At 42.2% G+C, this 143,052-nt stretch overlaps 4 protein-coding genes and 1 long non-coding RNA gene across 21 annotated transcripts in view; 3 read left to right on the top strand and 2 right to left on the bottom strand.

The window, feature by feature from the left end:
- ZNF423 (zinc finger protein 423) overlaps positions 1 to 224 on the bottom strand; it is a 236,272-nt gene extending 236,048 nt beyond the window's left edge. The window contains exon 1 of one of the 2 annotated variants that reach the window (XM_074881702.1): positions 1 to 224. This exon is cut by the window's left edge and continues 1,052 nt beyond it. The gene's annotated coding sequence lies outside the window, so the exon portion shown is untranslated. The other variant, XM_074881703.1, reaches the window with a different exon arrangement.
- Positions 225 to 42,335: 42,111 nt separating this feature from the next.
- LOC141948864 (uncharacterized) lies at positions 42,336 to 61,722 on the bottom strand. 6 transcript variants are annotated; one of them, XR_012630571.1, is made up of 6 exons: positions 61,554 to 61,722; positions 58,262 to 58,420; positions 57,612 to 57,698; positions 55,595 to 55,667; positions 53,377 to 53,487; positions 42,336 to 45,153 (listed from the first exon to the last, which is right to left on the bottom strand). It is a non-coding gene; the product is annotated as an uncharacterized LOC141948864 (long non-coding RNA). The 6 variants fall into 6 exon arrangements; XR_012630572.1 differs by having other exon boundaries at positions 58,262 to 58,417; positions 61,681 to 61,699; XR_012630570.1 differs by lacking the exon at positions 61,554 to 61,722 and adding an exon at positions 60,443 to 61,546.
- A 99-nt stretch (positions 61,723 to 61,821) lies between these two features.
- On the top strand, positions 61,822 to 68,779 carry CNEP1R1 (CTD nuclear envelope phosphatase 1 regulatory subunit 1). Of its 4 annotated transcripts, none has more exons than XR_012630568.1 (7): positions 61,822 to 62,172; positions 64,223 to 64,294; positions 66,539 to 66,612; positions 66,951 to 67,060; positions 67,191 to 67,245; positions 67,506 to 67,606; positions 68,039 to 68,779. XR_012630568.1 is itself a non-coding variant. In XM_074881804.1 (7 exons), exons 1-7 carry the CDS (start codon positions 61,935 to 61,937, stop codon positions 67,545 to 67,547), a joined length of 468 nt encoding a protein of 155 aa, XP_074737905.1. In that variant the 5' UTR covers positions 61,822 to 61,934; the 3' UTR covers positions 67,548 to 68,779. The 4 variants fall into 4 exon arrangements, 3 of the variants coding, with proteins under 3 accessions (XP_074737905.1, XP_074737906.1, XP_074737904.1); XM_074881804.1 differs by adding an exon at positions 63,597 to 63,686 and having other exon boundaries at positions 61,822 to 61,959; positions 67,506 to 68,779; XM_074881805.1 differs by having other exon boundaries at positions 61,822 to 61,959; positions 67,506 to 68,779.
- Positions 68,780 to 69,147: 368 nt separating this feature from the next.
- On the top strand, positions 69,148 to 93,753 carry HEATR3 (HEAT repeat containing 3). 8 transcript variants are annotated; one of them, XM_074881794.1, is made up of 16 exons: positions 69,148 to 69,328; positions 70,832 to 71,004; positions 71,791 to 71,878; positions 72,333 to 72,418; positions 72,847 to 72,954; positions 74,695 to 74,804; positions 75,568 to 75,708; positions 76,465 to 76,748; positions 77,434 to 77,524; positions 80,589 to 80,746; positions 81,780 to 81,862; positions 82,126 to 82,262; positions 84,744 to 84,832; positions 85,651 to 85,794; positions 85,895 to 86,071; positions 86,815 to 93,753. In XM_074881794.1, exons 1-16 carry the CDS (start codon positions 69,209 to 69,211, stop codon positions 86,932 to 86,934), a joined length of 2,109 nt encoding a protein of 702 aa, XP_074737895.1. In that variant the 5' UTR covers positions 69,148 to 69,208; the 3' UTR covers positions 86,935 to 93,753. The 8 variants fall into 8 exon arrangements, with proteins under 8 accessions (XP_074737895.1, XP_074737896.1, XP_074737900.1 ...); XM_074881795.1 differs by lacking the exon at positions 72,333 to 72,418 and having other exon boundaries at positions 69,150 to 69,328; positions 72,842 to 72,954; XM_074881799.1 differs by lacking the exons at positions 69,148 to 69,328; positions 72,333 to 72,418 and having other exon boundaries at positions 70,987 to 71,004.
- Positions 93,754 to 94,468: 715 nt separating this feature from the next.
- On the top strand, positions 94,469 to 140,443 carry TENT4B (terminal nucleotidyltransferase 4B). The gene is made up of 12 exons (XM_074882147.1): positions 94,469 to 95,207; positions 118,025 to 118,148; positions 123,353 to 123,399; positions 126,259 to 126,379; positions 127,424 to 127,531; positions 130,795 to 130,923; positions 132,160 to 132,373; positions 133,234 to 133,360; positions 133,454 to 133,557; positions 135,282 to 135,469; positions 136,028 to 136,192; positions 137,526 to 140,443. The coding sequence occupies exons 1-12, from the start codon at positions 94,660 to 94,662 to the stop codon at positions 137,703 to 137,705; spliced, it is 2,055 nt and encodes a 684-aa protein (XP_074738248.1). The 5' UTR covers positions 94,469 to 94,659; the 3' UTR covers positions 137,706 to 140,443.
- The last annotated feature ends 2,609 nt before the right edge of the window (positions 140,444 to 143,052 follow it).

Below are 143,052 nucleotides of genomic sequence, written 5' to 3'. Positions count from 1 at the left end.
GGGTTTTTATTTTCTTTAGCTCTCGCCAGCCTCCCTCTCTTTTCTTTGTCCTGGCTCCTTTTCCTCCTCCTGATCTTGCTGCTGGGGCTGCAGTGCAGACACACATAATAAAGCCAGGCTTGGCTGGAAATGTAGCTGAGTCCCAGCAGGAGGATGTGAGGAGTGGAGTCCCGGCGGGGGAGCGCTCTGATCCCGTAGGGAGCCCCGCGCAGCCTGCGCCGATCAGACGGAGAGAGAGCCAACAGCACCGAGCCATGGACGGCCCGGGAAATACAGCGGCCGCCCGCAAAACGCGGACCGCCGCCGCGGACCGGACTCGCCGCCGCCGCGCGGAGCGGCGCGGAACCGCGCGGAGCCGCCCCCCCCCCCCCCCCCCCCCGCGCCCCGCCCGGCCGGCGGTGGTTCCGCGGCCGGTCCCGCAGCGCGCAGTCCCCCGCCGAGGCGGGTCCGGTTGCCTTTCATGTGCATCGGGGGGGGGCGGTGAAATCCTCCCCCCCCACACGACTGCGGACGGCTCGGCGGCCGCGGGAAAAGTTGTGGGGGGGTTTTAAACACCCGCCGCCCGGCCGCTTCGGGAGAGCTGGAAGGGCGGATTTAGTTACTTTGCCTTTCCCGACGTGTTAAATTTAGCAGGAGCGGGAGTCTTGTGCGCCTCTCTGCTGGGAAGGTTTCTTCTAGAAGAATCCTAAGTGTTTTAAACTGGTTATCCCACGGCGCGCTCGATGCCAAGCTATGAATGAAATTGCTCGAGAGAAACGCTCGATGAGTTTTTCTCCCCCTCGGCCAGGGCTTGGCCGGTTCCCAGGGCCCGTAGGGCTCAGCGGAACAAGGCGCTGCCAACGCTCCGCGGGCCGCACCCGACCCGCACCCGACCCACACCCGACCCACACACGAGGCACAGGAGCCACCGCGTCTCCACGCATCCGGGGAGCCCGGGCGACTCTACATCCAGACATCAAAAGAGAGGTGTCTTGAATGGAAAGAATACGGGGTGGGGTTTTTTTAAGGTCCTGTGAAGTAGCCCTGGCAGAAGTAGCAGGCTGGGGCTACTCTTCCTCTTTTGTGGGTTTTTTTTTTTTTTTCTCCCACACCAAAAGAAACCCAAATAACTCAGGAATGAGTTTGTCATTTGATCAAGTGAATTCAGTATAGAACTGTAAAGATAGCTCTTAACACAGCATTGCATTTGAATGGATGTTTAGTGGTGATTTTCTGCTTTCTTAAGGTTTGACAGAAACTATTGGGTTTATTAATATCATAATAAAGGTTTACAGTTCTGTCCTACTGTATGACTCCAGATTACCACCATAGACTGGACATACAGTAAAAAATGTTTCCTATAACACCGCTATAATCAAGATATATTTCCTCTACATCACTGCACTAAGTATCAAATAGGGGGTTCAGAAAGGCTAACCTGGGACAAGGATGGATTACTAAAGAGCCTGTGGCCCCAATTCTGACCCCAGTCGAAAATGGGGATAACTCTAGATGATGGAGATTCACTGCTACAAAAGCTGATGTGATACCGGTTTCTATAAAGAAATAAGCAGGCTTAACAAGGAAAAAAAAAAGTTGTTGTGATACTGATACACAGAAAAACGCAACCAGGATCATGGTAAATTTGGTCAGCGTGACCCTAGTTTCGTATCCGTTCAGCATCAGAGTTGGATCAGGAACTGAATTACTTCTGTATCCTCATCTTATTGGAGAGGCTTAATCCCCAGGCTATCAAATTGTTTCTGTTCTCTCACTGGCCCAATGAATATTTAATTATTCTTACAAAGCAGAACAGCTTCAGCAGGACAGATTCTCATCCCAGAATGTGCCAGCGGTTGGGCACTCTCAGAGGAGTTCAGAGACCCAAATTCAAATCCCCGTGCAATCAGGCAAAGAGGGGATTTCAACCTTAGTTTTACACTTTCCATTTGGCAAGTAATTCCCAAGCCCCGTTGCCACCCCAAGCCCCTTTGCTATCCAGCCCTCTGCCCCCATATTTTCTATACTTTTTTAAAAATAATTTTGAAAGCTGCAATTAAAATGGACCATTTCTACAACTTTTCCCCTTTTTTCAACTCATTAATCTATAAATTTTTCCTTTTTTTTTTTTTTTTTTACCTTTTCTCTTCCCAGAGGACCAGTGAGAAGGTTTATTTGCAAGTCCAGACCAGCTGCTGGCAAGGTGAGGAGTCCTGGTCTGAGCATCCCAAACCCCTCCCATGAAAATGGTTCAAGTTCACTCTCACGGCTGTCATCAGAGCAGCAGCACCCTTGAAACCCCTGCTTTCCATGCTGGCATCTGTTGAAAAATACCCAGTTTATAGCTAGAGATAAAGAAAGTGGGAAGATAGGTTTGACATAAAAAAGGAAACACATACATAAATCTGCCTTTAAATGTAGAGCACACATATATAATTATTAATTCATCCCTCTCTATTATCTTCAAACCCAGCAATACCCAGATTTTCTCCAGGCCCTGCTCTGTAAGTACATCTCTGTTCCACAGAGTTTTTCAACATGTGCCTAAATGCTTTGCTGCTCTATTGTCACAACACGTCGTTTGTGTATCTCCTCCAGATATATGTACAGGGAGTTTATGTGGTTCCCCCAGCCTCGGGTCCCGCAGCCACTCTTGAGCAAAGAAAGCCCTGTAACCCTGCTGAGCCCCCCAGAGAATTGCAGAGTTCACCCATCCAGGCTCTCTTCCCAACACCAGAACTTAAACTCACATTGTCATTAAAATAGACACATTCGTAGAGTGCTAATAACAAGGGAAGACTTCACAGGCTTTATTAAAATATTTAAGGCAAATGACACCAGCCTGTGTGCTAATTTAATAAAAATACATTTAATAATTTAATTTAATTATGGTAATTTAAGAATGCAATAAAAATACATTTTGAATCTATTATCAATCTTGTTTCCTCACAGATGTCTTTCCTTTTTATTCTGGGGAGTTTTAATAAAAGCGCAAAGCCAAGAGTGCCAAAGTGCAGAGCTGTTCTCTCCGGGAGAGAACCGAGAGCCCTCCTGCAGCTCCGGACGACGTCCGCATCTCGTCAGGTCGCTGGGGTGATTTGGATGCTGCATTCTCTGCTCAGAACCCCTTTGGGGGTTGTCACTGTCCTATATTATACATGACACAGCTCCTATACTACACACCACGCAGCTGCTGGCGAGAGGGAACCAGTACTGAGATGCAGCGGAGACCCCCGAGCTCAGCACAGCTCCTCTGAAGATGGGATCTGCTGGTGGAGGCAACCGACAGCTTCACAGCATCCGCCACCTCCTCCATCAAATATCCCATCCAAGTCCCGTGAGGCTGACACGGAGGCACCAAGCCCGGAGCCGGGGGGACGTGGTGGGCTCTGCCCCTCTGCTCACCGCTATGCTCCTCAAATATGCCATTGCTTGTACAAATACAGTCCCTTTTCATGTAGGGGAAAACCCACACGCACACTCGCTTTTCATGCCAATTAACTTAAGATGATGATTTCGGTTTGCTCTGCTGTCTTCTGCCATGTGCATTCACAGTGAACATAATTTTTAAAGTTTGATGACATTTTCAGGAAGATACTGCCCATAGCAAGAGCAACAACAACCTCTTTTCTCTTCGGAAAGTGGTTACACTATCCCGCTCTCTTGGGATATTATTCCATCCACACCGGATGAAGAATGTCCAGGATATTAGCACTTTGACTTGAATTTTCCCCAAATGATTGTGTTTAAGGCAGAGAGCTGGCAGAGACAATGTTATCTCAGGTAGTACCTGGCAGCATTGCAGGAAACCGATGGTTTGGCCTTACTCAGGGAAATGCAGGCGGGACTACCAGCCTCTCTATAACATACAGATTTATTGGCATTCAATACGGAGAGCAAAGCCCTACACATTTCTATATATAGACATAATTATTTTGAAAATGTTTCAGAATCAGTCTGAAATTACAAGTTACGTAAAAATAGCACAATTGTGTAAATGCAAAAATAAAAACTTCATGAAAGCTGGGATGTTCAACGAGGACTAAGGGAGTTAGGTACCCAATAGACCAAGCCTGCTTCAAGAAATCCAGCCTCAGTAATGACTTAAACTTTCTAAAGTCAAAAAGAGGAACATCTTCAACACATAAAAGGACTGATCTGGTGGACACCAAGCAACCAGGCAGCACAGGGAAGATTACCTTAATTGTGGAGCAGCCAGTAACAGGATCAACCTAAATTAACAAATGTATCATACAGATAGACCTAATTAAGAGATGCCGCATAATATCTAAGAGAAATGTGGCAAAATGCTAATACCCCAGAAAAAGCCATACAGCACATCTGATCAGAGGGTTTGTGTGCAGCTAAAAAGACCACACAAAACAGGAATTGACCCGTGCTGAGACCTGGTGCCCACAGCACCTCCACTTTCACCAGCCCTCGGCACGGCAGGAACCGGTCTGGCTGAGGTTTGACAGAGGTGGGCGAACACCTGAGCTCCCTGAATGTGCAAAGGAATACAGGCACATGCAGGAAACTATTAAAGGGCTGGATTATTTCTTAAAAAGAGATAATGTTTCCAAAGCACATGGCACAATGCACTCATTCAGCAGAGAGTCAAATGTCACAGTGGATACAGCTGCAAGACAGTGTCGCTCTTTATTTACAGTAAAATATGTCAAATAGGGAACACAAAGGCGTCGTCGGGATAAACATGGGACTGGAGCACACAAAGGCAGGCGGCATCCACAGCGCATCAGACAACCTGAATAAAAGCCCCGACTACAATAGCAGCCCAGTTTCTATGGTGTTCTTGAGTTAATGCCTCCGAACGCTTTACATAAATAAATAACTGGCATCCCACATTTCAGTCTTAAGAGAGGACTGACATAGCCTGAAATTTGGGCTACAGAGCAGCAGAAACCAGAGGCGCTCTGGAGGGTGGCTGCACACAGAAAGGAAAGGCTTCGCGGGAAGGGCTGTTGCTGTGTCTGCGGGCAGGATCCAGCCAGAGCGCCCGAGTTTACACTTTGGGAAGTTACAGTGAAAAGGGATTGAGATGTTATTGGATAACACTGAAAAACAAAGGCAAAGTTTCACTGTGTAATACATTTTACTGACTATGAGCCTGTTCCATGTGCATGCATGCCATGTGCACCAGCATTAGCATTCATACATCTCTTATAAGCATGGTGATTTTAAATTATTTTTCACGTGTGTACAGCACTTACTTCTATCAATCATTTTTCCTTGTGTTAAAGAAGACATACAATAGTCTGAAATCAAGGCAGAGTAAGTGGTGCAGTTAGTGACACTTTTTGAAAAATACTATCATACACTGGAGCTGAATTTAGCTCAAATATCACAAAATACCCATCTGTAGAGTAATTGTGCGCACACACCCCTGCACAGTTACAGGAAAACAATCATTACTGATAACAGTGCTAAAGATACAGGCCATGCAATACCCTACAAATACAAGCAGGTATTTTTCCCTTTCCATAGTTCACCAAGCAAAGTATTCATTTTGGCCTCTGTTCCAATTAGATACCGCAGGAAACGGTGTGGGAGTCAGGCAGAGGATCTGCACTTCATGACAAAACTGCCTTTAGCAGAAAAGAATTTTCCAGGCTCTGCATCTGCCTTTTGAATATTGCTGTAAAGATAACTTGTAGCATTATAATGTTACTTAATAACTTACAGTGTTTAGTATAAGAAAGTTTCCACATTTTTATCACAGCTCAGAGAAAGTATCTCTCTGTATCTCTCTGTGATGGACCTACTCTGGATTCCTTTCGTCCCTGTTGGATGTAGGTCTGTACTGCTTCTCAAAGGACATAAGGAATAAAAAATACATTCTCAATCTGCATTAGTTAGAAGAGGGTGAAGCCCTGGTATACACAAGGTGCTCAATGGCTCTGGGGTGAGCGGGCCGGTGGAGGTTCGTCAGGGTCTCTCTCTAGCTGCTGGCTCCAGCACAAGCCCCTGGCCCTCACCCTCTCCTTGATGTCAGCTCAGCTCTGCCAAGCTCCAGCATGGCATTTCTCCAGTGAGGATGGGTCACTGCATCTCTTTCCCCATGAGAGCAGTTCACTGTGCCCACTCAAACCCCTTCTTACCAGGGTTGCTATCAAAGAGCTCATTCACTTTATGGGGCTTTGTTACTTGGGTGGAAGCTCCCCTTGTACTCAACAGGCACCTTCTCTGCTGTCAGACCAGCAGCCGTGGCAAAAAGCACAATACAGGATTTATAATTTTATTTACATCTCTGCCAGCGTTGCTGACTAGGATAACGTCGAGATAGGGAGACAGAAAGCTAAAATGGCAAGGGCTGTGGGCAAAGTGTGGAGAGGCTGGAGGAGAGGCACAGTGCAAGGGCAGCACCAGGGGCTCAGCAAGGGGCTCCAGGAGCTCCAGGGCAAACCATGGCAGCAGCCCTCAGGGCTGTTCATTCTCCACCGGTACAGAGTCATTTAAGCTGAATGCTGTGTATTTTTACATAACTAAAGGAGAACAAATACCCCATTAGCAGATAATTAGCACTTGGACTGAGAATACTTATTTAAGGTATTATGGATCGACCTCCAGTATTAGGAATGATTCACGTCCCCATATATTCAGGCATCCTTGTTTCTTTTTATGATTATAAATATCTGTGCCATGTATCTGTGTAATGTTTATGAGACGTTCAGAATTACACTCCAGAGACAGAAGATTTCTCTTTATCCAGAGAAAAGGTTTAGCAATGTTAATAACAATGGGCCCATCGCCTTTTCTTACACCTTGCAGTCAAGAAGTCCCATTCATGCTCGACCAGGGTCATCTCTAGAATTATAATCTGGATTTCCAAAGCCGTTAAATCTGGTCCCAGCAGGGTGTTAGGAAGCACTGGGAGGCCACGGGGTAAACTCACCCTGGGAACCGGACCTGGCAGCACCCACACCATGGAAACTGTCTCAAAATGCTGTATCAGACACTGCCAAACACAAACCTGGCAGCAGCCATCTGGAGTGGTCTCCTAACAGCAGCCAAAGAGCAACCTGTCGCCAGGGTCTGGGCTCTTACAAGCGTTTTACACGGGCAAGCACAGCTTGTCTAAAAAATCCTCTATTTCCAAAGGCTTCCACTCCACTGGTATATTCCCAATAAAATAACAGGGAGAAGCGACCTCTCCCCACCTCTGTTTCCTCATAAACCAAAAAAAATAGTAAGCCTTGACCACATTTCCAATCTTGCCATCTACTACTACTGCTGCTTCTTAGAAAAGCATGCACCAAGTAAAGATGCTTACCCTTTGCATCAAAACCTCCTCACCCTCGAGATTGTCTCTGCCATGAAAACCATCACTGACAGCTTTGGCAACCAGTGGTGTGAGGCTGGTGCTCACAGCTGCAGTATAATGTGTCCCAGCTCAGCCCCATCCCTGCCCGACATCCCTGTCCCAGGGAAGCAGCAGTGTCCCCTCTGCCTCTGCACCCCCAGAGCTGCTCACGGGTCCAGGAAAGCAAAGTCCAAACAGCAGCTTCACGTTAAACCAAGTGGCTTGAGGACGGGCAGCCAAACTGCTGCTGTCACCTCCTCTTCCAGCTCCTTCCCACTGCACCAAAGAAAAGAAAACTGAAACACAAATCAAGTCCTATTCTACAAAATTAATAGTTTCCACTTGCTTCTTTTCTGTGTCTGCTTTCACTCTGTAATTACGCAAAAAGACACGGCGTACTGCGTGGTGCTATTGATTAACAAACCCCACAGCTGCACAGGCAGACCCCCAGGCAGTTTTGAAAGTGGCATTTTAAAGAAAGTTTGTTCTTTAATATTGAGATATTTATGGTCCCCCTCTGAATTGGTGTGATAATGTGAATGAGCTTGTGGTGGGGAGCAGGTGGCAGTGTGAGAACATGCAGTTTTTATTCTTGTGAAAAACTTCTATAGAAATTAATAGAAAATTATCTCCTTGCTATTGAGTAATGTGGGATGATGCCAAAAACCCAGGGAAAAGATCTCATCCTCTGTTACATTCGGTAAGATTTGTCAAGTAGTTTCTATAGAATCTGTCCAGGTTTTTACAGATTGCTCTCGGTTTCATCTCTTCACAGGGTTTTGGAAGGGTCACAGAATATTTCCCTATTACCAGCCCCACTGATGTTCTGTTTAAATCCTATGATTGGCAGTGTTTATTCATCTCTTATTAGGACTCCTTTCTTAGATAGAAAGGAATAAACCTTATCAGTGATAAGAATTACACTCAGCCGGGCAAAATAGGAGAGGCCAGAGGATATTAAGAGAACTGGGTTTGTTTACATTTATTTTGGTTGGTTTTTTTTTAAAAAAAACCCCAACCCTAAAGCACATCTTTAAATGCAGCAGTGCAAATTGTCAAAATATGTATAACAATACCACTTTAAAAATTGCCCTGCTGTTTGTTTATTTTATTTGGTTGTCTTGCTATGCTGCCCAATATTATTGTTGTGTCCTCCAACGAGGCACCAAATGCCCAGGGCCCTGGCACGTGGCGTTTCCCAGAGGCAGGCACAAACATCCAAGAGGGCTGTGAAAAACTCCCAACCTGAAGCCTGTACCACCAGGCAACCACCACTGCTGCCTTGGGGTGAGCCTGTGCTGCAGGGCCAGCCTCCCAGGGACTGCTGGGTGGCTCTGGGCTGTCTCGGGTCAGCACTGCCACGAGGGCCCTTGCCATGTGCCGGTGTGGCACGGCACAGCACGGCACGGCATGGTACAGCAGCGCCAGGGCAGATCGAACCCCAGCACGCTGCTGCCGGGCGCAGTGGGCGCAGCGAGGCAGGCTGTGGCCAGCGGCAGCGGTGGGCTGCCGTGCTGAGCGCCCGTGCCTGCGGTGCCCAGGGGACAACTGAGCCCATGGCAGCCATCGGCTCATGAGCCATCCCCACACGGGGAACAGCACAATGTGATGTCCCGGCACGTCTTCGCAAGAGGGGGAAAACGCACCCTGTGATGACGCGCCGTGGGAAAGGCGCCCGGTGCATTGCGGAGGCCGTGGCTCCGGTGTGGTGCCCAGCCCCGGGGCAGCAGCCTGCAGGGGCTCATCGGCGGCGCAACCCGGGGCGTGGGGGCCACGCTGGGAGCAGCTGGACGGGCCATGAATTCCTGCCGGCGGCCGGCCCAGCGGGGCATAGCAACGGGAGCCGGGGGAGGAACACGAAGCAGCGGGAGCTGTGAGAAAGCGAGTGGCGCCGCGGGGTGAGGCGGGGGGACGGAGGGAGGGGGCGAGCGAAGGAGGCAGGGGCGGCGAGGCCGGGGGTGCACAGTGCCAGAAGCACGGGCTCTCCCGCTGTCAGCCAAGCATGGACAGCCTCTCTGAAACGAGTTTTACGCCATCCTAACTCGCCGATTTGTGCACTGCTTTGATTTATGCCAGCCCACACCTGGGTTCGCTCGCCTCGGAGCAACCCACAGCCTCTTCTGAGCACAAAAGAGGTTTGGGTTCAAGCAGCACACAGGCCTGCTACGTTTAGGAAACCCAAATGTTACCAACGCATTCCCAAAGAAAGCAGCCGAAGCTGAGAGCACGTGATGGTGCTGGCGGCTGTGAGCGCTGGCCCGGCATCCGCCGCCAGCCCCGGCCCCACGGGGGGCTTTGCCTTTGCTTTGTGCGCGGGGCGGCTGCGGGGGCCCCACGGTCTGGCTGAGCTGGCTGGGGAGGGACGCTGCCTCCGAGTGACCGAATGCGGTCCCCGGAGAGCCTGCATCGCACACGCACGCTCGCTGCCGCCAGCCCCGCAGCAGGAGTCAGGGGCCGCCTGCTGCTCTCCCCACCGAATCCCACCGCTCCCAGCCTGAGGCACCGATTGTCATCGTCATCGTCTCCCCCCCATTTTTGCCAGTCTTTCACAATCCTGCTTTCTTGGCCAAGGATTTGTAACGGCATCACTCCCAGGCACAGACCGCGGGGGCCGCAGCGCTGCTCCCCGTGTACACAGATTTCTTTTGAAGTGCCATGGCACCGGGGTAGCTCCTCCGCTTGGCGCAGCCATTGCTGTTTTGCACAGGGTCCAGCTCCCAAGATGAACTAGCCCTCGCTGAGGGCAGTCGTTGCTCTGCCAGTAGATTTCATGTCAGAAAAGATGTTTTACTGCACATGAGTGTTGTTCCTCTGCGTGAAGAAAATGTTAATCAAACTGCAGAGGAGACACAATAGCTGTACAGATACATTAAATATCTAGTTACTATGCAATAAATAATTAATAAAGTTAATCTATTTCACCATACTCTGCTCAAGTCATACCCTTACAACCAATCAATAGCAATAAGATGTAACATTTGTATGAGGCTTTGCTTTCTCCGAGTGCTGTGTGATCATTAATAACCAACAGATAAGCACTCCCGATACTGAAGGCCAGCAAAAACTTCATGAAGTTTTGATTACATCAATGATTCTGCTTTTAGTTTGTGAAATGCTCCTGAAGTGCCCTGGCATATCTAGCAGGCCCATAGGCTGGGGTTTCCCAATGAAGTTAGGGAAGCCAACTGCCGAGCTCTTGTTGACTTTCGGTGGAAACAAATTCCCAGCAAATTCAGGCCTTTTCAATACCCCAGCCTTCACATACATAGTGCCAGGTTTTTAACACTTTCCTAATTTTAGCCATGAACATGGCCCTCTCCTATATGAGAAAGAAAAAAGACAAAAGAACCTGGTTTAGGAACTGCAAAAGATTGCTTAACTGTATAAAGTTTACAAACCCATCACTACTATTTCTGTTTCAGCATTAGCAAACATCTGCACCTGAAAGAGCTCTCAGCTCAAGGCTACCACAGGGCTGTGAGTCATTTCAGACAGTAGCAACAACCATCCTGCTTTCCTCAGGAGTTAAATTAAAATAGTTCCCAACACAGTAGTTTGTTTCTTCTCCAGCGATTTGAAGAGGGGGATTTTGCCCCCACAGAGTGAGACTCGGTGTGTGGGGCCAGTGCTCCTCCCAGGCCACTCGCCCCACTTCCCTGGAGCACATGGGGCCAGGAGCACCAGCCCCTTGGAAGCAGCAACCGAGCTGAAGCCAAGACACTGAGTTTTCCTGCAGACCACCTCCTTCCAGCTGGTCCAGGCTGCCCACGGCCACAGCTGCCCCCAGGCTTTCAGTGGGGTCAGCCTGCCTGCCGGCTGCTGCCTCAGGCACTACCACAGCAGGAGGAAAAAGATGGATTGTCCCTCCGAGGGTTCCTGGCACCAGCCCTGGGATGGCTGTAGAGGTCTGCCTGTGGGTTTTGTTCCCCTGCTCTCTGTTCTGGGGGAGCCACACACCCCATCCAGCACCACCACCCTGCCACAGTGCTCCTGTCTTGGTCAGGGTGGCATCGGGGTGGGGGGTTTCTCCCAGGGACTCTTGGCAGCTCCTCCGGCTCCTGGGAGCTACTGACATCTGGGTAAACAAGCAAGCTTGCCTTCTCAGGGAGTTTTTAGCAGTTACCTGCCCAATGATGGCAGGGTAAAGGCAGCCTAGTTGGATGGGAACAGGTCACTGAGACATGGTGACACTTGGTGGTGTGTCAAAGCTTGCCAAGGCAGCCGGCAGCAGAGCCAGCCACGGCACTGACTGCCCCTAAACCCCAGGCCGTTGCCCTGTGACAAGCCCGTCCTTCCCCTCTGCAGTTAGCTCCGGCAGTGCATGCGGGCAGGCCACAGCGTAGCCGTACCCACAGGCAGGCACACGCCCGGCTGCAGCCCATCCCGCTGCCGCTCTGTGCTCGCGTGGCACAGATGGCCACCCCCTGCACCGAGCGCCGCGGCCACGCTGGGGCAGCTGGACTAAAGAACTGCAGGAGGAAGAACACGAGAGCTTTGTAGAAATATGTATCTTTTACATCAGAGTTCTTTGTATATACAAAAAATCCCACCCTGCTGTGCTAGGAGAAAAAAATCCTGTGGGCATTTCAGACCAACCTATTTTATTAATGCAAACTGCCAGATTCAACATGTGAGCCAGCCTGAAAAACAAGAGGCTGGGAAGGAGGAACGTATCCACGGTAAGCACTCAGCAGGCCCGTTGGTCACATCGCCCCTAGCTGGGGATCAGAAACAGAGGTGGGCAAGTGATAGCGATGCAAAACAAAGATGTCTAATTTGGAGTGGGTTTTGCCAGCTCTGCCGGGGGCTGTACTGTACCTGCCTTCTACTTACTGTCAAATGACCTGAGTGTTCCTGGGCAAAACAGTAACGGCAAGCATGTTTTGAATGTGGAAAATGTTCATGGCAACTGCTGCCTACATTCACACACCTGGGTGTGTAGACTCGAAACATGGCTGCACGTGCCCCAGCTGGACCCATCTGTGACACTACGGTGCTAACTGCCCCATACAGTGTCGGTGTGAAATATCCATTTAATAGTCCAGTGTACAGTTTCAGGAGATTTCAAATTATTTCAGAATAACCACATTTCAGAAAATGCCTATAAAATGAGCTCTCAAGAAAAGACACGTGAAAAATTTAAACCCCAACTCATTAAATATTCACAGTGATGTATTTGCTCAGCTCTAATCAGAGTCTGAAGAGGGATGATAAACGCTGCTTACGAACAGTTCAAACAGCAGGATGGGTCAAAGTAAAAAAGAAAGTTAAATCCCAGGGTATCAGCAGTCAGTACAGGGAATTAGTTGTCCAACAACAGGGAAAAAAAAAGGTTGGGATAAAAGGCTTTCCCAGATAAATACAACCAGCTCATTCTGATGGCTATCTCTGGCGGTGCAGACACCAAAGGTCTCCCAGGGAGAGCCAGACCTCTGGGTGCTCCACCCAGAGACATGCAGTGAGAGGGCACCCGTCTGCCCTTGCAGGTTGCTCTTATCTACCCCCCACCTGAAGAAACTGGGTGCCTTTGAGGCCTCTGCCTCTCTAATGCTGTCAGAAGCTGGTACAGATATGCCCACACAGAAGAAGGCTGCAGAGTCCTGTTTCACTATGAAACCACACTGCAAAAGCCTCTCACTATTTTTAGTTAGTAGAAAATACGCCCATGGAGGCAGGGCACAGAGGACCAGAGCAATACTGGCAGAGACGGGAGCTGGAGCAGAGACAGAAGTTAGGCTCTGGAGTTGACAGAAGCGTGACCAGGATTTTGGTGAATATTGTATGGCCTTGGGGCAGAGCCACAGGACTTGGGCTCTGTGTCCACATGAAGTACAGTTACCTCTAAAAACTGCACATTTGAGCATATGCTGTGAGGAAAACAACACTCTCAAATCACTCTGACTCAGTTTCACCACTGAGCAAACGGAGCCGATAACTGCTGCGTCTCTCTGGGGAATGCTCCACGACTCAGACTGTATTTAGGTCATAGGAGACTTCAAAGGTCCTTTGAGCAAAAGCACTAAAGTGCTGCAAAATACGGCAGGCACTGATAGACAGTGACCTGGCAGTAAGGTATGTCAGAACTACAAAATTCTTCTAATCTTTTCTCTCCAGCCAATTCTGTCAGCCCTGCAATCATTTTTGCAGCTCTTCCTTGAACTCTTCCCCACTCTCGGTATTTTTTTTGTACACAATGGATACCCAGACCCATCATGCTGTGACCCCAATGAGATCCCAACACACCCAGGTGGTCTCAGAGGGGTGCAAGGCCCAGCCCCACTGGCACCCCTGCTCCCAGCACCTGTGGGCTGTGATGACGAGCCCTGTGTCCCTCAGGAGCCCAAGACCTCACATCAGGAAGAAACAAATCTGAAAATGAGGGAAGAGGCTTGGACGCTGTCAGAAACCAAGCCATGGAAAGAGCTGGCAAAGATTTGTTACTGAATATTTTAAGTCCAAATAAACCTGATGTTTTAGAGGGCTCTGGTCCACTATTTTTGTCCAAATTACATGTGCATCCTCTGATATATACCTTCACAGCCATAAATACAAAACATGAGAGGGACAGAGAAAGAAAAATCTTGCTGAACAAGGGAGTTACATACTGTAGGAATGCAGGAGCCTGTGATCTGCGTTATTTCTTTGCTTAAGGCCACCTAGCAACAGCGCATAGGTTAATCCTCCACAGACTGAACAGACAGCATCCGCCAACAGGAAAACAAAACATCCCCGCTAGAAAAAAATCAGAACAAGAATTACCCATTTGCAAGAGGGTTGTAGAAACAGGCAGCAACAAATAAGAAAGAGGTATACATGATACTCCTGCAAAAGGAAGATTTCCCTGTAAATAGAGTTATTGTCCATCTCGTTATTAAAAATACAAAAAGAGCCTTACAACATTTACAGAAAATCTCTGCGGGAGCTGCAGAAGCCCTGCTCCGCAGGGAGCCGGGAGGATGAGCTGGACTGTGGTCAAGGCTGGTTGCCATCTTAGAGAGCACCTTTAAATGATAAATAGAGCATCCTCTAAAAAGATAAATAAACCTCTGGAGCTGTAGTCCTTCTGCCAGGGGTTAGCAGCACCTTCAAGGGCAGGTTCAGATCTCTTGAGCATCTCTCGGACCTTAAGACATACACCATCACCTTCTTAAAGCCACTGTTCGCAGCTGCCCTTTGCAGCTCTGCCAGGCTCCCTCGCATCAGGACGTTCTGCTAAAGGGGCCTGGAAATAGAGAATTAACTCACCAGGAGATCCCCAGCATGCCAGGGCTGCCCCACACAGCTGCTGTGCCCTGGAGAAGACACCCCGTGGGGCTTGCTGGCTCCAGCACCCGCTGTGCCTGCAGTGCCTGCGCTTGGGCAGAGCACCGGGTGGCCCTGGCAAAGCCGCTGCCCAGGAGCGGTTCTGTGCCCCCCATTGCCCCTGCCTGCGCCGCCCCTCCCATTGCCCCAGGGGTAGCCACCAGGGATGGGATTTTGGAGGAAAACACAGTGGGAGGCCATCGCTCCTCGCCAGCCTGCTGCAGCGCGCTGCCTGCCTGCCCCACCGCCCCAAGCTGAGTGTCACCTGCTGCTCACCAGTGCCAGCACAGCTGACACTGTCCCCAGGGAAGCTGCTGACCCAGCTTTTCCAAGGGGTCTTTGCGACATGACACACCTTCCCGTGCTCGCCGAGGGATGGCGGCCAACGTGGTGCCACACATACCTGCACATCTGGGATGTGATTTATTAAGGGGTTTATTGTTGCTCCTTTTCTGCTGTTCACCAACAGATGGTAGCAGCACCGCTGCTGTCATGCTGGGCCAGGAGCTGCTCGCCAGAGGAGACGACTTCTGCTCTGAAACTTTTCCTACCTGATGAAAAGTCATGCTTGCCCGTCCCCTTGCACCTCACTAGCTACATTTCCAGAGCCAGCTTGGAGAGCAAAGCAAGTATCAGCCAGCACAGTGTATTCTCAATTCAAGGCTCTAGGGAGGGACACCGGCAGTTGATGGGGTTGTGGCTCTGTTCACCGAGGCTGGTGAATTAAAACATGCTCAAGTACACCAGCAACGCCTGGGCTGGGTGCCCCAAACCTCCTGCACTGCATGGGGCTGCAGCACTTCATCCTGCCTGGGCCTGCCCATAACGAGCCGTTCCCAAACAGTGAGCAACACCCAGCTCAAAGATGGGTACCAGCAAGGCCCAAATTAATTAATTCATGTATTATTTACAAATTTAATTAATGGGCAAAATCCGAGCACTTCCTGTCCCCAGCTGCACTGGCTGCTCACACCGGACAGGGCCCCAAGCTGCTCGCTGCCTTTGCTGGGCAAGTGCTGAAGCCAGCTGGAGTTTTGCCTAAGCAAGGTCTGGCTAAGATGGAGCTAAGTACAGACCTCAGGATTTGGTCTGCGGTGAAGCTGCTCTGCAGAGGCAAAACAAACAAACAACTCTGCTCTAGAGGCTTCCCCTAATTCTGTAAAGTGCTTTGAGGCTTGTGAGCGGCTTCATATAATCAATAACACCATTAACAAAAAGGTGGCCGAATGGCAGATACCCCTGATTAAAATAGAGCCCTTGGTGTATTGCAGCAAACAGCCATGGAGCCATTTCTCTGATCAGAACCAGGTCTTTCCTAGTGTCATATAATTCATGTTAAAATCACAGCAATAAGGCAGACTTCCTTGTAGCTGTTCAGAAGTCTTTGGAGGCTGCCATTATACTTCACCTTTTTAATGCTTTATGTATTACAGCTTTATTTTCACCTAAGGCTGTGATCCTAAGCTTCCTCACAGCCTTATCTACAACTCATATTTCAAAGCCTAATTTTCCTGCCCCCAAATGTAGAATAAAATAGCTTGCAAAAAGGGCTGCAAGGAAGCTGCAAGTTCTGCGGTTTTACAGCCTTTCTCCATTGGATCTGTATAGGTACTATTCCTCATGGAGCCAAAAACTTCCTGGAGAAGTACTATAGCTAGAAGATATTTCTTGACCTGGCGTACACTCTGTCCACCCTGGCTGGTGGAGAGATTATGAAATTTTAATTGGACTGAGAGCAAGATATCACTATAATTGGAGCCCAAGTGCCTGCATGAGCCCGAGAGCTAGGACTTGCTGGAAATCCTCGACAGCTGCCAGCAGCCCCAGTGCCTGAACATGCCTGTGCCCCTGTGCGGAGGCGATACGCATCCTCCTTTCCGCTTGTGCTGCAGCCACTGGTTCCTTTCCAGAAATAAAAGGTTTTGCAAAGGAAGGATGCTCAGGGCCGTCCAGGTTTCCACTTCCCCTGTGGTGGCACGAGCAGCAGTGACGAGGAACCATGAGAATGTCCCAGCTCATCCCAGCACAAGCCGACGTCCGCCTTTGGGAACACATTCCTCGTCACAAAATGACTCTCTGCTGCAGCGCTGGCAGCGGTCTCTCGCTCCGCTGAGCTGCAGTCCCCTTCTCCAGCGCCTGGCCAGCCGGAGCCTACCATGGCTGTGTGTGCGCAGCAGCCCTGTGGCGGGCACAGCTCACCCCACAGCACAGCATCTCAGGTCTACACACTGGCTCTTTTTGTACCACCATCTGGTAGGACATAAACCAAGCACCAACTTCCACCACCTCCAAAAGGCAGGCAGGGGCCATTGCTTGGAAAAGACGGGCGTGCTGGAGGAATGCAAACGGTGGGGTTATTTATTATTCACATAGATGTTCAGCCCGTAGTGTGTCGCCTGGCTCCATGTAATCATACAAATCACTCAGTTGAGTCAGTGATCTAACTGTAGACCCCACAGCTCAGGGACTTGAGTGATCCCAGAAGGACTGTGTTCAAACATTCATGCCCAGATGACACTTGCTCCCACGCATAGTTTTTAAATCTTTGCCAGACACGATGAGAGATCATTCTGCATATGTCACATATAAAATAAGATCTCAGTTTTACCAGGAAGCCCACACTGATGAATCTTCAGGAAAACAAGGCGCCACTACAAAATAACAGCCTGAATGCTTAGCAGAGATTGTCTTTATCTAAAGGTCAAAGCAAGCCTCCCTTGCATAACATGCTTTTTTTCCTAGGTAAGTACAAATCCAAGCTCTGAGGTAGCCAAGTGCTCCCCCTTCCTAATAGCCATCTGCTAATAGAGCGGCATGCAGCTCTCCCCGCTCTGGCCATCCCCGCTGCGCAGGGCTTATCGCATTACTGCTACTCTGGGAAATCTTGACTCCTGACATCGGCACTATGAAGGCGGCTGTTGATGAAACACTGTCACTTTACAGCGCAGCTCAGCAAAAGCTTTGGCTTCATTTCTACCTGTAACGCCATAAAATCTCAATGGGCAAATGGCCCCACGTCTGGGCAAGGAACCAGCTTTGCCAAGTGATTTCACTGGCAATGGTCTTTGTTTATGCTGGTGTGAGGGACAGGAGACCAGGACCTCCCCGACACTCTGTGGTTGCTGTACCAAGGCCCCCCTCCACATCGCTGTCTGGTCTGTGCTATCCATGGGACGGGAGCTGCCGTGGAAAGGCTCTGACATTACTGACAGGCTGCACAGTGTCCTAAGAAATGGAGTATTTTTGAAAATATGACAATGAACCAAGGAAGCAGAAAGACAATTGAAAGCAGTTGTGTTGGGCAGAGGCATCCTAGGGGACACCTGATCACGCTTCCTGCTGCAAGCTGCTGTTTCAAAACTGATGGGCAAGTTCCTGGCCCTGACTAAAGGCAATAGCACAACTGGGGTTTGCTTTGGTCAGGTCTCCAGCACCAGCGTCGGAGCATGCTCGGGGACTAAGGCTTGAGTGCCTGATCTCTTTCAACATCAGGATTGCTAAACAGGCAAAAAATAATTTAAAAAAATAGGCAGTTGAAGGATGGACTGTTTTGAGATACAGCATTCATTGAGGCAGAGCTGGGAACAGAATGTGTGGCCACAAGGGATGTCCTGTCCCGTTTAGTGCTGGCCTCCTCCCTGTGCTCTCTCACCTCCCCTTGGTCCACATCTCCCATCACATCCCAGCAGAGCTGCAAACCTGCACCCCTGCGCCAGGCATGGCCAGGACACACTCTGCCCAACACCCCGGCCAGCCTCCAGCTCACCTGCACAAGAAACACAAAGGGAAAGCAAACAAAATAACCAGTAAGAAAATGCTTTGCATTTTTGTTGCAGTCTTCATCTGAACAAAGAATTTTGCAAGCCATGCTGAATTCAATTAACGAAGCCTTCATTTCTTAATTCATTAAGAAACAGAGTCTGCTTTATGATCTCATAATTGAAATCAAGTTGTAAGATATCGACTATATTCACTTTTTTCTCTTTTGCGAGAAAATTAATAAAAAAGAATATTAAAAACCTCAGTCTGTATTGAGTGGGAAGGGAAGGAAATTCACTTCTTTGTTATAATAAGCTATCTATATTTTTGCTTAAACATTTTCCAGTCAGGCGCACTCTGCAAATCTGAAGCCAGAGTGAGGTCCCTGCCCCGGGAGCGCAGTATGTCGTTTTGGGAAGAAAACAGCCTGGAAGCTCTGATCTGCCGCCAGCACTCATCCCACAGTGACGGGTGGCCCAGGAATGGACCTGCCCAAGCAACCAGGGACCAAAGTCAAACAGTACCAACCCCCCCGTTAGCATAAATAATTGGTTTTCCAACATGAAGGCCCCCACAGTGACTTTCCCATCAAGGAACTATGTGCTACTAAGAAAATTAAATGTTGAAGGTTCGTTACTGGGACAAGTAGAGCACGAACTTTTGCAAAATGCCTCATCGATTAGCATCATCTCTTGACCTAAAAGAGAAACTCTAAGGAGAGCTGATAGAAAGTTGATTCCTGCTGGGGTTTATTGCTATTAAGTATTATTATTATTGATTTTGGCTCATTATTTTTCTTTATTTAAAAGAAAAAAAAAAAAAAGAGGGGGAAAGAAAGAGAAGTTCAATGGGCTTTCCATCAGCCTGGCTCCAGGTAAGGCTATTCACATTGCGAGGCAAAATAGAGTTGCACATACAGATGCTATTAATACTTCCTTTCTAATTAAATTCCACAAGAAATTGTGCAGGATATTTCTGTCCCCATACTCATTCTAGTCCCATCATCTTTTGATTAACTATCCTCATGCACTAGGAATTAAGGTGTGACCTCTAACTTTTTTTGAGAGAGATGTGCTGTTTTTAATATTAACAGCTCCATCTTTTCATTGTTCCTTGAGCAGGGTTGGGAGGAGAAATATAATTACACACAATGGGGGTATAATTCATACATTAAAAGTGACATTAAAATGATAGGTAGCAAAATATAACAATATAACAGCTTGTCTGTCACTCTTTTATGGATTGCTGGCACCCTCCAACCCCATTACAAACACGTCCCTGGAGGGAGAGCAGCAGGAAGACGTGAGCGAGATTAACGCCAGCAGAGACCTCATGGCGCTCGGTGCCGCAGGGCTCCCTTGGCAGGGATATCCAATTTAAACTCCTGTTGGGTCTCTGCTTCCCGAGGGCGCCCTGTCCACAAGCCGCCTGCTGCAGCCCACACCACCAGCACCCATGGGTCCCGCTCTCCTGGCGAGGAACCGCCCCAACATTGCAGATACCTGAAGCAGAGTCCCAGCGCTCCCGTTAGGAGATAACGTTATGCAGTTTGATGTATCTGGGGCATGGGAGGCCCTCCTACGTAGCACACAGGAGAGCAGCTCTGCTGCCCGCAACATCGCCTCCTTCCCTGAAAAATGAGCTGGCCCTGGCAGCGAGGAAGCCAAGCACCCATCAGCAGGGAGGCACATGGAGAGGGGCTGTTTGCGTGGAGCCAGGCTGTGGGTACCAGCCACCCGTGGGGCAGGGGGTGCCCAGGCTCAGCTATGGCTCTGTCACGGTGACACGCCTGGCCTGGCAAGTCATTTGGGCTTTGCCTGCCCGTGGAAGCTGCAGCCCAGTTTCACTTACGCTGCTTGCATGCGGCTGCAGAGAAACTGGTGCAAACCCCCGTACATGCAAATTTGGGGATTTTTTCTGCTTAGCTGCAGGGTACTCCCTGTCAGCATAACCTAAATGCAAAATGCTGTTTGGAAACTGAATTAGGGCATCATCTGTTGAACGCACCAATGTCCAGCATCCTTCCCCTCCGCATGGCTGCTGGGCACCCCTCCAGCGTTCCCGCACCAGCTCACAAGCAGACAGGTTTGTGTATGGTTCCTGCCAGCCACTGTTGATCTCCCCTAACGTGACCCATTTGAGCTGAAGTGAATTAGAAAACATCCGCATGGGTGGGAGCCGTCCCCGGGCAGGGAGGCGTAGCCTCCTCACAAGCCCAGCTGGCTTCAGAGGAGGATGCTGCCCATGGGCAGGCAAACTTCGGGCTCAAATGGTTTCAGTGTACACCTTCCTCCGACTGCAGAGAGCTTTCTTCTGAGACCAAGCACTTTGGTCAATGGTCACCATGCTTTGTCTACTATGAAAATCAAATTAACTTAAGCATACGCTTATATTTAAGTGCAACTGTCTCCTTGGTTAAACCCTACAAAGAGAATTCTGCGATCACTCCTCTCTTGATAACCTTCTCACGACACCGGGCCCACACTGCATTGCCTGCTTGAGCTTCACAAAGTCCCGGTCTTCCTATTCCTCAAACACAAACAGGAAACATTGCTTCTGTCAGCAATTAGCTAATGTTCAATTACAATTTTTTTCAGGTCCAGTTCTGAGACCTGAATATCCTGATGGATTAAATACAAGCGTAAAGACATCAGTTGAAAATTCATCCAGGGCTGTTACTGGGGGAGTCTGAAAAGATGCAGCTCCATGTGGGAAGGAAGGTGAAAATCCAGACAGATCCAGCCTGAAACCTTAACACAGCAGCCAGCGAAAGTCCAGCAGCAGGAGCTTCACTGGACTCACAATATTCTAGTTAGAATATGCTAATCATTCATTTTTGCCTCATAGTGAAATCTGTATTTTAAGATAGGCCTGTTTTGGAGAGCACCAGCCCTTCCTGCTCCCTGCTTCTTACACCCGCAAGTCTCATTTAGACACCAGTTAATGAACAGGGAGGTGAGACCATCGGGGGTCCCGCTGCAGCAAGCGGTTTCCTTGCCCTGAGTCACCCTGCAAATTTTACTGCAGGATTTTTGCCGCTGTTTTCAGGAAAATGGACAATGGGAGGTCTCCGTGCCAGGGGTGCACATCTTGCTCTCTCCAAGCCCCTCCCAGACACTGCCCTGCACCTCAGGCCCACCGATACTCAGTGCACAGGACCTGGTTTCATCCCAGCTTCTTTTTTTTTTCTCTTTTTTTCCTTTTTCTTTTTCCTTTTTTTTTTCTTTTCCTCTTTCCTTTTTTAAAGCTAGAATATTTTAGTCCATCCTTTAGCACTCCTCACCATATAAACATAAGGAATTAACTGACACCAGAAGCAAGGTTTTGCTACGTTAATTACAGCAGCCCCAGTTCTTTTCGAGCTGTGTGGAGCAGTGCGCATCGCAGCAGCCCCTGTGGAAAACAGATCACCGACACCGCGCTGCGCTTTCTCAGGCTGCGGCACCGAAAGCAACCCGAAGGAATTAGGTTTTCTTGATGTCTAAAATTAACTGGAAAAAATAGTACTTGCCATGGTGGCTACCCCAAGTAAAAGCATCAGACGCTTTTTGTGGCAGAAATTTAAACCTGTTTGATCTGTAATAGCCACCTCAAGGAAATCCATTGTTGCTGCAGAGCAACAGCCTGCCCAAACGGCAGGACAGGGGTGGCTGGTTCAGCACTGATCCCTCCCCTGGGACCCCCATCCCACACAAGGTCCTGCTTTTCACTCTTGGCTCATCCTGCAGGCCAGGACCAAGCACCCACCCTAAAACAGGGAATGAATCTCAATCCTCAAGTACACTCAGTATTAAATAAAATTGCTTTTGATGTCACCATAACTTTCAAGTCAGCTGGCATTTGTGGTTATACAGATTAGAGCGGTCACAGATGTGCCATTTCAGGCAGCACAAACACAGAAACTAAAATAAATTCTTACCACACCACACTGTGATAAACAGACATCATGTTAATTTCTGAAAACCTTCAGAATGGTAAATGTAAGTCTGAAAAATAACGCACTCCTAGAAAATGTAGGACAGTTGGGATGTGAGGTTAAATTTTGTGATTTATAGCCAGCTGTAGTTTTATGCAGTCTTTGAGTTACGTTCTATTTTCCTTGGGCTGCTGGTTACTGAGGCCTGCTTCCTTGTTGGCCAAAAAGGTAAAAGGAGGGTGACTCTCGTCTTGAACCTTTCTGGGAGTAAACTGTTTTTTAAACAACAAAAATATAAAATATTGGGGTATGCATTTATCCCAAAGTATATGCTCTTCTTTTTCCCCATGTAGTCATACCCACAGCTACCATTTCACACTCGTGAACACTGCATTGGTTGAAGAAAGACTATTTGATGGTACCCATAGCATGGATAGACTTTCAAAGTGCCATACCACATCCAATGCCAGTGCCCCTGGAAGCCCTACGCAATGGGCAGCCCAGTATGATTGCACAGTACGAGGAATTACAAACTAGAAAATCACTCCAACACCACAGCTTTAAGAAGCTCTTTTACATTAAAGGCTAAATCCATCTGTCTGTCTCTGTCTACCTAGTATTTATGCCAAGATTATCACCATGGCACTCAGGAAAACAGGCAGCTAGGAAGTCCTTGGTAAATTATACATATATATAACTACCCTTTTATTAAACAAAATATGTATATAGTTAAGGTACTTTTGAGCCTTGTGCTTCCATTCTCCATGAAGCCTTTACCTGGGTATGCTCATTTTTGTGTTTGATTGTTAGGGCATATCTAGGGGTTTAGGCTTTGGAACTGGAAAGCTGTCCATGGACTGCAGCTTACAGCAGCTGAGCACTGAGCCTCTGGTGTAAGAAACAGGGGATTGGGTTTATTCAGGGTGGCCCACAAGCACCAGAGAGGAGCAGTGCCGCAGAGTGCGGGTCTGGCCCTGGTGCATCAGCCTCAAGGAGTCTGTGGTCATGTGGTGTCCTGGGCACCTAGAGCTGCTGTATTGCCACCATGCTGGCATGTCACCCCATAACTTTAGTTATTAAATAGCATCTTCGCATTTGTTCATTTTGCACATCCTAACATCCTCAAATTACTTGAGAGGGCTGTTCAATATATGTGGCTTGGAAGAAAAAAGCTAGAAAAGATATAGTGCTCTCTTTTTCCAAGACAGTACTGGGTAAACTTCTACACTTGTTCACTGGGTTTTTTCTATACACCTTCCGCTTGCAACCACCCACCAGCACTCCGGCACGGTCAGGTTGTTCACCCATGCACTTGCGAAAGACATTTCAGTGCACAGATTTAAAGGCTGCTTCTGAAAACAGGTCCAGCAAGACTGACGTGTAGTCTCCTCAGTAGGGCCAGGCAAAGATCTTGCAAGCTACTGACAAGCACAAGCATTAGGGTGAATGTCCTGCAAATGCAATTCTGTGCAAGAAGACGGTGCTAGAGCACGGAGAGCACGAGAGCTGGAGGTGGACACAGCCCAGAGGCTTTGTACCTACAGGATGCCCTGCTCCCTGCCGAGAGGATCGGATCCATTTCACCCCCACGCAGCTCTGAGAAGCCGGCTCTGATGGTTTTAACACCAGCCACAGATAAGGCTGGGTCCCCTCACTCCCCGGCGGGGCAGGGTGGCAGCCAACAAGTGCCCAGGGAGCGGGAGAGTGTGGGTCCAGTCCCAGCCACGCTCTCTGTTCAACTGCTGGTGTTTCCTTTGGCAGGAGCAAGGTGAGACCTTTGAAAAGGAGCTTGAAGGAGGTGAGGGGAACCCCAGACATGGCCCCATCCCTACGGAGCAATGCAAGTGGAGAAGTGGTCCAGCTGTCAGCAGCAGCACCAGGCATCAGCACTACTGCCCACCCACCACAAACTGCAGAAAGTCCAGAAGAGAACAGCAAAAACCATAAGCAGCTTAAAAGCATGACCTAGGAGGACAGGTTTATTGACATGACTGTATTTGGTCTACAGAAGAGGCTCAGGGAGGACACGCTTACAATCTCCCCGGAGGTAAAAGTTTTGCAAAAGGGAGCGAACCAGTCCTGCTCCAGGTCCAGGGCTAGGATAAGGCACTCTAACGGCATCAGGGGAGACTTGAGCCTGGCACTGAGGAAGAATGTTTCCATTAGAATCACAGGAACAAGCCATCTCCAGAGACACTCCAGCCCTTTTCTCTTTGTTTGTTTTTCCCTACCAGGTGAGGCAAGGAGCTAGTGATAGTCTTGATACACCTGGTCCTGTGTCACAGCAGGGAGATGGACCGAGCTGTTCCTGAGATCTGCTCCAAATCTGCGCTCCTGCAGTTATCTGGTCCTAAGGCTTCCCAAATCCTTTCATGTCAATTTTTATCAACACAACTGTTTGAGTTTTAAGTGGATAATCCGCTCAGCCCTGCCAAGCCAAGTAGCACATTTCAGAGAGTTACAGGCCCCTCGTTTGTGAGTTTTTAAGACTGGCAGGTTCGTGTACTTTCTGAATAAGCAGGGTGGCAGAGACAGACAGCACTGTGACACGAGGGCACTGCCAGCAACAAGCTCCACAGCTCACCTCACACAATTTACATTTCCCTACAAAATTTGGGTGCTGCTCCAGGTAGCCAGAGCACCCACTATCACCACCTGCCAGGAGCCAAGGCTTTGCAAAAGGAAGGGATCCTGAGGTGGCTGGGAGGTTGCACATGCTCACAGGTGACAGGCAAACATGAATCTGGAACAGAGCTGATAAATCCTCTGCACAGACAGCATGGTTTTCCATTTCACCTTTGCAAGCTCCAGTAGACCGCCTCTCACATACAGTATAAAGGAGTCTGCATTTTGGGGAGGATCACTGCAGATGAGCTGGGCATCTGGAGCTCCCATGAGAGTCAATAGCAATAGCAGGCACTTGGCTTCTCTGGAAATGGACGGCGTTTTACCTTTCCTCTCTTAATGGCTAGAAGTTAAGAGGGAAACCAAGAGGACAGTCCTTCCACCTCCAAAGTGCATTTACAACCTGATGGACAGGTAACAGACAGAGAGGAGTGCCAGCCCCCAGGTGCCGGCAGAGGAGGTGCCGCAGCCATCGCCGCCAGCAGTCCTGCCATGGCGGGGGGCGGGGAGGAAGGGCATGCTGCCCACCTGCCCCAGGATTTCTCAGGCCGTGTCCCATTGCTGCTGTTAGCAACCCGGCCTCTGGGCCAGCACGGCCATAGACCTATTGGGCCCATCCTGCAGCTTCTTCTAACCATGATAGATCTGTTCTAAAAACACATTTCCTCTTTACAGAACTGTTTAGTGGTTCTGAGTAATTATTCCCTGTGATATTATTTTCCATAGTTTTAAGAGCCAGTGATTTATTTTACTGCTGTCCATCTATTAGATTTTCATCTCCTCGGGAACACAAGCGCTGAGAAAGGAGATGGTGCAGACTCCCTGTGATTGTACATGAAGCATCGGCAATAAAAACTTGCAGCAAGTTTTCATTTTCTGCTTTCTTGAGCTAAGTTTCTGGAGAACCGACATCCATTTGTCAAAAGGCATTATTATGAAGCGATACCTATGAGCGCTGATATTGACTTACTGTCTCTGTGAAATTTCTTCTCATCTCTTTCCAACAGAGCCGAACACAAAGCTGGCACCGTCTCCAGGGAGCAATTCAAATAAACTTTTAAGCTAGTACCAATGCCCAACGCACCTCCTTCCAGGACTGGCAAGACTTCAAGAAACTCTCTGGGAAGAGCTGTGCAAGTGCTGCTATGGAGAGCTGTGAGATGCACTCCCCTCTGATCCAGAGGGGACGATGCTCTGCGGGCTGTCATACGATGTCTGGGCGGTGGTCACCCAGGGGATGAGTTATCGCTTTCACCCACGCACAGATCTCCCAGGAAACAGCAAAACACCCTCTGCAGCACAAAAACATCCTCTAAATTAAGAAATTGAGCTGAAAAAGGGACATAGCAGCCAAAGCAGGAGATTACACAGCAGAGGACAGGGCTGGTTCACAGCACACAGGTGTGTATTTCCCCCCTTTTTCTATCCAGCAGAGGAACTCAATGCCTTGGCAGAGGAACAGAAAGCCTAGAGTGGGGCAAACCTAAGTTTGCCATCTGCTCCAGGCAGGCCAGGCTAATTTGGGTGTGAAAAGCCCTGTGCCTCCTGCCACATCCTTCACACGGGCAGTGCAGGTAGGCTGCTGTCCCTGGCAGGCAGTGGTGAGGAGCCAGCGCACCCAGAGCCTGTATTATGGAAATGGCAGTCTGTGATCATAGGCAGCCTCCTACCACAGGGGCAGAAAAAGTTTTGGCCGTCTTTTTCCCTTGTCATCTCTGCCTGCCATTATCCCTCCTTGTGCTGGAATAAGGAGGTCAGCCAGACCCACACAATTAGAGGAAATTGTATAAGGTTGACCTTGTACCCTGCCAGGTCCTTTCAAGCGTGGGCAGTCTTTATCAGTAGCAGCATAGAAAATACAGAAGAGATGTGCTTATAGGTGGGAGAATGGGATTGTTAAGACATTTTTTCCCCTCACTCTCCGCAAACTAAGATAGTACCTCTGCCACTTGGGTGAACTTAGGTTATTCCCACTCATATCTGGCAGCCCATGGTTTCTTCCTTCATCTTGACTTCTGCTATTTTCATTCTGTGATGTCTGTACTTTTGCACTATTGGGAGTGGATTGTGTGTGGATCACTAACTTTTGGACAGGTCAGCTATCTCAGCCTGAGCAGCACTAGATGGATACTAATAAGAGGAAACGAATACATCAAAGAAAGTTCTCTCTTTTTCTCCTCATATCCCTCTCCCAGGCACGCTGCTTTCTTCTGCTCTTGTTGTTGCTGCCCTTTCTCGCTCTGCGTTTATGCTCTGATTTCTGCAGATGGTGCTGTACCAAGAAGAGGTGAAGATTGACTTTTTAGGTCTGCTGGAACTACACGAATGAGCCTGCGTGGAGCCTCCCCTTCAAAAGGGACGATGTAAAAGAGAGAATGGATGCTACAAATCACGCACAAAATTTAACAAAACAATTAGAGCCGTGGCTGTTAAGAGAGAAGTGACAGCGCTGTAGGGAATGCATCGGCAGAGTGTGGAAGTGGCTGTTTGAAGGAAAGATCTAAACCCCGGAGTGCACAGAGGCCTCCACTCCAATTAAGTCATTTGACAGCTGGACTTGGCTGTAGCTAATATTTGGCCCAGATGGATCTAGATAAGTGTACTGTGGTTGTCACTTCCTTGGCAGAAGATTAGATGCAGGAGCCCTGTAAGAGCTGAGCAAACACCCCTTCATTTTCTACAGCTTTAGGAGACCCAAGAATGGAAGCCTAGGGGGCCGCTGTGGTTGCTATAATAGTTTTTCTGAGGACATTGTCCAAACGTAAGATCAGTGTCCCTTTATTTGTAACTGGTGGAAGCTGGTACAGGGCATGACTGTCCATTATGTCCATAACAATTGTATACTTGCCCTACCTGCCAAGAGACTGTATGTAACTCAACCCAGTGAGTTGGTCATACAGAAGTGTCAGGGACCAGAGTCTCTCTGGCCGCACCAATCACAGCTGGAGATGTGCATGTGTCTCAGCTGCATTGGTGTAGCTGTCTCTGGGGGCCTAATTTGGCCAGCAAAATCTTTGCTACCGATGGCAATCCTTGAAAAGGAATTGCTTCAGCCCTTATAAGTGCTGGGCTGGCTCATGACAGCTACAGTTAGGAAAAAACATCCCTTCACCAGTAAAAGAAGTAAATCGGATTTGGAATCAGCAGCATACAATTAACCTGGATTCCCAGAACACTGTTTCTACATCATTGACACTTTGAGGAAAAGCAAGTATCTTACAGGGCAGAAGGACTGCACTGGGTGAGAACTCCTGTTTTTGTTGCACTGGCAGATTACAGGAGACCAGGCTCTGAAGTTGAGAAATTTGGTGGTTTGGACCTGTGAATTCAAATCCAGGCCCTGGGAGCTTTGTGGACGTCTACTTGCATTGGGACTCAGGATATGTTCCCAAAGCAGTTTGGGTTACCTTCTTTGGAAATACATGAAGCCAAAAATTCCCCACGTGGCAAAGGTCTGCAGGCCACCAACCATTTGGTATGGCCTGCAGAACGTGGTGGAAAACCTGCTGATTTCCAGCAGCAGGGTCAGTTTGTGGGGTACTTAAGGATGCACAGAACACTTGCCTAACCCCTTGCTGATCTCCTCCTCCTGGCTTTTTCCTTTTCTTCCCCAATTTAAGCATCAGCCATAAGAACAGTGGTGTGGCACAAGCAATAGGGATACACGAACTCCACCCAGTCCAACCCGAAGTGCTCACCCTGCCTTGGCCACATTTATTAAGAGGCCTGGGCATACCAAGCAGTTGCTGGAGGTGCCATGCTCTGCAAACGAGCCCTGAGACATGGCCCACATCAGAGGTCTTCCCAAGCTGGTGATTAAACACAGCAGAGAGAAGCAAACCAGAACTGCATGACAAAACGGCTTTGCAATTTGTCACTACAGCAATGGTGCGAGCTTGGGTATGCAGACCAGGCTGCCTGATACCAGCCTCAAGGCACTCTGGGCAGATAATGTGTGCAACAGGTTCTTGAAAGTCACAAACTTTCAGAAATAGCTTTCAAATCTGTTTTCAAAAACGGTAAGCCCTTATTAAACTAATTCTTCCAATTAATTAAGCATCATCTGTATTATTTTAGCAAACAAGTGAGTGCAGAAACACTGAGGTTCAGTGACCAGTTGCTTCCTAGACTCCTTTATGCATTGGCTACTTGTTTAAAGCTGTTTGAATGGCCATACGTGCCTGTGCTAAGTAAAACGGAACAATCCTTCCATTAGTGCAACTTGGAGATGACATCTCACTTGTGGTTTCTGTTTTTCAGACGCATTAATAACTACAGCCCATATTAAATCCCAGGCTCAAGGACTTGCTCCAGGTCTGGTTATCAACAAGCCGATAGGAAGCTCTGCCGACTCTTGCCATGCCAGCCTGACCCCCACACATGGAGGCAGCGGGAAATGCACCCAGGGCTGGTCCATACAGCCCTGTGTCCCTGGGGCACTGCTGGGGACGGGAGCCAGCTGCCTGCTGAGGCAAGCTCAAGCGTCTCCTCCCAGGGCTGCACGTCACCCTACAGACATGCAGTTCAGCAGGCTGTGTGTATATCATTCTATATACTTGTGTCAAATGCATGCGTGACCTGCAGCAGCGCAGGCTGGCAGGGGCATGGGCACAGGTCAGGGCGCCGCTGCGCTCCCAAGGAGGGTGCTGCCAGCGTGTCCCATGGCTGTACGCTGGTACATCCCGAAACCTTGTGCCCGTGCTGAGGCTGGCCAAGCAGCCGGTCACCAGCTCGTGCTGCAGCCACCTGCCATCACCCACTTCAGCACAACAGCCCAGCAGCCCCAGCCTTCGCTCTGTGCTCTTGGTTCACGTTTGGGTTTCCAAATACATGTTTCATGCAGTATTTCAAAGACTAAACACCAGTGACCTCTGACACTGCTTGTTTTTAAAACTCCATTCAATATTTGTATGTGGGGCTGTATTTTCCCTGGTGGTTGTACTGAGAAATTATGGTAGATTTAAGTTTTTCCAACATAATTATTTTCCTGCATGTTTTCTGCTAGCTGAAAAGTAGTACTTGGGGAAAAAAGGAACAACAACCAAAAAAAAAACCAAAATCCTAAACACACATGGTCAGGAAACATCTTCCCACATGGCAGGGTGGTCCTACCTTGTGTTGAGGAGCTCACAGCTGCCCACCCACAGCAGATGTCTCAGCCCAGCCATCCTCCTTTGGTCAGGATCTAACACTACTATTGCACCAAGTGTGAAATTAGGATACCACAGTTTGCTGAAGAAGGTGATGCCCAGCTTTGTCAACAGCACTGGTGGAAATGTTTCCACCTCCAAAATTTTTCTGTGCACATCAACCCTTTCTTGCCCAACACAGGGAGGTCAATGCTGTTTTCCAAACACCTCTGGTGAGACGTGAGGCAGGTAGAGATGAACAACCTGAAACGATTTTGGTGCAGGTGCCAGGGAGACCTTACAAGGACTGGACCTCGGATGAAGAACCACCTCTGATCCCAGCAGTACCCGCAGGAAACATGGCTGGCCTTGGCTGTCACTGTGCCACCAGGGCAGGCTGCTGGCCAGCATAGTCCCTCATTGCCCAGGCAGAGACAAGCCAAAACTGATGAAAACTACTAACCCAGACCACTTTGCCCCAAAGCAGCATGAGAACACTCATATGTTCCCATATGCCATTGGGGACCCTCTGGGGGAGGGAATGGACATCGAGGAGTGGGAACATCTTCCCCACTGCAGAGAGATGTCACCTGGGATTTGTCCCCATCCTACTGAGCCATAGCTCACCATTTACAGCAGTGATTTTTGGAGGAATTGGCTGTCTTGGGACTGCCCATAGCAAGCCCCCACATCCTGCCGAGCCCCCATAGCAGCACAGCCCTCCCACCAGCCTGCGCTCGGCCACCCCCACGTCTCCAAGCTCTCCCTGTTTGCTAACATCCCCATTAGCTGGTAATGACTAACATTTAGAAAACATATTTCCTCCCACATGGTTCCAAAGGGGTTTGCAAACTGAGCGACAGAGCTCGGCGCAGGGACTGCTCTGCTCTCTGGGGCGAAGCGCCGCAGTGGCTCCAGGGTGCACACAGCCCAGGAGAAGCCCCACGCACCAGCACCGCTGTGGGACAGTGGTGATGCCAGCAAGGGGCTTGGCACTGGGGATAGATTCCTGCATGCAGAGCCATCCTTGCAGGGTAGGTAGCCCCCAAATCAGGCCAGCATCTCCCAGGCATCAGTGGTCTTGGTGTCCCCAGGCAGCACTGCATCCCGGCCTGGTTGGCGCCTGGTGGGCAAAAGGTGCTCAGGGACCACCAGCACCATGGGGAGCTTTGCACCACTGGCACCCGCTGCCCCACACCTGCTGTGGGGGCCAGGAAAGCCGGCAAGACAACAACCGTGACAAACTTCTGCTACTTTCCTAATTTTCTAAATGTCCAGCCATTAAGAGTTTATTTCAAATTCCTTGCCACGAAGTCATTATGCATTCAGGTGGAGAGGAAAGTGAGCTCCGCAGGAGGCTGACAGTAATTCTGCATTAGTTAAGCATTAGCTGACAGATGTACAAAGCAAAGCCATTACTCCCGTCAGCCACTCTGCCCTGACTCCTGTCCCTATTGTGGGGCTCCTCCAACCAACAGCTCCAGAGCACTACATAAACACAGGGACGAAAGCCTGGCAAGAGGGGGGGGTCAGTCATAATTAGAGGTGAATCAAAGTGGAGGGAAGGATTTTGTCTGGAACAGTTTGGCAAAGTGTTACCGTTGCCTTTATTTATTTCAGTGCTTTTCTGTCTGAGCAGTGTCGCAGATACAAACCTTTCTGAATGCACGCAGGCCATTTAGAGTGGGTATGCCAGAAGTAATGCTTACACAGACTTCAGGTTGCTAAATATTAAACAAATCTGAATTTATTTGAAATTCAGCCCATTAGTAATGATACTGAAAACCGCAAGAACTCCCTAGAAAATTTGGCCTCCAAATAGCTTTGACTAAATCACTTACTACATACTAATCACCAAGTACTATTAATAGGAAGAGGAATACATGAAAAGATCACTGGGTACAGCCAGGATCCAGAATTGTATAAAAGATCAATGCTGCTTTTCTGCAGAGTAAACTTTAAAAAACATTAAATACATAGAAAGCAATGCAAATTACAGTTCCCTATGATTACTGTTGTTGGGTGCAAAATCAAAGATACATGGAGGAAATAATTAATTCTCTGTAGCATTTCTGTACCCCTTCATTATCAACCTGACTGAGCCTTGCCCAAGCCTGAGCACTGTCCCATCACCAAAGACCGAGACCCCACAGTTAAGAAACATGCTCAGGGCTATCAGAAAGAAATTTCCAGTGCAGTAGAAAATCAAACTGGTGTCTCAGACAAGTCCTTGTCTGACAGGTGGACCAAGCCTCAGACAAGTCCTTCCTATTGCACACTATTTAGTGCAAAACTACAACCAGAAATCTAAATAGCATGTTATAAAGTGCCTAAACATACAGTAAGACAAAAAACCCCCACAGCCCTCTATTCTTGCTGTTTACCGGATGACATACACGTTAAAAGCTTTTGCACAAGCAAGTGCCAAGATACAGTGGGAACAGGACCCACACTTCCTGTGTGTCAGTCTGTGTGAGGTCCCCTGCAAGCACAGAAAATAAGGTTCAGGAAGAATTAAAATTTACCACTCTATGATCCTGATGAGACTCAGCTGAATACTTATTGTCAAACATCTGAACAAGATCTGTTGAAGTTTCAGTGCAATTAATTCCTCCCAGTACCAGTGCTTGCTAATTCTGCCTCCAATACCGTCCCTGCTGTGCAGTTTCAGTCCTTTCCCTCTCTGTGGACGGACAGTGTCAGCAGTGAAGATGTTTCCCTTTAACACACCTCAGAATAGCTTTTGTCTGCTTTTAGTTTCTTCCACAAATGGGCCACACGACAAGAGGGAAGCAAGGGTGGCCGGCGCAGCACCACGAGCGGGTGGTGCCTCGATGGCTGTGTGTGCCTGACCCCCCCAACAGCGCCGGGCTGCCTGCAGGGCTGCTTTGCGGGTGCTCTGCCCCAAGTCCAGCAGCTCAAGCCAAAACAAACTCTTTCTGTGAACTAAACTAATAGCAGAGGAGAAAAGAACAGCGAATTTTGAGAACGAGGAACCTCCTATTGTATCTCTTCAGTTTTAAGTTTAAATCTAATTCACAGATGAAAGACCCTATAAGCCCATCGTTCCCTTTAGGATCTCCATGGAAAGGCACAGAACAAAGCTCACACCTGCCTGACTTTTTAATGGTCCTGCAGTGCTTCTTGCCCAACACACGAAGCCTGTCTTACCTTCTCTCTCTCCCACCTTTAACTACTTGGACATTATCCACCTTTTAATGCCTGGCTTCATATTTTATTGCCCTGTACCACTTTCTGTTAAACCATCCTTTATCATTTCCCTCCTGCCTGTTAGATGCTCCCCCTTAATAAATTATTAAAGCATATATCTAGATCACAGAAGCAGAGAAATTAGATTACATTGATCCACGGCAATTTGCTCCCACACTGTTTCTTCATGAAACAACATCCCTGCTTCGTTCATGTTGGACCTCGACACTAAACTTTCACCTCCAACATTTTCATCAGCTCAGCGTGTGGCTAACCTGGGAGCCAGGGCAGGCACAAGGCAGGGGACACCCTATATGGTGGGGATGCTCAGGGGCTGGCATGGCCATGTCCCCACTGGGTGGCTGCTTTGCAGGACGAAAGGAGTCCCCCACAGAGGAGGTTATGAAACATAGGAAGGGGTATTTCCTCCTCCTTGCATTCCCTTTCTCTTTGGCAGCATTTTTCTTAAAGAATAGACCAGACAGACTTTGAATTAATTTCAAGAGTTTCCTGAAATACCAATGTCTGCGTACAGCCCTGCACGCTGGCACGGGTGGCTGCGGCACCTCCCAGGGACAGCGCGTTGCCACAGGCCTGTGATGGTGGTGGCATAACCACGTCCCACGGCACTGCGGTGGGGAGAGGCAGTCGTGGAAGGGACTCCCAAATGCAAATGTACTGGGACGAGATTGTAAGGGAACTTCTATCCATTTTTATCCATAGGCAAAAAAATTTTAATCCCCACCTCCCCCAAACCCTCCCAAACATGGTCTTTCTCCAAAACACTCCAGTTATCTCATCTTGCTGTGTCACTTAGACACAACAATTTAATTTCAAATGGAAACCAGCAAAACCGCCAGAGAAGCGTCACCTGCAGGGTACCACAGATAAACACTACCAGTACTAAAACCAGGCTGTGCCTCCGGGGAACTCATCCCATGGGGAAAGGCTGGGACTGGCAGGCACGTTGGAGCGACCACTGGGCCCCCCCGGCTCTTTCTGCACTGGACAGGGGCCCGCACAGGCTCTGAGGAGCACAGCTCAGCGCAGCGCCGGCTCCCAAGTGGGGCACTGCCCCGCTGCCTAATTGCAGATGACGTGCAACACATGCAAAAACCGCTAAGCTTAAACAACTTGCCTCTGTGGGGGAATTCATCTGGATCCAGCTCGGTGTATTCAAAGCAGAATAGCTATTTCTGACCAACCGAATCCATTATCAACCTTATTCCAAGCTCTAAAATTAGCCCAGGCTGAAAGTACAGATGAAGACTAACATTAATCAGGTAACTCGGTTTGTGCCTAAGCACAAGAGGTGACTTTGCACACCAGTGGGGCAGAGGATTGTTTTCCACAGGGAAAAACTATTCCACTTCTGAGAGGATGCAGTTTCCCAGGGCAGACAGACCCAGGACGCTAGCACGAGGCGCCCTGCTCTGCCCAGGCCAGCACGCAGCATACCCGCAGCACAGGAAGGTCCTGCCTTCGCGGGACTGCGGTGCCAGGTCTCCACCCTTTGCAAGGAGGATGCTGGATGTGTCAACCTCCCCAGCAGCCCAGTGCACCCCTCAGCCAGGTGACCTCCCAGCCACAGCCATGTTCCACCCTGTGGAAAAAGGAGCAGGTATTTTTCTAAAACTTCTCAGTTCCCCAAAAAGATATTAAAAGGGATCAGTTTCATCATCAAAATCGGCAAGAATAATCACACAACTGTACAAAATAGCAGCAGCCAGGGCACCTCCCTTTCAGAGAGTCCAGCACCATGTGGCTGGCTGCCCCGCATGGCACTCATGCTGCAGAGCCTGCTAACACTAACGTTGTTAAATTCTCACATCAAAAAAAGAAACAGAACTCTTTCCTTCAGAGTCTCATTTGAGGCTTGTGAGCAAAGAGTTTTCAAGCCTGCTTCGCCACTGAGGGAAGGCAGGAGAGAGCCCAATGTGCAAAGGGGGCTTTTCTAACTCCGGGAAGTATGGAAAAAGCCAGCTGTTTAAGTGCTGTTGCATTTATCAGATCTTTCAGTAGCGTATTTGGAGATTCTTAACAGATGAGCCAGCCTGTGTTCGCTATGTGTTATCCTAGCAAATCAAAGTAACACACAATTTTCTACAAGTTCTATAATGTCTAGGTGGGCGCAGTGCTTTCTGCACAGGAGGTGTTGTGCTCCCAGATATCTGCCTCTCGGTCCCACTGTCCCTGAACACTGGGGTCACCCCTCCGGGGCAGGCTGGGGTGGTGGGCAGAGGCAGGGGTGTTTGTTTCTCATTTTGGAGCATTTTTGTTTGCTTGTTTTTAAAACTCTGAGGCAGCTGGCAAAGAGCATTCCCCTTTCTGACCCCAACCCATTTCAGTGTTTGAATGGAAGTTTCCACCTTTTTAACCAAATTTTTATTTTCATTACACATTCTCTTATAAACACTCCAGGTAGGAAGCAGAACAAAGAAACTGCAAGGAAATCCAGAAGCAACTTTCTGCCCCTCTCCTCCCCAGTTCAGCTATGCAAGCTTTCAGAACAGAGATGGAGCACTGGTGCAGAGATAGACCACCTTTGATTTTCCCCAGACAAAGCAACTTTAAATCGAAACTCCAGTTTTCATCAAGTGAGGGCTGGTGATCTGCCCAGCCTGGTGGCGGCCGAGCAGGGGTGCGGGCTGGCCCGGGAGCGCAGTCCCCGCGACGCTGCTCCCCTGGGCCCCGCCGGAAGGCTGCGGGCCCCGTCCAGCTCCTGCCCGTCGCTTTCTTTCCCATTCAGCTCTCCCGCTCCTTTCTGTTCTTCCCTTAATCGTCTGCCAGAACAGGCTTCGTACTGCATGGATAAACACGCTGTACAATGTGGTACTTACACTGATCGGTGTCACTGAAATGATCAGCAACTCCTAGCATATTTTTCTGACATAAACATCCCGACCTAGCTGAGCAAGAGACGCATTACTTTAATTCACCCTCTCGCTTTTTCCCCCTCCTTTCTCTTTTTGAGAGCTTCCGGCAGCAAACGCCGACCCGCAGCGCCAGGGTCCCGCATACCCCCCCTTCCCTGCTCGCACGGCTCCAGCCGAGCCTGCCCTCCCAGCCCCCCCGACACCTTCTCACGGGCCTGACGGGAAATTCAAGGTTTTAACACGCGCGACCCGAACCCCCGCCGGCGGCCCCGCCCGCCCCCCCCCGGCCCGGGGCCGCGCAGGGGAAGGCTCCGCCCCGCCCCGCCCCGCCGCGCGCTCCCCGGTGCGCCGCTGCCCCCTGGCGGCCAGAGGCGGCAGCAGCGCGGCGCGCCCCGCGGGACAGGACGGCTCTGCGAGGACACGGGCGGGCCCCGGGCTTCACCCGCGGTACCTGTCCCCACCAGCAACCGCTGAGGCAGCTCAGCTTCTCTGGGCTTCCTCAAACCCCTGAGGTAAAGCCGAGCCCAACCGGGTGCGGCTCCAGCCTGGGAACGCCTACCAAACACTTGGAAAATAACCCTCAAGCTTCCCGCTTGTCCTGACGAGCCACTCACCTCTCCCGTTGGAGAGTCACCTTTCCTAACCCTCACTGCCCCTTCCCACAAAGCTGGAAAACTCGTACCGGGGCCCCGCGAGCGGGTCAGCGAGAGGAAGCACAGCACAGAGAGGTACATTTGTGAGTGAACAACTCAAGAGAGTCACAGAGCACAGTTTGGTGTAGAAAGGGCTATTTTCCCCTTCCCTCACACCTTACATCACTGCTCTAGGACTCAAGGCACATGGCACCACTTCGAAGGAAACGCTCAGTGCTGGAGAAAGCAAAGGCACTAAGGAACCGCTCAGCAACCTCAGCAGAGGTGCGACAACCCCGAGAGGAAAGGCAGGAGCTGCAGGCAGAGGCACTAGCCGTGACTGCTAACCAGTGGCAGGGGTAGTTAATAACACCACCTCAGCTAGCACCAGGGATGTAAGCCCAGAATCAGTTAGATTATCTACTCTGCCCATCATCCAGATGACTTCTCTAAAGCAACCCTTGGAGCTCTAAACTGTAGAAAAAGCCTCAGAGAAACCAACATATCAACAGTGGTTTCAGCAAGTCCCTACAAGGACAGAAGAAAAAAAGGAAAGAAAAAAAAAGTTGTTGATTCAATGGGTAAACTCCTGGAACTTGGGGCACATTACATCCTTGTCAGCAAGGGTAGAAATCTTCCCAGTTATTAAGTGTCTTTCCTCTGCTGAGGTACCTGGACACTCATATCACATCCAATCATCTTTTTGTGAGAAAAATCAATCTCTTAAAACTTAACAGCATGAGGCTTGTTTTCACAGCCATGGCTCGTTTCTGTGGTCTCTAATAGGCTCCCAATGTATCTCCAAATCCTCCCTAAAATAGACACAAAACAGTCAATTCTAGTATTTTCTTCTTCAAAAACAGCACCAGTAAAAGTGTTCTCCCTTCTGCTAATGGAACCAAAAGAAAAAGAAGCCATGCAAGGACTGTATTTATTTCTTTCACTGCAGCACAGCACTAAGTCTTCCAGCTGCAGCTCCAAAGCACCATCTCCCATCTGAAACACAACTTGCCTTCTTTGTACCCAGATGTGCAGCAAGAGCCAGCTCTTGCCCGTGGCTGCGTCTGCTGATTGAGTCCACTTAGCCAACTGAGTCAGATAGAAACAAAGTCTTTGTTATTTACTACCTTGCTGCTTCACTGTTTGAAAGTTTCGCCAGAAAAAGGGTTTCTATCACTTAGAAGTGCGCAGTCTATGGCACACAGGCTGTGTGCTTAGCTTGACAAACCAACTCATCCTGCCCACAGCCTGTCTCTGCATCCAACCTTTCCACACAGTTGTCAGTAGCAGGAATTTCAGTAGGATTTAACCCAAGAGCCTAACTGCTTACAGTGGAAGATGAAGAGGACTGAAACCTCACAGCTTCCATGAGAAGGAAGCTATCTGCTGTTGCAATTTCAGTGTAGCTCACAAGAGGCAGCAGATACATTTCCAAGAAGTGTTTCTACTTCCATTCATCCTATTCACATTATGTCTCTTGCTTCAACGCATCTAATTAGTTTACACAAATTACACACTCTTCCCTCCAAAAGTCAGAGACGAGACCCAAGCAGACGTTACTAAACTGTTCCACAGCTGGTTTGCACTGAACTGCACAGGAAATTGCCACTGAATAAAGTAAAGCAATACTGCTACTAAATAAAGCAATACAATGATGTTTCTGTTTGCTTTTCATATCCTAGGAAGCCTCACAAAGCTTTATGGATGCAGAACAAAGTGTGCAGACGTTAGGACACGTCTGAGTTGAAGGGGTATGGTCCACCAAGAGGTCTCTCCAACACCCATGTGTGTAGTATGGCGCACTCTCTGATGACAGGATTGTGTATTTAAAAGACACATCACTTCTCTAATGGAGTGACTACCTATTTGATAAGGAGCAATACATAATGTTATTTACCATCAGGGTTTTGTTGGTTTGGTGGGGTTTTTTTGGTTGTTTGGGGTTTTTTTTGTTTTTGTTTGGTTTTTTATGATAGGGAGTGTACCTAAGGGAGTGCCTTCAGTTATCACCCAGCATTTAGCACACGCTGCACACAGCCTCCTGTTTCCTCCAACTTCTCTCTGACATTTGTGCCTTGTCACTGAGGTGAAGAGTCAGAAGATTTGGCGTACCTATTGCCAGCATACCAAATTGGATACTCAGAATAAAGAAATCCTTACACAAACAGGACCCAATTACAGACACTTCTTACATGGTTTACCTAAAGTTACATGGAAAAGCTGTGACAGGCAGGAAACTCCAGGAAGAGCATCGTGATTTTTGTGATCTCTCAGCTCTCAGGCTTAACACAGCCTTAGAGAATTAGAGACTGTTGCCAATTTTTATCTACAAGGAGCCTTCCAACTTCTGCAACACCCTCTGCCTTCATTACATAAGGCAGCTCTGATTTTAAAACACCCCACGTATATTGAGACAAACATCCTGTGCAAATAAGTGAACAAAAATCAAACACAACAGAAGCCAACCATAACTAAGGAATACAGCATAATCATTGTACACATCAAGGATGGGATTGAACTGGAACCTCAATTCAACATCTTCTAAATATTTGATACTGCAGCTTTAGCATTGTTAATGGAGCCCCAATACAGAAAACCAGCACTGAACACAGGTTACATACCTTAAATCAGTCAGAGCAACAATCAATTTAAATCAACATTTCTCAGTTATTTTGAGAGTCTAAGATTTACCCAGGAAATCAGGAATTACAATTACAGAGGATGCCAGAGTTTGTCAGTGAGCATTTCTGAATGATTAGTTCTCACTGAAAGGATATTAAGAAGCCAAGACATCAAAGTACCTTAAGTACTGTCAAGCCAACACTGTACATCATTCATAACAGACCTGAGAATGCAAATTTTCTTTCCTCTACACATTCCACTTACATCCCCAACAGTGTTACACCCCATTAAACACTCTAAAAGGATGATGAGGAAGAAAGTACCAAAGAGGAAAATACCCAATAAAATATGTACTTCTACAAACATCATCAGAAAGTTTACAACACACAAGTGAGCACAAAAGAAAGGATAAGGGCTTTAGGCTCACACCATTTATTCAGCCCACAGACCGAGGAAAACCAAGCACCACATAAATAACTTATTATCACAAGAGGAAACATCTTCTTGCCTGGTACCCACACAGCACTCATCCTTAGCAAAACTCCTTAAAACAAAAAAGCAAACTAGAAACATACCAAAGTATTTGTGTATGCCCAACCCTAAATATCACAGGTAACTACAAAAAACCACTGTGAGAAAGAATACAGAATTAGGAAACGCTTAAAAGAACTGTATCTAAAAACATTAAAATAGTTAATCATCGAGTTTCCATCATCATGCACTCAGACACTAAAGCAACAGCACTCAACTCAGCAATTAAAAAGGCAACCAATATTCGTATTTTTCAACAAGTCTGTTGCAAAGACCGAAGTTTACTGCCACTGTACCATGGTCAGGTCCCTAACCCCCAGCCTCCCTACTCACGCTTTGCATTTGGAGAACACTAGAAATCACCTTCATAAACCAATAACTTTTCTTTCTCAATCCCAAAGCTCATGGGAGTGCTTGAGGGGGACTGAGCAGACAGGTTTCCCCAAAGCCCACCCAGGATTCAGACCATGCCTGGAAACCACAAGGCACGGAAACAGCTAAGCCCACTGCGCTCAGGTTTTACACACAACCCAAGCAAAACTGCATAAATTGAAGCCTGCTCTTACAGTTTATAGATCACTTTAGACAAATGTATCATGAAGAAGCTCTTACCTGCAGTGGGGCCCTCCTCCTGACACAGACAGCAGCAGGCAGCCCTGCCAGGTGGAGCAGGTGAGCTGCCCACCCCTGGCACAAGGCTCACTTGCCCATCACTAGCTGCCAGCTGGTGAAGCAACAGGGTAAAAGAAACCACAGGGAAAGGGAGCAGTGAACTTTCCTCCCTGGTCCACAGTGGGTAGAGAGCACGCCACGCTCGTTTTGCCCATGGAAGTAAAAGGCAAAGCAAGGGCACTGTTTCCTCCCCCTCAGTTGGGCTGCAGCAGCTACTGGGGTCTCTGCAGCACTTTGATCTGCTCAGACAGGAGAACGGCTTCAGATGCCTCTTTGCCCTCCATGACTTGTGTTCAATTCCCAGGCTCCTGGTGAAGGGCTGGCAGCAAGAGCTGTTCCCCCCACAGCAGTTCAGACCAGCGTGGTACAGCCACCAGCCGGGGAGCTGGGCAGCCTCCTGCTCCCTTCGCCAGCGCTCCTCTTCCCGCCTCTGTCACGTTAGGTGCATGGCACCAGGGAAAGTACAAGACTGAAATGGAGCCATGGTGTTGGTACACTGCAAAAAGAAGATATATGCCCCAAAATACACATTTTAAATGAGGAAGTCACTTTCTCTTGCCTTGGTTAGTCAAACTTCGCCAGACCTCTGCAGAATGACTACAGCTGAACAACAACGTTTTCATTTACTCCAGATACAACATTTAAGTTCAAAAGCAGGTCAGAGTAGCACTGGTGTTTGTCTGAAAAATACTTTAAATCCAAGTTTTCTGTCAGAAAAGTAAATCCAGCTAAAGATGTAAGAGCACAAGATGAAAAATACAGTGCCTTTAAAATATATCACCACATGAGCCCTGAGGACATCTAAATCAACCGTAGTACTGGCAATATGAAAAGCATTCAATAATTCAAGCACTCTGGGCCATATGTCAGCCTTAACTACAGATGAAAGTTATCTTTCCTTTTTCTACTTGATCACTGAAGCAGGATTCTAGTTAAAATCTCATCTGATACATTTTCTTCTTTGTAAAACACAACGTAGGCCTCGAGTGACTACTGCACAACTAAGCAGTTCAGAAAATAAACTGCAGATTGATCAAAGGACGCGTTGAGAGTGATTTGGTGTCCACAACGTGCCTCCTGCGGGCCTCTGACACCAGCCATGCTTCATATTTATTCCTGTCCTCAGGTGTAATACGGGGTTTAGAAGACCAGGAGATGGACAGCTGGGAAAGTTTCAGTCTTCTCCACCTCCGGCCTCAGCCACCAGCTGTTTCACACAGCCCTGCACTCTGCGTACAGCTGGTAGCTCTGAGGAGAACAGAGGCACCTCTAGAAACTTCACAGGCAACTAAAAAATGAGCAGCAAAACCAGCAAAGTGGGAATTCTCTCTCTCTCCGCCTTTCACAACCAGTGGCCGAACTCTGTGCTGCAGCGCCCGTACTCCCACACCCGAGAGGCCTCCCGCCGGCTGCACTGCGTGGCGGGGGCAGGCGGCACCCAGGCCTGCCGAGGGACCCCGCTTCACCACCACCACCAGCCCCGGGACGCTGCTTCGGGTTGGTGACGCATTGACTGGCTCCCCTACACCATGCCGCAACGGCCAGGCTGCTTCTCCCATAAGGGAAGCAGTATCAGCCATTTTAAAATGCAGGAGGACTTCAATAGTTACCTGTTTGAAGTTTAGTTTACCTTTTTTTTTTTTTCTTTACCTACCTGTATGGGGCTGCACATCACACCATTCTTGCCCGCTCCCCAGTACTGTGAATGTTTGTGAAGGACCACTGGCCTTTTTAACCAATTTAAAATTGAGCATACCTCACTGAAGGAAACAAGCATTTTTATTTGTCTGTAATAAAGTTTAAGACCACTTCCAAGAGTCTGCAAATAGCAGGTCAATGAAAGAAGTATCTAAACTAATCTGCTCAGAAGTTTCCTCAGAAAAATAAATTCACAGTTCACAATTCATTTAGTTGACAATATTCTACAAGGCTTGAGTTTGGGTTTTTGTGTTTCAGGGGTTTTTCTGTTGTTGTTTGGTTTGGCTTGGATGGGGTTTCTGCTGTATTTAAATGAGTGAAGTTTCAAACATGATTTCCTTTGTGCACAGGCACGCTGAGTTTAGACTTCTGGGTTTTATTTTTCTCTAATTTCACATCAGTAAAGCTACTAACTTAAACATAATTCTCTTGGAAAGTAAACATCCACAGAAATGCCCTGCTTGTATCCAAATGCAGGTGTAAACTGGTTTTGCCTTTGTTAGCTCCCTTAAATTTCCTTTTCACATGTGAAGTCAGAGGCTCAAGCTGGCTCCTAAAATGGCAACATAACACCCCTTTTCACTTTCTTTTACATGCCTCACTTCTGTTCTTTACAGTGCAGGTATGTACCTCTAACTCTTTATTCCCTAAGGATATTTAATTTTAGCACCTTCCCCATGACACAGAGGGTTTAGGGTTTATGTGCACAAGGTACCAGCTCTCCACTCGTGGCTGAGGCCCACTGTGGGGCCAGCAGGACCTGATCCATCCCTCCATGTGCCAGAGCAGCACTGCAACTTCCTGCTCCCCACCTTTGAAAAGAGAGATTTTTACACCATGACAGGTAACTCTTTAGCAAAGTTTACCTCAAACCCTCAACTTCAAGTGTTAAAAAAGAAAAACCCTTAAATGATACAAGTTATTACATTTAATCCCTTTGGGGGAAGCGGGGAGTGATTTTGTGATTAAGGACCTACTGTGGGGCTCAAGAGAATTAGTTCAATTCCAGGCTCTGAAACAAGCTTCCAGGTTCCCCTGGGAAAGCCTATGCAATCTCCTCTCTCACATGGACACCGGCAGGGTAATTTCTAAGTGCATGCAGCCCTCAGACATTGTGGTATCAACAGCCAAATAAATGCATAGGTAGGAGTTAGATGGACTGCAATCATTATGAAGACCAGCTAGCTATCCAAAGAGGGCACTACCATTAGACTATCGCTTACCACAGAAGTCATACTTACATTTTTTAAAACCAGATATTGAAGGGAATCTTGAAAAATAGTAAGTTATATTATTACTTACTCTTGGGCTGACAGCTAGTTCCTAATGGTTTTAGCTAATGCATTAAGTGAATGAAAAAAGCTGCAAGATGAAAATCAGTCAGCAGGTCTTGCAGAAAGACGCGACTTAGTTCTCAAGCACAGGACTACTTTCCACAGTTTGCACTGCACGGAAATTTTGCTTAATTAAGATCTATAGTTGGTATTGTTTCTTGGCAAAATTAAATTTATGGATTGATTTAATTCATAGAATGAACAAATTCAATAATGAAAACTCATCTGACAACATGAGTTATGACAGAGCAAATCAAGCAAGCACTATCAGAAAAACATAATACTAAAGTCACTGTGTAACCTTCTAGACAGCGAAGTGCTCCACTACACAATCCACAGTGAAAGCTGTAGACAGACTGTTTTGCAAAAACAAAGATACTGATAAGCACACATATTAGTTCTTTGCTATTCACTACCAGCAGAAATTTTGCCCTACAATTATGAAAAGCAGCTGCCATACATACCACAAATATATAAAATAAAAACTACTTCCCATTTTAAAGACTTTGCAATCATTTATGAGAATGTACTGTGCCTATTATGGTTACAAGTAATAGCTATAATGTATTTAACATGTTACGGACGTTACTTTTAGTAACTTAGTGTGCTTCATATACATCTAAACTATTTTCTCTATGAAAGTAATTGCCTCTTTCAGAAGGTGGAGAAATCCACAGAAAGTTTCATGATCAGTTTTTCTGGCATTGTTTCTTTATGTTCAATCTATAAGCAGTAGTTTAACCTTGATATTAGTTATTTTTGCAGGGCATTATTTTGTATGTATTAAATCCAAGTACACTTGATATTTCAGTAGAATACCTGTTAAGAATATTTTTTAAATCTGGTATTTGATTGGGTTGTATGTAACTACAGATTAAGGTGGTTCTTCACATTAATTTGAGTGCTTTTCTAACTACAATTATTTCAATATTTTCCTTAATTTTTCCACTGTTATAACTTCAAGTTATAATGGAAGTAAAACCAGTTGAAACCACGAAAACCCCCAACTCCAAGTAAATTCAATATTCAGGAGATCAATATAAAACCATTTCAATGCTGTCAGTTATTAGTTGAGCAATTAACACCAACAATTCTGTTTGAGGCTAAAGTCAGTCCTTTCACCCTCACCTCTCTAAGGTAAAATGCAAAAACAACTGATAGACTTTACATGAATTTACAGAAATTTCATTCATCCCATCCAACATGCACCAGAAGTCAGGTCTGACCAGACCTGCTCATTCTAACTTGAATAGTCAGATGAAGTTGAACCACAAAGTGAAATTGGTGACAACTCTGTAAAACAGGTAACTTTAGAAGCTGCTAAACAGTCAAAATAATTTAAAATTACAAAGGTACAACACTGGCATTCATGAACAATTATTTTAATAGAAAAGCCTTCTCAAATTCTTCCGAAGTTTTCACAGGCTGGAGTGTGACAGAAGGTGCAATGCATGCGTGGTTACAGGACTTCCACTATAGCGAATGCTGGCAGCAGTGTCTTCTTAGTTAAGGTCCACATTGGTGCTGTAGTGGTTTAACATGAATAGCTGTGACAAAATACAATAAATACTGTAAGGCAGTTGTAGTTTCTGTAGCTAATCACCCTCCCCACACCTACTTATATCTAAAAGTCAATTCTCTTCCATCAGTGAAAGGCTAATTGCCATCTCAATGTTTCATTTTACTGTGTTATTAAACCTAATGATTTGTTATAAACTTTTGATTGTTCCATGTCCTCAAATAGGTAATCTAACATCAATTTCTCACTTCAATGCAAAATATAGTCCAGTATCTTATTCCTTTTAAGTATCTTGCACACCTGAATGAGGTTTCAGGCAAGGGCCCGCTGCAAAACTAACATACTCCTCCAGCTGATATTGTGCTGCAGAACATTGTTAAAATGAAAAGGTATGTTCTGTCATGTCTGATGAGGAATCATGTACACCTGTTTCACCACTGATGGGTGATTGTCTCACCAATTCTTGTCTCTGTCCAGACAATGTGTTTCAATATGAATTAGCCATACACTTCTTCCTTGCATCTAACCTAAATCATCTTTAATACAAATTAAACCAATTACTTACTATTCTATCTACAGTGAACATAGAAAAGTTCTCCTCTTTGTAACCTTAAAAGAATCAACCCACGCCAAGGGGAAGAGCTTTGAAAAAACCCACACAATTCCTCTAATAATCTTTTATAGTTCTGATCATGCCTGTCAGCTCACAGCTACTGCGCACTCTCAGGCAACCCCATAGCACTGCATGCCTAATAAGCAGTAAAAACATCCACTTCCATTTCACAACTAGAGAAGCATATCAGTATATGTTTTTATATTATATTTTATATGTCTATAAAATACAGGAATGGCCAATTAGTCACACATTTAACCACCATGCTTGGTTATGTAACTCCTACCAAGGAGGAAAACCTTCACTCCTTAAAAAAGCTGAAAAATACACTCAAAGCAACAATCAACCTGCCTTGCAAATCAAAACAGTGTGAAATGTCACTTGGCTGCTCCTCTCCAAGCACTGGCTTTCTACTGAGTATGAGCTCAAGCTAACCCTAAGCCCCTTCCCTCCTCTTCCTTTCCCTTGTGACCTGTGTTCTAACACAACAGCCAAATTACTGACCAGCACCAAGAAGCTCACAAGTACAGAAAGCAGCAGACAGGCACTGTAGCTGGATACCAGAAACCATTCCCTGAAAGACACATCAGTCACCATGGGTCTAACCCCCTTTTAAATTACTGGAGAAAATTGTTTTCAGTGCCTCATTTTACTTCCCCCCACTCCATGTCTACAAAACCAAAGGCAAAGCCCTACAGAAAAGCTAGCTAGCCTTCCTATGGGCCAGCAGGTATTTCCCTCTCAAGGTCTGCAACCCTGCAAGCAGGGCACATGACTGCTTAGAGTCATGAAGTACACCATTTAAACTGATTGTGATCTACCTTTTCAAATCTACTCTCAGTGAACTATGGGGATCTAGAAAATTATTTTTCCCCCCACTCTGGAAGAGTTTAAAATGAGAAATTTAAACTCAAATGGTGATGTAAGAAAATTATTTATGTGCAATTTCGCTTTCATTCATTTTTTCAGCTGTCTTAAAAATCAGGCCTTCTTTCTCCCTCCCCCCCCCAAAAAAATTTAAATCAGAAAGTACACATTATTTTTATTTTACATCTACAGCAATATCTAATAATTTTTTTGTACCTATTTTAAATTCTAAATACTGTAATTATAAGTTACATTGTTGTATTTCTACTGTGAATAACATTTCATTTTGCTTGGATGAAAACAGTACCAACCATACAGGCATCTACGTGGTAAGTACCCTGGTTGTTACGAAAAAGCCAAAGAAATCCACTGGACTTGTATGCTTTAGAAAGCAATATGCAATTATTTCAATACAGAAACAGTATCTTTCAGGCTGAGCCTGGCTTAAAGATGGCCATTGTTTTCATTATTTAAATGAAATAAAGTTCTCCAGCTAGAATAGATTGTCAGCACTGTGAAGGTTTTAACTAGAAATTATTTACAGCTATTAAACCAAACAGCTACAGAGCTTTGTCACTCTCACCTGTATCCTGGGTTCAGCTGGGATAGAGTTAATTTTCACAAGCAGCTAGGAAGGGACAGCCAGGACAGCTGACCCAAACTAGCCAAGGGGATATTCAATACCATATGACATCATGCTCAGTATATAACTGGGGGAGCTGGGATTGTGGCTTGGGAACGACCTGGGCATCAGGTTCCAGGTGGTGAGCAACCACACTATGCATCACACTTCTTACATTCTTTTATTAGTATTATTGTTATTATTTCTTCTCTCCTTGTGTCATCCTATTAACCTGTCCTTATCTCAACCCACAAGTTTTTACCTTTTTCTTCCAATTCTCCTCCCTTTCCCACCAGGGGAAGAGGTGGGCAAGCAGCCTCATGGTGCTTAGTTGCCAGCTGGGCCTAAACCACAACAGCCTGGCATTGGCAAAAGGTCAGGTGTCCCTCCAAGCGGTGGCCATTTTGCAGGTTGATATCAAGAATATCCCAGAAATCCAAATCCTTTAGCAGGTGTGAAAAGAGGAGGAAGATTATCCTTTGCATCTGACAGTCCTGTTCGGAAATGGTTTTTGGTTTTTATTGTCAACTGCTTTAAAACAGACAGTGAAATCTGCTTTTGCTTGCACAGGACACACTCTTAACTGTGAGGGTCTAAAAACATCAGGCTTAAGAAATGCCAGTTACCTATCTGAAAGCACTGCAGACAAAGCAGGGACACCACACACCAACAGCTACAAATGCCTTAGCCTTTATCATTCATAGTGCCCTATTTTAAAAGATGTACAACCACTGAGCTACAAGTATAACCTTCCTGTACATATTTAACAACAGAGCACACTGACCTGCAGTGTTACTAATCTTAGCATGACCACACTACAAAGTAAAACTCCCTGATATTAAATGTTAACCTGCACACACAAGTCAAAACACAGGCTGACAAATGAAGTACAATTGGTATGGAAAGTTAAAGCCAGATTTTATTTCTGAGTGATTCTGTCATGGCAAACATATTAGATGTCATATGAGGCTGGTTCTAAGCACAGATTTAATCCATGACCATAATGTAGGTCACTAGTTTTGATACAGTTTGTGCCTAGTATTCATTCCAAGGAATCAGACTCAGCACTAACATCAATAGCTGTGAAGAGTGTCCATGTGGCTTCTTTTTACACTACCATTTAATAAAATAATCCAATTAAGCAGATGTCACAATATTTTTTGCTGACTTGCCATTTCAATCATTAAAGCAGTATTTAATTTACAACAAAGCACCATACTCTATTTCTGTGCATCCAAGAATATTCATGTTTAAAACCTGAACCGCCCTCACTGTTTCTGCTGCCCTTTTGGTTTTCAATGAGCTTCAGTAACTCAAAAGAATTGCAACCAACTTGATAACTAAAAAAGAAAGCTTTGTAGAATAGGAAAAGTTCACAACAGAGGAGAAAAAAAGCCTTTCTAAAATAGCCAGGTGTTCACCTCAACCCATACCAACTTCAAACAGATGTAAGGACAGTAGTTGAATCTGATTTCAGACTAAGGACATGAAAGATAAGCTTTATATTCTTATGCTTTTATAATGCTAGAATAAAATCATTTTTAGATAAAGAATAGTATACTCCCCTACTCTCCTATTCTTTCACATAAAGTTTGCTCTGAAAATAACATGGCTGAGTTCCAGGCTTTCAACTATTATTTGATCACTACCAAATATTTGCAAGCTCAGATTTCCCCACATCCCACCCATCTACTCGATTGTAGTTCATGTAGTATCTACTATGTTTTGTTCTACTTTTATGAGTAAATGTACTGTGGCAAGTGATCAAGTCAGTCATGAAAACAGAGTGAATTACTCTGAAATACAAAACTGAAGCAGTATTGGAAGAGCCCCTGACAGCCTATCACCCAAATGAAAGTTTAACCTGAGGAAGAGGTGACAGGCCTAAGAAAGCAATCTCCCTTGGCAACAGAAGTGGAGGTTTACCTAAGGTATGGGTGGCAATGCTTATACATGGCCTTGCATCCTCATAACACACCGTGTCTTCAACTTCAGTTGAAGGATCAGTTTGTTCAACAAGACTTAGTCTAAATGAACAAAAGTGGGAACAATTCTGTAAAAGACATTAAGAGCATAAGTAGAAGCCTGCCAGAATCTCACTATCCCCTTATCAAAAGGGGATCCAAGAATTTTCTGCAGAGTAGCTCTTAAGATCAAAATGACACAGATATTCCAAGTCTATAATTTACATATGCGGCTGAGGGCTTTTTTCTTCTAAAGGTGTTCTGCTGGATTTTAAACTTCAATTAAAATAAGTTTATACACCCTTATATTACTGAATTCTGTCAAATCAAGAGTTGCATTCTGCTTAATGGACTGATGGATATCACTAACCTAAATGCATTTATGTTTACAGTTAAATACTCAACAGTATTAGCAGATGATCAGATACTCACTTTGAAACCCTGTGAGAGAGCAATGGCCCATTAGGGGATTTGTGTGTATGTCCTTATAACATGTCTAGTTCTGTGAAAAATATATGCACCACACTTCAGGATGCACATGCCCATTAATACACACACTGGCATTTTATACATGAACTTTTGATCTCTAGTGTCTATCATTTATTTACAGATTATTTATGTGAAATGTACCCAAGCTTATTTATATCAGATTTAAAAGATGCTTGAAGGTGTATTTCAGCAGGGAAAAATATTAATACCTTCAAGCATATCTTTTTTTGGCCTTTGCATAGTCACTTACTGAGTTCAACTCCACCCAATTCAAGTATTTCCCTGCACTTAACAGAAATAAGTCTAATGCCCAGAGGCACACTGTACATCTCAGAGCTCCCATGCTAGGCAGTCATCTACCAGATCAGCTGCCCTATGTGAAACCCCGGTACACTCCTGTTGCTCACACTCAGCAAGTATATTCCCAAAAGCTTTAACTACAAGAGCCAGTGCATCCTCCACAGGTATGTTACGATGCACTACAGAGAAGAGATAGCTGTCTTTATCAAGCTTGTGTTTTCATCTACTTCACACATTTACAAAAAATAGAATATAGCTGTTAAGTCTGTGCAATGTAACCGAGTGAGATTTTTAAAGCCTTCAGTTCAGTATTGATATAGCCTTCCTGTAGCCGCAGAGGTTAGTTTTGATTTAGCACCAGTATATGAACTTCATTTGAAATATAAATGAAAAGTTGTAATTTCTCCTTCCCGCTGTCAAAACATTATTGGTCATTCATGATATAAAGCTAGAACTGAGCTAAAGAATTCCCAACTCCGTACAAAGACTTTCACAAACACCTACACCTGAAATCAGGTTAGTACAGATTTTTTTTTTCTTAATTCCAGAACATTTTTTACTTAACTGAAGAACAGGGCAGTTACTTTCCCTCCAGGAGAAACTGTCTTTTTACTATTGTATTCTTGATACAAGAAAAGATGCAAAATTTGTAAATTTGCAATAAAAAGTTCTGAAACAAATACAGATACAAAGTTTAGGAAGGATTTTGATTCATTTACAAAGAATCAATGCAAGAAAATGAAATTTTAATTAAGCAATTTCTATATGACTGTGTATCATTATTACATGTGACAGTTTTGCATGCATTTTATGCCATTTAAGCAGCAATCCAGGACAGATATTTAATCACTCCGTGTATCATGAATTATTAGAAATTAATTTGGTGAACTATTTCAAAGCTGTCTCATTTTAACTAGGTCAAATTCTGTTACCCAGAAGTGCAATGAATCAGCATTTAAAATGTTAATGGATTGAAAGAAATTTAAACTGCAGTTCTGAATGGGGACTACTTTAAGTGACATCTCTCAAACAAGCTAAACTTTCTTTTGATAGAATAATGAAGCATGATTATAGTGCAAGAGGAAAGAGCTACACTGGGCTGTTCAAATATACAAACCCATCATTTTTAACTTCTTGGAGTGCATGTGTGAGATCTGACTTATGTAAGGTTTATTATTTCCACCACAAGACCAGGCTCTTGTAACTGATTGCCTATAACTCTAGCATATTCCTCTGCAAAGAGAAGTTGGTTATATACAAGTAAAAGTCTGTGTCATTGTTTCCCATTGCTGTGCTGCTGTTGCCATCTTGTACATGCCAGAAGCCACAAGTATCAAGTGCAGTACTGAGGTGTAAAAAACCCCACTGTGTGTTGATTGATGAGGTACACTTTCTACAATATCAGGAAGTAACTGTGATGTTTAAGCCACACAGAAAAATTTGAAATTATTTATCAAAGTATAGTGGGAAGCTGTAATATACATAAAAGGAAGTTTAGTTGGCGATTCCTGCTTGATCATGTTTTAGTGCTGAATTTGAGAGTGAAATACACTAATTATTGAAATTCTTTATATTTAGCATTTGATTCTATCTCACCATCCTAGTATCCTGGGAAATATTCAACTGAAAAGAATAGAGTCTGTTATGAACTATTATACTAGCATTAGTGTAATTTTGTTAGTAGCCTGTTTTTTAAAAAAATACTGAAGGTAGAGGGCACAAAAATTAAGAGTAGTAATCCACATGTTCTGAGGATAGATGCTAAACATTACCCTTTAAGAATTTTACCAATATCTTGATTTTAGTCTTTTGGACTTGGAAGATCACGTTTCTTGATAATAGTAATATAGAGAGATATGGAAAAGTCACAAGCTCCATTTGCTTCACCAGCAAAAAAATCTTGCTAACACTGATCCTGAAGTTACCAATGGGACAGTAGACAGTCAAGGAAAACCTATGGCTTTCTTCCATATACTGTAGTACACCCACTTTTTTGAACAGTTCTAAAAGTGTTTCATTTACATAAAGCAATATATTTGGGGCCTGAAACAACTGAAAACAAATTGATTTGTCACTTCAATTATTTTTGTTTCAAAAGATTAGAAGTCAATTTACAGCCTGCTCTGATTATCCCACATGCTCTTTGCATTTCAGGCACATTAACCCAGCTGCAGCAGCTGTAGTTCTTCCTGTCTGGATTTCTAGTCTCTCTTCTACTGACTAAACATTTCAGACCACTAAGCCATGATAGTGGCAGAGAGTTTCCAACTCACATTTGAAGAGATTATGTACCACTACACTTCTGCAACACTCCAGGAACTAAAATAGAAAATCTCTGGTGTATTCCAAATCATCTTTGAGTATCAGAAGGGGACGTCAGTGAGGAGGAAGGGAATTAAATACTACATTCAGAGCACCAGAATTCAATACAAAGAAAAGCAACTGTCTCAGCTTAAAATAATTGTGTGAAGGCAGAATATATGGTCTGTGTTTTCTATAAGTTTCAAATGGATTAAATACATAGGAAAGTGATGCCAATAACAAATTTGGTCTAAAACACTTTGCTACAGGGATGAAGAGAAAAATGAAAGTTAGAACATAAAAGCAGGAATAAGGAATTCAAAAGAGTTACGGTTTAGATTTCCAGTTTTCTAGCTAGTCCTCTGACAAGAAGAATGAATTCTGTGTATTTGAGTGGTTAAGATCTCCATATTCAAGCTGACCCAGCTCACCTCCAGACGGTGAACAGCAATAATGAAAACTTTTCCAGGATTAGACACACTTGTGATAGAGGTTTGTCTTCTGTTTAACAGAATGTTACTCTATGAACTCATTTTTCTAAAGTTGTTCTAGTTTTGCTTCCAGTACTAAGAACTAGAAACTAGACAAAATAAAGTTCTGTGCACTTGAAAGTCCTTTTTATATAACCAACTTCAATTTTTTTCTTCTGTTGGCAACTGTGAAAGGAATCTTTCAAATTAGAAAGGTATCTGACATGCATCAAAACCTGCAAAGATTACTCAGGCAAAAATAGTATCTGAAACTACTTTTAGTACGTCTAGATTAAGAGACCACAAAATCCAACCAAATGCTGCAAGGCAGCCTTTAAAACAGAAAAGAGAAATTATGATTGAATTAAGATCAGACTTAGTTCTCAAGCCAATTTTTTTAAAGAACCTAGACAGGTCCCTCATGGCTGTCATACTCCAAACCCTGGGAGACGCATAAGAAATTTCAGGACTAACTAGAAGTATTAAGGAGATCCAGAAACACTAAATAGACATGATCTTCAAACATTATCTACATATTTGCAGGGTCACATTTCTGAACTGGGTTACACTTACCTATGTAATTACCATCTCTAATAGAATGAAAAAAATCTTAATAGAAACCTACTTTCGCTCCTTGCTGATGGCAATGACAGTCAGAAGGTGCCTCATTCTTTCTGCATCTGTTGGTAAAACTGCAGGTATAGCTTCTCTCCACAATCATTCCTGGTGCAGTCATCTGCAACCAAGTGAAAAATCAATTAAGTAACAGCACAGACTGCAAAACTATATTAGAACATCACCAAGTCTTCACTACTTTACCATTTAACAATACTCTCAAAAACTATAAAAATAGTTCTTTGAATCAAGGGGGGGGGTTTCCCCCCCTTTTCTTTTTCCCTGAGGAAATTTGTTACAAACATGCAAGAAGGCATATGAAACATGGTTAAACTTGGCTGCAGACTTCTCCAAATTAATCTGCAGAGAACAGCCCATTCATCTATTCCAACCCACAGAGGATTATTTTTGTCCCATTCTCTCCTGAACTTTCTTCCATTTTGATGCTGGGACTCAAATCTCACTCCAAGGGAAGGCAGTGAGAGACTAGGAAAAGCCACCAGACTGCCTTTTTTTTTTTTTGCTATAGCCAGACACTAGGAGCTAAACTAGAACATTTTTCAGCTCTGTCACAAAACACCTTGCCTAAATACTTTAAAAGCCATGTTGAAAAAATACCCACACTGGACACACACCAATGTAGGACTCATCAGAAGTGAGCTTGCATGCCTCTCCAATACAAAGCCACCTTCTGATTCTTTTGGATCTGCAAAATATACACAGTTCTTCCTTACAGCATGTTTTGTACTCCAGAAGAAACTCAAGATATTTTTTTGTGGGTAACCATTCATTCTCCTCTCGTGAACTGAGGGTGGTATGTTCACACCACTAATTCTCAAACATGAACCACTTCTAGCTCCTAGTTCCCAGTCACAGATCACATCTCACAGCACCACCCCAAACAAATGGACACTCATGAGCTGGAGCCTGAGAAGTAAGCTCTGCTGTCGCAGTGCCACATAAACCCACCAACTGCCAGAAAAGATGATACTGTAAACAAATCTTTCAGAACTTTGCTTTGGTGCAGTGTGGTAGTAATACAGACCATCTACTGCATATTGCAATCCACACCTTCTATTTCTGCTCATTTCAGCAACAACTGGCTCAATTTTTCAAATGCTGAACATGGATATATAGCATTTTATTGGCATGACCTTGTCAAAACAAATTAGGAGAATACACCAGGAAAAACAACAATTGTCACATTCTGCTAAACATTTCTCTGGAATTACTAGTCTTCACAATCTTCCTAGCAGTCTTAAAGGAGGAATAAAGCAATGAATATAATTTCAGGTCTACTGCTCACTGACTTGCCTGTGCAAAAAACCAGGTAGTTAATCAAGCAATATTGCTCTTGTACCTTCTTAGAAGAACTCAGACTGAGCACAGGTAAATCCATAAGTGATCCCGCAATTCATGAGCAATTACTACTCTCACAGATCTTCCCACATGCTACAACATTCACACCATTCGTTAACTTGTCCTAGATATCATGGGATTAACAACTTCTTTAGATAGTGACAGAAAACTTTCATCAATATTCTTCTCTACCCTGAAGGGAAGCACCTATGTATTTTTGCCATTGAGTTCTACCAGGGATTAAACTTATTTCTCACATTCCCACACTCAGCTTCTTTCTATTATCCCAATCCCCTTTTACTGGGCAGATCTCCCCATAGATCTAACGCAAGCAAATACGGGTCTCTGTCAAAACTTTTTTCCCCCTCCATCACAGGAATCTATGGTAAGCAACATGAATTCTTAAAGCACCTGTCTTCCCTGAAGTTCCAGCATAATGGCCTGTGATAGACACCTACCTGGTCTGCTGCAACTCGTGTTCCCAAGTGTGCTGCTATACCTGGATATACCTACCATCTTCCCCTGGGACATGGTACTCTGTCCTACCAGCCACGACAGCCTTTTTGCTGCACTAAGAATGAATCTTTCGCTATAGCTTTCAGAGGCCACAAAGCAGAAACATGCTTATTCAATAATCTACACCACAATTTTTGTGAGCATCATTCAGCAGTTCGAGCCTCAACATGTATCTCTGATCCAAAGAGTGGTACATCCTTAAGATAACCAAAGAGTTATGATTTTTCTATAATGACTTAAGGCTACCACCACTAGACCTTGAAGGGACACTGATGGATATTATGAACTTGTCTGTCAGCTACAGACAAAAGTGCATGCTCTAAGAAGGAATAGGAGCCAATTACAATTCTTACCTTTTTAGGAGTATTGGTATCTCATACTAATCTTCTTCCCCTGTCAAATTGCTGCCCAAAGAGCTCTTCAAAGCTAAGGAGAAAACATGTTTTGAATGGACCCTTCTCCAGGCTAAAATAAAAGGCCAGTTTGTGCAAAACATTTTTTTCTTCCATGCTTGGGGCGGGGGGTGGGGGGGAAGGGGTTTAAATAAATCAGACATATCAGTTTCCAAAACACTAAGTGTAAGGCAATGCTGCTAATTGAATGTATATGTTTCACTAAGACTGAACTGATGCAGAAGACTGTTCCAAACAACTCATACAAGCTCATTTTGCATTAGCAGCTAGTTGCTTTTCTTGCTATTCTGCACATTCTGTTTCTCCCAGCATATCCAGGTATCTCGTCACATAAGTTCTCTGTATTTCATGAGGATATAAGGCATCCTTCCCACTCAATATAGACCAGGGTAATAAAATTAAGTTTTTGAAATCTATTTTGTGCTTTCCTAGAAGGGTAAAAGGCACATAAGCCTGGCATAAGGTTTTAACAACAGATATTAAATAATTTAGCCTTCTTTAGACGACTCCCTTCTTCAGCATTGAGACTTTTCTTTTAGCTTACAAATTCAAAGACTTAAAATGAGAATATTTAAAACAACTGGCAAAATCATTAGCTGCACTTCTAGAAAACATTTTAGCAAGAGCAATTACTCCAACACACCACCTACATCAGAAATCTGTGGACTAGTCAGTTAAGTTGCTAAAAAGTATATATATCTTAGTAAGGTCCTTTTGCTCTTGAGATTAAGTATCTTATTTTGAAAACACTCTTATACTTTGGATTGTAAGCACTTGCAAGATCTTTGGTAAACAGACAAGACAGAATGGGTGAAATAAAGCCTTATATTATATCCATGTATTTTTATTCCTATTCTACAGATTGGAATATAATTAGCAGTAATTGATGGTTATTTGTTGTAACTATTTGTAATAGTTACAAGAATGGACAGGTATTCCATTTCATATGGTTAATTCCTACATTTAAGGCCAAGAAAACCCATTTAGAGATGTAAAAATCAGAAGAAAAATACTTTATATCACATGTGAGAGATAAAGTTGCAAATAAAACTCCAACCTGTTAAAATTAGGACATATGCAAGTTAGTTTTGTGCTCAGTACAATGATATTCCTCTTAACCTGTGCATCTCATTCTTTTAAATAACTCCCTAGCAGTTCACTAAAAAAGCCTCACTTACCTTCCTACAAGAGTCACTACAACAAAGGTTCTTGATCCCCTAGTCCCATTCCAACATTTTTCTAAACTGTATGAATAACAAATTAATAACATGACAGTTACTTAGTCATTGTTTGATCTGAGTTAGATGATGTTTAAACTTTCGAGAACATTTGTCAATAAGTATAAACCAGGAAAATCAAAAAGTTAAAAAATAGTCATTTTCGAGCAATTTGATTGTAACTCAACATCATCTATATAGCTAAATGAAGTCTCTAGTGGAGAGTAAGTTTTTCTTACCACTAATAGAAAGAAAAAATTTATTTAAGGAAAGAGGTAACTAATTACAAGTCCTCAAAAATTGCAGGATGACACCAGAACAGATAATATATGCATATATGAATTCTGAAAAAGAACATGAGAAAAGCCCTGTTTGCTCTTGAAACGAAGCATAATACGGGACAATAAATTTCAAAAAAATAAGTATCTAGGATCAAGCCTGTACACCATAAAAGTTGTTGATTCAAATAATTACAAGATCATCCACTCTTTTTTCCACAGACTTAACCTCAGTAATCAGGTACCTGCTTTGGAATTCAGTGTTGAAGAGTGGAGTTGAGAACTTGGTAGGCTTTGAGGCACGAGATATACTTCTTACATATTTTCTCTATTCATTTGACCAGATTACTATTGAAATTACTGTATATTCCTGCTATAGCATTATAAATATTTTTCTGTTAAATACATAGGATGTTCAAAGCCTTAGAATAATATCTATTTATGCTACTGAAAGTTTCTTACCTATTCAGATCTTCAAAATCCTTTGAATAATCATCTTGGGAAGGATGACTCTTCTAACATGATTTGTAAGGATTTTAAGGATTTATACTAAAAGAGGTAAGAATATGAGGTTAGGTATATGTTACCAGAAAAGTCTTTTAAAGGCTGGAATAATCCATGCTAAACAATGATTAAATAAACATATTTAATAGATTTTCATACTACATTTGTTTTTTAAAGTGTCATAGCAAACAAAAGCGATGTACTATTTCTCCTTCACCACTCTTTTCATTAACAAACTCTAGGGAGATGTGAAAAGGTCACTTTTCCTTGTTTGGGTTTGCCTAACCTACTGAATGCCTTATGATAACTATACAGCAGCTCAGTCAGCTCCTCCTGACATTGTTTAAAGAAAGCCTAAAAGAGTACACTCACATCACAACAGTCATTGCAAAAATTTGGAGCCACAGGGGTACATTTTAAGCTAAGATTTCTGCTTACACAAGATCCTTCTAAAGCTTTTGCTTCATCCATTTTCCCTTGAGTAAAGAGGCACTGAACACTTTACAGTAGGAAGTGTCTTCGTTAAACATCAGCAACCTACAGGATGTGACTTATATTAATATTTATTTGCTTCCCATAATAAGATGTGGCACTTGTACATCACTTACACATTCTAAATTAAGCATGTTTTTCGATCACAATATTGAAGATAGATCTTCAATGTCTATTGCTGTCCAAAAAAAGGCTTTCTCTTTTCTGCTGAAGATGCTGCATTTTGATAAAGCTCATCTTCCAGGATAAACTTTGAAATATTCTCTATAGGCCTGCTATGAAAAAACATAATGGAGAGAAAAAAATTTCTGATCAGATTTTTTTTGTTGTCTAAACCAAGAAATCCCAAATATGGATCTTCTTACAGAGAAACCCCAGTAGTTCTGTGGATAAATAACACTTCTCAGGGAAAAATGAAATGGAATGAAGGAAAAAAAAGGAAATAGAATGAAGAAAAAAAAAAAAGAGTTTCTTGGTAAGATTTTAAGCTTCAAAAAATCTACTTAGAAAAGGAATATAAAGCATGTAAACACTATCCTCATCACTAAATGTAAGTAAGGAAAATACTCTTCAAACTTGGAAAGTAGTTAGTACAATAAGCAGATTTATAAAAACAAATGATTAGTAAATTCAAAAAGACCAAATTTTTAACAGTCTTAAACATTAACACAGTATCTCTGAAGCAACATTTTGCCTCAAGAGGGAGGGATTGTTTAGAGGAAAATGAGCAGAAGGGATTATGTAGACAAAAACGTGCAGGAGAAGGCTGGAAATGCAATCAAACTAAGAAACAAGTGACCCATTGTAATTATCTCTGATAGCAGATGCTGCTAACAGATGCTCTCACATTATGCTCAAAGTACAGCTGTGAGAACCAGAAATAGATACCAAAGATGCTCAACTCAAAGATGCATCCCTTGCACCTCAAAGAGAGATACCCTGAGATATCATTCTAAGCTAACAAAGCACATTTGTTTCAATCACCTCTGCAACGTGAACCAGTCCAAAAGTACACTAAACCCTTTTGCTTAAGCAGTAAACTTTAAGGTTTCACAGGTGTTAGCAGAAAAAAATAGCAAGGATCATTAGCAGATGCACTAACCCTAAGAAGCAGTTTATTCAAGTCATAGTTGTTGTATGATGACAGTTACATTGTCTTGTCTCATTTACCTTAGCTAGTCTCCAGTCAACAGAACTGTACAGAAGACAGTAAAAGCTACTTTGGGAAAAAAATCAGGGAAATAAAAGCATTTGAACTGCCCAAGAAGTTTTACATCACAAACAATAAAGGAATTATAATTTACTTAAGTATCTCAATAGTTATTGCTTTTGGAATTTTTTTCCTGGTGTAGGTTCAGCTTTTAAGTGTCACAAATCATGAAAGCTTGAATAAAAAACAGCTTTAAGACATCTGTATCTGTTCAAAAGTACACCTAATAGCTAGAGCAAGATGAAAGAGATCAGCAGGAGATCTCCACATCAACAAACTCACAGAAGTATAAATAGCCTAGTGCAAATTACAACTTTCTGATACTTTCAGGATGCTAGAAGTCTCCAAGGGCTATGCACAGCACTCCATTCTTCAGTGTAGCCTCTAACTTCATGGGGTCTGATTAAAGGTCTACCAACTTCAAGAGTACAGCTGTAGTAAGGAAGAAAACATCTACTTCCCAGACTCCAGTCTTTGATTCAGTGAAATATTCTAGTGCTTAAATCTGCTATAACACCTCTGAGGTGCTCAGCCTTTCCACGTGGCTGACAGAATTCCACTCATCAGTGGGAGTGTTTCTGTTGGCTTTTACATGGCAAAGGTAGTGTAAACTAGCTAGGCAAAACCATAATAAGCTGGACTCATAAACATCCCGAAGAAAGCATTATGCCCTCATCTACATTCAGTGGACCATCACCAAAGCAAAAGTAACTTAAGACTTTGTAGAAGACACTTTTTTTGTGATCATACTTAAAACCAATGACAGCAAAATTACTACAAATCATGCTTTCATGACTTTCGAAGTTCCCTTTAAGAAAGTCTTTGTACACAAGTAATGCCCTGCCCATGCTCCACAAAAGGAAAGAAATGATATCACATCCCACTCCGGAGAGCACTGCAGTTCTGTGACTGCTTTTAGAGGACAGCAACACAAAACTCCACTTGACCACAAAATACCAGTCCAGCCTCCAACATCAGTTAGCTGAAACAGCTGGCAGTGCAGATTCTCAGTCCCTGGAGAGCTCACTAATCAAGTTACTCTATAACTCAAAAAGCTTTCATTTTGGAAAAATAACAGTTGGGTTACCTCTGTATCCTAGCTGGGACGGCAGGAGATAGCTGTAAGGGCCATGGGATCAGGATGGCTGATCTCTGTACATCTAGTGGGACACTTACAATCTATAAAATCTCCAGCCTTTAAACAGTGCTTCTGGACGCTATTTCAGATGTTACCATCCCCTAGGCTATGGTTACCACCAAAGCACAGCCGGGACGAGTGGGACCCAGTCAGGCAGCACAGCAAAAGCCCCACCGACATGCCGCTGTAACTGCTGATTTGCGGAAAACAGACTCTACAACTGGAATAGAGTTCTAAAGCAGGTATGTTTACTCCGGCGCCGGGGTGCAACGGGATTTCTCCACAAAGCTTGCACACCCACTGCACATTTTACCAAAAACTTATTGAGTGTGGATATACATATTCATTGGATTACGTAACACAAACATACATATGCGTGAGTAAGGCTGGGTTAGTTTGAAAGGCTGGGGTCAGCAGTTTATGTTCTCTTTGCACCTGCGCATTGCCTCCTGGTGGGCACCTTCAGGGATCTTTGGGACCAAGGCTCGTAGTCTTTCTCACCTTGTTTTTTCCCCAGAGCATGCGCAGATTCTCTTAGCCAATTTCTTGAACAACAAAAATGTTTTTCAGCCGGTTTACTCATCCTATCTTATTTAAGGGAACCAATGAAACTTCTACAATCCGTATATGGCTATCTCTACTCATTACCAAGGCCCAACTAGTTAGAGCACACCTGTTCCTCAAGGACAAAAACATGGTATTTTGCTGAACACTGCAGTTCTTGGTAGATTTTCACAGTAAACTGCTTTGTTTTGATGGACACAGTAGTCCTTGGTAAAATTCCACAGAACAGTCTGGGCAAGCAGGATTCTTAGCAATATTTAAAAATACTAAGTAATACTACAACTTGCTAGAAGTAAGTAAATAAGTTGCTAAGCAGTTTTCTACAAGTAAATAAGTCTTAAAACAAGTAATCCTTTCTCTGTATCAGTGCCCCCGCCTAAAGCCACCCGCCCCTCCGGTGCCACAGCGCTCCCCACCAGCGGGCGGGGCACAGTGGCCCAGCTGGGACCTGCCGCTGCGGGAAAACCCGCTCTTAAATAAAGATGTGTGGAGGCACCTCGCACCCCTTCTCCCGCCGGAGACAGCAGCACCACGCCGGCGGGAAGCCGCCCCGAGGAGAGCCACACAGTGCTGTGCTCACAAGCCTGGCGTCCCGAACAGACAAAGGCCCCAGAACGTCCCACCTGGCGTCACCATCCCGCCGCTTCCGCCCTCAAACGGCTGGAGCCACGCCCGAGCCACGCCCCCTCCCTCCCCGTAGCCAATGCGGACCGCGCTTGCTGAGGGGGGCGTGGCGGGCGGGAGGCTGGCCAGTAGGGCGCGGTGTTGTTGCGGGGGCCGGTCCGGTCGGTGTGTGGGGCGGGCTGGGCGGCGGGCGGCCGGTGGCTGCGGGGTGGCAGGGGGCACGGCTGGCGCTGGCTGCCTCCGCCCGCCCGCCATGAACTCCCTGGACCAGGCTGAGGGTGAGTGCGGCGGCCTGGAGCGAGCCCGGCGCTGCTCCTTCGGCGCGCTGGGAGCTTCCGGCTCCGCGCCTGGGCTGCCCGAGTGCGCTGCCTCGTCCCTCCGGAGCGGGCCCCACAGCGGCGCTACCCTGAGGGGGGCGAAGCGGCCGCAGGAGGCCTCGGCTCCATCTCCACCGCGCTCCTGGGGCCGGCGCTCCTCCTCGGCCCAGACAGGCGAGCTGGGGCGGGGTCTGTCGGGCCACCTCCGCATCCTGAGGCTCGGGGGCGGGCTGCTGTTGCTCTCCGGCCGCCCCGCGGAGGCGGAGAGCGGAGCCCGCAAGGAAGGCCCGTGCTGAGGGGCTCCGTGTGTGGGCCCGCCAGCAGCCTTCTTCCCCTGGGGAGGAGGGAGCTGCCCAGCGGGCTTTCCCTTTCGGAGCCCTTTCTCGACAAGGCTTCTTGACTTTAGCTTACTAAAATCCGCTTGTGCTGCGGTAACTACTTCTCCCCTCACGGGTGTTCACATGAAACGCGTTTCTTACAGCTTTGAGTCCCGTCTAGCACACTATGCCATGGCTTCTCTTGCACTTGGAACGTGACCTCAGCCCTCTTGTCTGAAAACATTGATCGTTTGGGTTACAAGTTCTTTGAAGCTACAGTTTACAGGATGTCAAAACCCTGAAAGGAGTTTTTTAGTGTCCAAACAGAAGACTGGTAGAGATTCTTGAAATGCATCAGTCTCTCAGACTTAGCAGGTGTTTTGTATCAGATGCTAGAGATAGGCATGTCAACAAAAAATGACAGTCTGGCATTGTCACGGCTTTGTTGTTATGCCCGTACAAGCTGTAGGGATCTAGTTGTACCTTGGTAGTTCCAGGTGCCAAAGTGATAAACTCGTGATTCTTAGAATGTGGCAATCTAAAAATCAGTTAAAACTTTTAAGTTCCTGTTTTCTGAAGGGGGTTTTTTGCTATTTTTTTATTTTAATGCTGTCTACATTATACGAGTGTTTTCTTGGGAACTTTGTTATCAACAGCTTGATTTTATGCCTACAGGGTGCTATTTCTCAAATAGCAGGTTTTCATGTGATGCCTCATAGTCCCCCTGTCACTTCAGTGTCTAGTTGTAGGGGTTTGTGTTAGTCAGGGAGCAGTTAATTAGCTTTAATTGCTGGCAGTGGCTTAGCTTCCCTAGAAGGGAGGTGGAGGACAGACCATAACTACTGGGCCGTTGGTAGTAATTAAGACTAGTTAGCTGTTTTGTGGCTGAAGTCAAGGTGCTGTAATCTTCTCCCCCATAAATTCACCTGCAAACTACTCGGGAGTAAATTTACAATTTGGGAAATAGCATTAATTACTCTCTATCTGCTTTATTATGGTAAATGATTTAGCAATAGTTGCAAGTTGAAGGGAAAAAAAAAATTCGAGAGTGATGCTAACTGAAACACTTTAGCTGCAAGTTAATGCTCATAAATACTTAACTCCAGGTAGAATTCTAGCTTTGAAATGTTGTCAAACATTGACCTTGTTGAACAGAAAGTTAAATCTAACACAGACTTCAGGTGAAACAGTTCCTTGTAGACAGATATTAGGTGGCTGGCTAAGATTTTTTTTTTAAAAACAAATTAGGACTATGAACTTGAAATGCTGCTTGGCATTTAGCAGCAATTTCAATGGAAAGACCATGGGAGAATGATGGTAATAAGAAGAAAGATCTGTTTAAAGAAAAAAAAAATTGGGCTAGAGTTTGCGGTGAGTTTTTACATGTGTGTGTATATATATATCATGGTGCTAGAAGTTTGTACAAAACAAAGTCATCAAAGCCATGCTGCTACAAATAATCCCTTGAACAGCTGGCAAATGGCAACTTTTTTTTTTTAATTACCATTATATAGATAATAGAACTTAATGGTTTCCTGATGTACTTAATACTCCAAAATGTGATTTTTTTTTTTTCTTTGTGTAGGGACCATTTAAGCTATTCTAAATCTAACTCTCAGTATTTTTAAAGATGTCTAAAATACTCTGAATTCTCACTGTATCGATTTTCTGTAAGTGGAAGTGTTTCTTGCATTTAGTGTAATTCCATCATTGTACTTTTTAGCTAAAGTTGTGTGAAGCTACTTCGACTGTGCTTTTATTGCATCTAAATGATCATTGCATTGATTTTCTCTGCCTGTTTAAGAAATGGCTATGCACAGAGGAAAAGTGAATTCCTTTTATCTTTTACATTAAAATTTGACTAAATAGATGAAGGTCTAATTCTGCTTGATACACATTCTCCCCAGATCTCAAAGCTTTTGAAAGAAGACTTACTGAATATATTGCATGTTTGCAACCAGCTACAGGACGTTGGAGAAGTAAGTTTGATGTTCCAAGGGATAAATAGGATTCTGTCTTTCAAGCTTTTTAGATTTACTAGTGTGTATCTTTGATTTATGTTTGCCCAAACAAAAATCTGTGCTTAAACTCTCTTTAAAATTTCTGTGGCATATATTCAAACATTCTTCAACAAGATAATACAAGATACCAAACTAATACTTTAGCCAGAGTTAGAAAAATGAGGCCAAGATTGAATTGGCTTAAGGCTGAATTATTCTGAAAATGGTTGGGACAGTAAGTTGTTTTATTTGTTTCTGTTTTGGTATGGGTTTTTTGTTTTGGTGGGTTTTTTTTTTTTGAAGGCTTAGACTTCGCAGTCACCATAGTTACTTGAACTGAATATGATTGTGTGAGAGTCCCTACAAAATTGAAGGTGGAAAAGTTACAGCAGTGTGGCTTGAGGGCAGAATATGTCCTCATCTCGGTTCTACCAGGAAAGTTTGAAGGAGGGAGGAAGGCAAAAAATATCCCAGATATGCTGCCAACTTGGCGATCAATAGTCCATGGTGGAAACAGACTGCTTTTTTGTTCTAAGATTCTGCCAGAGTTTCTGTACACAAAGAATACAGACGTTTTTTAGAAGATATAAAATAGCATCTTTTCTCCTGAGGACCAAGAGGTTAATTTCAAATGAAGGATCTGGAGGAATGACTACTTAAAAAGCAAAACCAACAGAAAAACCCACCCCACCCCGAAACACAACCAACTAAACACTACTACACCGAAACCCCTTGTTTCAGAGCAATTGGGAGGCAAGTGGATATTTCTCAGTAGATCCGCACAACTTGTGCGCACCTACTGTAGGAATGCATTTGGCTTCCAGAATTCCTACATCCTGTCAGATATAATTAAAAAAAAATGTAGGACTGGAAACTTCTAAGCATATTTAAATGAGATTTGCATAACTAGCATTATGTTCACTAGCTAACTTTTTTCTCCTAACTGCTTGTTTTGATAGTTTTGTAGTTCATGTAAAAGAGGGACTTTTTACTTTAATTATAATGGGGTATTTAACCCAATGTTAACTTTTCTTCCTGTTATCCTGGAAAAAAAGTATTTTATACAGAGAAGCTCTATGGTTTTGATAGATTTTTTTTTTTTTTCCCCAACTGTATTTTGGAAACATAACTTCTTAGGGTTACTTTTTTATTTTGTTTTTCATTTTGTAATATCAATAAGGAATATGCAATTCATTAGTAAATTATATCAGTCTTACAAACCTGAAAGTAGTATTTCATGAATATCTGGGTTTTGTTTTCAGGTTCTTTCCTATGATGCTAAAGGCTGGTAACTCTGGGTGGTCTTTTTTTTGTGTTGGTTTTTTTTTTCCCCTTTCCCCCACCAGTAAAAGACTTTATTTTTATCCAGAACTTCAGGCTCCACAGAAAACACTTAGAACTGCCAAATATCCAGTGAAAGCTGCAAGCCTTTATGGGTGTGCAACAGAACATGAGCTTTCTCTATATTTGTTGTTTTCTTTTTCTGCCAACCCCTGTTCCCCAACCCTTTGTAGTCTCTCAAAATCAGTCTAGTGTCTTGTGTTACTCTAATATGTATCTAGCATTATCCATTTACAGTGAATTGATTATTCTTCCTAAACCATTCTGGATGTGTAGAGGTTTTTGCTAATCTTCATGTGCTAAAGCTACCATGCCTTCTGATTCGTTTACATTTTGTGGTTTTTTTCTGTCAGCTTTGCTTGCTTGTAATTGTTGATTGGGATGGGGAGCATAACACAACTTAGTTGTGCTACTGAAACTGCTGGTGCTAATGCCTCAGGCTTTTCTTATTAGAAGAGCTAGCAGGATGGAAGCTTTAGTTCTGTTCTGCAATTTAATGGCACTGCATTTCTGTTGCCTAGACTGCCTAAGCTCAAATAGCATACTGAACACTTGGTACAACTCTTATTCCAGTCTTTCAACTCCTTTGTGCTAGCTGTGTTTTAGAAACTTTCATTTCTTCAAAGCCTCAGGATGTTTTTATTTGACAGAATTTAGATTTTGGTACCTACTTGTCCTGTCCAGAAAACTTCTACAGAATCTTTACACTTTCACACAATAGAAGTTTCTTTGCCTAATTTCACATCTGCCTTCCAAGTAGAAGCTTTTCCTCCCTGAGAAGTGGGAGAAGAATTAAATGCTTAAGAGCTGCTGCTGAAAAATAAATGCTTTTTAATAGGAGTGAGGTATACTGTTTATGACTCTTGTTCTTCTCTTTATCAGTGATTCTGATAGTGGTATCAGTCTGCACAGCAACCGGTGCTTGGAACTGGTTAATAGACCCGGAGACACAAAAGGTAAAGATCACCCTGATGGGAATGTAGTCTGTTTCATGGCTTGGTGTTGCAGTCGAGTGCTATAGTATTGTGAAAACAGAAAGGCTGAAGGTGGTTCTCCCATGAAACCCTGAGATCATTTTTAGTTAAGCTCTCAAGCTGTCTTGAATTGTTGTGGAATGTCTCCTGGGACAGTGCCTGCCAAAATGCTACACCTTGAATGCTTATCTAACGAATTGTTCACAAGTACATAGAAATGGCTAGGAGCAGTATTTCTCTTTAAATTTAAGTGAACTAGACAGCAACTTCGTATATGTTTTAGAAAGTATATAGTGGGACTAATCTGCTTTCTTTCCTAGGTGTCATTTTTCACATCACTTTGGAATCACCCATTTTTCACAATTAGCTGTATTACCCTAATAGGCTTGTTCTTTGCTGGAATACATAAAAGAGTGGTGGCACCATCAATGTATCCTTCGATCATGTTTGTCAGCGTTGTAGTTACTGCTGTTACTGAAGCCTATGCTAATACTGCTTTTTCAGTTGTTATTTACTCTGTGTACAAGCGTTAGCTGCATTCCTTGACACGACCCACACAGTATAGCAGCCCGATGTCGAACTGTTTTGGCAGAATATAATATGTCCTGTGATGATGTAAGTGTTAATGGTTCATTGCCTAAACCTTGTTTTTAAAGAAATGCAAATAATTTGAAAAGGCACACAGGTTTGTTTTTTTTTTTTCTGAACAGCACTTGTATACACCTTAACAAATTCTGTGTGTCTGTAAAACTGGAACGTAGAATACGTCATATTGTTTTGTGTGTTGTTTTAAACTTAGCCTGTAAAATTGAACTTGAAGTGGGATTGTTGGGCTCAACTTTCAGAGTCTAAACTTTTTTTTTTCTGTCTTGCAGACTGGAAAATTAATTTTGAAACCTAGGCCTCATGTTCAATAAGGGCTGTCTTCCTTCAGTTTTTTCCACTGCCATGGAAACCAAAAATGACCTTTTTTAAGGTAGTATGACAGCAAAAAACTGAACAGGACTGGTTGTCACTGCCTGGGAGTGAAAGTCTTACACAGTCGACAATGAAAGTGTGCAATATTACTTCCTTGAATATTTATCCAAATTCTTTGTTATCATCTTATCAGTGCTTTTGCTACTTCTGATTACCTCTTTTTCAGTATTAGTGTCACTTTTTTACTTCAGCTAGAACAGAACATACAGGTGAAGTATGTTAATCGGCTATGAAGTTGAACTTGAAAATCAAACCTCATTTGTGTTATGTGTCTGTGTAAGCTATTGTAAATAGCAGATCGATGCCAATGTCCAGGAAAAGAAGTAATATTTGCTGTATGGATTTTTTTTTTTTTTTGTTCTCATGAACAGTATTGAAAGGAACACTTACCATTCCCATGATGTTTTATTAGCACACTTACTCATTACAGCTGTCCTTGTCTCCTGGTCACTCTTCTGGAACTGGTTCAGAGCCTTGTGGAAAGACTCTGTCTGTGCTGGAGAAAACTGGTGTCTTACCGTTTAAGAACTTTGCAAATACGTCAAGGATCACATTTGTCACATTGTATATATAGTGCACCAGCCACTTTCATTGTGGTCATACGTAGCTCCTTGTTTGATCTGGTTCACAACACTGTTATTCTAAGACAAATTGTCTTAGATACGCTTGTATCTTCCTGGTTGTAAGGCTGTACTGTATCTTAAGTCCACATGCCCATTCTGAGTGGATTTTTATGCTGTGATAGTCTGAATATGAAACTAGTATTGCAAATGTATACCTTCAGATTTGGTGAAGAAACTACAGAGAGTGCCACAATAAGATAACATTTGTTATTCAGAGTGTTAAAAACAAGGTGTGGATGTTATATGCATAAAGCATAACTTCTGAATAGCTAAAATTGTAAAGAGTTTTAAGAGTAAGTTGTTCAAGGTGCCTTTTTAATTGTTTCAAACTCTTTTAATTGACTACAACTGCAAAGCTGTTGCAACTTCAGTAACTTCTACTACAGGGTAGGCTGGCTTTTAAAGGCAGCCTATTGATGTAATGTTGTCAGTTGAGACAGTAAGAATTGTCTCCTGTCATTTTTCCAGTAAGTCTTCTGCCCATCCATTATTTTTAACTGCTGTGTATTTTGTAGGTAAATGTGTATATAATAAATTCTTTGTATAAACAGGTGTTACCTTCTTTTGTACTGTGCAAATGCAGATCTCAGATGAACACAGAAGAACTTCAGAAGTTTATAGCTGGGGTCTGTAACTGTCGCACCGGACCAACATTTCCTGTGTTTGATGTGGTTCTTACGCTCTCAGATACTGACCCCAGGGAGAAAGTCCTTCCGGTTTTCCATCCCACAGGCCCGTCCCGCCCCTGTCAGTGCTGGTGGAGGAAATAGTTTCATTCGCCGTTTCCCTCCTGTGAGTTTTAGACCTGGGAATCATCCCGAGTAGAGGCCGTGTCCTGGAAGAGGCGTGAGGACGCCGTTGGTGCGGGGCTGAGGGGGCCCCTGGCGGTAACGGGGGGAGGCGGGGCCGGGACTGCGCCTGCGCGGGGGCTCACACGTGGGTGCGCCGGCGCCGAGCGGCGCGGCGGCCGCGGAGCCATGGGGAAGAGTCGGGCGCGGCGGTTTCGCAGGGCCCCCTTCTCCCCCGCCGGCCCCGAGCAGCGCCGCGGCGGAGAGGCCGGCCCCGAGGCAGAGCCGGCCGCCGAGCTGCTGGAGAAGGTGCGGGCGGGAAGCGGGGGCGGCCGCCGGCGGGGCGAGGGGGAGGGCGGGCTCGGCGCGACCCCAGCTCGGGAGCGGGGCAGCCCTGGCCCGGCGGGGCGGCGGCGGCGGCGTGCTGTGCCCGCCGCTGCGGGCGGGCGTGGGGCGACGTCTCGGCTCTCCCCAGCGGTGTCGGGCGCGGGACCGAGCGCGGTGCCCCCCCCCCGCGGGCGCGGGAAGGAGCCGTGCGGGGCATCCCCCGCCGCCCCATCCCGTCCTTCCTGCCGCCGCGGCGCTTCTCCGGCGTCACGGCTGCGCCCGCGGGCGGCTCGGCGGGGAGGGGCGGCGGCAGGGCGAGGGGTGCGGCACCCCGCCCGGGCTCTCGTTTCACCTTCCTGACCGGTTCGGAGGTGCTGGGGCAGGGCGGGAGGCTGCTCTGTGCCCCTCGTCCCAGGAGAGGCTCTGAAGGCGTTCTGGCAGTGCTTGGGCTCAGTGTCCCCGGCCGGAGAGTTTTCCTACAGGTAGCCAGAGCGGTCAGTCCAAGATCCACACGTAAGAAATAACCGATAGAAAAAGCTGAAAAAGACTGGGCTTGGCCACTTGTTGGCCACATTCCTGGGTTTGATTTAGGTATTACAGATGAAAACTAGTTTAAACCTCTTCCTACCCATGTGACTTTAGAATCAGAAGTAAAAATCTTTTCCTTTAAGTAAGTAAATCCCCTTTGTTCACTGCACTTAACTGAACTCATTGAACAAATGAACACTGCTTGGTTATTCTTCTGGACTAATCTGTTTAGTCTTAAAAAAAAAAAAAAGTAAAAGGAAAAAATATAAATGCGCAGGTAAGGATGAACTGAGAGACCTCTACCAGTTTCAGTGAGGCAGGATCTGATGTACCGCTCCCTTCCACTCTGCTCTTCAGCAGATGTTTATCTTTTTTTGTCAATGAACTCCATGACCTTCCAGGATAGGTATTTCTGCTGTTTTATTATTTCTATGGTTTGCAATTCTTACATCTCACCTAAATCTCTGTTACAGCACAAGTCAGTATTGTCTTGTGTACGTAGAGAATGCTTGCTCATTGTCTTTAAACAGATGTTTTTAGTCTAAAGGCTATCATGTTTTTTCATATTTTTTGATTATTTAGGGTCTTTTTATGGTGGCATATGTTATGTCTGTTATACTTCCTTGATGGTATTTTTACCCACTTTTGTCCATTTTTTTTTTTAAACCATAATCAAAAGTAAGTATGAGGTCTCACTAGTGCCAGCTAGTGACAAATCTGTGTCTGAACTATGGCTCTCTTGTTAAAACACCCAGAATAGTATTTATCTAGTCGTATAGTTAACACATGTAACCCAGGCAAAGATTGATAAACTTCCATGGAAGTTAACAGGAGCAGTAAAACAGGAGCTACAGCGCTGGGCCTGCAAATCAAAAAGCAGATCAGTCTTTTCACCCAATAAAAACTTCCAGCTACCTTTTTCCTTGCTCCTAATCTGCCCTGTTTGTGTCTCCCCAGCTACAGCATCCCAGTGCTGAAGTGCGGGAGTATGCCTGTGCCAGTATTTCCAAGCTGTTGCAGCAGAAGCACGTAATTCCGGCCTTTCTGCAGAGAGATGTTGTCCGGTGTTTAGGACCGTTGTTGATGGATCACAGTTTAGCTGTTCGCGAGACAGCTGCAGGTGCTCTCCGGTAAGCAATGGCTAATACTCAGTTAGAATGAGGTACTCCTGGCATGGTAAAGAGTGGGTTTTTGCTGTTGAAAGCCATGAACTTGAATGCCATCCTTTCTTCCCTTGACTCTGTTTTGAGTAAGTAAGCCTACATCAGTCAAAGTCCCCGAGATAGTGGATTTTCTTTCTCCAGTAGGCTGCCATGAGACTTTAATGCCAGGAGCAGGCTTTAAGTTAGTTACTACCGTTTTGTGTACTTCCAGTGGAATGCGCTGCTTTCCATCCTTATGTTAAGAAGAAAAGATCAACAGTATGTGAAGAAATACAGAGAATTTGAATGCTGTTAGTATGGCATTATGTCTCTTGATAACATTGTAGAAGCAGTGGATTGGTTAGAGAATGCACGTAGCTGGCTTTTTGAGAAACTTGTAAATACTGAACAGCATCATTTTGAATTGGTGTTCTGTGGTCAGACCTACAGCTTGCTTTATTTGTACAAAAATGTAATGCTAATACTTGTTGACGTTGATGTTGTATCTTACACTAACACCTGACAGAAGTAATATTTTCATACAGATAAGCTTTCTAGTTAGACTAGACAAGTAAGTGAAAATATTTTTTTTTCCTAACACCGAAGTTATTCTTTTATGTTAGAAAGGTAGAAGACTGAAGGTACTGATTAGGCAGGTAGATTTTAAAACAAAAAGTACCATTACTTTTAGAAAAGAGTACCACATGCATGTGTTTTTGAAACATTCCTGGAAAGTATTGTATCTGATCCAAAGCTTTTTTTTTCCCCCCCCAGAAATCTGAGTGCTTGTGGAGGATTTGAAGTCTGTGATGACATGGTCACAAAAGACATCATGACACCCCTTGTCGCACTTCTGAAAGAGGTGTGTTTATTTTTATTATGATTTTAAAACTGATCTAGCCATTGAATTATCCAATTTTCAAAAATAGTTCAATTTTTGTAGCTATTGTCAAGATAAGATATTTGAAAGATCTTTTAAAATAATGTTTCAGTAGGTTTAACAGTACAAAAATTATTCCAGAGATTTCAAATGACTTGCTTCTGCCTCCTGACCTGCTAACTTGGATCCGTGGTGAGGTTTGCTGCCTAGGATGATTTTTGCATAAATGGTCAGGAGATTTTGGATCTGGAACAGCAGTCAAGACAAGTCTATTCTATCAGTCAAGTTCCAGATCCGGTATTTACGTTGCAACGTTATACTAGTGAGGTTTTTTTGGTAAACAATTTTGTCTAAATGAAAGCTTGGGTTTACAATTGGGTACTTACTGTTATTGTAGAATAATCTGTACTGAATACCTATTCTTTGTTTGGTCCAGGTGTTGCAGTACAGTTTGGAAATTGCATTGAATTCTGTCACCTGCTGTCTTTGTATGAGCAGCCTTGAGCAATGCCATCATTTTCTGTATGTTTCTTCCCCATTTTAAAATATAGGTAATATAGCATTATTGTAAAGCGCAGCAAGATATTAGCTGAATTAATCTTTGTGATTAGAAAGAGCTGTTGAAAATTGCATATAGACTGTTAGCAAGAAACAGCATTTCAGGTTCTAACATTGCTAAGTATTTCTTTGCAAAACGAAATGCTTCTGAACACTATTGAATGCAAAGCAAGTACTGTAAGAGTCTCTACAAGAGGAGAAAAAATTATCAATTATTCAATTCCCTTGTGGCCCAGTTTTCATAGAGAATAGGAAACTAGTCAGGTTTTCTGGTAATAAACACTTCGTGAGAGATCTCTCTATTCACTCTGCTGCCAGTGTTTTAAGTTTTTGCTTTTCTTCTTGGCTTGTTTGTTTCCCAACCCCGGTTCTCCTGTTTGGTTGTAGTGTAGCACTGGACTAGATGCTAACCAGCTCTCTCCAAGGAAATGCAGAGAGATGAACAAAAATTATATTGAAGACATAGCCAATGAGGCTATTAATTTGCTATGGAATGTATGGTAAGTGCTGTGTAAACACTGGCCTTCTAGAAGAGCTAAATTAAATTGTTCTTGAAAAAGAGCATGGTAATTGAGGCAGAAATGACTGTCCTTGCATGGGAAGATATATTCAGTTGCTGATTCTGATTTCTGATTGTGTTGCTCCTACGTGTGCCTTGCTTAATGAACGGCAAGCTCTCATCTGATCTGAAGTACCAGTTTGTCTTCTACCATAAATTACTTTTGTAAGTGAAGGATTCTAAAAGTGCACTGAGCTGGTCATTAGTTCTAGGAGAGTGATGACATTTTTTTTTTCTATTGGTTGTTCATCCTAAGTTCCGATACTGTTTTCTGAACATGTTCTGTCACAGGCTGCTGTACAGTTTGGGTTGTGGGGTCTTGCATGCAGTTCCTGTAGCTCGCTATCATGATAGGGGAGATGGAGAAAATTAAATTCTATCAGTGGACTCCAGTGCTCTGGGAATATGAGGAGTTTTTGTACTACTTCCTAGCTCTGCAGGTCATCCCAAAAGTTAATATTAAATGTTTGGACAAACTATCCCTTAGTGACTGAGGCACTGATACAAATCTACTTAATTATGTGAGAATGTGAATTGTTCAATTAGTAGTGTACATTGGAAACACCGGGTGAAGGGAGACAAACAGCAACACTATTAATACAGAAAAGGCTATAAACATCGAAGTGATGCAAACCTGTTCTGAAAGTTCTCCTTGAATTTTCTGTTGTTTCTCTCTGTTTCGTAACAGCTCCACGTCATTATAGACTTTGGTCCATACAGAATTTTGGTTTGTTCTGTACAGTATTTCACTGGAGCTGCCTCTATGTCTGTCTGTCTGGTATGGCTGCTTGCTTCAGGCCTTATTTGTAAATTTTTTACACAGAGTTCTTACACGGAATACATGACCCTTTGTAACGGACTCAACAATGTATTATGTTCGGGTTTTTTTATTGCTTTTGTAGACATAAGTTCTTCGGAGCAGGAACTATAATCATTAAGTGTTCTCTAAATCAATTCTGTATTTTGAACTTTGTGACAATGACTGTGAACTACTGACTTTGTTGCTAAGTTTGGTACTGATAAAATTGGGGCTGGCATTGATAATATTTTCAAAAGTAAATTTTTGAAGACCATTGTAGCTAGTTAGGTCCCATGCTTTTTTAGTTTGAATTTGTCTTATATCAGTATATTAGTTTAAAAATGGGAATAGCTGTGAAAACTTGAAGAAACACAAATCCCACTGTTAAATAATTAAAGTAAATGTCACATTTAGCATTGATTTAGCATGCATTTCTCAATGCATGTAATTTTCTGGAGTAAGCGAATAATGATGTGCGAGGCAACAGCCCGCTCTGTTGTCAGTGGGTTTGTGGATGAAGTCTTCCATGGCTGCAGAAAGCTCTGGGCTGGCTTGTAGCCTGCAGCTATAACCTTTCACGCTCTGGCTGGCTCTGTCCACATGGCACTGTACTTAGGTTCCCAAATAAACTCCTGAATACTGTGTGTGAGGGAGCAGCTGGCAGAAGGCAGCTTTCATCAAAGGTGTCCAGGGTATTGCAGGTTCTTTTTCTCCATTATATGGAGTTGATCATAACCTTGATAACGAGGGGTAGCTCTTTGACTAATGTGTAATTCTTAGGTAGGTTTTTAAAATGTGAGTAATAGTGACTACATGTTACTTAAACTGTTATAGTAATTTTATCCTGGGAGAAGTGTTTTATTAATCTTTCTTACACATTAGTGAATGCAACAACACTGCAGTATCCATATTCAATAAAGAAGGATGTCTGGAGGCTGTGTTACATTACATGAAGAAATTTTCCACAAATGTGGATCTGGCTATTTCAGTAGGTAAGTGGTAAAAAATGAAGATAAGAATTTAAAGATACTTTTTTTTCTTTACTATATGAATGTAACACTGATGTCACATCCATTGGATAATGCACCTGCCTTAGCATTACTTAAACTTTACAATGAATAAAAGGCTTTGAATTCCCTTCTGAACAGCATGTCATTCAGAAGTTGCCATCTGTTGTGCTTGTTTTCAGTCCAAAGGAGAGTGGCTTATTGGTGGTGACATGGGAAGAAAAATTTTGTGGAAAGAGACCTCTAGATGGAGGCTGTGTTTTTTCATTTTCTGGTTTAGGTAATGAAGGGTTTAATTTGTAGTGCAAAGGACATAGTCCATTTGAAACAAACCCAAACAACTCCTATCACTTTCAACATGGTTTTATTAGTAGTATTGTTGTTATAGTCTTATAATGGTCTTACAACTGTATGTGCGTGCAACATTTTTTGGTGTTGTCTCTAGACAGTATACAATGGAGAAATTTAATTTTGAGTAGCTGAAATTATTACAGCTAGTCCCCTGTCTGATGTGGTACTGTCCTCACCTGTTTTATGTACAGGTTTGCCATAGAATGTCTTTTAATCTGAAACACAGCTTGTGAAGGACAGTGTCATGCCATTACAACATGATGCTGCATGAAATGTTTTTCCCTGTGTCTGCGTTTCATTACTCCAGCTGTCAGGAAGGTAATGCTTTCTCATTAGGAGAGTGAAAGCTACTATTGGGTCTGTTAATTATCTTTGTTGTCGTTGTTGTTTGCTGCAGCAAACTGCTTGCAGGCAGTGACGGAAGATAATCCAGATCTTCTTTCTTCATTTAATGCTTCTGCACAACAAGTGTTGGAAACCGTGATGTTGTGTCCAGAGAGCACAATGAAGCACATCCTTCTGAGAACACTGATAGCAGGTACGATGCTCAAGGGTGTTGTGATGCAGAGCATGGCAGGTAAAGGAGGGTGGGAAGGACAGAAGGCTTAGTCTTCTCTGCTATAGTCTGGAAATCTGATTGTTAAAGCCTGGATAGATCATTCATGAGGATATTTCTGCCTTTTGGGATTGTGTTTTCGAGTGACCAGATATTTGCAACTAGTTATAAAATCGTCTTAAATGCTTGATTCTGAATTCAGTACCTGCTCAGTGTGATAACCTATTTTAACTGTTCATTTGGTTTTCAACAGTGAAATGAGTCAAATAAAAGTAGTACAGGAATCATTTTGATCTTAACAGGCATAGATTTTTACCTCAGGTTCTGTACCTTGCATTCTTCTTTCTACCTCAGATGTTCAACCATGGTGATTTTTGATACTGGAGAGTAATAAATTAATTTTGAGAATCCTTAGAAAATGGTTATCTCATGTGGATTTTTTTATCGCAGGTAAAAAGTTGTCACCAAGGTGGCTCCACATAAATGTTCTGTGTATACTTACATGCTGAGATTTGAGCTTAAGATGTGGGTGTAACATAGTTACTACAGATGAGTATATAGCATGCTAAACAGAAAAAAATACAAGTCTGTAGAGAAAAGACTTGAACATTCATACTGAAATAAAAGCACTGGGTATTTTAAATAGTGGAGACTGTGTCCTTACAAAATAATTGGCTGTTACAGAACTGGGACTTGAGTATTTTAATAATTTTTATATTTCAACTATCTCTTGTTTAGGCACTATTTGGAATATCAAGGATACCATTCCACCAGGCAGCCTGGGAGGCATGGTTAATGCAATCCTGAAGATTTTTTCAGAATCATTAGCAATAGATGCTGGCGAAACAATTATTCATATGAATGAAGCTGAAAAAAACAGGTTAAAACTTGCTGCGGAGACAGACACAGAAGAAAACATGAGTGATGTTATAGACAACTGCATTTTGAGTGAAGATGATAACATGGAAGAAATACCAAAAGGAAAAGTCAGGAGAGAAAATGACATTTCAGATCTACTTCCAGTAAGTGTGGCTGGGTGGCTCTTGGGCAGCTTAGTGTGTTTGGCTGAGCATCTCACTGCTCTTGACTCAGCATTAGCCAGAGCAAACTACCTATGAGTGTTACTAATCCTAACTCCCAAACAGCTTGACTATTGTAGTCAACTTCAAAGATGAGCATGGAGAATTTCAGCACAACTTGTTCCAATGTGGCAAAGTTGCACAGCACATCAGGAAAGCACGTTTTCAGTTTTTTCCTCTAGTGGAAGGTAAGGGCTTATCTGATGCTTCCGCTTGTAGCTACTGCAGGAAGTTTTGATTTCTGCATAAGGCGAGTGAGATTTTTAATGGTTGCCACCAGTCAGTCATGAGTGGAGATAGCTCAGAGGTTAAATGCATTCACTATTGAGTACATGAAAAGAATAACAGAAATACATGTTTCTGTTAGGGTTTTAGCTATCATTAGGTAATATTATCCGTTACAACTTTACTGCAGGTGGTGTTTCTCGAAGGTAAAATCTGTTATGAAACATCCAACAGAAAGATGATAGATAATCCCTCTTGTTTTTGTGGATTTTTTTAAAGTTTTGGTGTAGAATGAGAAGAGGAAATGGCTGGTTTATATTTTTAATTGACAGCTTGGGTACTTTAAATTGCACTGGAACGTTGTTTTACAAAATTAAATTTGGTTCATGTTTTTATTTTTTAGTCTGATAAGTGGGAACTGAAAGAAGTGACAGCTTTACTGATGGCTCAGCAGACTGCTCTGGAAATCATTGTTAATATGTGCTGCAGTGAAGGTTTGTAGGAATCTCTTTCATTGCAAGTGTTGCGGTGCATTTTGTTTCTAGAATAGGTCATGTTTAGTTTGCTGTTTGGTGATCTTGGCTTTTAAGGGTGAATGCACACAGACTTACTGTCCCTGGTACCCTCATCTGGGGTGCAGATTGGATTGTCATTTCTATTACTAATTTAAGTGTGTTTTTTCTCATTTAAGTAATTTCTGTTGCTTACATATTTTTTTGCATGATACTACATGTGCCAACATTTAAGAACAAACGAAAAAGCACTTGTGCCAAAGAGGTATTTCGTAAAAAGTATTAGAACAAAATCTTTGTTCAGTTAGAGAGCCATCTGAGTGTTCATCTGATACAATATGGGTGTGAATCTTATTGCAGGACAGGGGCGTGAATTTTTTTTTTCAAGCAGATAAATCTTGTAGTTTTGATTTAGTTTTGATATTATAAGTGTTGTAAAAGGATGAGGAGAGACAACTTTTGCATGCAACTCTGGCAACAATGCAGATTTCGTCTGGTCAGAGTTCCACCTTTATGAGCTTTTTTGGAGGGAAAAGAAATACTGTTATTCTGGGGAGAGTAGGAAATAGATACTCTGTATCTTCTGTGAACTCTGATACTCGGTTTTGATAGCTTTTCTCCTAATATTTGGGAAAACAAATAAGCAGTTCTCAAATTCTGTTTAAAAAAACCACAAAGAACAACCAAACAAAACTAACCCCCCCCAAAAACCCTCCAAAACATGAAAACTTTAATTGCTCCTACAGTTTGTAAGCCTGATGCAAAAGTAATTGTGTCGGAGATAACTTTCTGAGTAAATCTTCCAGATTCTAATAAAATCCACAGTAATACTCAGATATTCCCAGTGGTGATTTTTTTTTTCTCTTGCAACGCAAGGAAATTCTGCACCTAGTATATGAGGTTCCTTTCATAACTGCATTTCTCATCTAATGAGCTGTAATTCATAAGCTCTCCCCTTTAATTGGAAACTCTCTTGTGGATAAGCTGCATATTCTGCCATTCACTCAGTGTAATGTAAGGTTGATTGTGTTGTGTTTCAGCACAGTACTTTACCCATTCATGGGCAGAGAGAAACATAGTCTGTAGAAATTAAGAGGAATCCAGAGGCAGCTTTTCATTTAATTTTCGTTATTTGAGGACTAAAATAGCTTTAGCCATTATGCTGAGTTCATAGAAACACTAATCTGGCCACAGAACTGGGGGAAATAACCAGGCTGGCAAGAGATGTGTTTTATTGAACGCTGGCTGGTGTTTGGAAGAAGCAGAGTGCTCTCCCCTTAACGGGGGCATGGGAAGGAGGCCAGGAGACTCCAGCATTGCTGTCTGGTCTGTAGTTCGTAGGTTACCAATGCTAGTTAAGATGGGGTTGCCATTGGAAATGCTTCTGTATTTCCAGGAACGTTAGAAGAAACCTGATCTTAGTCATGGGATGATGTTCTAGAGCCCAGTTCCTGCTCTGCCCTGGTCACTCACTGTGAACACAGGATGACTGTTGTCTTTGTTGTTGCTGAATTGCATGGTCAGCTCATATACTTATCATTTAGTTTTCAAAGGAGATTCATGTTTTCTTTGCTTTGTAAAAATGCAGATGGAATTTTTTTGGAAGAGGCAAAAGACTGACTGAAGGGTGATGTCTGCTTTGTTTTCATGCTTGTTGCTACTGTGGGTTGGTAAAGCGTAAAAGATAACCTTTCCTCATGCAAAGGCTATTAACAACAGCATATTATGGCTGTAGGATTACTTGGATATTACTATAAGCAAAAGAAGGTGCCCATGTGTTCAAGTTGCCACAGCCTGATGAGTTAGTTTGCATTGGATAAACAGTAGTCATCACCTTCAAATAAATTCTTCAGCTGCTGCACAGTGCAGGTGAAATGGGTTCACTTAAACCTTTCTTGCTGTATTTTAAGTGAATTAATTTACCTTTTGCTGCAGAAAAAGTGCATGGCTGTTACTGTAGTTACTACAGTACCTAGATCTCACGTGAATCTGTTGTCAGACAAAATTACTTGGGGGCGAATATGATATTTTTTTATCACAGTAGTTAAATATCCTCACCTATGTACGCAGGCAGAGTGTTCACCTGTCAGCGAGGAGGATCAGTCCAACCTGTAGACTTAGGACTTGCATAAACACCAGTGTCACACCAGTTAAAATGTAACCAGGTTTAAAACAACTTTAGATAAATCAGTGTAAACGCTGTGGATGCAGATATATCAGTTTAAATATAAATGATGGACTTAGCCTGTTCTTGTCAGGTCAAGTCCGCCTTTAGCCATGGACAGATTATTCACTTTACAGTAGCTATGCCTGTTAGTAATACCACCTCAAGCCCTCTCACCATGTCTGCCCTTACAGATCATGTAAGTATAAACCTAGTTCAGATCTATAACTATAATCCTGGTTTGATTTACTTAAAAGATGTGGCTTGGAATGGCGAACAGAGATGATCTAGCTTGCTTTGGCTTGTTTTGCTGTCATCATTTACTTTCAACTAGCCTTGCTGTGGAGACAGTAACATCTTCATCCAGCCCAGTTACTGCCCAGTCAGAGAACATCTGTCTGTGGCTTCGGGATTGCCAGAGAGAACAGTTGCCTTAAACTGATCGCAGTTAGTAAACAAGTTAAGTTAAACTGGTGTATTTGCATGCTTGAATCTACCTCAAAAAGTAAAATGGTACAATCCAAGTTAAAATCTTAGTAAATGCTTTATGAAATGTTTCTTCTATACCTTTTCTGGTATCTTTAAGTGAAGCATAGCTAGTATCAGAGAATGAAGTATCTGTGTATGAGGAACCTCTCTCACAAGAATACTTGTTGCCTGAATGAATATAAAATAAATATTTTTTAAAAAAATAAAACCATTTAAACAAAAGTAGTATAATATTTAGAACTGTGGCTTATTGGCACTTGGTTTGTGTGGACTTCCTTAGAGGCCCAGAGTTTAAAGACTCCTAAACCAAGAGGTGAAGCCAAGTATAATTGAGAAGTAGGATACCTACTGCATGAGTGCTGTTACATTTACAAGTCTATCTTCTGTTCTCAGATCCTTCTGATGACGAATGGGAAGAACTCTCCAGCAGTGATGAAAGCGACTTGTTTATGGAGAACTCATACAATGAGGGGAGCGGGCTGCTAATGTCACCCCTGTGCCTCTCTGATGAGGTTAACTCAGCATTTCTGAACAACCTCATTCCAAAGAAGGTATTGTCTTTTATTTTATTTCCAACACGTGGTACAGTCTTTCCCTTGTGCCTGATTTGTGTCCCAGGTTAGGCAAACAAATTATCCCAATCCATCTAGAGAAAAGGAATATTTTTAAAAATCAGTTTGGCTTCACTTTTATTGGCCTAGAGGTAGAGCATCTTCACATGAGCTGTCTTGACCTAAATAATTTCTTCATGTAAGTGGGAATAGAAGGTTCACGTGTTTCAGAAATCTGTTGTTTTTTGGTTTTTGGTTTTTTTTAATTTGGCTTTCCAAAATACAAAGGTGGTTATTCCTTGATTTGGACATGAAAAAGATTACCTGCAAAAAGAAAGGAAGCTTTGAGTAGAAGCATGACTGCCAGATTTCCATATTAGCTAAGTGAGGTGGGAGTAACATACATGAATGGCAACAGTCAGCATTGAAAAAGTACAAGGTCCTCTTTCCCCCTGTTTTATACATAGTATCTGAAGTACCATATTTGAACCTGCCAGGAATTCAGATGTTCTTGTTTCAGAGTTGTTGTGCTCATTCTTATTTGGGGTTGTAAAGATTAAGTTCATCATTTGACTCAGTTGTTATGCTAGTTCAGCAGCATTGTAAAATTCTGACCCAAGACATTGAGGTGTGAGATTAAAACACTGAAGGCCTTCTGTGCTTAATAGCAAGCAGTCTAAGTTTCATGGTGAGGTCTTTTAGACTTGCAGCTAGCTGAAAATCCTATAGCGGAATCTGTAAGAAGAAAGATTTAAATAAAAAAGAATAGCAGAGACTTAGAAAATCACTTTTTGTTCAGTACAGTTGGATACTTAAAATATGCTGTGCTAGACCCAGTGTATAATTGCACCGTTTGAGTGACTGACAAAGATTCTGGCATTTTTAGCAGGTGAGACAGTTGCTACCCAGAAAGCTCTGAAATATGTAGTTTGAAGTATCTGTTTGACATTGAGCTAAAATTTCAGTCTTGCTTCCAAACACACTTTAAAAAAAAAAAGCTTTATTGCTAAACCTTTCTTTTTCCCCTCCTCAGATTCTTGAAAAAACTGCTTTTCCGAACAGTGTTGCTCTAGACATCTGTATGCACAATCCGTCTTGGAAACCATTAATTAAAAAGTAGGAATTTCATTGTCTCTCTTGCTGTTTTTCATGTATATTCAGTTGTTTTAGAACTCTTAGAAGGATTGTCCATCTTTGGGTTACTTTTAAGATCTGGACAATGGCAGATCTGATAAGTGATTTTGAATAGAGATATAAATGTTTCTACAAACTGCACACCAGATCACAGCCTTATTTAATTCAAGATTCTTCTTTGTATTTCGACAACTGTTTTCAAAAAGATCTGCTAAGTGCTTTTTTTGTTTGTTTCTTTGTTTCAGACTGAATGCAGTGCAGTGTAGAGCTTTAACATGTCTTCATAGCATTTTGTTAGTGTCAGATGTGGATTGTCTTGGAGGAGCTTCAGCACTTCAGTCCCTTGCACAGCATCTCTCACGCCTAGTCTTTTCCAAAACGGGTAAGAAGTTTAGTAAAGGGGGCTTGCTGACACCCTTTGCTGATCGTACAGATATAGACTAGCTATGTACACTGTTACGTTTTGACGCCATTTTATTACTAATTTTATCCCTTTGGCCTTTCAAAATAAGGATACTGAATGTTGGAAATGTGCTGACAAAACAGGGTATCCTGATAAGATGGGTTTATCCAAATTGCATCTTGAGTAAGTATGCTCCTAATGCAAGAATATGCTTTACATCGGTGTGTGCACACAGAAAGTCACTAAGTTAGTGGATGAATCCTGCCTTGCTGTGAGACCAGAACTGTTTGCTTGATTATATTTGTAATAATAGCAGTTTTTCATCAATCAGACAATGCATGAAGAAGATGGGACGTTTTCTTTTTAAACGTGCTAACTAGCCTAAATGGAAGTGTGAAAAAAAGGGTATCTAGCACAGTCTTTCACATCATTTTTCTAGAAACCCTATGAGGTTGTGGCAAAGGTGGTTGTTGCAAAAATCTCCGGAATGTACATGCTTATTACAGTAGGAAAAAGAGCAGCCACCTTTTGTCTAGGATATGCTTTATGTGTATGATTGCATAGCTTTATTGAAAATATATTTGTAGTAAGGAAATATGCAAAGTTTTTATGACTAAATATTAAAACTGCTCAACTTCCTGTTATGGTGGTAGTTCAATTTCCATGGAGAAGGCAATACATTTAATTTTTCTAAAAATACTCTTTTAGAATATCAGAGATATGCTGGTAAACACCAGAATGTATCCACTGTAGTTCCTCGAAGGCACACTATTTCATAGAGATACTGTCATGGTTTCCCCATACATCTGCTAGTATCAGTATTACTGGGTGTCCTAGTGTAGATATGCAGCAGTTAGTATTTCCAGCTACCTCCTATAATCTTATATATCAAATCAGCATTATACCAGTAATACTGTTGGACCATTTATGCGATGATCTCTCTGTTACTGACACTAGAGAAGCTGAACTGAGATTAAAAAAAAAGGAGAAAACAAACAAACAAACAAACTGGTTCCAAGTTGATGATCTGGTTCCCTGACAGGCTGCTTCATTCAGACTATTCTGATAATCTGTTTTTGTTTTAAGGTCAGTGATGATGGCTTTTCAAAAAATAAAAGATATTCTTAGAGGCTGGAAAAGCCTGCCAATTCTCAAAATTGTCAGGAAGCATTTTTCCTAAGAGATCTGTTTAAGTCTAGCATATGTATAGCTTTGTCGTTTCTTGTCTCTTAGAAGCTTGAGAAGCTCTGTTTTCTTCCCTTACTTAAAGCGTCTTCATTTGTAGTCACAAATGTGGTGTATGTAGTTTTTACTTGCTGTAGTGAATAGTATGACACTACACTAATGCTTGAAAATGCATCTGCCTGCAGAACACAGTTTTCTCTATGTCATTAAAAGCATGTGTCCAGTCTATGGGAACATTATTACTGAGAGTGTAGTGCCTGAAAAACTAAAATGCAGGAAATGAAAATAAATAAGAAAACATATGCAAGGAAGTTCACATAAAATATTCTGTCTCATGCTTGAAGAGCAGGACTTCCAGGATTTCAAGGTCTACATATTATGCTTTGCAATAGTCAGAAAGTCCTTAGATGAAACTGGAGAAGTGGCTAGCCAAAGACAGAGGGTGCTAATAAATTAGTTCAATGGCTCAGGTCCATCTTTGTTAATATTTTTTAATAGTTAAATGGAATGTGGTGGAAACTGCCTGATAGAGTTGATAACATACCAACATGTGGTTAATAGGAATTCTGTGGTTTGCAGGGTGAAAGAGAGGCATAAAGATCTAGTTGTTTACATGGGAAAGGAAGAGATATATATGAAATAATCAAGAGGTTCTGCCTCTGGAGTGGTCCAGAAAATAAGAACACATTAGAGGAAAATAAAAAGCTTCAAGAAATGCAGAACACGCATTGAAGATGATGGCTGGTATTGATGAATTTGTAGTTAAACAAGAATAATGCACTGTTTGAGTCATAGATTTCTGAAAGGTTATTAAACCACCGGAAAACATGCTCTTTATATGAATTGGAAAGAGTCCAGTGTTCTGGATGTCTAAAAAGCCTGCTTGAAAGACAGAAGAAAGGAGTTACAGTATGCAGTCAGCTTCTGTAGTTTCCTCAGTTCCTGTATTACGGCCTCCATGTGATACCAGTTTTCAAGCTGCTGTTCCAACGGCAGTGGCTTGTACTATATGTTAGGTCACACAAGTGGCTTAACCAGGGATGTGCCTGAAAATGAGGACCAACTGTGGTCTAACCTCCAGATGCAATTAATACTGAATTCAAACAAATCACTATGGTTACAACCTACAAAGACCAGTCTCTGAAAATCTAGTGCTTCCTGTTTGTGGTAGTACCTGGAGGAACAATTAAGGGATTAAGGAATTTGTATTTCTTTGGTTTTTATATCCTTCATCTTACTGTTTAACTTTTGGCTCTGGGTTCAATTCTTTGACAGAACTCCCTACAGACACAGAATTCCTGGAAGCCATAACCAGTGCTTTGAGGGCTCTCCTACAAACAATGGCATCAAAGAACATCTCCCAGGTAAAAGCTGTCAAACTCAAATGCTCTGGTAGGTTCAAATTCATGTGAGATAGTGCTGGAAAGTTTTTGAAACAAAACCATTTAAATGAAGTGCTAAATTTCAGCAACTGTGAACACTGAAAGAACAGATTTAATAGCATTCACTCTTTGTATTTTTGATGGACCTTAAAGGAATTCTTTTTTTTATGTATCTCCTCCTTAACATGTAAACAGGTGAAAGTTATTTCAAAACCAAAACAGCAATAAGCCGCGAGTGTATTTAGGAGATGGATATAATGACAAGCATTTAGTAAATTAGCACATAGAAATGTGGATTCTTTGTTTCCTGATGTCATCTAGCTGAACCTGCTTCTCCTTCTAGAATCTTGGTTGGATATGAATTAGGGAGCTAAATATAGGAATAAAACATAATAGTTTGTTATAAAAGACTTAATACTACATGGTCTGCTGGTCCTCTCTGGCTTTAAACTGAAAAATTAGCTTCTGTACTACAAGTTGTACTGAGTTAGAAGTAGATACTGAGCTAGGTAAATTTGTGACAATATGTTTGAGCTCGGAACTTTTTCCTTCAGTTTCATGACAGCCTTGGTTATTTTATGGAAGAAACACCTTAAGAAGTTGAAAGGGAGAGTTTAACTCTTTTCTTGCTAATTACATTTTCAGAATGAATGTAGTTTTCATAATACGGAACTTTTTGTTTCTCTGTTACAAATTTGCCTGTGCTCTGTAAAAGCAAATGATCTAAATGTCATATTTTCAAATATCCATGAAAATGTAAATATGTCTTCCTTTTTTTTTCTTCCCCCCTTGCTTAACAGTGTATGACTCCTGAGCAGCTATTGGCTTTATGTGAAGCTGGTATTCACAGCAGCAATGCCAGTGTTAGAGTGAACGTAGTGAGCATCCTTGGAATTTCTGGCAGTGTCCTGGCAAAAGGACAGGATACAGCTGAAACACTAAAGGTGAAAAAGCAAACTTTGCATTGCAGGCCTAAAACAGTTCTGATACTTCTTTCAATTTTCTTAAGCATTGCTGGAAAAATGAATTTTTCTCTCATTTCAGATGATTGGAAAATTTCTTCTTGACGTTGCTATGAAGGAATCTTCTCTTGTGGTAGCAGGGGAAGCCTTGGATGCACTTTTTGATGTATTTGCAGATGGTAAAGAAGCAGAAAAGGCGGCGGTACAGATCAAGTTGCTTCCAGCACTGAAAGAATTTCAGCCAGTGTTCAAAATGAGGGTAGGCATCAAATGCAGCCAGCTCAGGGTCTCAACACACAATGTGGGCTAAAGCTTTCAGATTTGGGCTGCTAGAAGAGATAATTAAGCAGGAATGTATGGCTTTATAAGATGACAAAAAAAATAATTGAATTCCTGATATTCTGCTTTAGAGGAAAGCAAATACATTTACCTTGCAGTTCACAGAACTGTCAGGGTAACAGCGCAGCATCTGCCTTGCAACATCTGCATTACCCCATCAGCGTTATTGATGACTAAATCACTGCATTGATCTGAAACCCTTGTTCAAAAAAAAAAAGTCCTGCAGATGTCTGTGGAGGAGAACAGCTAAATTGGTGGGAGAGAAGTCCCCTCTAAAGTTACATTGACATCTTTTATTTTTAACTTGCTGTAGTTGCAGGTGGAGATTTTTGTTCTGTTGTTGGTTCATTAAAGTAGACCATGTATTCTGTATTTTCAAGAATCACAAGGCCAAAAATCTACAGAAAATAAGCCTATGTTTCAGATTTATGAGTAAAACAGCATGCCAATAGTAGTCTAGTTTTAGGCAGAGATGTATTATAGTGAATTGACTTGCAGAAATAATTGCTAGCTACGCACGTGCACATGTGAACGTGTTGGAGTTCTCAAAAGGCATGGGTGGCATGTCTTGGTAGAAGACCTATATAGAATTACTATAAACTTTAGGTGGTCTAAGAGCAGAAACTTCTCCATTAGTAAAGTATGTATTTTTTGGTTTTACAGATGCGAAAAGAAGGCAAAGGACAATATAGTACAGATCAACTGTGTGTTCTTGACAATGTGAAGATGAATTTGAGAAGATTCATTGCATATCAGGAGACACTAGGGAAAACCCCAACTTGAAACATCGAGGAACTTGAAACTAAGGTTTCCCTTATTGAATAATGTTTTCCAAAAATACAACCGTTTTGAACTTCTAAAATTTATTGAGCAGAGCAGTTTTGCTTTCATGTTAATACTGCATTTTTTTACATTCATTATTTTTATACTTCTGGGTTGATGCAATATGAAAGTCACATCAACGTCAAAAAACAGAGCATACTTTGAGATAAAGTGTTAGCAGTGATAAGAATGTGCTCTTGCAGTCCTGACGTCTGTACATAGCACCACTGTCATTGTTTCAAAATCTTTATGTATCCTAGCGGAAAACTATAATTGCATGAAAAAGTAATTTAGAGAATATTCTTGGTTATGTGCCAGATCCAGAAAAAAAAATTTAAAAGCTCAAGATCTTTTTCAGGGAATCGAGCAGCGGCAGAATGTTCATATTTGCTATTTGCTCTTACCTATTTCTAGAATTGCACAGGCACTTATGGCAGACTTCCCAGGAGAAGTGTGTGACAAGTGTGTAGATTACTGTCAGCACTTGGGTCTGTTACTTCATGAGGTTTATTGAAGAGAAAACTGTATCAGATTCATTTATGATAAATTCAGTATGATAGCTTTTTGCTGTGGAAGTCAGTGTAAGAGGATACTACGTTTACACGCAGCTCCCTGGTTTTGCTTTATTTTGATTGGTATTTCTGAAAATCAAGTCTCCTGATTTTCTTATTTGTAATTCTACATCAGGATGAATTTAAATTCAGGGAAGCAGTGTACCTAATAAAAAGTATTTTTTTATATTGAGATATTCTCTAAAGTAACTTTGTAATTGCTTAAAATATCTTTTTCAAATATGTGTGATAGAGATTTGTAAGCCGTAAAATACGGAAACTATTTTCAAAGAGTATCACTGATGAAGATTGTATGTGAATTTCCACATATCAGAAGCTTTGGTTCTGTTTCTGTGAATGAGATCCTCTCATACACAATTTTAAGGGAAAAAACCTGCAACTAAATATAAGAACATTTTGTTATGCTGGTTTTTGAAATAGGAATTTTTTTCCCCCCTCTTCTCTTAACATGCTGCCTTAGCACAGGCATCTGGTTTTTGGCAAAATTTTGCCCATGGTGTTAGGCATGGAACTACAAAGTTGTTCAGTTTGTTAGTTTTCAGTCTCTTACATTGGAAAGCAGGCTCAGGAACTGATCGGATAACTTGCAAATTGACTGACTTTATGCAATCCTGACATACGCTATTTTGTCAAATGCAAGAGAAAGTGAAAAATGAGTTTAAGCAGCTATACTGCCTGGAAGTCCTGTTATTGCTATTACTTTACAGGAGTTGGATGAAATGTGTGAGGTGATGCAATGCCTGCTAATCAAATGAGTGAGTGGGATCAGGAGGGCTCAAGGTCCATTGAGCCTGGCCTGGAGAAGTCTAGGAGAAGTCCTGAGGAGCATGGAGTGATTGAAAGGTTGTCCTGGGATTTGGCAGGGGCAGGCAGCAAAGAGGGCTGGAGTGTAACAGTTGAGGAAAGAGTAGCTAGGTGGATTATGGCGTAAGACTGCACAGTGTGTGGATTTTAATCCTAGTGTTACTTATACTTGCTGTACACTGAGGATAGTATAATATTAGCCTGATAAAAGGTATTAATATTTGTTTGGAGCACTTAAAAGGACTTTCATCCAGAAAGTTCTCTCATTTTTGGGGTGCTACACTGAATTGCAGGATGATCAGGGTTGGAAAGGATCTCTGGAGGTCTCTTAGTCCAGTCCCCTGCTCAAAGCAGAACTTACTTTGGAATAAGATAGGTTGTGCTAGGCCTTGAACATCTCCAGGGATGGAAATCCCACAACTTCAGACAGCCTTTTCCAGTTCTTGACTGCTCTCACTGTGAACGCCTTTTTCCTTTTTCCCCCTTGTACCCTGCTGCAAAATGTGCCCCTTGTCCTTTGACTGCACACCACCAAGAGTCTGGCTCCATCTCCTTTTATAACCTCCATTTGGTAGTTGAAAACAATAATTATATTCCATTCTTCTCCAGACTGAATAAACCCAGTTCCCCCAGCCCTTCCTTGTACATCGTGTGCTGTAGCCCTCTAACCATCTTGGTGGCCTTCTGCTTGACCTGCCCTTTTGTCTTGCACTGGAGGGCCCAAAACTGGACAGTACTCCCGATGTGATCTCATGAGTGCTGAGTGGAGCACAGTAATCAGTTTCCTTGACCTGCTGGCCATGCTCCTGCCAGCGTAGCCCATTGTTAGCCGTCAACACTGCAAGGGTGCACTGCTGACTTCTCTTCAGCTTATTGTCCATCATCTCTCCAAAGCTGCTCTTTGGTCATTCAGTCAAGAGCCTGCTCTGTTTCATGGGATTACTCTGTCCCAAGTGTAGGACTTTGCATTTTACATCAAGTGTAGCTGTCAGAATCTGGTTCCTGGGGACTGTTAGAACAATGAGGTTACGTTATTTTTTGTTTAGAGTGGGGTTTTTTAGGTGACCAATGAGAAGAAATGTTTCATCTTCAACTATGAATCTGAAAGTTTCAGATAAATATATAGAAGATAGAGCATCCACTAGAAAACGTGTTTTTCTTTATGTAAGCTATCAGACCCTGTTTTTTTCCTTCAAGTGAAAAGACAGTCATTTAAATATTAAACTATTCTCAGCAGTAGGAATGCATGGATTATATTTTTTTTGCTATGCACTGATCACTTGAATGTCTTACAAACAATAATTTATGTCATAATAAGGTGCGTAGTATGAACAATGTCGCTTGCATATGATTTTTAGTGCTTAAAATATTTGCGTCTGTCTTCTGGTACACATGCCATTTCTAGATAATAGCTGAAAGAGAAATGAGGACGTGCAAAGGCATTTTGGTTTCTTGTGTGTTTGTACTAAAAGCCTAACATACAAAAACTAAAATAGTCCCTTCACCTTTGTTTCATCTGAGGGGACCAGAGCACTTTAGTGGGCCTGTTTGGCTGAGGGCACGAAACACTGACAAGCTGGTGGCTCTGACTGCAGCTCACCAAATGTGTTTGGGCTGATAGGTAAGCTGTAGCTCTTGGGAGGTGTTTTTGTTGTTTTGTTAACCTCATCGCTAATATTAATGACACTTTTATATGTGATTTCCTAACATCCCACGTTGTGAGACCATGTCAAAGTTGATTGCCCTTACCAGTGGCCCATAGCAAAATGGAGCCCTCATCTTCCTTTGAGTTTTCTACATTATAGTTATCTAATAATAATAATTGGCCATCTGCATATTTGGATGTCTGTACTTTTATTTCTCTGAATGAGAAAATCTTACTCTTATCACCTGCCTAGCTACCAGTTCAGTGTGACTTGCTCTTGGTGTCTAATGGAGATCTGGTGACTGAATGAGAGGTAATAATTTTCTATGTTAATTTAAAGAGCACGTTCTACTTGTAAGGGACAAGTAGAAAATAATAGGAGGAGCATGGAAAAAACTTTTTAAAACTTGACTATGGAAGACAAGGCAAGTTATCAGTGATTTAAAGAAGCGTCAGATCGGGGTCTAAAACCACAGGAAATTTAAAAGTCCAGAAGACCTAAGCTGTAAGATTGAGGCTGTAACAGTTGTTCCAACACAGTTAAGGAAGATTAAAACAGCAGCAGAAGTGATGATGTGGTGCAAATTAAATGTTCTGGGGGCTTTTTTGGCACTGGTTTATTTAAACAGATTTAGGGTAAGCTTGAGATGAAGACAGGATCCTTGACAGCGTACAGAGGCAAAGCAAGGTCTTGAAGATACTTTGAGGGTGGCAGAAATTGGACTGATCTAGACAGTGTGCAGCATAAGTAAATAGATGCTAAATAAACGTAAGTAATCTTCATCAGTTCATGTAATCACGCAGATAAGACTGGTATCATCGTATCTGAAACTGAATTTGTTTGCTTATCCTGGTCCCTAAGGCATCATCTGTCTGTGCTTCAATTAAAAACTGCAATCCTTTGAAAGGACGGATTGCTGCTTTATTTGTCTCCCTGTCTGACACCTAGCACAACAGAATCTGGCTCCGAGTTGAGATTTTATACCAAAATAGGTGCTGAATTTAAGTTGGACTATGGTATTAAGTAAAGAGGGCTGTTGCCTCCCCACCCTGTTCAGAAGCAGTAGGACTGGTGGCATTTGTTGCTGCTTTGGCCTCTCTGCAGCCTGCAAAATGTTGAATCCCCAACTGTGTAGATAAGGAGTTATTGCTGTGTGGTTTTATTTTTGCTCTCTATGAAAAGAAACAAGTGGCAAGATTTAAATAAGCATTTGTTGTGAAGTACTTTTTATACATCATGCCTTGACATTCAGAAGATGGCCGTATACCACATTATAGTCAATAATTAACTATTTGGGGTTTGTGGTGCGTGGTGAAGGTATTTTTTTGCACAGTACGTTTTTTTTTAAAGATTGTCATCGTAGAGGAACAAGAATCACTTTAACGAGTACTACTCGGCTTGGTTTTAAGTTTGTATTTTGAGAGAAAATATTAAAAACATCAGAGCACAGTAAAATTACAAAATGAGAACTGTCACATAAAAAAAAATTTAAAATTTGTTTGTAGTTTAAGTATGATAAATGAAATGTATATCTTGTGAAATATTAACATAAAACAACCAAACAAAAATGCACATAAACTCAAGTTCTGTTTCCTTAGTAATTTTCAGTAAAGGCATTCCCAGAGGATTGGATAGAAATGTCTAGCCTTACATTTACTGTTGCAAATTCAAATTCAGGCAATGGTAGTGGTAATTGAAAATAATGTAACTGTTCCTTTCTGGCACAGATGAATTGAGCAAACAATCTAAATATAGTTTGCGCTGGACATACTGTTAAGATATATAACATTAAGATAATTGGCAAAAACTGAAAACTCTGACAGTTGCAGCAGATGAAGAAACGTGAAGTTTTTCCACAAGGACTGAAACATGGTGAGCCTTTGTGTGTGAAGAAGCTTTTACTTGAGTGGTGGCGTTTTTTTGGTCTAATTTCCAAATAAATTCAAACTGTTAACTTTTGTACCTTCTGGGAAAAATAGCATGCATTTAAATTGATTCACTCTAATTCCATTTTGTTTCTGTATTATTTTCATAAGTTCCTTGTTTCCGTGAGAGGCATTTTGTCAGACATAATTCAGTGACCACATAAAAACATAGTTTGAGACTTGCACACAAAGGATATGGTAAGACGCATTTTTTTTTTTTCTTTCAGATCTGAGTGTCAAGAACTCCTTGCACTACTTATATTAAAGGCTTAAATCAAACTGCTTGTGAGCTGAAATAAGATACCATTGTCATAATCTGTACGCTGTTAGAACAGTTGTGGCCGCTCGTGTTCTCAACGTAGCTGAGGGTCCTGATGCAGCCCTGGGCTTGCGAGGCACTCACATAAATACCTATACCGCTTTTAAAGATGCACTGGGATTTCAGTATGCCTTCTCCTGGTTTTGTGTTCCTTTTTTGACAAAAATCCCGGTGGGGATTCTTTTTCTTTCTCCTTTGACGTGAATTTTTTTTTGAACTTTTAAGGAAAATTGCATTGGCCTCTTCCCTCCTCCCCACCCCTTGATGGGGAGTGAAAGGCACTTCCAGAATTTAACAGAAGAATGGCTGATTCAGCTAGAAAATGCATGATGTTTCTAAATAACCTTTTCTGGGAAGTTCTCTTTTTTAGTAAGTAAAAGAGTTAAAGTTCAAAGTCATGATTGAAAAAAATCAGTTTGACCATATTCAAGTGGGGGTTTTTTTGGTTGGGTTGGGGGGGGGGTGTGTGTGGTGTGTGTTTGCCCCTCCCCCCCCCCCCCCCCCAATTTTTCTTTTTTTTGTTAATACCCCGTAGGTATACTCCCTAATCTAAAGCCTTTGGGTGGTACTACACCACCTGTGTTGTGTCCTGGTTTTATTTGCTTGGGACTAGGGTTGCTACTGAGGAATCCTGTAAATGAATAAACCTCAGTCCTACAACAAAATGTGTTTACGTTTATGTGCTATGAGTGTAGAACAAATAATCGTTTTTGCAGAATTAGCTTTTTTTTTTAAAAAAAAAAGGTATTTTGGTATTTTTTCTGTTACTGGTATCTCCTTAAGGATAACATGAAATACTTTATTAGATTCATGCTCACTTTTCTATGTTGGTGTTAAAAAAAAAAATTAATGAATTGAAACTTTTTATTTGCATCTCTGATGTAGGAGAACCATCAGGCTAGTAATTTTCTAGCTACCTTTTTCTGGTATGTTTATAATTCTCAGAATAACTCAAGTATGTGGGTTTTGGAAAATAGGATTATTCAGGGTAGTTTTTCTCCCAATTCCAAGCTGTGCTTAAGTCCCACCAGTTTTCACTTAGCTTTTGATGGTAGTTTTAGGCACAGATCCTAATTCTCAAAGCAATTAAGTCTGTCAGCTCAAAAAACAAGTTTCACCCTACAGCTTCTTGCTGTAGTTGGGTTTCTCTTGGACAATGCAGGTCAGACACCCTGACAGAACTGGAGGGCTGAGGCCAAAATGTCCTGCTCTGGGATGGTGGGGAGAAGCCAGAACTTTAGTCTTTGGTTGTCATCAGGAAGTGGTGCTAAGTTAAGGCTTCTTTGCAAACTGTCCATCTCATAGAATTGCAATGCAGCTTTTTAATTCCAAAACCTCCACCTCCGTCTTTCTAAAGAGAAATCCTCTCCCATGCAATTCTGAAACTATGTGAAGCACCAGGCCCTCGATGCAGTATGCTGGAAACTTTCTAGCTGATACTAAAGATGTTTTAAGGCTGTAGTATGAAAACACTAAAAATAAAACTGAATCTGACCTGAACTTGTACTACTCAATGTTGCTGTTTGCTGTGTTGTATGTAATGTGTTTTTCCATCTGCAGAAGCAGAACATACCAATGTAGCACCTAGACTCTCTTTTCCTCTCCTTTGGAGCTGAAGGAAAAGCAGGAAGACGCAGAGTGTCCGTAACCATCCCCAAAACAGTTTTAGGGGAGTGCAGTGGCAGCTGACAGTGTAGGAGAAGGGTAATGCGACCGCAGAGCGCTGGTACTGGTGCTCCCGACGCCCTTATCTCCTGTACACACGCACCAGCCGAGCGGGCTGACCGAAGCAGCACCCCGCACAGCGGAGCCCTCTCCGCCGCCCCGGCCTCCGCCGCCGGGGCCCTCTGCCTGCGGCCGCCCCCCGGCTGCACCTGCTGCCGGCGGGGCTGGGGGAGCGGGCCGAAGGCTCGTCCTCCGAGCGCGGCCCCTCCTGCCGCTGCCCCCCACGCCTGAAGCGCGCGGCCCGGCGCGTCTCCCGGCGGCCGGCGCCCCGCTGAGGGCTGGCCCGGGACGAGGCCGGTTCTGCCCTGAGAGGAGCCGCCGCTCCCGCCCGGCCGGGGGGGGGGCTCCGCTCCCCGGCGGCAGAGGCGCGGGGGGAGGCCGGCGCCGGGCCGGGGGCGGCGGGCTGCCGGGCCGAGGCCGTGGTCCGCCAGGGGCACCGCCCGCCCGTCCGGCCCGGCCGCCGCCGCCGCCCCCCTTTAATGCGCGCGGCCCGTGTGCCGGCGGCCCAGCCGGGCCCCGCCTCGCCGCGCTCGCCAGGAGGGGCGGGGGCTGTGGAGCGACGGCAGCGAGCAGGCAGGCGCGGAGCTGCCCTTCCATAGGAGCCGCCATTAGCGCTGGGACCCGGTGACAGGGTCTCGGCGTCGGCGGCCGGCGCGGCGCGGGGAGCGGAGGCAGCCGGGGTGGGTCCCCGTTTGATGGATCCCCGGATCGCCTGGTTCCAGCCAGAGCAGCTCGGCCCCTCGAACCGCCTGTGGATGCAGATCTGGGAGACCACGCAGGGGGTCCGCAACCTCTACTTCCAGCAGCAGCAGCAGCAGGAGCAGCAGCAGCAGCAGCAGCAGCAGAGCGCCCCCGCCGGGGCCGGCCCGGCCTCCCCGCCCGGCATGTACCGCGCCCCCCGCGCCGACCCCCAGCCCGACTTCCTGCCGCTTGAGAGCGCCAACAACCAGCACAACCGCAGCCACCACCAGGCCTCGCCGCCCCCGGGGGCCGCCGCCTGGGCCCGGCCCGCACGGGGGGGGCCGCCCGCCGCCGCCGCCGCGGCCGCCAGCAACAAGAGGAAGCGCGACAACAAGGCCAGCACCTTCGGGCTCAACTACAGCCTCCTCCTGGGGCCCCCCGGGCAGGGCCGGGCCCCCGCCCTGGGGGACGAGCCGGCCGCCCGGGCCCAGGCCGGCCTGGCCGAGCCGCTCTACACCGGCACCCCCTGGAAGAAGAGGAACTACAGCCAGGGAGTCGTGGGGTGAGCGGCCGCCGCGCCGGGCCGGAGGGCGGGCGAACGAGCGAGGGGGGCGCCGGGCAGCGGCCAGCGCCGGGCCTGGCCCCGGCCCGGCCTCCGGAGGAGGCGGGGGTCGAGGCCCTCCCCGCCCCGGGGCCCGCGCGGGGAGCGCGGCCGCACGCCGGGGCCGGGCGGCAGGAGCGGGGCTGCGCGGTGCCGCGCACGGGGCGGCCGCCGAGGTGGCGGCGGGGGACGCTGGGCCGCGGCACCTGAGGCGCGGCGGCGGGGCGCGGCCCAGGCCCCGGCCCCGGCCCCGGCGGGTGGCGCAGGGTTGCCGGCCCGGGCCCCCGGGGCACCGCTCGCTGCCGGCGGGGAGAGGTGGGGGGGGGGGCGGGCAGCGGGCGCCGAGCCGCGGCCCCGGCTGTCAGTGCCCGGCGCGGCGCGGGCCGCCCGGGGAGAGGCCGTGCCCGGCGGTGCCCGGCGGCCGAGCGGCCTGCGGCGGGGCAGCCCCTGGTGCGCCGCGGCGCTGAGCGACCCACCCTCGGGGCGAGCGGCGCCGGGCCGGGCCGTGCGGGCGGCCGGGGCGGCGTCTCCTCGGGGAGGGGGTATAAAGCGAGCGGCGGGTGCCCGGGTGCCCGTGTGCATGCTAATGGTGCGGGCACGCCTATCCGCAGGGGACGGGAGCTCCTCGCAGGCTCTTCTGCTGTCACCGCGGGGGCACGTGGGGCGTGTTGCACGCTCCTCGCCCGGTAACGCGCCTGGCTCCTCAGGCGCGGGTGCTCCGCTGTCACCCTGCTGCTCGCTTTGCGGTTAGTCGGGGCGGTTTTGTGGTCGTTGAGACGTCTCACGCCGGTCCTGCTCACGCACATGCTGCGAGGCAGGGTGAGGCGCGTCGCTCGGCTGTAGCTCGGGGTGGCCGAGCGGGGGGAGGGAGGAGGACGGCGGGCAGCGCTGTCAGCTGGGCAGGTCCTGCCCGCCCGCCCTCCGCAGCCGCTGTCAAGCACGCTTCTGAAGCTTTGTGCTACGTGTGGAACTATAACTTAAAAAAATTGTTAATCTGCTGCTGTTAAAGTGCACGGACGAGATAATTACATGGGCAGTGCATTTTCTAAGACCTGACAGAGAAGGTATGCACGCATCCTGGCACTCGCGCTCAGGAATAAACTCGCAGGCATCTGTAGAGCGTTATGGATTTCAGTATGGGATTATTAATGGTTTTCATGGATCTCTGACTGTGGAATGCGCGTGCTGATCCGAGTGTTTTGTCCGTAGTGTTTTCGTGTTAGCTTAGGTCTCATCGGTTGACATTGCACAAGCCCACAGAGATGGAGGGCGGGCAAACATGTATCTTCCATTTACCTGAAAACTGTTTTGAGCTCTCCCCCACCCCCCCCTTTTTTTAAGCATGAGGACGTCTTCTGGTATGGATGATGCCCTGGATAAAAGCCATTTGGTAACTTCTGTGGCTTTTTTTTTTAAAAAAAGTTCATGCTTTTCAAAATACAACCTTTGCCTTGACCCATAGCATATCCCTCCTCCCCGCGGCAAGAGCACTTTGACATGTATTTGACTTGTTAAGTACGGATCTCTGGTGTGATGTATGCAGGTGTAATACCCTTTCCAATCCTGCTCCTTTACAAACCAGCCTGGCTTGGTTCCAGGGTTCAGATGGCAGAGGTGTATGGTGACAGTCAAAGGCCAGGAAGAGCTCGTTTTAGAAATCAGTAATGATTTGGGTGCGTCGGTTTTTGTGTGCCCAATTTGTATCTAAGGGTGCTTCAGCCCCTTCCCACTGGAAAGCGTTGACCTCAGCCTTCTGAAATTGCTGTTCTGTAAGATTTGTCAAAATGACTATTCAAATTTGCTGGTCGCTTTGGAAAACAAACTCTTACCACCTCTGGCTCCCTATTTTCTTGCCAGCTCCTACGTTTCCTTTACTGCTGGGGTTATAATAATTTATAAAATGACACTGCAGAAGTGTGCTATTTTAATTTCTGTAGTCACTATACATTGGAACCTTCTGTAACTTTCTTCACATGACTTAAAAGTAATGTGTGCAAAGCATACCAGGTGCTGAATTTCTGTAATATAGTTTTTGGACTCTGTTTATGTTCTAGCTTGTCACTTACTTGAAGGTTGAGGAACATTTTTTAGAAGTGCCTTTCTCTCTCTGTCTTGTAAATCCATAAACCTTTTCCCTGTACTGAAGATATGGGGGCGGAGGGGAAAAGGGTGAGCTTCAGCAAGAGATTAGTAGTGATAATAATAATAATAACTGTACCACAGTATTCAAGGTGATGTCTTTGCTAGAGTAGTATTTTGGTTGAATCAGTTTTAAACTCCAAGTGGAAGCATGTTGTGGACTTTTTTTTTTTAATAGTATCAAAAAGTAGTCAGATATGTTGGTCTACATTTGGCTTGACTGTCTAGTTTGCAGGATGCTCAGGCTCTGTTTTAGCTGTTTCCTTTGTTCAAAGCAGAGTAAGGTAGAGTGTCTCAAGATACACCCGTATGCTGCTTTTCCTAAATTATGGAAGTGAGTGGTGTTTGCTTCTAAAAAGCAATTTATTCCAGAGGTATTTAGAGGCATTTGGCTAAAAAATCTTGAATGAAGAATTTTGAAAACAATTTCTAAAAGGAGCTGAAGCTTCTTAGGAAAGCGTAGAAAATGCTTAGGTCTTGCGAAGGTTGCAGTGTGACCGACTGGCTGCTGGCAAGGCCGCATGAAGCCTCCGGTGTAACTGCCTGTGGTGTGCACTGAGGTGCTGCCATTGCTCCTGCATACAAGTTTCTCTTTAATAATTGACTGTTGTAAGGTGCCTGTCTTAAGACACTGGACAGTGATGATGGATAGAGAGGTTTGTAAATGAGGTTGTGCTAAAGTAAATATTTTAAATTAATTATTTCTGACATGAATACCCACATTTGTCTTGACTAGTTCTAACACTTACTGGGGAAAAAAGACACCTGCAATTCTATTACAGCATTATTTGTGTGTTAACAGGTACCTTTCTCTTCTCTAATTGTTTCGATGCAAATTGTGAAAAAATAGTAAAGGTTCTCAACACTTTTTCCCTGTATACCATCCAGTTACTTTGTTCAGTTAATCACTTTAAACTTTGAATCTTTTGAATACAACACTGTTGTGGAACAGTCCCATTTTCAGCAAGGTTAGGCCTGACTTGCTGGCAAACACAGCTGAAAGCTGACATGTGACATTCATATTTCTAGTGCAAGGGTGTCGCTTGTGTGTACAGCTGTGCAAAACCAGCTCTGAATACTCGATTATATTGATCAGCTGCCTGGAAAAGCAGTCTCAATAACTTTTAGCTAGTTGAACAGTTTATGTAAACACCTAACAGAGTGTAACTAGCTGTCTAAAGATTTAGGTATGGTAAACATGTTGAAATAGTAGAGATTTTAGTTAAAAGCTAAGTATCCATTCAGTCAAATCTTTGAGGTTTTTCTTTTCAGGTTTTTTATTTTTATTGAGAAACATACTTTCTTAGTTAATGCTGTTTATACAAAGAGATAACCAAATAATTAAAAAATTATCCCCAAAAGTATTTTTTTTTTTTTAAAGATCAATTTCTTACAAAGTATGCACAATATTTTCTAACATTCACCAATGCGGAAATACTGACATTCAACATGTGGCCAGTTTTTACTCCCACAGAGTTAATGATGCTATTGTACACATTGTATTCTGGCCTGTCTTTAATATTTTCCCTTATTCTAAGTTTTCAGATTTATACTTCTATTAATAATGCAGATGTTTGCATTACAGGTACTGTACTTTGTTCTGGTACTCTTAACTTGGTGATTTCTGAAATACCACTGTAAATAAGTTGTTAGTGCTGCCCGCAAGTTGCTTTGCACCAGTTGGATTCAGTTTGCATATCTTTCATCCTCGGGGGACTTTGTCAACAGACAGTAGTGCTAAAAAGAACAGATATCGCAGAAAATGAATGAAAAGTTTTACAGCATGTATATGATGTTACTGTTGACTTAACATGTAACATACCTTTAAAGAGTTTAGTTGTATTTGCATTGACAGGGTACTTAGTAGCAAAAGTCAATGAGGATGTGGAGGAACGTGTGGGTTGGGGTTTTGAGGGGAAGTCTGTGTGTGTGTGTGTCTGTGTCCTATGGGCAACAGTAAATGTTAGTAGTGTCACAATTAAAAAGAAAGAAAAAGAATTTGGGGTACTGAAATGGCCATTTTACAGCTTTCACTAAGTTTAGATTGAACCTAGCTAGAAGGTGACACAAGAAGAACTGCTTAAGCCAGAAGCCGTAAGCATAATAAAACCCCAAAAAAAAGACTTGCATGTAAATTTGGCTAGCTGCCTTGTAGGTTTCTGTGATTCTTGTGCCAAAAGAAAGAGTCCAGTTTGTATGCAGTTCCCAGGTAGGAGGTAGGGATTTTGGGACTCTGTAGGGAGCTGGTTAGTTTTCACAGGAATCTGCAGCCAAAGTCAAGAACCCAATTCGTGTGTGAGTTTAAGGAAGAAAATCTGTCAGTGTGTCCTCCCGAGGAGGAACCTGGGTTAAATAGAAAACAGTGCATTTTGAAATATTGAGTGCACACTGTTTTGAAGTACTGATGGAAACTTTGCCATGAAAGGGAGAGAATCCTGTGCCCCCAGAGGAGGGGTGTGCACCCGGCCGTGCGCACGCTCACAGGCTGCGGAATTGGTTGGCACGGAATTGAGCAGGCTTCAGTTTATTTGATATAAGGGTTCCCAGCATGTTGCTCAGGATTACAGAGGATACCATGAAATAAATCATAACTACTTTAGGAAGAAAATAGCTTAAAGCCATACGTCTTTGCTACAGAAATTCTATTATGATTTTTTTCACATGAAGTTCGTCAGCTTCTCGGATCTTTTTAATCTCTTTTTTGAAAGAAGCTAAGTGCATTAAGGCGGGTGCAAGCTCATTCTCCGCAGGCTTTGAGTTGACCAGAGGACATGTAGCTACAGTAACGCAGCTGTTTGCCTGAGATAACTTACCCTTGTGTCTCTTTAGCTCTTACTTGCTCAGGCCCTTGCATGGTATCAACCGCAGTAGCACGGTCTCCGTGTGGGTTAGAGCATGAACAGAAAGAGCTGGGTGTAGAGTGGGCAGAGCAAGTATAGAATCATAGAATCCTATAGGTTGGAAAAGACATTCAAGATCATCAAGTATGCGTACCTGCAGCAAAACATCCAGCCAGACTGAATACCTAGCTTAGGAAAATCTGATAAAATCCTAATCAATTGTTTTACATCATGTACTATAAAGTGCTTAAATCAAATGCATGGGTGGTGCTTGATCTGCTGTTGCATTACTTGATACATACAAATGCTTCACATTAGTAAAACAAGCACTTCTGTGCACAGACTTCTGACTTCTGGTGAAACAACGAGGTGCATGCATGCCTTGTATCTTCTGTTAGAGTAGTTGCATGCATTTTGGATTAGTGAAGACATGTATGTTAAAACGCAGGTTGCAGCTGAATTCACTGTGTACATCATGTGTAAAAATGAATTAGGAAAAATTCATAGACACAAATCTGCGTGCTTCCTGCAGAAGCCTCTTACAGTGGTACTCTCTCCTCACTGTAGCTGTGTACGTAAGCTGTAAGGTAGAAGTGCAAGGATGTGGCTCAGGTGCAAATCCTTTCCTTGTGTCTGTCTGATAAGATCCACTGTCGCTCTTCGTCTCGTCCTGAGTCATGCCACAGCACAGTTCTGGCAGTACCCTTGTGACAGCTTGTGCAGCTCTTGAAGGCGGTCATCTGGGTTTTATGGAAGTGAAATCAGATATTTCCCCACAGCCTCCTTGAGTAAGAAATTACTTCTTTTGGAGGGGTTGGACAGAAACAAGTTTACTAGGGGATGAAGATGTTGGACTAAAGGCAGTTTGAGGACACCTTTAGGAAATATACTGTAAATATTATATAACAGTATTGTTTGAGCTTGCAGAAGTTTGGAATGGTGCCAACATTTCAGCACGTTTTGTTTAAACAATTTAAAGAGGACTTCAGAGGCCTGCTGGTTTCTACACATGCAAGGAAACAGCATGTGAATGTATTCTTGTAAACTTTTTTTTTTCCTCCAAGTTTTACTTTCTGTTTGGGACTTGGGCACCTATTTACCTTGGAGTGTCTATATAAGGAACAGAAGTTTGGCAGACTTTTTTGGGTAGATAGGGATGTCTATATTAAGTAATAGGAAGAGTATGTCATTCCCTCTTGTGCGCTTACTGATTCTCAAGAGCTGATACATGCAGTATGCAGTTGAAAAAAGAGGATCTCACCCTGAATCTTTATTAGTATTATATTAAGATGTGTTGGGGTTGTAGCTCTTATTTTTTAATTGGCAAACTGTTAGTATAAGGTCAGTTTTAGGAAGCCTGAGATTGTATTGTTGGTCCTCCCAAACAGATGGGGACCTGTATCATGAAAGCATATTGTTGCATTTTTCTCTCCTTCAATTTTTTTTTAAACCATCTTGCTGTTATACTTTGTTTCTGGGCAGCTTATACTCACTTATTTAATGTTGGAGTATGAGGTTTGGTTTTTACTTTGGGAATTTGTAAAACTTTGAAATGCACTTTTGAGAAGTTATGTGTGTAACCTTGCTATCAAAATAGGAAATCGTATAATACTTTATTTCTTTTTATTGACCTCATAATTTGGTAATTCAGAATACATCTCTGAATATGGGGTATGTGCTCCAAAATAATGCATGTGCCAAAATTAAAGAGGTGACTTTTGCTTCAAAGATTTTTGTTTGTGTTGCATGTGATGTAAAACAGTGGTTCCTACGCTCTTTGCTGGATGTTGGAATTGGCAGCAGTAACAGAATGTGGCAGGTTAGGTATTGTGTTAAGGTGTGTGTGCTAGTAGTGATATAGTGACATAACCAGTGAAAATTTTGCATAGGATGTATTATAAGGAAATAAATACTATTGCTGTTTTTAGTGACTTGTTTACTTCCTAATTCGTTATTTGAACATGCTAGGACTTCTTAAATTATGAATGTTCATCTCTTTGAATTATCTCTTCACATGAACTGCCAAAGAGTGCTCAAGATGTCAGTCATATTTGAATATTGCTTTCTGTCCCTTTGCCTAGGAATTGGGGCTAAAGAAAATATTCCTATAAGCAAGAAGAAGAGATGAAAACTAGTGAACTGGATGCAGGCTTCAGATATTTTTCCTAGGCTGTGAATAGTTTTACAGAAGGAGCAATTTGAACTTTAATCGTTTTGTAACTTTAACCTACAATAGATAACACAGCAGGAATTTTTTCCAGGAATACTATGAACTTATGATGTCAGAGCAAGAGATAGACGTGGTTCGAGGCAGCAGAACTCTTGTTTGTAAGTTAGTACAAAAACCTCTCCTGTAGATCTCTAGAGCCTGTTTAAATCTTTTCAATAACTGTGTATTGGTGATACTCACATGTTGTATCATAATGACACAATTAATGTATTAGTTTGCCGCATTCAGTATAGGTCTTTTGATACTAGCAGTCCCTGATGGTTATCTGTCTGACCCTTAAAGTTGTGTCACAAAATTTGTGTGAGACTGAGCAGCACAGCCCCTTGAGCTGGTTGTGTGCCATGGCCACCCCTGGGCCTCGAAGCTCTGAGGGGAGCTCCCAGGTAGGAGGCAGCTGCTCCAGGGCAGTTCTAGGACATCAGCTCAGTGTGAGGAGGGACTGGCTGCATGACTGGGTCTGAGGGTGTCTTATGCTGGTACGTCAGCAACATCTGTTAATTTTCTTCCTCCCATGGTGACAATTAAGATTATTTGGCAGCCCTCATTCCAGATCAGCCTCTCTGACAGTCCCATAATGTCCTCCATGGCATGAGAACTACATCTGAATTATTCAAAAGCAATGTGCAGCTAAAGAGGCACAGTCTTGCTACAATTGCTTGAGAAGGCTTTACGGTGTGGAATTCTCCATCAGCATACTGTATTGCTTAGACTAGATATTAGGATGCATTTCTTTACAGAATGGGTTGTTAGGCGTTGGAATGGGCTGCCCAGGGAGGTGGTGGAGTCCCCATCCCTGGAGGTGTTTAAAGAGTAGAGTCATGGTATAGTTGGGAACTGTCAATGTTAGGTTAATGGTTGGACTGGATGATCTTCAAGGTCTTTTCCAACCTAGACGATTCTGTGATTCTGTGATTCTGCATACATCCTGCAGGGCTTTTTTTTGCATTGCATTTTACAGGATTTTTACTGGAAAACAGTGGTAGCAGAGGTTCAGATAAACAGAGGCTTAGGATCAGAGTAAGTGTCTGTGCCTCTCCACTCTTCCATCTTGTTGGCATGATTTATTAGGGGGGAAATAGACAACACTATATTGAAAATGTTATTAGAATGGGGGAAGCAGTGTTGTGATTCTACAAGCAATGGAATATAACAGTTAAAGTCTTCTAGAAACTTTCAAGTCAGGGGAATGAGGGTAGTAGAGGAAGAGGTGTATAGGTGAGTAGGAACATTGGCTCATCATCTTCACTCAGTGTAGATTTACTTCCAGGTAGATTTAAGTACACACATTTAAAGTGTCACATGCTTTCATACAATTACTTTGTTTATGGACCCAGTAAAATCTGAAAGAACTTGCATTAACCTGTCACAAATATCAGGTAGAGATAAGCCCTTCATATAGTGTCATACTGTAATTAGAGTAAGAATGCCACTAAAATGCAGCATGCAGGAATATCTTGCTGTAGTCTGATGACTGAGGTGTTGATCTTACTGTTACATGTCAATGTGTAGTCTGAAGGTAGTGAGTCCTTAATCAAAGCTTGTTGACCTTGCCTGACCTCTTGATGTTGTGATTGATCTAGACTGAGGAAGTATGATAACATAACTTTCTTCTTTTCTTAAGTTTTTGTCTGTGTTAATTTTAAAGCTGTTCACTTCCTCTGTTACTTTAGGAACAGCTGATATTTTCTCATGTATTACAAAAAGCAAAAGATTTTTTTGTTCTGGTTTTGGCTTTTGTTTTTGTTTTGTTTTTGTTTTTAAGGGGCTTGTTACAAAAAGCATACTCCTTTATATTAATTTACATTCCTCCCCCTTCTCCCTCAGTGATATTTTGGCTTTAATATAAAATAAGTATGTGTATCACTTGAAAATTGCGTGAAGATTTACCCATGTCTTGCGCCTTGCACGTGGCTTTATCTCTTATGCATTCAGAGGTACTCCTGGTCAGCAAGCTTTCCACAACTGTCAGTTAAAGTATTGGATTAAACATAGTGCAGTGAAGGAACTATCTTGATCTGAATAATGATCATAATTACAAATCATACAGTCTTGGGTTAATACTGAGCCAGGCTGAAAAAAACGAGGTCCTGATAGTTTATTTTATTTAATTTTTGCTTCATTATGTCACACTTTTCTTCAGTTGGGTGATTAAACTCATGTGCTTGAGGATCTTCTATTTACTTAGCCTTCAGGTTGTGTTTTGGATTCAGTGTCTTACTCTCATTCAGCCATGGGGATTTTTCCTTGTAGTAGTCATACTTGGCAGGTCCTCACAGGAGAAAATTTTCATGTTGATTTTTGCCTTGAAGAGGTAGTTTGTTATTTGAGGTAAGCAGCTTCTTTACATGTACCTCTGCTTCCAACATCAGGTGGAAGAGAAGTTTGCCTCACCGAGCCTTTGGATTTCCTCTTACGGGATAGTTTTTGGTATTAGGCGGAAAGGATGGTACTGTCTTGCTTTTGTTGCTGTCTTGTAATTACATTATACCTCAGCTGCAACTGTTTTCTTAGCTAAAATCTATCTAAATTTGAATTAAAGTGATCTTCTGAAGCTGCTCTTGTTGCAACTTGGCCAAATGTGACAGGGCATATACAGGTGGGAAAAGATAATGTTTCAGTTGAAGTGAGTAGCAGTGTCAGCTCCTGGCATAACAGCACCTTGGAGCAAACAAAGAGAATAACTGTGTAATAACAAACTTTCTCTCTCATTTCTTGTATAATGTGGTATTTGCCTGTAGGCATTAAGTCACCAAACATTATATGCTGGAATAGTTCACTTCAGTTTTTGCTCCTCTGAAGCATACCTGCTTCAGGCATGCTGAAACGTGCTCTTTCTAGTTGCTATTGATTCAGCAGTTTGTAGAGCTCACAGCGACCCTCTTACGCTTCTCTGATAGCTGGGCTCCACTGCTGCATCTTCTGCACAGTTTTTTGGTACACTAGATACATTTGCTTAATCTTCAAATTATTACTGAAACTATTGTGTGAGAGTGGTTTCAGTAAGTGAGTTGAATGAATCTTGTGTGGTTTTCTGAGAGCTCTGCACAGCCGCTTGCTCTCCATTTGCTACTTCTGTCAGAAGAACGCACACAAATGCGTTAATGCACAACATGTAGACGGTGTGAGGAGGTTTGCCATGCTGGGGATGTCCCTTCCTAGAGTGCGTTCCAGTGTTCGTGTACATGTTACTAGGCCTGAGTCAACTGTGAAGATTGAACTCTCAGGACCATTAGAAGTCCCTTTTTTTCACCATGGGCTGATTCTTTTGTCCTTATGTCCAAGCAGAACCCAGCAATTCAGGTAGTTGCATGAAATCTTTTATAAGTCATCTTTCAGCATATATTGGTGTCTCTGAATTTTAAGATTTTGGACTTATGGAAGGTATTTCAGTGAAGTATTTTCTAGGCTTATATTGCTAGTTTTCTGACAGATGTACTAGCTGAAGCTTCAGGGGAAAGAAGAAGATAAAAAGCCGATTTGATCCCCAGGGTTAGTCAGAGCCTGGCTTCTCCAGATACTTTGAAGGACGAGACTGGCCACCTACATTGGAGGAGGAAGCTTTTCTTCCAGTTCCTGACACTGAAGCTCTTGAGTGTGCATCTCTATCACTGGGCTAATAGAGGTGACCTCAGGAAACATATTTATGTGATCTGCTTAGGCATTGTCCTTATTTGACGGTTATTGTTTGTAGCTTTGTAGCCCAGAGTGATAAGCAGAACAGAAGGAAGCTGGTGACTCTCCAAAATATTTTGCAAGTTGAGTGCTACTGCTCCTGGCCCATGGTTTTTCTGGTACCTGTGCATCTTGCCTTGCAAGTGGGAGTGTCTGAGCACAAGAGAGCAAACCAGAATATGAACAAATAGTTTCTAATAATCTCCTTTATTGCATCATGAATCCCAAAATGAATCCTGTGTTGTTTAATCTGAACATAGTTCACTGTGCACACCCCTACTGTAAAGATAACAAATCACCAAAGTATAAAGTTACCTGAAATGTTCCTTGTACCTTGCCATAGTATGTGTGATTATTGCTCCCCCTCCTCCTTCAAAATGTGCCCCCACCAGTCACTTTTGAGTGTTTGGAAGTGAGAGAACTACTACTGGGATTTGAATTTTGCCTGGAAGTGACAGCAGCGCATCTAAACTTGTATTAGTACTGTAGCAGAGTGTCACCAAAGTGCAGTAACAAGAAATAAATGGGTGATAAGCTGGTTCTGAACATGTGCTAAATGAATAAGTTGGGGTCACTGGCCATTTTCCTTGAAGAATATAAATTTAACATACAAACTTAAAACTGTGTGGTTTTAATACTAAGTGCTAACTTCAAGTCTTTTGATAAGAAGTTTTCAATACTTCTAATACAGGAGATGTGACCAAAGTGACTTGTGGCTCACTTTCATATTCCTTGAACGTTCCAAAATGCTGTACAAAATTCCCTCCTCTAAAAAAAAAAAGCAGTCCAAAACTGTGAATGTTAGAAAATGTTGGAAAGCTTTAGGAATCTGCATTGACTTTCCAGGTGGCACACTGGCATTTCTGATTTAATTTGAAAATGTTCCTATGCTGGAGCTGAAAAGGTATTAACAAACTGCAACTGTGGCTAGTTATTGGACTTTTTATCTTTATATTAAGTTTGATCTAGTGTGTTACTGAAGCAGAGGTGTTTAGAGTTTTATTCTGTTCTTGGTTCCTCTGCCTATGTAGCAGCTAAAAAGCAGGCTTGCTGCACAGATGGACACGAGGTGGCTTTCTGGAGTTAGCACAGCGCACTCTCCGGGTGTGCGTTCCTGATTTGCAGGGACAAGTGTGTAAGCAGCACCAGCTGCTGGTAGGAACTCAGGCTTTAAACAGCTTTTTGACTTGGCTTTAAGGTGAACAGCGTAAGCCTGGGATTGTGGTAGTGTCTCTCTTCCTTTTTGGGGACTGGTGTGGGCTTATTTGGGGCACATGTTTGAAAGTTTGAATCAACTCTGATGGAAGGAGACAGGAGTTAATAATTACACTGCTCTCCTTCCTTTCAAGTCAAATAATTTATCACGTTGTAAACAAGAAGAGTATCTGCCAGGCAGAACCTGCTGTGTGTGTCAAAGTAGAGGACTTCTCTCCTGAAAGTAGAGGACTTTTCTCTGCTCCCTTCTTTGTCAGAAAACCTTGTTTTTGAGCCCCACGTGAGGCTTGCCTGGCTTCATGTTGGGTGACCCGCCACACATGCAGCCATTCACTTGGTGAGAAAGGTCTGTGCTGCAAGTTTTTAGCTCCGATCAGAGTATTCAGGTGAGATTTTTTTTTCTGAGCATGTTATCCATCAGAAGTGCTCGTCAGCCTCCCGGGAGTGTGTTAGTCTTGCCTCTGCCCAGATAGCATGCAGTATCATTTATTGGCAGGTCACAGATTGTTAGTTTGTGTGATAATATTTACTACACTAACAAAATAATAGCAATATACTAGTGATGTATAAAGAACCGTCCTGCTAGCCTGGCTTTATGAAGGGTGACAGAAAGGTGTATTAGCTGACCTGCAGTATCCCTCTGTTCTCATTTAATAGTAACACCACTGGTGATACTTGAAAAAACTGATGTAATACACCTTTTTTTTTTTTTTTTTTAACTCCCTTCTCCTACCTGTTGTGCTGGTACAGAAGCGGTCAGACCTACTTGCAAGCATTGTGGGGATTTGCTGGCTATAGCTCTTGTTGCAATCCTAACACAAACTGATACATTACTGTGTTATTGGGAAAGTTCAGCTAATATAGATTGAACTACTACTGATACTGAGAGTTACATTTACATCTTGTTAAGCTCTTGTTTAAAAAAACTTATAAACTGTTGTTTGATCTTTTCAAGTGAGAGCTTTTTAAGCAAGGGGAATTGGCAGGCTGAGGAATTACTAATTCTCCACTATAGGAAATAAATACCTTTAACTTCTTTGTGGTTTTAGCTGTTTGGAAATTTACCTCAAGTTGTAATTACAGAATGTATGAAGTACATTCTAACAGTTGCACTTCAAACTTAAAGGCTTTTAAAAAAATATATCTGTATTTTAAATTATGAGGTTGCAAACTGTATAGCTGCTCTGCGTATGTAACTGTTCCAACAGACTAATGTTTTTCTACAAGTGAGCTAGAGAAAAACCTTGTGGTAGTATTTTACAGAGGATGTAGGAATTACTGGTGTGTTTCAAGATAATTAGATATTACCAGAGTTGAAGCCTTTTTGTCGTTATGAAATAAAGCAGCTATTTCCCATCTCTGCTCTTCCCACTTTGTTTTTCCTGAACAAAACCTTTCTCTCCTGCTTCATCATGTTCTTTTGTTAGTACTTTTTCTTTCAGCTCAGTTGAAGTAGCAGTTTCTCTTAATTTTTTTTTTTACTCCTCTGTTAGCAAAACGCATGCCTTACTTTGGCAACCCTCTGCCTGGGAGAATAGAAGCAGCAGACTCTCATAGCACTTGCTTACAGAGATGGGAAGGATGGACAATATATAGATATCTCCAGAGAAGAAATAGAAGGCTAGTCCCACACATGTAGTGATTCAGTTAGACTGTTTTTATGTACAGTATGATTAAAAAGAAAAAGCAGTGGGAAGAAAGGGTGCTTCTCAAAACGGTCTTTCCAGTTGGCATTTGATGGTTTTGCTGAAAATGCTGTAAAAATAGAGAGCAAGACTGAGTATGCATATGGCACAGGTTTAAAAGCCAGTGGATCAGTTGCAGAGTTATACTTTAGATTGCTTATTGATAGAACTAATTCAAGCATCTAATTTATAATTAAAGTTCAGTAGGATTTTTTTCCTCTTAAAAACAAATTTCTGTAGGAAGAATTCTAGTACATCTGAGTGTATTTTAGGAAGACAAAGCACACATTGCAATTTATAAAGATAAAAAATGCTCACTTCTACCTTGATAGGAAAAAAGAATCTCTTACATTACTTATTGACTAAAGAATGTGTTTGGGAGTTTTAATTAGAAATAACTTGAATTAGTTTAAAGAAGATAGCATTCATCCTGATTGCAGCAAAGGATCTATAAAGTAAATAAAAAGCTGAAAAGAAGGAGATAATTCAAATAATTGAAAAGAACTGACCACATTGATTCTTTCTCTTGTGTTTTAATGTCTCTACTATACTTTGGCCATTTCCATAAGACAGTGCTATTTTAGTGCCTTTTATGATGCAGTTAAACCCATAAGTTAATGTTAAATCCAGAACATAAATAAAAAACCAGTGATTTGAGGGACTTGGGGGGATGGGTGTTGATTAGGAGGAAGAAAGAGGGGACTATGCTATATGCTTTCAAATATTTGCACAGGGTAGAAGTTGTAGGTCTTGTAATGTAAATTTAGTGGCATCTTTTTTTACTCCACAGCATTTGAAGAAATGTGCATAATCAGTCCACCATAAATTGTTGAAGTGAACAAACTAACTCCGTTCAGAAAAGTGTTTTCAAACTCAGTATCAGAGTGATTATATTAATCCCAAAAGACATTAGTCTGAAAACAGGATCTGGGTTCTTGAATCAATTATGTATTTGTGAAAATTTTGCCCTCCCTCAGGCCTAAAAGGCAATTCTGTGAATTACTCAGCAGATGACAAATGCTAGTCAGAAAGGTCAAACTGTTCTTGGGTAAATACTGAACGCTACTGAAATACCCCTTGGTTGCCAGAGGTGGTCTTCTGGATGTAGGTATGCCAGTTGAAGGTGTTTCTTCCCCTGGCCTCTTTTATTCCTCGCCACCTGGGTGGAAGGGACTGCTGTTGCCATCCTTGAGGGTCCTCTTTGGGCTCCCAGCTACGCTTAGGAGAAGTTAAGCTGCCTTAGCTGAACTGATGAAGGTGGAGGGATTTAATTTGGCTAACTTTGCCGTAGATGGATTAGGGAGGTTTGTGTAATCCTGTTAAAACAGGCCTTGTCACTGGGAAGCTGGGGAGCGGTAACAAACACCTGGGCTATAACTGGGCTATGACAGAAATAAATCTCATTTGCCTAGCTCTCTGCAAAGTGAAATTCTCCATTTACATCTTAGGAAACTGTTTATTCAGTAGATATCCTGATTTTTAGTGATGTTTAGTAATCATATGGCAATGGAATACCTGTTTTTTCTTCATGTCTGTTTTTAGGTAAACTGAAAAATTGGTCTGTGAAGCTGTTTTTCAAATGGGTGAACTGAAGAAAAACGTGATATCAAAAATTGAGCTCCTTAAGCTTTCCTAGTTTTATCAGGTTACTAATATGGACATCTTTTGAAATGTTTCATTTTAAAGCTCCCATAGGGCATATGTGGCTCAAAATATGATTACTATGTGACCTATAATATATTGATATGGTTCAGTAACTAAGGATATAAAAAGTGATGGTCAAAGTCTCTGAGGCTTTTGAAAATTGTTTACTTATTATGCACAGTTTTAGTTTCTTAAAAGGACTGCTGTATCAGTCACCATGAAACCTAACTGCCTAGTAAATCACCTGCAGATGCAGTCAGGTGTTTTTTCAGTAGCTTACAACAGCAAATATTAAAAGAATTTGTCTGCTACAGAGGCCCGGGAGGTGTGGAGAGGACCTCAGCAGATGCTTCATATTTACATTTCCCTCACTACTCTAATGTTTGGTTTTGCTTGAGTTTGTAGGTGGGAAAATAATTTGTGATCTCTACAGTGTCTGCTGTCATTCCTGCTTCGTTATTTAACACATGTAGATGGTAATAGTAATCTAGAAATTACTTTATTAAGCTGGTGGGACATTAATGTTAAGATTGAAAGTTAATTTGGGAAGCTGTTGGATTCCCCATCTTGTAGAGTGTCAATGTTGCTTTTAAAATTTAAAAAACCAAACAAACCAAAAAACCAACAAACGTTGTGACAGGGAGCGTGAGGATTGGGCTTTCTGTGTTTTTCCTTTACCTTAGTTTCAGTTTTGTTCAAAACCATTTCAGGACCAAGTAGGTCACAGATGGAAAAGGGAAAAGCTTTGTTTAGTTTACAAAACTTCTGAACGATCAGAATTTCCTGCCATAAATCTTTTTTTTTTTTACAGTTCAAAACCAGTACCATCTCTTAGTAAAATACCTTGGGAAGCTTCAAACTGAAGTTATTCTCTCTTTTCCTGTGCTGTACTAGCTTTCCTCTCAGGAGTGGAGGGATGAATGCAGTTAGGACTCTTAAGTATTGATGCTTTCAAGAAGCTGAAATACCTCAGGTTCCTCCTTCACATTCTTCCCCAAAGACAATTATAAACCTGAAATTCTACAATATTTGTCTTTGTTGCCTTTGATTTTTATTTTTTTCTCCAGAGGAGACTTAAAGTGGTAGGGGCAACTAAACACTGTGCTATAGGAATTATTCATCCAAAGAAAATACAGATATAAAAGGCTTATTTAGTGCTACAGGGATACATTACAAATATCCCATCCAAGTGTGAATATAAAATCAATAAACTCTTAAATCAGAAGTGATTCATCTTAAAGCATAGAGTTTGGGAAGGCAAAAGTCATCTGTGTGTTCACTGCTTACTTCTGCCTGCTGTCCACAGCAGAGGTGCTAAATAATTTAGATTTCCATCACTCCAAAACTGAAGCTTCCTTCAGAAGATCCTGCCAAAGAATAGATTGTAGTGCACAAGCACTATACAATTTCTTTGCATATGGTTAATATCCATTGTTTAAAATTATTTTCAGTGACATTGCAAATAGTATTTCTTGTGCAAAGGAATATATATGCCCAAGGCAGAGGAAGCTCTTTGGGATGGATGAGCAGAATTTTTAACCCAGTCATTTTTAACAGTTGGAGCAGAAGCTATGGGTAACACCCTGATTGAGAGAAATTAGAACATGCATGCCTGCATAATTTCTCCTGTGAAAGGAAGAGTGAAGAAGCGCCAGAGAAGAGTGGAAGTATAACACAATTCCAGAATGACAAAAGCAGAAAATTTTTCAATTAAAACTTACTACTCTCGTTAGTACAATACTGTATGTTGGCATGCAGAGGCAACATTTAACTGCTATCCTGTGATTAAGCAAAACCAGTCAGAGTTATCTTTATTTCACTGGCTGCTCTGCTTCTCAGCTGCTTGGGGCAGGCAGGGAAGGTCCAGGGTATGGTCCCGCTCGGGGCGAGCACTGGGCATTGGTTGTGTCGGGCTGGTTTCCTCCAGGCTGTTGAAATCTGTGAGCACAGTGGCTTAGTCATTTACTCTGCACCAGGAACCTAGTGCAGAGAAGTGAAACTTGTAATATCATAGAATCATAGAATGGTTTGGGTTGGAAGGGACCTTAAAGATCATCCAGTTCCAACCCCCCTGCCATGGGCAGGGACACCTTCCACTAGACCAGGTTGCTCAAAGCCCCGTCCAACCTGGCCTTGAACACTGCCAGGGAGGGGGCAGCCACAGCTTCTCTGGGCAACCTGTGCCAGTGCCTCACCACCCTCACAGTGAAGAATTTCTTCCTTAGATCTCATCTAAATCTGCTCTCTTTCAGTTTAAAATTGTTACCCCTCATCTATCCCTACACTCCCTGATCAAGAGTCCCTCCCCACTTTTCCTGTAGGCCCCTTTAAGTACTGGGAGGCTGCTCTAAGGTCTCCCTGGAGTCTTCTCTTCTCCAGGCTGAACATCCCCAACTCTCTCAGCCTGTCCTCACAGGGGAGGTGCTCCAGCCCCCTGATCGTCTTCGTGGCCTCCTCTGGATCCGCTCCAACAGGTCCATGTTCTTCTTATGCTGGTGTCCCCAGAGCTGGACACAGCACTGCAGGTGGGGTCTCAGGAGGGGGGAGTAGAGGGGGAGAATCCCCTCCCTCGACCTGCTGGCCACACTTGATGCAGCCCAGGACATGGTTGGCTTTCTGGGCTGCAAGCACACATTGCTGGCTCACAGTCAGTTTTCCATCCACTTATAACCCCAAGTCCTTCTCTGCAGGGCTGCTTTCATTCCACTCGTTGTCCAGCCTGTATTTGTGCTTGGGATTGCCCCATCCCATGTGCAGGATCTTGCACTTGGCCGTGTTGAACCCCATGAGGTTTGCACGGGGCCACCTCTCAGGCCTGTCCAGGTCCCTCTGGATGGCACATCCCTTCCCTCCAGCGTGTCGACCACACCACGCAGCTTGGTGTCATTGGCAAACTTGCGGAGGGTGCACTCGATCCCACTGTCCAGGTCACAAACATATCTGCAGTTATGTTTCATAAAGTGACATGCATCCCAGTATCACTCTTGGTTCCAGTTCTGGACTTAGAGCAATAGCAAGTTGTGCTGCTTTATGTGTCAGGTAACTGAAGTGTACAGTCAGGCATATATGCTTGTCCACATAACCTGTCTGTGTGCTGTGTATATAGAACAGAAATAACATTTTGTTCGTATGTTGTTATTTTTTAATTGATTGCCAGAGGTGCAGTAAGATTCATACTTCCAAATAACAATATCTTGCATATATGTAAACTAGTTGGAGAATCCAGAGTTGCACATTTAGACCCCACAAGTTGTGCTACAAAATAAAGCAAGGTGTGATCAAACTAAGAAAGAAATATAATGCACTGTATTCCATAGTACTTGCATCTGCACAAAAGCTGCAGCTTTTTACCTAAACAGCTTGAGTCTAGCAGACTTGCGTTCCTCATGGTGCTGTTCAGTGATGTTACAGTTGGAGGTCCTTCTTGGCTTTTGCCACCATAATGTGTTTTTTAATGATACATCACTGTATCTGTCAAGTAAATGTAACAGACACTATAATCCACTAAATTTAGTGGCTTCTCTTTTCTATAATTCTGTTCTGTCTGTGAAATTCTGATGGAATCAGCTCACCAGGCCTGAAAACAGGTTGTGATGCAGCTAGTACTTTGTTTTAAAACATAGAGGAAGTGTAAGAGATTATTTTTCTTTTCCCCAAGTGTTAAGATTTCCTGAAGTACAGGACAAAGACCCACTTGTTTACTGCCATATACTGTAATAAAAACAGTAAACTCATGCTCTTATCCATTGCAGAGAACTCTCTCCATGCATCCTAAGTAGGTCTTGAGTGTTGGTATGCTTCAATATGACTATAAAACCAAATGCAATATCTCTCCGTAGTGAAATCAGGTTTATTACAGTGTAATTTCCTTCTAAAGACAAGTCTCCTTTTAAGGACTTTTATCTAAAATAACTAATGAATGTAATGGCGTTAAATAATAAAATACTGTCATGATGCCAAAAATAACTTCTTGGTCTCTTTGATCTTCATTTCAGCTAAAGATATAAAATTCCACAAGAGACTCTTGTAAACAGACTCCATTAATCCAAACAAATTGTTTTGAAAAACAGTAACTATAATAGATGTTAAGACAGTGAATAACCTTGAATTTTAATTTTCAATATAGCTTGAGTTAACTCCACGTTAATTGGAGTCACGCCTCTAAGTCATGTTGCACTGCTCCAAAATCTGCATGTGGCTACTTCTGTTTGTCTTGGCTTTGATTAATCATTCCCTTATTTCTTGGCAGCAGCCATTATCGGGCAGGAAAATATGGTTCCAGGTGTAGTCTTGAGCCTTTACAACTTCTGCCTGCCTTCTGCATGCTGTGGCTCTGTGCAGCACAGGCAGTCCCTAGCAGCATGGAGTCTTGCAGCAGATGAAACACAGATATGTCTGTAGTATTTCCAACTGGTGTGCCGATGGGAACTGTCTCCAGTAGTCTTCAAGCCTTTCTTCTTTCACTGAAAAAGTTCAAATTTCATTTCTTTCGCATCTGCATTGTTTAGTACCATTCAGTGCATGTGTAATGTAAGTTTCTGTGTGTTTGCATGCTGCTTGATTGTTTTTCCATAAAGCTTTACATGACTAAGAAGGATCCCATTTAAAGAGAGGCAGACATGTTACCTATGTTTGGAAAAAGAAATACATCTAGTTCTGACAACACATTATTATTTTATGTGCTTCTGAAGAATGCACCAACTGATAAAATTATCTTGATTAAGAGTGTCAGTGGAGTTAATAAAGAGAAGTGCCCTGAGAGCTGCAGTGTCTGTATGGCTTGGCCCTTTGTGCACTTCGGAGACCTCATTTCTGATTGCCTTGTTCTTTCAAAGTTCCCTTCTGGGGCAGGGCAACAATTAACTCCCATAAAGCAGAAGCCCAGGAGCAGCTGGGCCCATTAATGATGGTATGGATTTGTGCTGTGCCATGCATGAATTTCTTCCCAGGGATAGTCCCTTGGTATTACCCCAGCAGGTTTTGTGCCGTTAAGTGCCCTCAGACAACGTGGTGCCACTCCTCATGGCATGCAGCACATACATGCTGTCAATATTATGTTACCAAAAACACTGCTCTTGGGCAAATCCTGTGCCTTGTGGGTGTCACCATTCTGTTCCAGCTAGTGCAGAGGAGCAGAGGCAGAAACAGGGCTGTGTTCCTTGATCAATTCCCCACAGTAGCCCACAAAGAAAGCGAAGGGTTTGCCAGACATGATAGGAGGCCTTGGGCTGATTCCCAGGTCTTCCTGTAAGCTGGTTCACCAAATTACAGTTGAAAAATTAATTTGCATTTTCTAGAGTTTGATTGTTTTTGCCTGTTTTCCTTGTTGCTCCTGGTTTTGAATGCTACCTTAATGGTCAAGCACATGGAGACTGAAATAACGATTTGATATGTGTGTCTGGCAGTGGGGATGGAGAGTGAACTTGGTTGTTGAAGTGCTCAACTTGTCCTTTATCATGTACTTCTCACCTGAATTCAATTCTTGCAGTGGGAGAATAGCTCTAAGAAGTGTCAACAGGTTGAATAGTAGTGAAGAATAGAAGAACAGGAGATGGCTGAAAAGCCAAAGGCAGAGGAGTCAGTGCCCATGGGAGGGATGGCAGTGGTGGTTTGGAATGTGCACATTAACCCCAGGTTGTAAGCTTCCAAGGAAAAGCAAGAAAGCAGCCATAGGAGGAGGTAGGAAATTTCCTAGCAGTGTCAAAATAAATGCTGAAAACAGCATTTGTCGGTATGAATATTGCAGCTGCGTTGTTCAGAACATCCTTGTGGTACCCAAGATGTTGTGTGTGAACAGTGTGGCAGTAAGGCGGAGAGAGGAGGGAGATGGCATCTTACATTTTTGCAGGAGATATTTTGAGGGGGTTTGTTTTATTTTAGTTTTTAGTTTAAGTGTTTGAAGGCTCCCACTGTAGGTGTCAAAGGAGGAGAAGCTTCTCCGAAGGTTGATTTAGAACAGCTAAATTGGGTGTCTGTCTGGATCTCCCTTTGGAGGAACTCTGTCAGAGGAGTTTTTCTCTTTGCATTAGCTATAGAGAGCTGTGGTGATGGCCACAAGTTGCTAGGCTTTTATGACTATTTCCCTAACCGTGGGGGGGAGGAAATTCCAATAAATGCTCAGTGAAAAGTAATGTAAATATTTTATTCCCTTGTCTCTGAGAGAAAGAAGCTTGTGTTGTTCATAATGCTGCAGTATTGAAGAACATAACGCAGATGGTTTGAGTTCTGTCATTACCTTGACTCTGTTAAATACAACTTTCAGATATTTTAATGTGTTTTGTTGACACGTGTATACAACTTCCAGTTATTAACATTTGATTTATTTAAGTGTATGTGCAGTGGGGAAGTATTAGATTCCACATCTCATCTAAGGGCTTGCTCTTAATAAATTGCTCTCTTCTGATGGTCCCTCAGAGCTTTAAGGAGAGATGCAGTTGTACTTGGTAACTAGAAAGAATACATTTTTAAAAAATAACTAGCTATTACTATAATGGTCATTGCAGGAGACAAATGAAGATAATTTAGCTATTCTGTGGCTGGAATTGGAGAGTTGTTTCGTGTTTTTTTTAAATACGTTGTTAGTCAAGACAATGTGTTTATGATATTACAGAAGCATAGAAATTTGTGGCACTGTATGTACATTCTAATTTCAGCTCTAATCACAGGCAATCTAAACATAACTTACTGACTGTGAGAAGCACAAGTAATATGGTTAACTGTCTGTCAATCACTTATTCCTCTGAGCCACCACTGCAGTGTGTGTGCTACTTATTTTCTTGTTATGGGGAGAGAGTGCATATTTAGTTTATGAGTCTTCTCTAAGCAGTAAAAGAAGCAGTTTTTCTAGCTCTAGTACTGACACAATTACTATCAACTTTTTAAAAGCTTGGTACTGAATACAGCCTGATGCCTGAAACTCCCTAGCTGGTGCCAAGGGGCTGACTAGGAAGCGTTGGCTGAAAACCTGTTTAAATTTTTTCAAAGTGTGTACTCGGAGCTCACAGCTGCGTTTGTAGTTGAAGACTGAACCATTTCTGTGTTAGGCTGGCATTAAAATACGGAGTGTGACTTTCAGTATGAATTGAAGGTGTTTGGATTTAGATCTGCTTCCACACTTCTAGCAAATGCAGTGCAATATTGACCTATGGCATAAGAAACTAACATGACACTAAACATTACTAAGTGTTGTGAATCTGGACTTTTTTTAATTGCATGCTACGCTTAAACTGCCCCTTAACTAAATAGATAACTAGGAGCTTAAAAAGCATGTTTGATTAGAGTAGTTGCTATTTCATTCTCCTGTGGGTTTTTTCCTGACTTTCTGGTTGTTTGTTTTTTTTCTTTCTTTCTTAGTCTTCATGAAGAAATCATTGACTTTTATAAGTATATGTCTCCCAGACCTGAAGAAGAGAGAATGCGGATGGAAGTGGTGAACAGGATAGAAAACGTTATAAAAGAGCTCTGGCCTAATGCAGATGTGAGTAGGACACTGTTCTATTCGTTAATATATAAAAGCAACATCTTGTGCCTGTTTACCTTGTGAAGTATTGGATAATGAAAATACTGTTTATTTTTCCATATTAAAAAAAAACCCAAATGATTTCTGGTCAAATGAGAGAGGTGATCTTTATTTCTAGAATAATACAGGTAAAGTTTTCTATCATACGTAGGAACAAAGACAAGCTAGAGTTACAGTAGTCAAAGAAAGGGCATAAGTTGTGGCAATATTTAGTCTCGTTAACATTTATTTACTAAGATTAATGGGAACATATCAGGCATGCATGCATGCTTGTGTAAAGTACTGTGTTCAAAAAACCAATCTTCTGAAACTCATAGCTTCACTAGTACCATGGCTTCTAGTCCAAAGACCCATGGTCTTGAATAAATCTATTAAGGTGGAATGCCAGCAATGCCACGTTATGTAGAACATGCTATTTTTAATGGGCAGTTAAACTAAATTGACATATCTTACAAATTTAAAGGAACCATTTTTTTGTACAGGAACAAACAGGTCTGTAGATCTGTGCGGAGATTAAAATCTCCTATGCCTCTTTCCACTGAAGATGGGTTTTTGCTAGTATTTCATTCAGTGAAAACAAGAGTTTCTCCTATGCAGAGCTGTGCTTTTTTTTTTTTTTAATGAAAGTTGAATTAAAGAGAAGCCAGAGATTTGCTTTTAGATCTCAAGATGGTTTTATGGGGACACAGTTGGATTTTCAGCATAACTGAATCTAGTTTAATTGTATCCCTCTACTAACATGGTGTTCATTTTCAGAACGCAGATTTGTAGCTGTGGTCATCTATCTGTAGATAACAGTAGCTGAAAATAAGGACTTGTTAGCCAGAATAGCAAACCAAATTCAGACAGCAGAATCTTTAGTATAAGGAATGCTCTTTGATCCTGCCATGGTAAAAGATAGTGTTTTGACATGAGTGACTTAAACCCACTGTTCATTTTAGATCTTCTTAACCTGTTTTATGGAATGTGTTTTTAGAAATCGGCAGAATATGACAATAGAAATTCTGTATAGGCTATATGTATGTGGGTTTGTGTGTAAATACACTCTCATTTTCAAGGTGGTTCATGTTGTTATGGACAACATATTAGGGATGTATAATATGGAAGGAGCACGCTCCACTCACTGATTTGCCTTTGCACAGTTACAGGGAGTTCATAGAGTCAGTACTACATGTGTCTGGTAATTTTCTCTTTGAGCAAAACCAATCCAGGGGAGCTGTGTAAGAGATTTCAGCATATCTCACAGGTGGTGTATAGCTCTTCTCTAACCCACTGCAACAGTGTTGTAGACCCTCGTCAAGAGCAGGAGCAATGGACTGCCTGTCTGACAGGCAATGGTATAGGAAACAGTGCGGGTATGAAACAGTGCTTACTGTGATAGACCCTGCCAAAGTCTTGTAGGAGGGGATTTCACCAGAATAACTGACTGCTTCAGGCTAGAGAAGATGCCACTATTTCCTGGACAAATTTGTGTGCTGCAGACATAACCAGTGTAATGGGGTGAATGGATTTATTACCAGGGGATCTTTCTTTGTTACCACTGACACTTTAACTGGGGCACAAGAACTTAGTGCTTCCAGAGATAACTCTGTTTGCAGGACAGACTTGATCTGTAAAAATTAGGTCTTTTGTATTAAAAATATTTTTTATTTATACATACATGACTTTGAGGCCTTGAGAAAATAAGTCTTTAAGCTACTGAAACTGGTTTTTGTAGCCATAATCTGTTTAAGAAGGTGAAGCAAATTAGAAGCCCTACCACAAGTGACAGCTGACCACTGGGCTTAGCTGTAATGTGACTGAGAGAAAGCACACACCATGTACTTGAAAACTAAAGTTCACTTTCCAATTAGTGCCAGTTAAAACTGCCATGACTGACTGTCTTCACTGTTCTTGAAAATGTTAGAGGGCAAGAGCATGCCAGTTCCTTTTCCTTAAGTCAGTAACTGCTCTTCAAAGCCTAACTCTGCATTTTGTCTGCTGTTGTTATGTCAGGGAAGAATTCTCCTCTTGTATGCCCTTCTGTTTTCTGAAGGCTAGAAGGGAACTGAATGGTGACAACAGCACACCAGGTTATAATCTGGAAATTGTTGTAATGTTATTTTTCTAATACTTTACAGATCTGCTTAGGAACTGAACTGCTGAACTCAACTGTGTTCAACTTGGACAGTCTTTTTTTGTAATTTTTCAGTCGTTTGAGTTAATCACTAACCTTTTGGAACTCTGTGTTGGTTTAGCTACTTGTAAGATTTAAGTTTTGAGTACATGCTCTGAGAAGGTGGAGTATTATCTGGTCCAATGTCCTCAGCTTTAGCTGTAGTGTAAAGCAATAAGTTAATGTTTAAGCTGTTCATTTTGAGTCATAGATGCAGCAAATCCAGCTAAAATAAACTTGTAAGTTAAACATACACATTTAGTTTGTAGTTTCTCACTAAGCATGTAGGTAAGACATACTCTATAAAAATCAGATACCAAGAAAAGGAAGATCAGGCTTCATGAATCTAAATGTATAGAGACAGCATGGAATGTGTCTGTGCACATACTTCCCCCCCCCCCCCCCCCCCCTTCCTGTTCCACTTGGGAAAAGCCTGAAAAAGCAGATGGAGGGGGATAAAACTAGGTATCCTAAACTGTTACTTTATTTATAGAAGTAAGCAATTGTGTCATTTGCTCTCTTACTCAAGGGAATGTGCTTAGAAGGAAACATTCCTAGTAAGTGAGAACTGTTCTTGGCATCAACAAGGCTCTGACCATAAGAAAGGCTTTAATTACACTGAAACTGAACAACCCAAAACATTAAATGAAAGCATTTTAAGACAAAGTTTTTTGACCAGTTGAATATGGAAATTTGACAATTGAAAAAGTAAGGACTTATACAGTGGAATTTAGGATACGTTTGTCATAATGTCCTCAGCTTCATGTCTGAGTATTAGTGGCCTCGTAGATCTGAAAAGAAGTAATGTTGCATACTTCACGCACTTCAGTTACGAAAATACTGTCATTGGGAAGGGAAGTAGAAAGATGAACTCTATTTAGTTTGACAGACTTCAGAAAATTCTACCTAATGTTGTAGAAGAAGGGGAAATTTAAATTGTCCACGGATAGATTTTTTTGTTTTGATGGAGGGATTTTGGTAGTAAGGAATTTCCAAGCTTTTGTGGATTTCCAAGTTCTGTTGTGCATTGTGAGGACATATTTGGACACACCGTAATTAAAGCTCCTTCAGGAACTTTGGAATTTAATATGAACAAGTCCACAGAAATGCAGGATAAATAGGAACAATAACATACAGGAGTAGGAGGAGTCCATTACAGTACTGTGAAGTCTTAAGTTATCTTATGAATGCAAATCTCTGTCCACACAGAATAAAACCATATTTAGCAGTGTTGGCACACCACAAAAACTAATGCTCATACCTCTCAAGTCATAATAGTGTCCTGTATTTGGGATGTTTTAAATATATACATGGCTACAGAGCTTCAGCAGTTTGAATACTGATTCAATAATAAATCAAAATTCTTTAAAATTTCTGTTCCAATTTCCCCACTCTTCCTCTTCCATCTTTCCAGATTTGATGAAAGAGGGATTGAAGTGTGGGTGTGGGTTTCTTTTATAATAATTTATGTTTCTCATACTCCAAATTATTATACAACAGCAGATGTTGTCTCATTCCTTTTGGTAAAGGTCATATATGTTGTATCAGTAAGTTTATGAATACTTTCAAGGATTGTTTGTTCTGTAAAGGCTCTCTTTGCTGTTCAGCTGAACATACTATTTTGTTTGATAGTGTGAAAGCACATTTAATTTTTTCCGAACCTGTGATTGTTTTCTTGTGCAGAAGCACTTTTCAGATGGTTTTGGTGGCTAAATAAATCCTGGTTTGACTGAACCCCAAAATAAAAACCTTTCATTATTATCCTGAATTAGAAATAGTAATTATTATTACATTCTTAGCTTTGTGATGCCTTTATGCTTTTATGAAGATCTAGTACAAAACTGACGCTAGTTCTGTGGCATTTCTTGCCATCTTTTCTAGTTTGAAAAGCTATGAACTTTCAACATTAAATTTACTGCCAGTATGTGCTTTTTGTTGGGGGTGAGAGGGTAAAAAGAGTGATCTAAAATAATCAACAGGAAGCACTCATACTGCTTCTTAGTCTACTAAAGTATCAAGACATTTACTTGTAAAACATCATGTTTTTCCATCTCCCTCTTTTTCTTATCCCAGAGGGGAAGAACATAGACAGTGGGTCAATTGACATACAAATAGGTGGCAATCAAGCTAGCATGTGAAATATATTAAAGCAGAACACGCAAGTCTGTAAGGTGGCTCCAGGAAACACACCAGAAGACTGTCTGGTTGAAAATTAGTTCAAATGTGTATATATTTTTACTTTGAAGTCTCACCAGTCCCCCTTTGAGACTTAGTGCATGAGTCCGACCTCTCTGCAAGGCTTGGCTCAGTTAATGAGAACATGGTTTCGGACAGCTTACAATGGAAAGCTGATCATTTAAACCTCCAGTACTAGTAAAAATCCAGCACAATAAACTAAATCTGTGGGATGTGAAACTTTCTGAAACTTTTTTTGTTTGTTTTTTAAGCAGAAATAAACAGTTGTGCTACTTGCTCTGTAATTCAGAAAAAAATGGATTGTGATTTAATTTTTTTTTAAATAGACAAAGCAACAGAAATATATTAAACTCAGAAAATGTGTTTAAAAACTGAAGGGTATACTTTGAGATATGAAAGCAAAAAATAAGTTGAACTGATAATGGGGTGGGTTTTTTATGTTTTATCATTATTAAGTGTTTTAAAACCTGTTGATTTATGGGTTTTTGCCCCATTTGGTCATGGTGAAAATTTGTACATTACAAAGAGGGTTTTGTAATAGAAAAGTCAAAGTTATTAATGTTTTGTGGGTAATAACCAAAGTTATTAATGTTTTGTGGTTGATAGCAGTGAAGATTAGCCATTTATACTACACTGAAGATGTAAATGCTTTAACAGAGAAGAGTGCTTCTGTTCAGATGTGCCTGTTTGCAATACCAAAATCTACCAATGGAGGGTAGCAATAACCAGCCTTTACAAGCAACTCAATAGAACTTGCTCGTCTTCTGAAACCTTAAAATTTGTTTTCATATATCCTGTTCTTGTGTTTCAGGTGCAGATATTTGGAAGTTTTAAAACTGGTTTATATTTACCTACAAGGTTAGTAATTTTTCAGTGTATATTCAGTACAGATAGACTGTAGAACCTGTACCCCTGTAGTGAATTGTCTGATCTCTGAATTTCTGTGTTAATTGTGTATATACTTGTTATATTAAGGAAGTGTTAAGGTATTAGTACTCTGCAAAGTGTACAGAAATATAGTAATTAAAACTATTAACTATAATACATGTGTCTGTATAGATTTTGCGTGTATCAGTATAAGATTTGAATTACCATGTTGTCAGAAAGGGCTTATTTTGTGATTTGGCTTCATTAAATGACTGAACCAAAATAAGAAGGTGGCCTTAAAAGAAAAACTGTGTTTTATTTCCATAGGCTATGAAATTGAAACATTTAATGCTACCTTGTTGATGATAATGTTAGCGCTGAAGAGAAAAGATTACATACAAAATTGTTTTTTTGTCTTTTTGTGAAATCTGTACAATAGTCAACATCTGCCTATTCCAAATTTATTACTAGTTTTCATAAAGAAAAGTCATTGTTCAATGACACTCATATCTTCTGTGTAGAAATTGTAAGTATTTTTGGCAATTAAATAGAAATAGTATGAAAGGCTTAAATGGCTGCAGGGGATAAACACATTTAAATAGCGTAAGTCTGAGGTTAACACTTGAATTGATTTCTGTGCTTTGGAAACATGACGAATTAATGTCTAGTACTGACTGCAAGTGATGGATACCCGAGTTGTCGTCCCATCACTTTTTGAAAAAGAAAGCATCTGTCAGATGCTTTAGTATCTGCTTTTGTCTAAGGAGTTTCAGAAAAGCTGAATTGCTCAGTTTCTGTTTGGAAAGTCAGAAGTAAGGTGTATGAATATGCATTGTTTTCACATTTGGCCTTGTTCTTGGCCTTGTTTTCATTGATTTTTAAATAGGTTTGATTAAGCTTGGTTGGATGATGATAATGCAAGTGAGCTATTCCTATCCACTTGACTGATAGCAATAGTTCTTTAGTATATTTGCTTGATTGTTTTGAAACTGATGTAAAAACTTCGCTTTGCTGTTGTCCACTTGATTTCATATACTGCCTTTCACCCATATTTGTTTCACCTGAGTTTTTGGGGGAGAACAAATGCAAATACTTTGAATACAGTATATAAACTCACAAAAAACCTTCCTGTGGCAGTACTTGCCAAACTTGCAAAATAACTAGCACTTGTGTGTTGGTAATTAATCCACTGTTGCCTTCTGTCAAAGCTTCCCTTTGTCCCTAGGTTTTCCCTACCTGTCAATAACTATAGTTTATTTAGATTGCAGGTTCTGGGATTCAGAAAGACCTACAGTGTGTTTTTAATTCTGTTACTCTGTGTTAAAATTTGCCTAATATCCTTTTACTTGAGCTGATATTGAAGGTTTGGGCACACGGTTGTTTAGCTGCTGGATCTCTGTATTATTTTGCAGGCAATATGTATACTCAAGGTGACAACAGAGCTGCTTTTCTCTCTTGGTGTGCATCAGAAAAACGTCTCCCATTGTTAACTGCCAGCATCAGTAGTGGGTTTAACACTAACTTAGTTTAGAGGAGAAGTGTCCAGCAGCATTTCCTGCTCTCCAAGCAAGTTTTGAACAAACACAGTTTTCTGAAACTGGCTGAGTGCTGCCTGCCCTTGTCAGCTGAATGGTATGCAGCTGAACTGCTGCTGAACTTGCCTGCTGCCAACACTGCTTGTCGGCAAGAGATATTTCATCTAATACAGATGTAGTTTCTTTGAGATTGTTAAAGGAGTGTTGTTCATGAATCAGCAGACCTGTAGAATCTGGGGGGTGCGTGGGGGAAGTATTCCTAAATTTTTTGGTGTTTTCTGTTATACAGTTTTCCATATCACTGAAGTGGCCTGCTAGTATAACTATAGGGTTATATGCTCACCTCCTTTGGTCCCCAACAAAGCGGAGGAAATGAAAGAAGTTGTTGGGGAGCAAAAAGGAAGAAGCTCCGGATCTCACAGTACCTTCACTGGCTTCAATTTGGACACCAGTCACCTTTTGAATTTGAGTTTAGGCATTGAACTAGGGTGTCAGCTCTTGGTGTAGTCAAATGAATGGGTATGTGCATTGGGAGGAAGTGTAGCGGGATGGAGACATCTCTTCAAGGAGCTGAGTTAATGAGTGAAGTTAATTAGATGGTTTGATCTTATTCAATAGCTTGTTGCTTCCTGAAGTCAAAGTTGCCACATTTTCTTCCCTCCTTCCCTGGTCCCTGTTCTTGGCGCTACAGGCCAGCTGCTTACCATGTGCCCACTGGTGCTCTGATCACCCAGAAAACCAACTCTGAGATGCAAAGAGGCAGGAAATTACCCCAGAATGTTTTTGGGATTTTTAAGGGAGTGGAGGGGGAGTTGGTTTCTGACAGGCCCATTAATATGTTGAGTTGATTTGCTGTGGATTAGACAAACACCAGACCTAGAGCAAAGGAGGAGACAGGGAGTAGAGGATGGGGAACAGAACTTTCCCTTTCAGTGACAGGCTGTTAAATCGGCATTACTGATTAATACAGCGCAAAAGTGGTGATTCACAGCAAGTTAATTTCTTGCTCTGAATCACTCTGAAGAAGCTGATCCCTCTCTGCTGACAGTGTGGCCTGAGGAGACTGATCTTGGGCTTTGCAGCCCAATTGATTTGTGTGTATCTGTCCCCTCCCCTTGGTAACCTGAAATGTTCTGTATTTCCCCAAGTGTAAGAGTTCATCCCCACCCCTTTCCTCAGAAAATTAAGAATAAATTATTTGGTTAAGCTGCATTCTGTCAGCTTTCTTCTAGTTATGTGTGGGTGTCAGTTGTTTTATCTTCTAAGTGTATTGGTCTTTTAATTTGAATAAATCTATTTTTTCTTTCCATTTCAGTGATATTGATTTAGTTGTGTTTGGAAAATGGGAGACATTACCTCTTTGGACCCTGGAAGAAGCTCTTAGAAAGCACAATGTAGCAGATGAAAACTCAGTAAAGGTTTTAGATAAAGCAACTGTAAGTTTGAGGGAAGAGGGTATTTCCTTGTTGTAAGCTAAATTTCTAATCAAAGGAGGATCTTAGTTAAAAGGGTGGATTTTCATAAACAGAAACTATTTTATATATAAATTTGGAATAGAACCAATAGAACCTTTTTATTTAGTACAGTTTTTATTACTGGCAAGATAATTGATGGTGCTCCAACAGAATTGTATTTCTGTTGGGGAAAGTAATCTGATTTTCCATACTGTACAACATACACTTGCTTTTAAGTGAGGTTATACTAGTCATTGTTTTGAATTAATGTGATTAGACTTGTGAATTTATGGACTGAGTTTGTACATAAATAAATTCTTTATTTTTTCTTATTGCAAGTAAGCAGACATACTACATTTCACATAGAAGTAGTAAGTACAGCCTTGTATAAGTATGTAATGGTATGTCTTGAACAGGATAGGATTAATTCCATTATAACTTCCTACTTTTTGCTAATTGTAAGAGTATGTAAGAGTGTTGGGGGTTTAAACAGGTGTCTAATTGATGGCTATTATTAGTAGAGAAAGGTAATCTGAAAACCACTCGGGTGCAGATATGTCAGAGTGCTCTCAATATCTTGCAGTTCTTGTTTGAAGATAATTGTGATGAGGAATCAATGACCCACAATGACACAGGAGTGTCTTTTCTTAAGAGTATCTATTACTATTTATATTTATTTCTTAAGCGTTTGTCTCCCTCTGGTGTTTGCTTTTCCCACTAGAACTATGCTTCTGCACCAGGAATGGACTAAAAACAATTTAAAATTATCACTGTAGAGATGAAGTGTTAAGTTCTGTAAACAGGATAGTAAATTGAAAATAGCATTTATGAGTTAGAAAAACAAAGTTTATGTAAAGTGATTGGCAAGGAGAGTGAGTTCATAAATAGACAGGAGTCGTGTTTTTTCTGTCTACCTCCTCTCTACAAATTCATAAAATGTTTCAGTTTTACTGGTGCATTTAAGTATGAATGAAACCAAATGTGTCTTGGAAATCTGTATTGACTTAATCTGTCTTTCTTTTGCAGGTACCTATTATTAAACTGACAGATTCCTTCACTGAAGTAAAAGTTGATATAAGCTTTAATGTACAGAACGGGGTTAAAGCAGCCCAGCTCATCAAAGATTTTATCAAGGTTAGACAACACTATAATAGAACTATAGAGCTGAATATATGATGACTTAATTTGATTTTCTGTTTTACTTTGACTGCATCCTTACTAGAGATACGCTTTCACTCTTGTTATTTTTTGTTCTCTGATACTACTGTGTGATGTTCTTAGGTTTTAGCTATATTGCCCTAAAAGGCATGAAGATAAAATGTACAAAGTATGGAGAAGTTATAATGGTACATGACTAAGGAAAATGCACTAATACATGTCTTAAATGTTCTACTCTTCCAACTGTGGTTGCTTGAACTTAAAATCAGCAATAACCACACATTTCTGAGAAAGTAGAAATAATCTTTTCTAGATTGAATATTGTTTCAGCATACAAATGCTAATTAAGTAGAATAAGATAAATTTAGTAAGTTATTATTCAGGGATTCACTAATACCTGTGTCATAGATACATTACAGTTACTTTTGCTTAATATGTGGGATCATTTTGTTAGGATTAATGCAGTTTTATTTTTAAAGTTTTGAAGTATCATGACACTGTTTTCCTTTCCTTCCCTTCCACTGTTCAGTGCATTGGGCACTCGTAGTAAATGTCTCATAACAGCAGTAGAAAATTTTTGGGGGATTTTCATGTTCTGTGCAGGGAGATGAAGTGCAGTTTAGTCTCACTTAAGTGCTTAGGTATTACTGTTTTACTACTAATTGCTTTGTATTTTTAACCAAACTAATGGATAGCAAGAGAATCAAAGTATTTCAAGAGCTATACGAGTAAAACTCCTTCAGAAAACTCCATAAATCTGAATAAAGCAAGCACTTTCAGTCAAAAGGGTTAGAAATCATGTATATCTGCTTTAATAATGTCTTTGAGTTGCAAGAAGTCTTCTAAATTTGGGGGAATTTTCAATTGCTGATGAATGTATGGCCTTCAACTTGTTAATCTTCAGTTCCTTTATGTATGTTTAGTAGCAAGTATGAAAGTAGCTCAGTTTGCTTTTACAGTGCCTTATTTCTTTAACCTGTACTAGGACACAGGAGAAAAGTCTCTGACCTTAGTTTCAGTAGAATAGTTGGAGTTCTTGTCTGTGTAGTCTCACTGGTGTGTTTATATAACTGCTTAAAGCTTGTGTTGGTGAGGCTGCTTGCACCTGCCTTCGGAGTAAGAGGGTGGGGTGGGTCCGGAGACCTTTCTCCTCTCAGCATCTAGCTGGTGAACAGGCATCCATTGCGTTGGCCAACCCTTTGCTGCTAAATCAAGACTGATAGTTTTGTGCTATGTAGCTCCTTGTTGGGGAAAGATGCCCAGATTCTCTGTTGTAAGATGTCTACCTGGAATTTGGTAGCTAACTTCAGTTTTTACATCCTGTGCATTGCTGCATTGCATGTGGTGGACAGGCAGCCCATATTTGGTTTTCTGCCACAACACAGGCTGCATTTCTGTTACACTCCACATACGAATTTATTTTTAGGTAAGTCTGTAAAGCCCTGCATACTTGTCTAGAATTGCCTATGTGCTGATTAATTTCAAGGTAGGAAGTGGTCTTCTTTTCAGAGCCTGTAGGCATTTTTGTGTGCTTAAAAAAAGAAAAAAGTGTTAGCATGTTCCTGTTGCCTGGGTTATTTGTAACCCTTTAGAGAGGCGGCTTTGGCTTCGGGTCAGGGCATAGCAAGAGTGGGCTGTGCCCCCAGAGAGAGAGTGGGAGCTGCGTGTGGCAGCTGGGCAGGCACAGGGCAGGGCCCTTGTCCACCGGGGTGCAGCCCTGGGGTACCCCAGCCTGAAGAGCAGAGCAAGTCTGGTGACAGGAGTCGGGGTCAGATCACAGTCCAGCCAGCAGCTGGCAGAGGGGTTCCCCAGTGAGGAGGTTGAGGCTGAGGACTCCAGGTCAGTGGTTGGGATCAGGGTCAGGGCCAGCGTCAGCACCTGGCAGCATGGCTCGGACAGGCACCAAGGGGAACCGCGGAGATGAAAAGCAGCTTCTGAGCGAAGTGGAGGGACTCCCAATGAGGCTTCCCACATGGTGCTTTCCCACAGGGCTGTTCTCCCAGCAGCCCAAGCCAAGGCCGGGCATCTGTGCCACACCAGAGCTGGCCTAGAGCATGGGCAGCTGAGCCTGGTGTGACAGGGAAAAGGTGGCATTGGCCCTGACACATGGCAGGTAATGGCTGTGCTAAAGTGGAGCGTCGTTTGTTTAACTTGGAGAAAACTTGATGTGGACTTGCCAAGTGACTTCATTGGTGTTTCTGAGGATCTCTCTGTAAAGCACTTGCAGGGCATTCTCTTGGGTCTTAGTTTGTTCCATGTAACTTTGAATACCTAACTGAGGTGTTGTGTTCAGTATTACCCTTGGAAATGCCTATTTATCTTCATCCAGTTTATTTAGATAGTCTTAAGGCAGCTGAAGCCTTAATTAAGGGTTTGCAGTTCCCTGAGAAAAATCCTGTCTTTGAATTTTGGTATATCCTGATACTCAACGCTTCAGCAAGTTATTAATAGTTCAAAAAAGTGATCTTGGGATCTTCAGTTAAATAGGGCTCCCAGCACTCATCGTAAGACTCGTACAGAGAAGTTCTTGGAGAAATTCTTCTTTCCCTTTAATCTTTTGCGATCACAGATACCATGATCCACATCTCTTCTCTGACACTAAGGAACATTTTAGCTCTGTGTTGATAAAAGGAGTGATATTATTGAGCCTCTTTCGCCCCCGCCCCAGTGAGGGGGTGTACAGAGTGCAGGCGTAGCCCCAGCCTCCACTGCTGTCCAAAAGGTCCATGTTCTCTGCACGTGCGGTGTATGCACGCCTCTAAGGGAATCCATGCGGACAGACCTATTGAAGGACCAGTTACCCAAAGGTAAGTATTTGACTCCTCTGAAAATGTTGTCTGGGTGTAGTAATTTTGAAGAACTGTTTTGAACTCTGGGCATCTGAAGTACTTGCAGGACAGATGTCACGGTCTGCTTTGGGAGACCATGTTAGTTGTAGCAGGAAGATTTTGTTACAGATGTGGATATCTCCATAGTTTTTCCTTTGCTTTCCTTTTCACTTGTATGAAAAAAGCAATTTTATGAGGTAGTAACTTTTTTCTATTGTTAATATCTGCCACCAGAGTTGAAGAGGTAAAATAACTGTATTGATCACAGGCAGAGGACTTGGCTTCTCCCCATTACTAAAAATAATAAGTTAGCTTTGAGGCTTAATATAACAGATAGCTTCAATATGCTTTCTTAGCATCAGTTGTATATATGCATCACAGTATCCTAATACCTTTGTTTTTCTCTTTCAGAAATATCCTGTGTTACCGTATCTAGTTTTAGTATTGAAACAGTTCCTGTTGCAGAGGGACCTTAATGAAGTATTTACAGGTGGAATCGGTTCTTATAGTCTTTTTTTAATGGCTGTCAGTTTCCTTCAGGTAAGCTTAATGAAATCTGTTGATGCCATTGGTGCAAAAGGACATTACATTAAGGAGGAATTTAATCAATCCTTAAATTTAATCACTTACGCTATTTTGTGTGTGGTTTTGCACCCCCTTTTCATTTAAAAATAGACACATCCCACCTGTCTTCTGTTTTTTCTCCTATACTGGTGCTTTTGGTATTAGAGATGTTTGGAACATCAGTTGGTGTGTCAGTACCAGGCACATGTGTCACTCATGGTAAAATAACATGACTGTTGTGTAACTTATTTGGAACAAGCTACATAGGTTAGGCTTAGATGCAGCTGTCCTTTATAATACTTCTTTTCCAGGTCACACACCCTGTATGTGCTTTAATGAATACAATGAAATTTTGCTTGTTTGTCTAGGTTTTTAAGCTGGTATCAAATAAATGTGTCTAAGAACAAAATGTATGAGCTAAATCTATATTGTTGTGCCTGGGGGAGAAAAATATTGTAGAAATATGAAATAGATGAGTTGTGGTTTTATCAGTCTTGTTCTTGTACTAAATGTTATTGTATAACTCTGTGTGTGTGTCTGTGTATGTCTGTAGTTTTCCAATTTGTAGTTACTTTTAAACATGAGCCTTGAACTGAAGCTTGATGTTTACTGAGTGCTATTGCAGTTGCCTGCAAAAGAAATGAAGGCAACAGGCATATCTTTTTGAAAGAAACCAAAATCTCTCCCAACCCCAATTTTTTCTTATATTGACTAACAGCATTTCCTTTTGCTCATGCAAAAAAAGAAGTGATGTTTTTTATCTGTTACAATTATGCATTGGTTTTGTTCTTAATCTCTCAGGCTGCATACTTAACACTAGAGGGGATCGCTTGTATAGCTGTGCACATCAGAAGCCTGTATTTGTATTGCAAACCCAGGTTTGTGAAGTGCAAGTATCTTTGCTTTTTTACAAGAATCCAGCCATTAGTGCTGGAAGTTCACTTACGGAACTGAAAGTTCAAATACAAAAACATTAATACTTTACAGCCTTATTTTTAAGAGGTAATTAGTTTATAAAAGTTTTGGTAGCATCTTGTTTTAAAGATGCAAAACCGCTTTATCAAGGGAAAATACTTTATTTAGACACGTTTGCTTTATATATAATGTTTTATTATTATTGTATTTAGACAGGTTTGCTATGAAAAAGAAAAGGCACTTAAAGGCACTTGAAACGAAGTCTTAAGAAAATTTTTTTTTCTCTCTTCTTAATAGCTGCATCCCAGGGAAGATGCCTGTATGCCCAATGCCAACTACGGTGTTCTTTTAATAGAGTTTTTTGAATTGTACGGACGTCACTTCAATTATCTGAAGACTGGAATCCGAATAAAGGATGGTGGCTCTTATGTTGCCAAGGATGAAGTGCAAAAAAGCATGCTGGATGGCTACAGACCATCAATGCTGTATATTGAAGATCCGTTACAGCCAGGTATCCTCATAAACCAAGCTTTAACATATTGACTAAGAAAAAAGTTAGGGGAATGCTTAATCCAGAGGAGTTTGAGAATAGCATAGAATGACCACCAAAAACCAAACGGAAACACCCCATTCATGTCTACGAACACAAGATGCACTCAGAACACCATGGTTTTCTTTAAGGCACGTTCCTAGCAAAAGGTACCGTGTGAGCCAGGAGCAGGCCTGTCCTGCAGTCCAGAGGTAGGCTGTGAGAGGGCACACCGCCGAACGACCGCTGCGCGCTCTCTGGTAGCTACAGCAGCGTGGGCCTGAGCGTGGGCTGGAGGGACCTGTGTGTATGCGTTGTGCCTTGCAAGCTTGTGCTTGCCTGTGTCACAGTTGTGCTTTATAATGTACATACACTTTTATGCACTCTCTCCTTTTTGATTCTGTGAAATATGTAGTGATTTCATTCTGTACTGTTACCTTTAACGTTAAGGTTGATTGTTGACTTGAATGGGTGGCTTCTGAAATGGTGAGTCAAGTGCTGCTCATAGAAGAGAGTTAACATACTTCTGATCTAGAAAAATGTGATCCAGGACAGTACTGTTCTATGTCTAATATATGCAGTACAGGGTGTTATTTTTTTTTCTTCATGTATTGCACTTCTACCCAGAGAATTGCCGTTTTGGGCTTCTGTGCATGTAAATATCTATAGGTATTTTAAGCTCTTTCAAATATTTATGCTTCACTAATCCTATTCTACAACAGGTACCTGCAGTGAGTTGAGACTTAAGGGCAATTTAAAAAAAATATTACTGTCTCCTTTCTGAAAGGAGATAACCACAGTTTCAATCTTATTTATTTATTTAATTATATTCTTATTTTAAGGTAATGATGTTGGGAGGAGTTCCTATGGTGCCATGCAAGTGAAACAGGCTTTTGATTATGCCTATGTTGTTTTGAGCCATGCAGTTTCCCCAATAGCTAAATATTATCCTAACAACGAAACAGAAAGGTAAATTTTATGAGTCTAAATCTCAGACATTAATTGCTTACATTTTTGTGTGTCTAAAAATTAATTGTGACTTTTTTTTTTCCCTGTTTACAGTATATTAGGTAGAATAATTAGAGTAACGCAAGAAGTGGCCACGTACAGAGACTGGATATCAAAGCAGTGGGGAATGCAAAGCAGGACAGAGTCTTCATGTAATGGTAAGTTTTGACTAAGCATGGCTGATAGTGGGAAACTTCCTGCATATTTTGATCATACAGATGTTGTTGCTTTTGCCTCACATAAGGCAATGTGTGCATCTTCATATGATTTTACTTTCTTGCTCAGTAGTGATGGTCTTTTTCTTCTGTTCTCATCCAGAAGATTTAGATTTCGTACAAGAGTGAAAAGGCTATACCACATCTTTATTCTATTGTGATAGATTTGGTCAGCATAGAGGTCTGTAAAGAGTGCTGGCTTGCAAAGGGAGACTTTTGAAAAACTTCCAATTTAGATTACATGTGTTGTTTCTGTCACACTTCCTTTGTCCTTTCAATGTAGACAAGATTTTAAAAAGAATTACTAGGAATGCTAGTTTAAATCTAAATCCTTACCCTCTTGTTCTTCTATTTTTCATTTTAAAGTTGAACATATTGTATGTGTATGGAAACAATATTTAAACCAGGATGACCATATAAGTGGAGTAAGTCTTTTAATCAGGAAAATGCTGCAATATCAATCATAATTCTTGTTTCTAACAAATGGAAACACACAAAATCTAGCCAGAGAACTTGCTGAAAATGTCCTTTAAAATCATCTTTATTTTCGTTGCCCATCTTCTGACTTCAGTTGGTATATCTGCTGGCTGGAAGTTTTCACATTAGTATTAATTTCAATACTCTCCAGTTGATTTTAAACTGTTGCCTACTAGAAGTTTTCTCTTGGTAGGCATTAATTGGAGAAGATGACGCAACTACGTAGTCTTTAGGCTGGGTTGGGATTTTGTTTATTTGTTTTTAAAGCTTTTGTTAGTGACTTCCCTCACTGTCCTTGTAAACTGAATATGCTTCTGGGCCATTATCAGTCTGTAGAGCTTTGTAGCACTGCCATACCACTGCTATGGCAGACAGCCACGGTTCAGTGCTGCAAGCTCCAGAGTAATGTTTAGCTACCTATTGTGATGCATGTATTAAACTCTATATGCAAATACAGTTAGTGGGGCAACAAGTGCATATTACATAAATCAGAGGTAACTCCTGTCTTATGTGAGATAAAAAGGTAATTAAAAAATAAAAATAACCCTGTATCAAGAAGATAATGGCGACAGTTACAGTGGTCATATTGTAGATTTAGTTTAGATTTAAGTTCCGATTCTTTTGGCTTTTTAATAGGGTAGAAGTTACTGAGATACGAGAGTTCTGTATCTTGTAATTTCAGTGTAGGATGTCATACAAAGCAGCCAGACTTACTTGGAGTTCTTACGCCCCTGGCAGCTCCCACAAAATTAAATGGGAGTTGCTGAGTATTGGCCGTATAGGAACAGAATTTAAACCTATGTATTTGCGTACTGTTGAAATGTGGCATGAAACAATCTTATTAAGCAGCACACCTGAACTTTGCTACTACCTTTTTTCACATCTTATCTCTCTAATTTCCATCTTGAACTGTGGGTAATGCTTGGTGGTTTTCATAGTGGATGAATGGATCTTGGCAGGAAACCACCACACCCTCTGCGAGGTGTTGGCTTGCTGCGTGCAGTACATACACACAGACACATGCACGCCTGCGTCTGCATGTATTCAAAGTATGTATGTGTGCAGATGTCTGTACATGTCCTGCTGGATGTAGTAGATACGTAATAACTGAGTGGGTATATTAAAAAAAAAAAAAGGCAACATATTTTAGCAGTTCATATGTGGTGATGCTTCTGTTTTGTTCTTAATAGGTAATGGAGTAACCTTGATAGTAGATACTCAACAGCTAGACAAATGCAACAATAATCTTGCTGAAGAGAATGAAGCACTGGGGAAACCTAGAAATAAAACTTCAGAAACACTTAGTAAACATTCTTCAAATTCTTCATCAGGTCCTTTATCATCATCATCGTCTACACTGTCCAGTTCTAGTGATGTAGTAAGTACTGGAGGTTTTCTGATTTTGCTTTTTCAATTTTTTTTTGTTTTTTTTCCTGATTTGTATTGCCACAGAATACATTTTGAAAGCTCGTAATCCTAGTTAGATACTTCATCCAGAATCGTAACTTGCATAAGATGTTAACTCTTATGCAATTTCTACACATGTAATTTGCAGTGTTTTTGACTCAACACCTGTAGAAAGTGAATACAATAGATACAAAGTTACATAGCCCCCTTTTCTCTGCAAAAACTATTACAAAAAAAAAGACTGGTCCTAAGCCATATGCTTTAAAAAAAAAAAAAAAAAAGCCTTAAAAAGCCCCTGGGAATTCTATTTAAAAAATAAAAGGCAAATCCCAAAATCAGAATCATGCATCAAAACATTTTTAAATCTGTCTGGTTTATTCACTAAGATTTCTGGATTGAAAGAATTTTAATATCTAATAAAATAATCACGTTTTATGTTTTGTGCACTGCTAGCTTTATTTTTAAGGGATTGAGAAAAACTCACTTACTCTTAAGGAAAAACTCACTAATACTTTACATTTTCCTGAAGGATTCTGATGGAACACCTTGCAAAACCTCTAAACAATTGAGTTGTCGTCAGTCTACCACAAGCAGAGTGGGGTCACAAGAAGTGTCACTGGAATCCTCCCAGTCAAGTGGGAAAACACAAAATAGCCAAACAGCCAATACATCCAGCAACACGAACAAATCTCAGGTTTGTGAAATGTTTGAAAACAACAACTGTATAGATTATTTGAATATTACACGTGTCCTCCATGGAAGGGTAGCTTGTCCTGGAAAGGAAACACTGCGTTTTTCACCTCCCCTTTACCCCACTAAAAAGCTTTGAGCACTGATCATATCTAAAATCACCGGGTTCTCTGTTTAACTTACACAGGTGTGTTTGCAATAGTGGCTTTCCCAGCCTTAAAACAGATGAAATTGGATTGACTTCATTTTGGGAAATCTAGATTTGCCAGAAACATACAGCTGTGTTGCAGCCATTTCCTTTTTGCAAAAAGCATGTCAGTCCAGTCTTTACTGCAGAATTTGGGAAGTAATAAGACTTGCCTACACTTAGTGAAAAACAGCAAAAATCTATGTTTAAAACTATGACTGGCTGCTCTGTTAGCTGTTGATACTTGCTGAACTGTCTTTCATTAAGGAAGATGAAGATTCCTTGCTGATACATGAAATCCACTCTCATTTCCCCCTAAAGACAAATTCCTTTATGATAAGACCTGCCAGAGCTTATGCATTTAGGGGATTTCTCATGTTGGGGAATGCTTCTGTGACACCTCAGTAATCTGGAAATATTATATGCCTCTATATACAATATACTTTGGATATATGCAGTTTAAATTTTTATACTTTTTCAGAATTTAGGACTTCTTTTATGTATGAAAAATAGTCTGGAATCTTCTAGAATATTATTTCTGAAAAATGATTCTGAAGACTTGCTTCCTATTTGCTGACGATCTATCTCTAGCGAGTAATGAGACAGTTTACAAACTAGACCTTGGGATATACCACAAACGTGTGTTTGTGTTACTACGCAGAGCTAATTCTGGTGCTGGAATGTGAATATGCACGATCTGAGATAACTCTACGTCTGTAAAAAGATGTCATATAAAATTAGTCCTGGTATTAAAAGAATGTTGTCTTAAATTTGCACAGAAGATGAGACTTGAGCAATCTTCATTTGTCATCTTGGATTATGGACTTACGTTTCTGTAAAACACTTTTTTGATGGTCTCAAAATGGGAGCGACAGAACAGTTCTACCCTTTCCAAAATTCAAAGTGCTCTGCTCTTCTCCCTTGACCTGCATGGTTTTGGGTCTAGAGATGAACATTGTTTGCAGCCACCAAAGTGAAAGGTTCATGGTACTGTGCTGCTGTCTAGCAATGGCCTATCTTTTGCCATATCAATTTTTTCAGGTGTACCGCTTTCATGAGTTAATGTCTTCATTATCCAGAAATAGGGTTGTGTAATTGCCACACTTTTTTCTTTTTAGTAATGATTTACCATGTTCTCCTTCTTTTACAGCATGGATCTGCACGGTTATTTCGCTCTTCTAACAAAGGCTTCCAAGGTCCAACAAACTCAAGCCACGGTACCTCAGTCACAAACAAACAACATCAAGGCAGCAAATCACACCATCAGTTTTTCCACGGCAAAAAGAGGAAACATAAGAGGGATGTGGCCCTTTCAGACCTCTGTAGATAGTTGCCTATTTTATGACTGTTCTTCTGTGTGCAATGATCTCATGCTACAGGATAGTTTGATAGTGACTCCTTGGATCTCTTCTGGAGCTTCAGACTGTTCAGACATTGATTAGCAACTGCATTTTTTTTTCCCAGCTCGCCACGGAACGGATCATGAAGATTGATCACTGCAAAAAAAAAAAAAAAAAAAAAAAAAAGGAAAAAAAAAAAGAAAAAAATTTAAAAAGAAAAAAATTTTTAAAAAAAGAGGAAAAAGGCTGCTCATTTGATAAGTCATATGCTACAACAGGGTCATTTAGGATATAAAAGCTTGAATGTAAAATAAATGTATTTCCCATCAGCTCATGCTGACCTGTAGAGGTAGTACTCAGTGTGTCTAGGGGGTGGTAACAAACAAATAAAACACAAAAAAATAGGAAAAAAAAAAGCAAAAAATTGTATTTTGAGGGAAACCCAGCCTTTAAAGGTGAAAGTAATTTGTGCATGATTTTTTTTATTATTTTTGCATATACTTACCATTTTATTGTGTATATATAGATGACCATATAGGAAAACTGACATTTGTAATAGTGGATTTGTTAATACTTTTTACATAACATTACTGTTTAAATTGTAAACATAAATTTTTCTCAGGATTAGTTTGGAAAATAATCTGAATTGTCATCTTAACATCCATATAAAGAGACGTTACTAGTTACATTGTTCAGAATTTCTTTTCTTGGCATTTAAAAGATTTAATAGAACATTTGATCTGCAAAAGCTGTTCCTCTGAAAGAAAGGTTTATGGTGGCAAATGAAGTTTTTCATTTGTATAAAGTGTACATGTGCTTTGTGTAGACACTGAGCTCGTCATCTCGGAGAAGTAACCTTCACCTTGTTTTCTAGAGTGCCATCATTTCAGGCAATGGGGTTTTATAGTTGCATCCTTCTCTTCTTCCCCTTAGTGGTCTCTCCCAACCCTTTATTTTTTTTAAAGAAATATAAAGCCACTTGGGGGGTTTTTGTTTGGTTGATGGTGGTGATTGTTTTCTTCTTTTTTTTTTTTTTTTGGTTTTAAAAAAACAAACACTCAATTTGTTACAGATGTTTGCATTCCTGGGCTGCTTTAATCCCATGCCTCTTTGTTTGTGCCTTCCCTCCCCCTTCCAGGTCTGGGTTTTTTTGTCTTTTATATTTTTGCTAACTCCTGTAGGAGATGATAACTGTTGAAGCTTTAAGTAAATTTTACGATTAAAATATTTTTTTCTCACTCCCCTCTTAGGCATTTTTATATTTACACTTAATTATTTAAAAAAACCAAAACAACTTCAGATAATGAAATATATTTTGTATTGCCTTAAAGACCCAAACCTTTCATATCTCATAGTATTTCTTCATTGACCTAGTTATCATTTAATTTAAACTCCACATTTGTCTGGTTCACTCACATTACAGGTCTAGGTTGCAGTAACTTTGATGCCATGAATGTGAATTAAATGTGTAATTACACCCACAGGCATAGCTTGGAACAGGAGTTGGGACACTTCAATGGTAGAAAGTTAAGTGGCATTTACTTTCATATGTTTCTTTAAAGAGGAAAGTCTGTACTCGGCATATATGGCTGTATTTAATGCAGCTGTTCTGGAGATGATGCTTTTATAAAAAGTACTGTTAGCTTTTAGAAATTTTTTTTGGTATACATTTACAGAATACTACAGACCAACCTGACCTTTAATGGGCACTAATGAGTGCAATGATTTTTAAAGTAAAATAATGCTAAAATAAGACCAGAACTGATGTCATCACTTAAATTAATAAACATTTTCAATGTGTTAAAGTGTTTTACTTCAAAAAGGAAAAAATATATATATTCCAAAATTATGCAAAGACATAACATTTACTCAAACACTAAGCTTAAGTGATGTTAATTTGACAATTTTTTTTTTAAATTTTTAGATTCATATTTTAATTTGATCAGATAATTTTATCAACAAGATGTTGAGCTTTTGTTCATAGAAACTAGTAAAAGTTGTACCACATTATGCATAATCACAGTATTTATTTTGTTTTAGATTATTGTGAATGTGTAGACTTATGTTCACCGCTTAGGGAACAATTATTTATAAATTATATTAATCCAGTATTGTTAGCTGCTATTAGCAAAACTGTTCCAAAACTTAATACTTGCAAAGATCTGTATCGCATTTACCACACTGAAGTGTTTTTAAAAGAATCACCCTCATCGTTGAAAGCAAATGTACTCTTAGGGTGCAGATATTAGTGTTCCAATAAGCATGTGATAATTTTAAGGTGGTGGTAGCGGGAAGATAATCTTGATTCCATTGGGAATCTTAGGTTTGCCTCAATTTATGGTTTTCATAAATTTAATGGAAAATAGCTTTTCCTGGACTGCTCAAGTTTCTTTTTGGTAAACAGTATCTTTCTAAAAGAAAAAAAAAGAAAAAAAAAAAAAAGAAAAAAAAAAAAGCATGAAGGAAAAATTGAGGTATTTTACATTGCCTCAAATGACCAGCATTGTATTCATAAAATACTGTATATCTTGCAAATCTTTATTTAAACAGAACAGTTGAACTGTTCGTTTTTCAATCTGAAGTAAAATACTTTCAAGACCTTTTAGTTTGCCTGCTCATTTGTCTTGTACATTTCATCTCTGTATTTGACTCAAGTCTAATTCCTTTTTGAGTTTCAATACTTTTGTGAAGATTTTGTGAATATATGAAAAATAAATGTTTAATCTAACTACTGCAGTTTATCACCATTCTTGACACTTACCCTGTTTTTTCCTTCACAGTACTGTGGAAAGAGCAGACTACTCAAGGCGCTTTGTAACGTTTTCTGTAGTGTCTGGGTGCTTCCCCAGCTGAGTGCTGGCCCCCTCTGCCTGGGATGGGAAGTTTATTTTGTTGAAGTGGGCCTGGTGTGCCACGCTTCCTTCCAGGAGAGCTGAAGCAGAGTCTGTATGCCTGAGAATAAGTGGAAGAATATAGATGTATAAAGGGTTCTTAATGTATTATTTTTCTCTAACTTTCCTCTGCGCTGTACATAGGAATCTTGTGCAAGGACCTGTTTACTTTGCCTTCTGACCTTGGGTGAGGGGTAGTGTTCCAGCTGCCACGCCGAGGAGGGTGTTGCAGAAATATGCAAAAGTTAATGTGAGTTACCTTCAGCTAGATAACCGTGTTGAGTATAGTTCCTGAAGCATGGCTGGTATTACTAAAGTATCTTCTTAACTTTGGTTATCTTTCTTCCTTGTATAAATCAGCAGGGAGACATATACATACTGGAAGTTCCTGTAGTCCTGCCACTGGTAGTCTACCAAAGACCATCTGAAATACATAAGCTGAAATGTTTATATATCTTCCTGTCTGACATTAGATTGATTTGTTAAGGGTTTTTTTACTTTTTTTTTAAAAGAATAGTTCAAAAGGTGTTTATAGTTAAAAGCTGTGTATTTTTTTTTTAATTGTCAGTCTTCTACCTTGTGGCAGAAAAGAAGCTGAAATGTAAGTAACTCTTCCTCTTTGTGAGACATGATGTGATTCTGTTCGCTGACCTCCATGTTCTGTGCAGCTTCCTCAGAATTTACAGCTCAGGTTTTTAATGTTTATTATAAACTTGTTTTCCTAGAACTTAATCCTTAGAAAATAATTAGTAGTCCAATGGCTGGTGGCAACTTTTTTTATGTACTTTCAAAATGGACCTTTTCCATTTTATATCTGGAGTCATCATGAATGCACCTGAAATCTAGCATGTGAGCAGCTGATTAGAAAATAGTCTCATCTTGGAAATGTAAATAAAAGCAGCCAGCCATTCGACATACTGATGAGGGTTAAAACTCATGATAGATGTTAAAACTGAATGTGTGACTCCAACTTTATTTCCTGAATAGTAAAAGCTGTATGAGATTACAAAGTATGCAATTAGCCAAGAAGGGAGTATATTTACCTATTTAGGGGCTGTAACAAAAAATACATTTAATTATTCCAGTTAGTGCAAAAAGTAATGATTATTTATTCTGTTGATGCTTAGAACTCGATTCTTTTGCTTCGCGATGCAAAATTTCTAAGAAGTTTACCGTGTCTTGAAACTGTCTTGAAAGTGCAGAATTTGAGAGCTTTATTTTCTAGCTAATTTGTAGTGTCCCTGCAAGTTTTCTTCAAAAATGTTTTTCAGGTGCAGTGAGCTAAAAGTAAATGTGTCTTGACTGTATTTCCATGAGTCATTTACCAGCGGTTCTGAGAGACACGCATTCATGGTTTCATCTGTAAGTTGAAACCAGCTTTGCTGCTCTCATGGTGCTTAATTACATCACGGTTGTAGATTTTCCTGTGCCAAAGTTACTGGGCTCTTCCCCATAATAATTTGCTCTGAGCCTAATTAAGTAACCTTCAAAGGTTGATTGTTAGGATGTTTGAGATGATCCCAGAGAAATTATCCAGCACCAAGAATCCTTTGCAAGTTACTTATGAATAATGTCCTGAGTAACACAGGAATTAAAATTCAGATGGCCTTATTGCGTCTTCACAAGCACAGATTTTCTGTTAAGTATCTACTTGAAAAGGAAATAGGAATAAAAGAGCCAGAAAGAGGCTGTTAATTGTGCATTTTAGCATGGTAGTGCTAGATCAAATTAATCTACGTTTCCGATTACTCTCAAATTTAGAACAGCTTTGATGTTAATGCTTAGTGTATTCAGTAATTTCCTACCATGAATATTTTACTGATTTGTGGACTCCAAATACTTCTAACGGAAGAGTGGTGCCTTTGTTAGACACCCTGGCCATGCAGTTCAATAGTTCTCTCTCTTGGCAGTAGCTAGCTTAAAAATTGCCTGCTCCCATTTGCTCCTTCCTATAACACTGCAACCAGTGGTGAACTTGGGTATGTGTGAAACTGGGACCAAAAAGGAACATGAAACTTTAGTTTGCTGTAAATTAATTGGTAAAACCTGATAGGATCCTGAAAATCACTTATGTACATAAATAAGTAAGGGAAAGCAAAGAATCTTGGAGATCCTTGGCATAAAAGCCATTTGGAGGAATGACATTTTTCTGCCTTCCATGATGCATGAACAGTGAGGTGCTGTGAGTCCTCTGGTGAGTCAGTTTGCTCAGACATTATTTCTTGTCGGATACTGAACAGGTGAATCTGCTCACCATCAAAGTATGCTGAAGGTTTCTATGTTCTGCAGCAAGTTTAAATAGCTGCAAAGGTGTTTATTGGCAGTGAGACCGCTACTGATATGTCTTGGTTCTACTCTCTCCTGTCCTTCAAAAGATGTCTCTAATCTCAGTATTTTAAACTTGCTGAATTGAGTTTCCTAATCCTTTTTAAACTCTGAGTCCACC

This window comes from Strix uralensis, chromosome 12 (genome assembly GCF_047716275.1).
Source record: "Strix uralensis isolate ZFMK-TIS-50842 chromosome 12, bStrUra1, whole genome shotgun sequence".
NCBI lineage: Eukaryota > Metazoa > Chordata > Aves > Strigiformes > Strigidae > Strix > Strix uralensis.
This window is presented reverse-complemented; position numbering and strand designations above follow the sequence as displayed.

Excerpts from the sequence above, each read along its gene's own strand:
- CNEP1R1 (XM_074881803.1), top strand. The coding sequence starts at position 61,935 with ATGAACTCCCTGGACCAGGCTGAGGGTGAGTGCGGCGGCCTGGAGCGA. Across the intron at positions 66,613-66,950 it reads TAGACCCGGAGACACAAAAG|GTGTCATTTTTCACATCACT; the intron begins GTAAAGATCACC and ends TTTCTTTCCTAG. Across the intron at positions 67,246-67,505 it reads ATAATATGTCCTGTGATGAT|ACTGGAAAATTAATTTTGAA; the intron begins GTAAGTGTTAAT and ends TCTGTCTTGCAG.
- HEATR3 (XM_074881794.1), top strand. The coding sequence starts at position 69,209 with ATGGGGAAGAGTCGGGCGCGGCGGTTTCGCAGGGCCCCCTTCTCCCCC. Across the intron at positions 69,329-70,831 it reads CCGCCGAGCTGCTGGAGAAG|CTACAGCATCCCAGTGCTGA; the intron begins GTGCGGGCGGGA and ends GTGTCTCCCCAG. Across the intron at positions 86,072-86,814 it reads AGCCAGTGTTCAAAATGAGG|ATGCGAAAAGAAGGCAAAGG; the intron begins GTAGGCATCAAA and ends TTGGTTTTACAG.
- TENT4B (XM_074882147.1), top strand. The coding sequence starts at position 94,660 with ATGGATCCCCGGATCGCCTGGTTCCAGCCAGAGCAGCTCGGCCCCTCG. Across the intron at positions 127,532-130,794 it reads TCATCAAAGATTTTATCAAG|AAATATCCTGTGTTACCGTA; the intron begins GTTAGACAACAC and ends TTTCTCTTTCAG. Across the intron at positions 130,924-132,159 it reads TGGCTGTCAGTTTCCTTCAG|CTGCATCCCAGGGAAGATGC; the intron begins GTAAGCTTAATG and ends TCTTCTTAATAG.